The 115,140-nt window shown below is 54.2% G+C and overlaps 5 protein-coding genes and 2 non-coding genes across 9 annotated transcripts in view; 1 reads left to right on the top strand and 6 right to left on the bottom strand.

Annotated features, from left to right (window-relative positions):
- Window positions 1-1,074: 1,074 nt before the first annotated feature.
- On the bottom strand, window positions 1,075-64,187 carry PLXDC1 (plexin domain containing 1). 2 transcript variants are annotated; one of them, XM_069481325.1, is made up of 14 exons: window positions 64,100-64,187; window positions 54,814-54,992; window positions 35,424-35,567; window positions 35,070-35,139; window positions 34,269-34,391; window positions 33,545-33,663; window positions 32,548-32,647; window positions 21,874-21,969; window positions 16,805-16,886; window positions 13,482-13,542; window positions 11,967-12,105; window positions 6,230-6,265; window positions 3,619-3,779; window positions 1,075-2,393 (listed from the first exon to the last, which is right to left on the bottom strand). In XM_069481325.1, exons 1-14 carry the CDS (start codon window positions 64,173-64,175, stop codon window positions 2,274-2,276), a joined length of 1,506 nt encoding a protein of 501 aa, XP_069337426.1. In that variant the 5' UTR covers window positions 64,176-64,187; the 3' UTR covers window positions 1,075-2,273. The 2 variants fall into 2 exon arrangements, with proteins under 2 accessions (XP_069337426.1, XP_069337427.1); XM_069481326.1 differs by lacking the exon at window positions 6,230-6,265.
- A 1,992-nt stretch (window positions 64,188-66,179) lies between these two features.
- On the bottom strand, window positions 66,180-66,251 carry TRNAC-GCA (transfer RNA cysteine (anticodon GCA)). Its single transcript has one exon. It is a non-coding gene; the product is annotated as a tRNA-Cys (tRNA).
- A 715-nt stretch (window positions 66,252-66,966) lies between these two features.
- On the bottom strand, window positions 66,967-67,038 carry TRNAC-GCA (transfer RNA cysteine (anticodon GCA)). Its single transcript has one exon. It is a non-coding gene; the product is annotated as a tRNA-Cys (tRNA).
- Window positions 67,039-68,120: 1,082 nt separating this feature from the next.
- ARL5C (ARF like GTPase 5C) lies at window positions 68,121-73,854 on the bottom strand. The gene is made up of 6 exons (XM_069481327.1): window positions 73,809-73,854; window positions 73,173-73,233; window positions 71,893-72,040; window positions 71,107-71,190; window positions 70,418-70,569; window positions 68,121-68,498 (listed from the first exon to the last, which is right to left on the bottom strand). The coding sequence occupies exons 1-6, from the start codon at window positions 73,852-73,854 to the stop codon at window positions 68,450-68,452; spliced, it is 540 nt and encodes a 179-aa protein (XP_069337428.1). The 3' UTR covers window positions 68,121-68,449.
- Window positions 73,855-80,752: 6,898 nt separating this feature from the next.
- CACNB1 (calcium voltage-gated channel auxiliary subunit beta 1) lies at window positions 80,753-97,288 on the bottom strand. Of its 2 annotated transcripts, XM_069481328.1 has the most exons (14): window positions 97,035-97,118; window positions 94,518-94,604; window positions 91,368-91,487; window positions 90,149-90,271; window positions 89,466-89,602; window positions 89,167-89,243; window positions 87,813-87,832; window positions 87,474-87,554; window positions 86,997-87,055; window positions 86,704-86,813; window positions 86,393-86,544; window positions 83,552-83,647; window positions 82,918-83,103; window positions 80,753-81,217 (listed from the first exon to the last, which is right to left on the bottom strand). In XM_069481328.1, exons 1-14 carry the CDS (start codon window positions 97,116-97,118, stop codon window positions 80,753-80,755), a joined length of 1,797 nt encoding a protein of 598 aa, XP_069337429.1. The 2 variants fall into 2 exon arrangements, with proteins under 2 accessions (XP_069337429.1, XP_069337430.1); XM_069481329.1 differs by lacking the exons at window positions 80,753-81,217; window positions 87,813-87,832 and adding an exon at window positions 88,630-88,784 and having other exon boundaries at window positions 82,703-83,103; window positions 97,035-97,288.
- A 2,783-nt stretch (window positions 97,289-100,071) lies between these two features.
- RPL19 (ribosomal protein L19) lies at window positions 100,072-103,511 on the top strand. The gene is made up of 6 exons (XM_069481331.1): window positions 100,072-100,142; window positions 101,125-101,231; window positions 101,698-101,820; window positions 102,415-102,535; window positions 102,897-103,007; window positions 103,309-103,511. Exons 1-6 carry the CDS (start codon window positions 100,138-100,140, stop codon window positions 103,430-103,432), a joined length of 591 nt encoding a protein of 196 aa, XP_069337432.1. The 5' UTR covers window positions 100,072-100,137; the 3' UTR covers window positions 103,433-103,511.
- Window positions 103,512-111,015: 7,504 nt separating this feature from the next.
- STAC2 (SH3 and cysteine rich domain 2) overlaps window positions 111,016-115,140 on the bottom strand; it is a 10,815-nt gene continuing 6,690 nt past the window's right edge. The window contains exons 3-11 of the mRNA XM_069481332.1: window positions 114,801-114,898; window positions 114,533-114,623; window positions 113,467-113,579; window positions 113,311-113,383; window positions 113,164-113,261; window positions 112,608-112,705; window positions 112,176-112,227; window positions 111,678-111,815; window positions 111,016-111,120 (exon numbers count right to left, since the gene is read on the bottom strand). Coding sequence (XP_069337433.1) covers window positions 111,016-111,120; window positions 111,678-111,815; window positions 112,176-112,227; window positions 112,608-112,705; window positions 113,164-113,261; window positions 113,311-113,383; window positions 113,467-113,579; window positions 114,533-114,623; window positions 114,801-114,898 — 866 coding nt within the window. The remainder of the gene's footprint in view (window positions 111,121-111,677; window positions 111,816-112,175; window positions 112,228-112,607; window positions 112,706-113,163; window positions 113,262-113,310; window positions 113,384-113,466; window positions 113,580-114,532; window positions 114,624-114,800; window positions 114,899-115,140) is intronic.

Here is a 115,140-nt window from a genome sequence, read left to right on the forward strand (position 1 = left end):
GAGCCACACTCGGAGGGCCGGCCAGGAGACCCGCGTCTCTGTCTGGTCACTCACTCGTGCAGCCAGTCACTCTCCATAGTTATCCGGCTAACCCGCTCTAAACCTTGGAGCGGATCTCCTAGGTCTAAGAAATGTTTGTCTTGCCAGGTATCCTAAGGACAGCCGGGGACCAGCATGAACTCTGAGAGACACTCGGCTCTATTTCTTAGGAGACTTAGTCTACGTCTGGGCTTGAGAAGGCCGGGGCCTCTCTTGGTGACATACCGTTAGTTCTTTCTGTTGTAACAAACAGGCTGCCCGCTACCAAGCACCTCCACTCCCCTTGCCACTGACATCCCAGGGCTCCTCCAGGCTTGCTCTGACTGGGGCTGAAGCATCTGGAACTTTCTTTCTCCACCTGCAGAGTTAGCAGCAGAGGCCTCCCTGCGTCACTGCCTCTTTCTCCACTCCCAACATCCTCTCCTTCTATAATGGGCGGCCGATTTCCCACTGGGGAAAAGCGTGCCGTGGTTTGGGAGCAGAGCAAATGGTGCTGTGCACTGAATTAGGCCACCAAGGAACGGCCCCACTGGCCATTTTAGACACATAAAGGTCACAGATGCTTTTGCTGGTCAGGCAAGAGCAGAAATCGCCCTCCGGACGGGCAGGAGGGCTGGGAGCCCAGATTGCTCCCGGCATGGGCTGCGCTTCTGTCGCTCAGAGAGCCCTGTGACACACCTTCCTGTCCTCAGACGCTTGCGGAGAACCTGCCTCTCTTTGCTGCGCTCTTTTCTTTCTCAACCCTGATGCTCCTTCCCACGGTGCCCCACACCCCCAGCTCTTCCTCAGCTGGTTTAGGAAGCAGAGCCGAGGTCCAGCATGTTTCTGACTCTGTCACCAGCGTCCTCACCACCATGGGGCAACTGGAAAACCATCGGCCAGTGTTTGGATGGGTCTGGTTGTTGGCAGACTGCCCAACCCCCCACCGGATTGCCTTGTACTTAAACCAACTTCTTTTGCAGCGTCCCCGTGACATGCATAAAAGGGCATGACTAAGTAGAGACTGTGATTTAACATTTATTTGCTGCTGATAGTTTTTATTTTGAATGAGGGTGAGCTACAGATTTTAATTTTAAATGCTCGTCAGAAGCAGCCCCAACTCATCACTGGGACGGACCTTCCTTAAAGCCAGGTTAAGTTCGGGAGCCTAAACTCCCCGCCCCCAAAACTCGCAGAGCCGGGGGACATGGCGGCAACTTTCCAGGTCAAGGTCTTATGCAGAAAGTCCCTCACTCCCATGCCGGCTGCCTCTGTCCCAGCCATTCTGGCGCTTTGCTTCTCCACAGAATGCAACCGAAGTTCCCTGCTGGGTCTGTCTCAGGAGCCCTGTAGCCGCCCGATTCGTCTTTAATGGCTATAAAAATCCAGTCCAGAGGAGGAAAAATATTAATCGGACAAGCCCTGCCTTTGCAGGTACGTGCCGGCGCGGACGGCAGAACAGGCCAGTGAATAAAGCAGGCACCGAACAGGCCGTCGTCGGGATGAGGAGCCTCACGTGGTACATGTGGCCGTGCACAGCACGGCTCGCCTGGGAGAGCCGGGGCCACGGGTTCAGGTACAGCCTCCGAGGTAGGCTGCACGGGCATTTTGGTGCAGAAGGATTGGTTCTGAGCAGAAAGGGCAAGTTAAGGGAGCGAAGCCTAAAAATGCAATTTTCCCCGCAAGTTCTTTTCTCTCCTCTCATTTGGCTTTCCTCCGATGACCACACGCCTCAAGGGTTGAGAGCAGCCACACCCGCATCCAACCGATGGAGAGAACTTCAGACTTTCGGAGCTGGGGCTAAATGCACCGACTCCATAGCCATGAGGACCAGCCCTTGAGTCTATGGACCCTGGAATGCACAGCCCCAATCTAGACTCTAGCTAGCTGGTGTCGTATGCAGGGGCTTAGGTGACCGGGAGCAGGGCATCTGGCCATCTCCGGGTGGGGAGGGGGCTCGGAGACAGCTAGAGAGTAGACCCCTGGAGGCCCAGAAACGTAGAATCCTCGCATCAAAACGGGATGAGATTAGGCTACTGTCCTTTAGAAACTCCACGTGGTTGCCGTTCTGCCCCCTCTTCGGTGTCTGGGGCGTGATGACAAAGCTGAAGCTCAGGGGCCATAAACCACCCTCTCATCTTCTTGGCCCAGGGCATGCTGGGAGATGCCAGGAAAAGCCACTTCTCTTTGCTTTAACATCTCTTCTGCAGCCCCCGTGTCTTCTCTCCTACCCTTCGAAGGGGAGACCTGGCGTCTCAGCACTGCTCTGCCTCCACGAAGCCCTCCTTCTCCCGGCCCGAGGGCTCGACCTCAGTGTAGGTAGAGTGGCCGGGGTGGTTGCGGAACTTCATGGCTGGCCAGTGGTGAGGTCTCCGCTGTGGGGTGGGGGGGCACAGAGGCAAAGTCAGTGGGCCTGACCCCAACCATGGGGACTCTCCCCGCCCAGGGACAGCACCAAGACTCTCTTACAAGGGCCCTGGGGCCCTGGGGACCTGCTAGGAGCTGGATGACTGACCTTCAGGGCCCCGTCCCCAAAAGGCTCCCACTGTGATCCCATGACCACTGTGAAACCTGCTGAGAGCCAGAGTTTGCAAGGACATGTTCTCCTCCACCGCGTGGTCTGCAGAACTCACGGCTAAAAGATTCAGCAACACACCGAGTGGAGACCTGAGACTGTGCAAGGTGAGGGAGTGGGTCAGGGATGGCCAGGATGATCCGGAAGGCTCCAGCAATGCCAAGATAACCCTCCAGATAGCACAAAATGAACGGGGTGGGGGTGGGGGGGCTTATGAAAATGCAGATTCCTGGGCCCACCTTAGACCCGCCCCATCAGAAGGCCTGAGGCCTGGGGATCTGCAGTTCCCAGGTGTCACCCAGGTAGGCTGAGACTTCAGAATGACTGGCTAGGACTGATGATAAATAGGGAGTCGTCTAAACAAAGGGAGACCCGACCCCTGTGGAGGAGACTAAGGTCACAGAGGTGCCACCGGGCCCTGTGGAGAGCTGGCAAGAGGCCGAGAGCAGAAGCTGGGGTCAGGAGCTGCTGAGCCCCGCGCCCCCGAGTGAAGAGGCTGAGCCCTCCGTCCCCGTGTCCTGTGCCACGCCTCAGGCTGCTCCTCAGGAGCCCAAGACGTTGGAACTAAAGCATCCTCATACAGCTCCCGGAGCAAGCGGCCCTCTCATCACTGTGGCTTGTCATCTGAAACCTCACACCCGCCTAAAAGCAGCAGGGACCTTGGTTCCATTATGGCTTTGAATTTGGGCATGAGAGATGTTAAGTCATTGGGGATTGGCTGCCCAGCCACTAAATGGGCACTGTGTGGCACGTGTGGCCTTCTTTCTTTCCTCTGGGGATGTTTCTGATTTCACAAATGGGGGAACAAAAGCAGCCGGGCTGCTCCCCAAGGACAGCAGGGCCGAGGGGTTCTGAGGTGTTTAAAGGGGGCACCAGCCACTGAGAGATGTGCCAGGGTGGAGTCGATGGCGGTCTCTCGGGTGTGTGGCAGGTGAGGGATGAGACGGGAGAGGCAGGTATTAAATGGCCCTGGCAACGCCGAGGCAGAAGCCGACGGCAGACCTGTGGCCAAAGGCTACACTGACCTCAATGAAGAAGAGGGCGGCGTTGGAGGTGGGGTGGCCGTTGATGTAAATCCCAGCCAGGATGACAGCTGCCACCAGGAGGACGGCTAGCACGATGCCCACAATGGCGCCCAGGTGCATGGGGGCTCCCTTTGTCTTGGGGGACAGGTTGTTCTGAAGGCCTGTGGAGAGACCGTTAAAACAGTGACAGGCTGCAGGGGAGCAGGGACAGTCAGGCCATGGAGGCCTGGCTTCTGACAAAGTCCCAGAGATGAAAGCCGACAGTCTCGGGTCTACTTATCAAATGCATGACAAGGTGGCACAGGAGGTGGTAGAATCATTATGAGCATGGCATTAACGTTGCTCTTGTCACCGTTCGGGTAGTGTTCCCAAATCACTTAAAAGTTGCCCAGGATCCAATAAGGATCATAAGAGAAGTTCTCTCTGATACTGTGCCACATAAGCCCTGTGAATGTATTCAGAAGGGGCACCTGATGGTTAAGAGTTTGGGACGCGGAGTCTGGCTGCCTGGTTCGAAATCTATACTCTGCCCCTTACTAGCTGTGTCACCTTGGGTAAATTATTTAACCTCTCTGTGTCTTCATTATGGCTTCTGTAGGACGAGGATAATAATGAGATAATTCATGTCAAGTGCTGAGGAGCATGTCTGGCATCTTGGATGACCTCAGTAAATGTTAGCTATTATGATAGCAAATGACCATATTTTTTCTTGCCACTGTCTACTATCAGATTGTGACCTCCTGCAGGGCAGAGACGGTGTCTTATTCATCTCTGTGTCCTCAGCTAGGAAAAATGGACCCATTGTAGGAGTCCCATAAAAGTCCATGGAACGAACTAGGTCCTCTGGAAGCGAATAAACCAGCAGACACTCCCTGAGAGCATCCCAGGCATTTCAGATACGTCCCAAGGAGGAGGCGGAGTATTTTCCAGAGATTATAGAGCCAGAAGTGCCTCTAGTCCAACCCCTTTCTTGTACAACTGAGGTCATGGAAGTACAGCCAGGTTAAGTGATTTGCCAGCCACTAAGAAGCCTCATTTCCCTGCCATTATCTGGGGTGGCTGTTTGCTTCCTCACCCTGCCCTAAGGGAGTGTGGGGACAGTGAGATAGAGAAGACAGATGAGCAGGTCAACAACAGAAATACTGAATCCAGCTGGGTACAGTGGCTCACGCTTGTAACCCCAATGCTTTGGGAGGCCAAGTGGGAGGATCACTTGAGGCCAGGAGTTCGAGACCAGCCTGGGCAACAGAGCAAGACGTTCATCTCTAAAAAAATTTTTTTTTTTAAATTAGCTGGTTATGGTGGCGCGTGCCTGTAGTCCCAGCTACTCAGGAGGCTAATGTGGGAAGATTACTTGAGCCCAGGAGTTCGAGGTTACAGTGAGCTATGATCACACCACTGCACTCCAGCAGCCTGGATGACAGAGAAAGAACATGTCTTTAAAACAAACAAACAAACAAAAACATTGAATCCTTTTTACGTAGCTACTGGGTGGGATGGGCGTTCACAGAGGGTGGGCATTTTTAATAGGATGTTGCATGTGTTCAAAATCATCATCCTCTTTTCTCTGCTTAGAGCTCTGTAAGCAGAGGACACCCAGGACAGGGACTGTCCGGGGCTCTCCAGGGCATGGCCAGTGCCTCCATCTGCCAACAGGTGGGAGGGCTGAGGCGAAATGCCCTGAGCCAGCCTCCTCTACTGGCAATCACCACAGCCTGCAGTGAGGCTGGCAGGCAGGGGCTTCGGCTGACGCACACGGTGCAGAGTGAGGGGAATGTGGCCCAGCCGCCCCCTCCCTCTCTCTCTCTGTGTCTCTCTCTCTGTCTCTCTCTCTCTCTCTCTCACCCACTGCCTACAGAGGAGCACTGGCTCCATCTCTGCTGGGAGACGCAATCCAACTGTGCTGCGTTAATAACCTCCCCTCTCCTGCTGGAAGCCCAGATGACAATCCCGGGGCCCCTGGGGTTGGGAGGCATTTCTATCTCCACTCTTGCAGGGGTTGCAGCGAAGGCCTGAGCAGGCTCTGGGCAAAGGGTAGGGCGGTGGGGGGGCCCCTCACTCCATCAGAGAAGAGATTATCCTTCTAGATAATCCTGGGAGGCTGGGGGGAGTCCCACCTTCCCCAAGAACTGTCCTGGATAACTTCTGTGTACTCTCTGCCAGCCCAGGTTGGGAATGGAAGGAAGCGAAGTGAAAGAAGCTGCTCTCCAGCCCTCACTGCCTATTAGCCCAGGGGATGAAGGACGCAAGCCCTGGGGAGGGCGATGGCCACAGCGCCCCCCCCCCCAGCCCCCTGCCCAGGCTCAGCCCTTCCCCCTCCCCCAGCCTTCAAGGCAGTGAGAGTTCAAGAGCAGAGAGGCCAGGAGAAGAACCCCAGGAGGTTCACGGCTGCGAGGAGAAACGTCTAGGAGCAGATATGTTCCTTCAATCTAGGGGACCTGTCTCCAGAAGCCCCTCCTTCCTTCCTCACCAGCAGGAGGTCTGGGAAGCTCAGGTTGCAGGCGCTTCCTCCCCTCACCCACAGAAAGAGGCCAGACCACCACTGCACCCCTGTCTGGGGTGGGCTCAAGAGGCAGTGGGTCTGATGGGGGACAGGGAGTTCTGTACTCACCATCTCCTCCTGCATAGGGATTCAACTTGGTGTCATCTTCAAAGAGAGAGGACAGAAGGAGCAAGATTAGTGGAATCACCGTGGCCTTTGTCACTCTGGGTCCCAATGGGAATTTTGGGAGGTTTGGTCCAAACTGTCATTTTAGAGGCAAGGAAACTGAAGCACAGAGAGGGGAGGAGACTTGCTCAGAGTCACACAGTGTAGCTGGAGGGTGGAGAGTATGTGAGCGAGGGGTGGTGAGGGAGGAGGCGGGGTTAGGGGTGGGGGAACCGCATGTTCTTCTAGGAGGCGATAGAAAGCTGAGGAAGGGTTTGAAGCAGAGCTGTGTGTGCCACAAGATCAGACTAGCTTGGAGACTGCCTGGGGCTGCAGCTGCAGGGGAGATTCCCAGCACACTTTCTCTCTGCTGGGCATGCACCCTGCGGCTTCCTAAATAAGTTCCAATGCCACCCTTTCTGGGCAGACTTTCATGGGGGAAGGAAAGCAAGAGTTCCCTGTCAAGAGAATGCTCTAGATGCCTGGAGAATATTGTTCTAAGCACCTGAACTTTAAACAAATGTACCCACCCACAATTTATGGCATTCCCTTCCTGTCCCCTCTAGCGCCTCCATCATCCAGGTCATTCTAAAGGCCTTGACCGCTTGTCTGTGTTCACAGGTGTTCCAGGACCCTCACAAATTGTCTCCGGTCTTCTCTCCTCCTGTCACTCGCTACAACGCAACACCGTGGCCACAGCAGGAACAAATTGCTCAGGACTCTCTAGACCTCTCCCCCCACCCCAACTGGCTTCCACACCTCTGAGACACTGCCTGTGACTGTTCCTCACTCCACCGTTCCTCCTTCTGAAGTCCAACCCCTGGAAACCTTCTGCAGGGCTGGGATGAGCATCCTTTTCTGTCTTTATTTAGAATTTTGATAAATTTAAATAAATTTTGAAATTTTATCATGAGATTTTTGGCATTAATTTTGATTTTTACAAATATTGCATTAAAATATCACTTGATTGTTCCTTTTTTGCACCTCCTTAAATTTTTCACCTGCATTGAGCACCTCCCTTGTCTCGCCCTAGAGCTGAGGCCCGATGGTTGTGTCCCCGCTGTGCCCCACTGGCCTTGCTCTCTGTTCCTGCAGCTTCTCGGTTCCCAGTTTCCCTGCTCCTTAACGCCCAGCCTATTTACTCTCCAGTGCCCGACAGGGCAGCCTGCCCTGCTGTACATTTCCAATACATCTTGAAATACCACAATGTAGATGATGAAAGAATCAACCATAAGAAAATTTAAAAATGGTTCCCTGTAGTGGAAGAAGGCAATAAGGTGGAGGGGAGAGGCTGAGAAACTAAAATTCTTTGCATATACCTGCTTTTGTAGATTTGACTTTGAAATCATAGCAATCATCATTTAATGATTTAAAAATATTTAAAAAGTGTGATGGTTAATTTTTTGAGTGTTGACTCAATTGCATTAAAGAATCTCTAGAGAACTGGTGAAGCATTATTTTGGATGTGTCTGGGAGGGGTTTCCAGAGGAGATTGGTGTGTGAATCCAAGTGGATTAAGTGGGGAAAATCCGCTCTCGGTGTGGACAGGCACCATCCAGTCAGCTGGGTACCGGATAGAACAAACACAGAGGGAAGGCAATTGCGTGCTCTCTCCTGCAGCTGGGACTCACTCTTCTTCTCCTGCCCTTGGACATCAGGACCCCAGGCTCTCTGGTCTTGGGACTCCATGACTCACAACAGCACCTACCCCTCCAGCCCTGGGTTCTCAGGCCTCAGGACTGGGACTGAGCCAGCTACCAGCATCCAGGGGCTATCACTTGCAGATGGCCTGTCGTGGGACCTCTCAGCCTCCATAGTTGCATGAGCCAATTCCCCTAATAACCCCCCTGTCATATATCTCTATATATTTCCTTTTGGCTCTATCTCTCTGGAGAACCCTGACTAATATTAAAAGCAATTCCTATTAGCTGGGCATGGTGGCGTGCACCTGTAGTCCCAGCTACTTGGGAGGCTGAAGCAGGAGGATCACTTCAGCCCAGAAGTTCGAGACCACAGGGAGCTATGTAGAGATGGGGGTCTCCATATGTTGCCCAGGCTGGTCTTGAACTCCTGATCTCAAGGGATCCTCCCAAGTGCAGCCTCTCGACATGCTAGGATTACAGGTGTGAGCCATGGTGCCCGGCCTTGCAGTGAGCTGTGGTTGTGCCTCTGCTTGGGTGACAGAGTGAGACCCTGTCAAAAAAAAAAAAAAAAAAGCAACTCCTATAAATTGAAATTAAAAGCAAAATAGACTTGTACACTTATAAAGATGTGTTTTTTTCAATAAACAAGGTATTTAAACACAACTTTGAATCTATTTTGTTACTGCAAGTTGAAAATAATGACTAGAGTAATAAAAACTGACCAAGGTAACCTTAAATATCATTGGGCAAATTAACTTGATTTGAATCAATTGAAAATCAAGGCCAGGCGTGGTGGCTCACGCCTGTAATCCTAGCACTCTGGGAGGCCAAGGTGGGTGGATCGTTTGAGCTCAGGAGTTCGAGACCAGCCTGAGCAAGAGCGAGACCCCCGTCTCTACTAAAAATAGAAAGAAATTATATAGACAGCTAAAAAAATATATATAGAAAAATTAGCCGGGCATGGTGGCACATGCTTGTAGTCCCAGCTACTCGGGAGGCTGAGGTAGGAGGATCGCTTGAGCCCAGGAGTTTGAGGTTGCTGTGAGCTAGACTGACGCCACGGCACTCTAGCCCAGGCAACAGAGTGAGACTCTGTCTCAAAAAAAGAAAAAATTTTTTTTTCTTATAGATGTAACCTGATCATCTTTGCCACCTCCTCCAGGACCAGAAGGACATAGAGCCATACTGTCTTCACTTACTCTAATGAAGGTTTTCTGTTGGGGACTGTTCCACAGTAAACATAAGTGAGACCCACTCCTGGGCTGGCAGGTGACACACACGAATAGTAAAACAGGCAAACAGAATTCACTGCCTGTTCAGGGACAGCCACCACAGCAGTAACACAGGACAAGGGGACCCTCGGGGCGGGGGAGGGGGCTGGTAATCACAATGCAGAATTTGAACTCGGCTCCCCATGGCCACCATGAAGCCACCCTCACGGGGTTAACAAGGATTCAGGACAGAAATATCGTTATAATTAAGTATTAATTGGGCTGCAATAAATGTGGCCTACTTCCTTGTAACCGGAAGTCACGCAGCACCAGCTAGTGATCATTTGCACCCCGTCATTCCTATAGATAGGGTTTCTGACGTCAGAGTCATGAGGCTTCTGCTTACGAATTGCTTAAGATGTTCTTCAGGTCCTGAATTACAGCGGAATAGCTGGTGCCATCCAGCATGGAGACCCCCCCAGAGAACCGAGTCAGCCTGAGAATGAAGTTTCTCCAGCTCCTGGTCCCACGACTTCACCCTGCACTCTTCCACCGGCCAGTGACCTCCACACTTGGCCCTCGCCAAACCCCTTAAGACCCCTGGCCCCAGACTCCTCGGCGAGGTAGATTTGAGGTCTCTTTCCAGTTCGGCGGCCTTGCAATTAAACCTCTCTCCCTGCTGCAAGCGGGCGTCCTGACTTGCTGTGCACACGGGGCAAACAAACCTATTACAGTGACAAACACAGCCACCCTCCTGGCCTCTTGACGCTCTGTGGCTAAACCTCTGAGTGGGGTGGGAGGTGTCTGTGTCCCCAGCCCCGCTCTGGGCTCAGAACGTGCCCTCCCTAAGCACAGGGGGTCAACTGAGGGTGACAGACAGGGCTCGCTTCCTTTTCAGTGGAGTCTCCTTAGACTGAGGGTCATCCCTGGACTCCCTCATTAACTCCCCAAGGGCAAGGTCTCTCTCTGCTTCTTTTTCATTTAACCCCTGCAGCACCAGCATGAGCTTTGCTCTCGGTACTGGAGTCTTAACCAGCTCCTTGCTATTCCCGGGCGACTTCAGAGTACTGGCAGCCATTGGAATCTCCCTGGCTTACTCCCCCCGTGCCATTTCGCCCTGCCCCTGCACCCACACAGACCTTTGCCATTTCTTTCTGCACCAAGAAAGGCAGTGGGGTCTAGGGGGAAGATCACTGCTTTTGTAGCCCAATGACACCTGACTCTATCTCTTCCTGGCTGTGTGACCCTGGGCAAGTCATCTGCCTCTCTGAGCCTTAGTGTCTCCTCTATAAAATGGGGATATAACAGTATCAACACCCAGGAGGACTCAATATTAATTTGTGTGCTTCTTTAGTGCCCTACAGGGCACATGGTCAGCTCCCCCATTAGCTCTTGCCAGCATTAGTTCATTTTCTTTCGTGACCTCCCTCTGGCCAGGTCTGTGGGTCGCTGCTCTGATTCTCTCCAGTTCTCTAGGTGACGTTTGGAAAGGCAGGGGGCACCGTGGAAAGAACATTCCACCACTTACCCCTCATGTAACTCTGAGTAACCTACTTTGTACCTTATGAGCCTGTCTCATTATCTATAAAAAAGGATCGTGGCTGAATAATGTTTTAAAATATTAACTTTTTTCTTCTCTCCTTTCCTTCTTTCCATTATTCCTTTCAAGCAGGTATTTGGCGCAGGGAGGCTGTAAGCCTTTCAGTCTTTCAAACGTAGATGCCGTGTGTTGAAAAAGGGCAAGAGAGGACTTTCTCAGACATAGCTGAAGAATTCCGGAAGAGGGCAGGAGAAAGGGAAGAGACCTAGGGGTCCTAAAACCAGAGGAGCCTGCACAGGGCTTCCTGAAACACTGCATGGCGGGTGCCCCCAGGGGAATGGACCTCTGGTGGCTTCAACCAAGACCCCCAGGCCTCGAGGTAGCAAAGACGCCCCTGGGGACGGCCAGGCCTGAGCAGGCAGGCAGATCAGCAACAACCTGAGATGGAGGATGCCGTGGCCCCACCAGGACCCTCTGCCAGCACAAGGTCACAGGAGCAGGGAGGCACGTGCCAGTCTGAGGTGGAATCCCCCAGCACACCAACCGAGCAGGGCCTGAGAGTCAGAAGTGAAGTGAAGGCTGGGCGCGGTGGCTCACGCCTGTAATCCTAGCACTCTGGGAGGCCGAGGCGGGTGGATCATTTGAGCTCAGGAGTTCAAGACCAGCCTGAGCAAGAGCAAGACCCTGTCTCTACTAAAAATAGAAAAATTAGCCAGACATTGTGGTGTGCACCTGTAGTCCCAGCTACTCAGGAGGCTGAGGCAGGAGGATCACTTGAGCCTAGGAATTTGAGGTTGCTGTGAGCTAGGCTGATGCCACTGCACTCTAGCCCAGGCAACAGAGTGAGACTCTGTTTCAAAAAAAACAAAAAAGAAATGAAGTGAAGCTATAGGACGATCAGGCCATCTTTCTCTTATTGTGCGGACCGAGTTCACGCCTGCTTCAGGGGTGATAAGATCGCTCAGGTTCCATGAGGATTACTGTTAAGATTAACTAAGTTATATGAAATACTTGGCACTGGGCTGGGACATTAACGTTTCCCCTCTCCACGGTGAATTCTGCCCCTCAGCCCTGGTGCAGGCCAGCACGGAGGTGAGAGCCGGGGAGTGGCATCCACACATCCTAAACCGGGCTCTGCTTCTCCAACAAGTGACCTAAACTCTCTGAGCTTCTGGTGGTCCCTCCTCTGTGCCAGGGTGGGGCAATTCCTATCCCATGAGACTTTCCATGTCAGGGACAGTGAGCGCCCCGAGTGGAGGCTCTTCCCCATGGCCTCCGCCAACCCCGCACCTGGGCTCAGGCCCTACCTTCCGTGGTGAGGCTGTCCACGATGAGGGAGGAGGGGCTGGTGGTGGCCAGGTCTTCGTCAAAGGGTCCCAGGGAGCTGTCAGGGGAGGCCGAATAGTGGTCGTCATCCTGGAATTCCTCGCACGTCCTGCCTTCCACCTGCAAGACAGACCTTGGTGCTGCCACCCCAGACAGAGCTGTGCCCTTGATGCATTTCCACCTTCTGTTCCATCCTGAAAGCGTCTAATCTTTCAGGCAATTTATCTGTCAGCTGGGAGCAAGGAGCTGAGATGTCAATCTTATGCAAATAGAGCAAATCTGAACATTCACTAACAACTGACTTCAGAAGTGGGCTACTGAACATTTCTGTTTTAAGGCCAGAAAAGATGGTTCACCCAGACCCAGACTCACAAAATAGACCCTGGTGAGTGCAGGGTAGTGGGGCCTGGGGAGTTGCCATTTAAATGCCAGGCCCAGCACTTTCTGACTGTGAGATGCAGGCCAAGTCACTGAACTTCTCTTGGCTTCAATTTCCCCCTCTGATCAATGGGTGCACTGGCCCCTGCTTTTGCGGTTAAGTAAGAACAAGGGTGGGGCAGCCTGCGGTGAATGCTTGGTGCATGCAGCGTGCTGGCATTGCAAGAAGAGAGAGGGAGGGAGGAAAAGGACGCAAGGGTGAATTGATCTGTCTGTGTCAGTCTAAGGTGTGGGACTAGGATGCTCCCTATCCAGAATCAAAGTGTTGAATGTTCTGGAAAATTCTAGCAGTGAGACGGAAACTGTATGGCTGCGGTCCCCAATCCTCAGGCTGCAGACTGGTACTCCTCCATGGCCTGTTAGGGACCAGGCTGCAGAGCTCTGCCGGCTCCCTCACTCCCCTGGACCATGGAAAAATTGTCTTCCATGAAACTTAGGAACCAAGGGCCCACATGGCAAAAAGTGAGTGGCGGGCAAGCTGGTGAAGCTTCGTCAGTATTTCCAGTCACTCCCCATCACTTGCATCACCGCCTGAGCGCCCGAGCTCTCCCCCCCGACCCCCATCTGTGGAAACATTGTCTTCCATGAAATCAGTCCCTGGTGCCAAAAAGTTTGGGGACCGCTGCTGTATGGGATTCTAAATGGGAGTTGCCTGGAGCAACCCTCCTCACCCCCGGAATGACTGCCCCCCTCAAAAGCAAGCATCCTTGGTGCTTCATTGATGTCATCAGATGCACAGTCTCCCAGGGGATCCAGCTGTGGCTGAGGCCGTGCCCAGCATACCCTCTGCACGGACCAAAGGAGCTTCTCGAGGGCGGCCCACTCCAGGCCACGTCATCATAAGTGCTTGTCTCAGGGATACACAGAGCTCTCTACAACCTTCCGAAGTGGGTTTAATTGGCTCAGAGCCGTCTGGAAAACAAAGCTCAGGCGGAGGGGAGGATATCACCGAAGGCTAAGGACACTCTGAGAAGAGCTGCCAGGGCAGGGCCTGCTGGCAGTCCCCCTGTCCCCTCCACCTGGCAAAGGAGCTACCACAGATCACTTGTGCCTCTCACCTCCTGGGCACAGCCGTAGGCCAGCCACTCCTGGCGGTAGCGGTCAAAGCCACTGGAGCACCTGCAGGGGGACCAAAAGGTGAGAGACGTGACGGGACCGACAGAGAAGCCCTCCCCTTTCACTTCCCCCATTGGCAAGACCCTAAGACCACTAGGCAGGAGCCTTGACCTCAGGCAGCTGTGGGATCAGGAGTCAGCCCTCCTGTCCCCTCTGTTGCTTCCCCAGAGGAGGGGAAGGTATTTGTGGCATCCCCACCCGCCTTCTGAACCAGCTCCTAGGACCAAGGCTGCACCTGCCCGCGTGCGTGGGTAGGAGGCCAGCAGAACCGCATGACCTGTAATGATCGTGAAGGTCTAGATGCTGTGCTGCTACGACATCGCTGAGAATCCAGGACATTCACGTGGGTGTTCTCATCCAGTCAAAGGCTGGCTCACTCGCACATCTGCCCTATCGTTACTGAGGGGCCTTCATGTGGGAAGGAGAGTGGGCAGATTTAGTTAACACTTCCCCGTGTGATCATTCGAGGGCAGAGGCTGGGAGAGATTAAAAACTGGCTGACAAGGGTCCCCAGAGAGGACGTTGTGCAGCCCAGCTGCGCTGGAAGACAGCCATCCCGGCTTCCCTGGGGAAGGGCGGGGGCCTGGGCATGAACCAGCGAATGTTCTCCGCACGTTATGCCCACATTTCCATCCTCCGCTCTTTGGAGCCGGGGAATCCGCCAAGCCCGGCCCCAGCCCAGGCACACCTGCGCGGACAGCATCACGAGCCGCCGACGCTAAGGCAGCGCTCTCGGCAAGCTAACGCTCTGCACTTGCAACCACCAAGACCTGGCGAGGCAGGGCCACGGCTCTCCGAGGACTGTCAGCCTTTCCTTCTAAAGATGCCTCGGTGGGCTCCGAGCCACTCCTTCTGCAGCTGGGACGGCTGATCTGGGCCATCCACACTCTCCCCTCGGGCCCCCCATGCCCACCACTTTGGGGGATGGAGGATTGGGGCAGGGCTGTTAGAGTCTGGGAACTAAAGTCTCTTTTAGACCAAGCTAACTGATTCTTCTTACTTTTTGTTTTGCTCTTTAATATTCCCAGAGACTGATAAGAGCTAACTGAGTCTTTCAAGGATTGAGCCTTTGGTGGAGGTCCAAGAGCATCACATGCTAGCCTTGAGCCCACCAACCCAGCTTCCAAGAAGCGCATGAGAAATGGTCATTTGCTGAGCACCTCCTGAATGCCAGATGCTGCCCCAGCCACATGCCGCCCTGCACCATCTCACGGGACCCTCCCAGTGACACCGAAAGGCAAGGATTATGACCCCCATTTCGTGACCCAATCCTGAAGTTAAGGTTGCCCTTAGCCTCCAGAGTGGGCCGTGGTGGGGCAAGGTGGGATGAAGGGAAGGCACCTGCCGTGGTAAGTGAAATTGTCTAAAGCAGATCCGGCCCCACAGCAGGAGGGCAAGTCCTGGGAGGCTGCGGAGGGAGGGCCGAGTGGTAGAGGGGAGGGGAACGGAGAGCCCCGTGGGGATTGACAGCAGCTGTTGGTGGGAGAGACCATGTCAGCTGTCCCCGCTGCACCAGTCCTGGCCCTCTGGCTTTTTGGGGACCTGGGGTCAGCTGTCAGTTGGAGCTGAGGCCCCAGAAAGCTGGCAAGGAGGGACATGCGCAGGAGTGAGCCCAGGCCCACGGGGCGTCTGGGGACGGGATGGTTTCCAATCCACGTCAGCCTTGCACCCTGTTGGAGTTTCCCTGTGCTGTGCTGTTTCTCTCTGCTGACATGACCACAAAACAGGCAGAGTCCACAACCAGAGGGCCTGCCCTTCCCCCAACCCGACCAACCTCTCAATGTGGAGGCGGGCCCAGCCCTCATTAAACCGTCATGGTCTCTGAGTTTGGGCGTCTGCATTCACTGGGGTTAGGGTTAGGGTTAGGGTTCTGCTTTCATCTGACCCACTTTGCAGTTCTCATGGCTCAGCTCTTGCTGGAGGCTGAGTCATGCCGTGGCAGCCAGCCTCTCGATCTCAGGGCTCATCTGAGGTCACCTCCCTATCACTGAGACAGTGGTTCTCAAATTTGACAGACCACAAGATGGACCACTTCAAAAATCAGATTCCTGGGATCCTGGTCCCAGAGGATCATATTCAGTGGGTTGGTGCAGGGCCCAGGAATCTGCATTTTATAAGCCTTCCGAGCGATTCTTAGAGCCTCACAGTCTGGAGATTACTCTGCGAAGCTCCACTCCAGGAAGAACCAACTTGGGGTCTCCCTGTGTATTTTTCTCTGGGTTCTGTGTGTTCCTCACCCACATGTCCCTGAATGACATAAACTCAGCCCATTACACAGGGTAAACAAACTGAGGTCCCAAGAGACTGAATAAAAGCACAGTTGGTGGGAAGAACACCTGGCAGGCCTGAGGAGCACCACCCAGTCCCCTTCCGGCCGAGAGCCACGTCCTGTGAGGCAGGCGAGAGCTTCTATTTCTGCACCGAGATACTGGGAAGGAGTGAAGGAAATGCTGACGGTTGCACGCCAGCTGCATGGGAACCCACAGATTATAATTTTGCAGTTTTCAAGATTGCCTTAAAGGCTCTTGGAGTTCACAGGGCTTCTCACTCTCAGGAGAGCTGTAGTCCCCAAAGAAATCCCTTTTTCTTTCCCTCCTGCTATTTATTTATCTTGGACAGGGAACAAAAGCTTGAATTCTGAGTCTAATCTGTGAGGAAATGATTTCAGAACAAGGAGTGGAAGATGAGTTGGATTTAAGAACTCTATCCCTGAAACCGAATCTTACCCAGAATTTTCTGAGCTTCTAAAACCAAGCAAGCGTAGCTTCGTAGCTTCCCCCAAGCTTTCCACGGACGCCTGCAATGTCTGTATTCCTGGTTTGCAGGAAATGTTCTTGCAGCCCAAGAAAGATCTTGAGTTCGTGGTTTGGGGTCATGGGTCTTTGTATTATATCCCGTCTCTGAGCTGACAGTTCTCACACTTGTTTGCAGATGAGGCACTATGTTAAAATGCAGCTTCCTGGGTTCTCTCCCAGAGATCCTGAGGCAGAGGGTGTGGGGTGGGTCCCGGGACTCTGCCTTAAGAGTGGGGTGCCCCCAGCTGTGCCCCACACCCTGCCACACAGACACCTGCATCAGCCATAAGCCTCAGGGAGAGACTCACTTCTGTGACACTCTTGTCCTAAGAGTCAGAGTGGCACTGGCCAGAGAACTTCATGTTGGCAGACGGTGGGTGATAAGGCCCGAGGCCAGGAGCAGGGCCGTGCCACCCCCTGCCCCTCCACAGTCTGCCACTGGGAATCAGCAGGGAACCCTGGGCACGAACCTCTGGAGGACATGGCACCAGCTGCAGTTGAAGGTCAGGTCCGAGGACACGCAGGCGTCGCAGCTCCGATGCTGCAGGCAGGCTGCAAGAGAGAAGGCAGCGGCCACTCAGCACCAGGACCTCTCCACAGGCACTAAAGGGCGCCACCCCTGAATAATGGGTGTTTACAGGACTAGGGCATCCCTGACTTAGCAGGGACCCTTGAGGTCACCAATGCCACCCTCACTTGAATCCAGCCCCAACTCCTAACTTCTTTCCTTTCTTTCTTAACTTCCCTCCCTCCCTTTCTCCCTTCCTTCCTCCCGTCATTAGGGGGTCAGGCCCTGAACTGGCGCTGGGGATTCGGCAGTGAGACCTGGTCCCTGCCTTCTTGCAGCTTACAGTCACATGGGGACACAGACACTAAACAGATAACCAAACAAAAATAACTACAGAATTATAACTGTCATGGGGTCTCTGCAGAAAAATCACAGGACACTGTAAGTGTGTACAAAGGGATCTCACCCAGTTGGGAAGTCATACTTCCAGACGTACGTCCCACAATCACAAAGTCCAGAGGGATTTTTCAAAGATCAGATGATACAAAGTAGCAATATGCAGAATGAACAAGTCTAGAGATCCAATGGTTCAACATGAAGACTATGGCTAATAAAGTTGTACTGTATCTGGGATTCATGCTAAATGAGCAGATTTTAGCTGCTCTTGCCACAAAAACAAAAGAAAATGGGTAACCATGAGATGATGGATATGTGGTAATTAGCTTCATTTTGGTAACATTTTTGCTATGTATATGTATTTCATAACACCATGTTTATAACTGAAATATGTACAATAAAATTTATTTTTTAAAAAGATGCTCGGAGGCAAAGTGTGGTGGCTCACGCCTGTAATCTCAGCACGTTGAGAGGCCGAGGTGAGAGGATCGCTTGAGCTCAGGTGTTCGAGACCAGCCTGTAGGCAAGATGGAGACCCCGTCTCTATAAAAATTAGAAAAATTAGCCAGGCATGGTAGCCCGTGCCTATAGTCCCAGCTACTCGGGAGGCTGAGGCAGGAGGATCGCTTGAGCCCAGGAGTTTGAGGTTACAGGGAGCTATGATCATGCCACTGCCCTCTAGCCTGGGGGACAGAGCAAGACCCTGTCTCTAGAAAAAATGATGTTCTGGTTGCCCCCCATCCAGTGCTAGCTGGGGGCCCTCACTGCCATCACAGTCCCACCCGACCTCTCTCCAGCTCCTCCTGGCCTCCACCTAGGGCACAGAGTGCTAAGTCTATGAGGTCAACCCAGCTTGGGCAGGTCCGTCCCTTTCCTCCTGCTCTCCTCTCGGAAGGGAAGTGCCACAGGGAGTGTGCCACCATCTCTGCTCGTCCACGCTGAAGTCCTACTTGGGAAGCTACTTAGCCTCTTGGTGCCTCAGTTACCTCATTTGTAAAGCAGGGAGCATGATGCCACCTGCCCGGAGGACTTGCTGTGAGGCTGAAACGAGGTAATACCTAGAGGGCGCTTTTCTCAGCGCTGCCCCAGGAGGAGCGCCCGGCAAAGGTTGCTTGTTCTCACCGCTGACTTATTCATTCCTTTCAGAAAGCCTGTGAGGTATTCATTCACTCGCTTATTCATTTATCCAACAAATGTTAATATTTCTTGAGCATCCGCCAGGGCCCAGGCATTGTCCCGAGTGCTGGAGACGCAGAGGTGAGCAGGAAAGGACAGAGGCGCTGCCAGCACGGAGCTGCCGTCCAGCGGAGCTGGTGGCCAGACAGACACATAAGTCAGCACTAGGGTTTCTGTTGCGAGCAGGCCAGGACAGGGAGGCAGAATGAGAGTGGGGCTGGGTTTTACTCAGGGAAGTTGAGGAAGACCTTTTCGAGGAGAGGACATTTGGGCAGAAACTGAAAAAAGGCAAAGACTGAGCCCAGCAAGCAGCTGTCCCAGAGGAGGAGAAGTGTAGGCAGAAGAGTCCCCGTGCAGAGCTGGGAGGGGCGAGGCCCGGGCGTGGTCCCACAGCAGCCGGAACTGCTGATGGGCGGCACCGAGTGGAAAGGCTGCAAATGCTAAGGACGAGGAGGGAGTGACAGCTTGAGGCCCAGCCTGGGCGGGACAGGGTCAGAGAGCACAGAAATCAGTGGGAGCAGGGTGCAGGAGGGGTGTGCACAACTCTGGCACCGCCACGCGGAGGAGCAGTGAGAGCAGTGAAAGCGGGAGGCATGGGGGCTGCATTTCAGAGCTGTTCACTTGCAAACCAGCGCTACTCCCATAAGTGAACCAGGCGACCTCTCAGCGGCAAGCAGTTGTCACAAAGCCCGTGCATGTTATTGCAGAGAGACAGGCGCTCACCCAGAATAACTGTGCACCATTGAAGAGCTCATCTTATAAGCAGCTCAATAGGACACGCTGACAGCAGGTGACAACTAACCACAAAAAAATGGCCATTCATTCAATAAATTTTTTTTTTTTGAGATAGAGTCTCGCTCTGTCACCTGGGCTAGAGTACCATGGCGTCAGCCTAGCTCACAGCAAATTTGAACTCCTGGGTTCAAGTGATCCTCCTGCTTCAGCCTCCCAAGTAGCTGGGACTACAGGTGCTCACTACCACGCCCGGCTAATTTTTTCTATTTTTAGTAGAGACAGGGGTCTCGCTCTTGCTCAGGCTGGTCTTGAACCCCTGAGCTCAAGCGATCCTCCCGCCTCAGCCCCCCAGGGTGCTAGGATTACAGGAGTGAGCCACCTCGCCTTCATTCAATAACTATGACATGCATTTCTCCATTAAGTGAGTTTCCATGCTACGTGCCACCGTTAATTAGGGAGCCCATCTGCATTATATAGAGTTCCAGCAAGATGGCAGTTAGGACCAGCCCTCAGTGAGTAGGAGAGAGGCTGTGTGGGCACAGTGAGGCCACTTCAGTCACTCTGGGAGGCAGTGGCAGTTGGTGGCATTGTGTCCTTTTGTCTGCCCTGGCATTGAAGGCCCTGGAAGGGCGGATGGAAAGCCACAGGCAGGAAATGAGCAGGGACTTCCCTGAGCGGGAGGAGGAGCTCTCTGGCTGTTTTGTTCCCTGTGTGTCCAGAGGGTCTAGAATGGGGCCGGCACATGGTATGTTGAATTGATACATAGATGCTCTTGTTACCCCCATTTTACAGAGGAGGGAACTGAGGCTTGGAGAGAGTCACGGAGCTAAGAGTGGCAGGTCTGGGTTTGAACCGAGGTCTGTCTGAGCCTGGGGCCCGAGCCCTTGGCCTTAAGGTCCCACTGTGGGTTTCCCCTGCCGCAGCCCCCACCCTGATCCCAGGCCATCTTTTCATGGTTCTCTCCTACAAGAGGGGACGGGAGGGACCAGCCACGGAGTGTGAAGGCTTGGAGATAAGCGCCCACCCCTCCGGACGTAACCTGGAGACGTCCTCCTGGCCGGTGTGGTTAGGGAGAGCCGTCCTGGTTCTTTGGCTTATTCATGTCTTTTGGGAGAGGTGGGTGGAGAGTCCCAGAATCATGCACCCTCCCATTTTCTGTCCTTGTATGGCTGGCTCCGGAACTGTCATGGCACTGGGCGCTGTGAGTTTTACTATACTAATGAGGGAAAGGTTACTTTTGGTCATAAGCTCCTAACTTCTGCACATGCTCTTGGTGGGAAAAAGTCCCTAAACTGGAGTCCTTGCTGTTGTGTTTTTTTTCTCTGTTTTTATTGATCCCTCAACCCTTGGCCCTTGACCACAACCCCCTATCGCCCGCCCTGCCGCCTGTGCACCCCTCACCCCTACCTAACTCTCCCAACAGTAAGGGAGAGACCGGGATGCAGAGCACTTTCTCGGGACAGAGCTAACTGGCCGCCTGGCAGCTCAGACCACAGCCTGGACAGCACTGCCCTCCACCGCCAGCTGCACTCACGTGGGCACCACATGGGAGCCCTGGCCTGGCCATTCCCGGTGACTCCGGATGCCCCTTTAAAGGCTCCAGCCAAACTGGCCACAGAAGAGCCCCAGGGAGCCTTAGGAGGGACTCGTAATACTCTGACCTTTATTTCCCATCTGTGTTTCAGACGTCTTGAACACTATTAAATGCTCACAAAATTCACTGGAGGGTGGGAAGTGCCTTAAATGTACAGTGTCCCAGAAACGCGTTCCCAGCACACTCACTGCTTCCGCCTGAGCAGTTAGCCCTGCCCTTGGATGTCCTCGCTCCTAGATGCAGTTTTATCCTAGGACTTGGGGTTTGCTCTCACCAGCCCTTGAGGAAGCCCTGGGTCTCAGGCCTCCCGCCTCGACGGAGGGCGACTGTGCTGGGGGTGGGGCTGTGACCTGCGAGGTGTCCTAGCCGCAGAGGCAGGAGCAGGCTCTAGTTCCGGGGGATCAGACACGGGTGGTGGTGGCTGGGAGGCCTCATGAGACAGGAGGGGGAATTAAAACCCTCCTAAAAAGACAAGGATGGAGAGGCTGTCCTCCTTCCCGCACTCTCCCTGGCTGTCCCCAACACATCCCAGAGAGCAACCAACCCCGATCCTGTGGGTCCACAGCAGCAGGTGGGTCCTCGGCCTGGCCTTGAACTCTAGGTGAGTGGGGTGCAGAGGGCCAGAGCCCCATGGGTCCTGGAGGCTGCTCTCTAAATCCCTTCATTGACCTCTGCCTGTGGCCTCCAGAGTCACCTCCTCTAAGGACAGTACAGTGACAACCCATGGACCCATCCAGTTCCTGGACTGCCCTTCCCGGGGGCTCAGTCCACATGTTCTCAGAGGCACGGCTTTCCTGGGTTTCCAGTACGTGTGGGTAGCGATAGCTGTCCTATGTCAAGCCCAACCCCCACCCCAGGCCTGGGATGTCCCAGTCAGTGTCAGAGCTGCCACTGATGAAAGCCAACTCTACCTTGGTTGGTCTAACCCTTCCCACGGCTCTGGGAGGGAGGTAGCACTAGGCACAGGTCACACACGAGACACGGAGGCCCAGAAAAGTTGGGTGGCCGTCCCCCACAGGGGCGGTGGGGGGCCTGGGACCTGAACCCAGTCTATTTGAGGCTAAAGCTCTTCCCAGGACAACAGAATGCCCCCCCCCCCCCCCCCGTTGGTAGGAACAACCCCTACTCACTTGGCAACGGGGTGAACTCCACAGCTGACATGCTGGTGACCTTGCCGGGGTCCAGCTCCACGCGGTGGTATTCGAAGATGGTCCTTCGCCGAGATTCTGGAACAGAGGCGGAGCCTTTCATCAGGAGCGTATCATGGCCAGAGGACTCTGAGGCCTCTGCCTGGAGCCTGAAGGGATTAGCAGTGTGCAGCAAAGCCACTGACCTGGGGGGTGACGTTGAAGCTGCAGGGGGCTGGCCTGTACTAGCGTGTGCTACGAGCAGGTTAAACTACTCAACGCGGAGGCCTGGCTGCTCCTGAGGTCAGGACACGGGGGATCCTGTGCTTCCCCTGGCCTCTGTGCCTTCACAGCTGCTGTTCCCATGACGCACAATGTTCTTCCACCCCTTCTCTCCTTGTCTAGCTCACGCTCCCAGATCCAGCTCCAGGGCCACTTCCCCTGAGCAGCACCTCCTGACCAGTCCCCTCCTCTCCGCCACTCAGGCCAGGCATCCTCCTCCCAGGCACTCAGCGCACGGTGTGGACACGAGGGTCTACGTAGGGTGGGGGTGGCGTTAGACTGTGAGCAGCCGGTGCTGAACCTGCTCTGCAAACGCCTGCAGGGGGACAAGCTGACCTTGGCACCTTGCTCACCACACCCCTCCCTCCCCTCCTGTGTGGAGGCCCCAGCAGCGCTCAGGACCTGGAGCCAGGCTTAAGTGCCACCTCTGTCCCTGCAGAAACCTCCTACAGGACCTCAGAGGCAGGAGGCCCGGGTTCTGATTCTAGTTCTGCCCCTGACTTGCTGGACAATCACAGGCGAGTCATCCGGGCCTCAGTGTCGTGTCTGTGGAGTGGAAAGACAGAAACGGCTGCCGCAACACCCTTAGGACGAAGAAACTGAAATTGTAGATGAAAAGGCTTTTCTTAAAATGGCAACCTGAGATGCTCTGATATCTCCCCCGTGCCTCCACGCCTACCCGAGAACCACAACTCGGGGCTGTCCTGAGAATTAAGGAAGACAACATACGTGCATGAAGTGTGTGGACCGAGGAGCCACTTAAAGCACGCGAGCCCGTCTTTCCTCCCAGCCTCAACTCCTTTTTTGTTGTTTTTCTTGTGACTGAGACTCTTGGGCATTTTCAGCCTCTCCTAACCCCTCAGACTCTGCCCTAACCCATGTTCATGAACTTGAACATGAGAAGGAAGGACGGCACGTTTCTTTCCACTCCCCCCTCCCGGCCCCGCCCCCCAGGATGGCCTATTTCTTGCCAGAAAATCTCCAGTGGGTCCCTCAGCTCCCTCCCGCTGTGAAGGATGCTGTGGGCAGAGCGGAGACCCCCGCAGAGGCAGCCTGACCGCGGTGCTGGCCATATGGACCCCCTGGTGCCCCCACCTTCACCCTCCCAGCCTCAGGGCCACACTGCCCTTCAACGCACGGGCCTCTCCTTGCCCTGTGCTGGCCCCGGGTCCAGGCTGCCGGCTTTGCTTCATGCGCTGCCCCCGTCAGAGAGGGAGGGAACAGGGGAAGTGGGGGACATCAATGCTCAGGTGGCCAATGGGCCTGGGGACGCTGGGGTTGGGGTGAATTTCCCATGCCCCCTCCGAGGGCTGCTCAGAGAGCACTTAACTCAGAATCACCCCCCCCCCCCACCTCACCATACACACGCATCCCTACTGGTTCTTGTGGGGAGGGGCAACGGGAGGATTTTGACCTTGGCCTTCCTCTCCTGCTGGGGAGGACGACCTGACCACTCCAGCCCCAAGGCACCCTCCCTCCCTGACTCCTGAATTGAGCTGGACGCTTTGCAGTGAGGTCTGGTCCGCCTCCTGCTCTTCCTCCCGTCCTTCCATCCCAGGCAGATCAGGAAACTTGCTGCTCCTCAGGAAAATAGCTGGAAGGAGTGGGCGGGGTGAGAGGTCCAGGTGGTCTTGGTTGGTGCCCACCAGGTCAGCGCTGCCCAGGTGTGGGCTTTATGAGCACCGAGATGGGCCACAGCTTCAGAGACTCAGACCTATCAGGCTGAGAGCTGCAAGGGAGTTAAGAAGTCAAGTTGTCCTGCCGTTCATTTCACGAGTGGGGAAACTGAGGTTCACTCGGATTAACCCAAGGACTGATACAACATTGTATATCACTTTATAATTTACCAAGCCTACCCAGAGTCTTACATAGAAAATACCTACTTAAATGAGAAAACACACAAAAGCACAGCACCACCCTATTCACTGGCTCACTCAGCACATAGGCATGGGCACCTGTGTCTGGGGCTGTGCCAGTTCCCAAGCACCCCGTGACATGCAGGACAGACCTGGCCCCTGCCACTGTGCAGCTCACATCATCAGAGGTGACCTGGATTCGAATTAACTCATTTGCCCTCACATCTTTCTTTTTCTTTTCTTTTCTTTCTTAAGAGATGGGATCTCGCTATGTTGCCCCGGCTGGAGTGCGGTGGCGATTCACAGGCACCACCCTAGCACACTGCAGCCTTGAACTCCTGGCCTCAGTGAACCTCCTGCTTCAGCCTCCTGCACAGCTGGAACTACAAGGCACCTATAGGGTGGGGATTGGGAGGTGGGGGGAGAGGAGCCTTGACTTTAGCTTTTGCCAGTTTCTGTGGTATGAATACCCGCCAGGCCTGATTTCCAGCTACCCACGTAGGGTTACTGAATATGGAGTTCGGAAGAGACACGTTCAGTTCTCTCTCGCCCACCATGAGCCCCAGCACCTCACTGTTTGTGGTTTCCTGGTTTGTGCTTCTAAAGGAGTCAGAGGGAAACGTTTATATCTCTTTCTTTAAAAATAAATAATGAAGCCAATATCCAAAAGATTGAATAATTGCATGTTCATTTTTCTCCTAGACAACCCTGAGTCTGAGGGCAGAGGGGCCCAGGAGACCTCACAAACAACAGGTTCTTAGGGGAGAGAACTCTCCATCGAAAGCTGAGGGAGTGAGGTCCACAGAGCCCTGTATGTGCGTGCACACCCCAGACACACACACAGATTTGATACAAGAAAGACCCTTTGCCAAGCGGGAGGGTCTGACCGATTGGGGCAAGGAAGGGCACCTTTTTGTAATTCATGCGTCCAGAGTGGGCACCAAGCCCACTTGCGATGCAGGCACCCCTTGTGTGACACCAGTGCTCTGAGAAGGTGGCCTGGGCTCCGAGGGAGCCTGGGGACCTCGGAACATCTATGTAGAGGGTGGAAAAATTCCAGGCAGCCTTTCACAGCTCTACCCATCCACTACCCCAGGGGCCATCTCTCCTTCTGAAAAATCACCCCTTTCAGCACAAAAATGTAATGGAATAAAAAATAAATCTGCAAGCCAGGTCTCCCACTCCCATCTTGCAAGGTACCGAAGGCCATGGGCTCTAGAATCTAACGTCAACCTTTCTTTTCCTCCATCTGCCTCATCCTGCCAGGCTCAGCTCAAACGACATCTCCTCCTTGAAGACTTCCCCCACCCTTGGGCAGAGTTAGTGGCCCCGCCTCTGAGCTCCACAACTCCCTGAGCAATGTCCAGTGTCACCTGTCACACTGCTTCATCAATATCTGCTCTCCTGGCCACCCTCGGACTGCGAGCTCCCCTAGGACAGAGTCCACGTGGAACTCGTCTCTGTACCCCAGCCCCTGGCAGTGGCCTTGCACTCAACAGGGACTTAAGAAATGACTGTGAATGAACGAATAGGTTACAAAGAGCCGTAAAAACCTCAGCAGCTCATTACAACATCAGCCGCAGCCCGGAGGAAGCACGCCCTTCCTCCCCAGCCCCTCAGATTACGGCCTTTCTCAAGACAGGGCAGCCCCCAAAGGGCCACGGAAGCCAGCCATGCTCCTTCCCAAGTTAGAGTCCAGTGGAGGAGGTGAGTCGGCTGTCCGGATTTCTCCACCCGCAAGACGTAGGGCAGAGCTGGCCCTTGGTCAGAAGGAAGGTGAAATGGGAGAGACAAAGGGACTCAGGGTGGGGCACATGGAGACACGGACTTGTCAAGGAGCTGGTTTCAAGGACAGAGACATAAGTAGCAGCCAGGAAGGCAAGGTGGGGCTCCTAGACACCTCACACCAGGGTCTAGAGATGGGTTCCCCACCATCCGGGCTGGGAGCAGAGGTGGGGACGTGCCCAAGCGTGAGTGCAGCCAGGGACTGGCGTCCTCCGGAAACAAACACAGCCCTCCCGGTGGGGCAGGGAGACCGAGAGGCGGGAAGGGGATGAGGGTGGGTGCGTGGACACAAATCTCTAATCGAAAATACTCGCTCACTTCAACTGCCATCTTGTACTTGTTTGAGTGTATGGCTTTGGAAGTTTTAATTATTTTATAATATCTCCACCTGCGTTAGTGGCGTTTGGATTATTTCACCAACATGTGTGCCTTGCCCAAGGACAACGACCTCCATTTGCACGTCACTTTGGGTGCCCCAAAGCCACATTTCTGGCTGTTTGGGACTTTCTGTTTTGTCTCTGCTTCCAGTCATCAAAGATGCAGAAATGCTAAGGTCTAGACACAGCGAACCCCGCCACCCCAACAAGAAATGTTAATGGTTCAAAAGAGAGGTTTACATAGCCTTTCTTTCTTTCTTTCTTTCTTTCTTTCTTTCTTTCTTTCTTTCTTTCTTTCTCTTCTTCTTCTTCTTCTTCTTCTTCTTCTTTTTTTAATAATTGCAAGAACACTTTTTCTGGATACATGTCCAGTTTCGTTTTAGAAAGTGTTGGCTTGGTCAGAAGTCAGGCGACCAAAAAGTCCAGCCACAAACTTCCTCCAAGATTGGGTGGCTATGGTATAAAAGCTGTAAGCTAGTGGGTCGGGCAAAGTCTCCATTCATTCCTTCCGCTGCTCATTTGACTGCACATTCAACAATCATGATCGAGCCCCAGCAGGGGACCCTGCGCAAGGAGCTTCCCGCCCAGGAGGGCAGGCAGGACATGCCTTCTCAGCACTGAGGCAAAGTAGGAAAAAAGGCAGGGGAAGAAGAGGCAAGAAAGAGAAATGACAAGACTCAGGGAGCAGAGCAGTGGCACAAACAAAAGAGAAAAGGGAAAAGAGGGGCGGAGGGACCCTGGATGGATTAAAAACTTCCAACGAAGAGCACTTTACAGGATCCGTTACAGAAGAGGCGGGAAGGTGAAACCTGGTGACCACATCCGCTTCTGCCCCCCAGGTCCCTGCTTGGCTGGTCCGGGACCCCCGCCTCCCCCACCCACAGCCTGGCCGCTGTCTGGACTCAAGCCTGCCTCAGAAAGGACAGGAAAGTTCTGGTAAAGGAGGAGGACCAGAGCCTCATGGGCGTCTGAGGCCATTCTGGGGTCAGCCAAGGGGCAGGCTACGATTTTGGAATAAACCCTTTGTAATAAAAACCTCATTAACCAATTCCACTAGCTCAGGATCTCTGTCAGTTGCGATGCTGGCAACGCTAAAGTTGCTTTTATACTGTCCATGAAATAAGCGACTGAACAGAGGAACGTGTATGGACGCTGGCGGCCTCTCCGGCTAACTAGGTATAAGCCACCCCGTACGTCTGGAGTGCAGACAGGCGCTGCTGATTGCACGTGACTTTTCTTTTCGTCAAAGATGCTCTGCAGACTCTGCTCCAAAGCCCGTGTAATGGTTTGTCCAAGCCAGCGATGGCAAGACAAACTCTGGCTGTGTTCAGCAGCTTCTGGTTGAGGGAACTCAACCAGGAGCTGCACCCCAAACCCCCGCCCTCGCCCAGCAGGGTGGGGAGGAAAGCGTTTGGAGCCTGGGGGAGGAGAGAGTCCCCCAGACAGGGCTCAGTGGCTGGGGGATTCCTGAATAGTGGGGAACCAGCCTCCACTCCCCACAGTGCCCCAGGCAGCGAGGAGCCAACAAGCCTGGGTTCAAGGACAGTGACACCACCCACGTGGCGGTGAACGACCAGGTGAGCCTGGATAATGGCATTATCCATGGTGGCCATAGGGACTGCAGACCACAGGGTTCTTCCTGAACTTCTGTTTCATTTAAGCCACGGTTATTTCGAATTGACTGTTATTTGCAGCTCAACCTAATCCAAACTAATTCCCTACTTGCTAGGATGAATTGATCAGACCCAGAGGAATCTGACCTCTTAGCCATATAAAAGCCATCACTCCCCAAAGCAGAGACTGTGGCCCATTTCAAACCCCAGTGATAGCTGTGGATACTGTCCCAGAAAAATGCCTGGATGTGAAAAGGCTGCATTCGGATCTCAACACTCCACGTACAATTCCAGGAGTTCCCAGACCCTGAAGGTCCATGCCTGGCCCCCCCGAGCTAGAAACCACTCGATAGAGCACTGGGAGCTTGAGGGGAAGGGTCAGGGGGGGCAGGTGGGGTGGCAAGAGGTACTCAGGGGGCTCAAACCAGCAGGTGTTTAGTAAGAATGAAAGGATTTCAATATTTTGTCAACTGGCATAACCACGGTGGGGCGTACCAGCTGGCTGTCAGCCAGTACCCAGGGTGGGAACTGGGCCTAAAGGATAATGTGATTTCCACAGCGCCCTACGCACCGAGCAAGGGAGGACACACATATTTGATGTTAAGGAAGAGTTTTCTGTTGTCGCCTCTTACGTGCGAGTGCAAAGACTGCTCCATCCACACACAGCAAAGACGGGGAAACAGTCCTGCTGGCTAAAAAACACTTCCTAGTTTTGCAGCAACACAAATACAAGGAATGGGCAGGAGAGTTCAAAGCATATTTGCGACAGGGAAGGAGGGAGGGGCATGCATATGTGTGGAGTGAGTGCCAGCCGTCTAACGGGCACTGTCCGGGGCTTTACTTCGGGGTCTAAGACCACGGGGGCCTGAGGTCTTCCCGGGGAGGTGTGCGGTGGAAGGAGAGGAGGCAGAGGGCGCCGGGCCCTGAAGAGGGAGGAGAGGAAGGGAAGACAGGCTGGGGTGCAGGCCAGGCCTGGGGTACGGCCACCAGCCAGCTGGCCCAGGGGTGGAAGGAGGCCATAACCAGCCCAACTGCTGACCAGGAGGAGAGAGTCCACACCTGCAGCTTAGCGGTGGGCACTTTGCCCCCAAGCCCACCAGAGCCATTTACTCCCAGAACCACAAGCGGGGCCACCCTCAGTACACTGAGGGCTGCAGTAGTCCCATGTAGCAGCGGCAAAAACGTGACCACAAAACCCCTTTCCAGAAGCAAATGCAAATCAGATGCCCCTACGCTCCAGCCTCCCGTCCTGTGCCACCCCTCAGTACCGCCCACAGTGCTGTCGGGAGGGCGTGCGGCAGCTGGTCTCACTGACAGATGCGCTTAGGGGACCAAGTCTGCCTGCTGTGTTTCTGGGTCTGACCCGTTTCCCTTAAGATAATGGCCTCCAGGTCCTCCCACGTTGCTGGCATGGATAATTTTGGTAGCTACGGCCAAGGTGAGTTCCATGGAGATTCTGGCACTTTATGCTCCCCATAGGTGAGCACACCTGTCACTCTCACTTGCTGCTGTCCCAAGGCAAGGACTGCTGGCAGCAGGCAGATGTCAGGAAGAAGAGGGCAATAGAAAGGGAGATGGCGAGAGGTGGAGGACGAGAGGGCTGGTGAATTTCTGAAGAGGGGAAAGAGCTCCTGGCCTGCTGGGAACGAACCAGGCCCCATTCACCGACCCCTCGACCCTTGAGTGTCGCCACCCACCCACCCATGGCGCTGGCAGGCTGAAGGTGTGGCCGGGGGCGAGAGATGCTCGCTAGGTAACAACCAGCCTTTACTGGGCACCTGGCCCAGGCCAGGCACTGTACTTGGCACTCTGTGCCCATTATCTCCCAGTTAATCCTCAGCACAGCCCTTGGACGGGCTGCAGGCAACTCATTCGAAGATGGGAGCACTGCGGTCCAGCCCTTGTCTTGGGACACGCAGCAAGTGACAGTGACAGGCATGCTTACCCATGGGGAGCGTAAAGTGCCAGAAGCTCCATGGAACTCACTTTGGCCATAGCTACCATAGCTATACACACCACCTAGCACTCTGGGAGGCCGAAGCGGGCGGATCGTTTGAGCTCAGGAGTTCGAGACCAGCCTGAGCAAAAGCAAGACCCCGTCTCTACTAAAAATAGAAAGAAATTATATGGACAGCTAAAAAAATATATATAAAAATTAGCCGGGCATGGTGGCGCATGCCTGTAGTCCCAGCTACTCGGGAGACTGAGGCAGTTGGATTGCTTGAGCCCAGGAGTTTGAGGTTGCTGTGAGCTTGATGCTACGGCACTCTAGCCTGGGCAACAGAGTGAGACTCTGTCTCAAAAAAGCAAAACAAACAAACAAAAAAAACCTATACACATCAGCAACATGGATGGAGCTGGAGGCCATTATCTTAAATGAAACAAGTCAGACACAGAAAGAAAAATACCGCATGTCCTCACTTGTAACTGGGAGCTAAATAATGTGTGCACGCGGACATAGAGTGTGGAACGGTAGTGAAGACTCGGGAGGGGGAGGGTTGGGAGGGAGAGGGGTGATGAGAAATTACTCAACGGGTACAAGGTGCGTTATTCAGGTGATGGGTACCCTAAAAACCCTGACTTCACCACCATGCAATCTACGCATGTGACGAAATCACACTTGTACCCCACACATTTATACCAAAAAAACATACATAGAAATGCCCTTGTCCTTTGATTCAATGATTCAACTACTGAGAATTTGCCTTACAGAAATACTGACACAGGGACATAAAAGCACCTCCTGCACGCAGCATTATGCACGCAGCATTATGCACGCAGCAAGAGATTGGAAGTGGCTGAAAAGCCTATGCCCAGGGGACAGGTTGCGCTAAAGCACGTCCATGGAAGGGACTATCACGCAGCCATCGACAGGAGTGTGGCAGCTCACTGTGTGCGGACACAAAATGGCGGGCGAGATGCACTTTGTTCAAGCGCAGAAGAGTGGACGTCCCGCGCTACCGTTTGTGTTAAGCGTGTGCTACGTGTACCCCCACACACCCACGGGAAGGCTCGTAGCTCGGGAAGTAACGGGGTAGCCCTGGTTGCCTGCAGGGAGAGACCTCGAGGACAGGGGACAGGAGAAAAACCCAATCTTTTCTATACGTCCTTTCGTATCTTCTGAATTTTAGATCAGATACATTTATTCATGAAAAATATAATTTTATAAATGAAGATAAAGAAAAGTATTAGTAAATAATAGAACAGTAGTTCATGAAAATGGCAAAATCTCAAAGGGGGATGTGCAAATGAGCAACGTTTGGGAAACTCTGCCACTCTAGCATGTGACTTTTTGTCCCTAGCCACAAAAGCCGCATGAAAACGCTGTGGTTGTGGCATGTGACCTGTGACACACCAGCATCATGACGTCACCCACTCCTACTCCTGCACTGTTTGCTTTGGTGCCAGGGTCCTGCTGGAGTCACCAAGGCCAGCACAGGACCCCCAGACCTGGCACACCAGGCATCGGGCCAAACACGCCGCCTACACGGTAATTATAGGAGGAGAGGTATCACTCTTACCCCTATTTTACGGATAAAGAAAGAAACCCAGAGAAGTTAAGTGACTTGCCAGAGGTCAGAAGCTTGTGCAGAGTTTGGACTCCAACCCAGGCTTCCCGCGCCAGGGCTGAGCCCCTAGCATGGTGCTGAGACCTTGCATGTGGAAGGCGCTGGATAAAGCTTTAACTGAGCCCTGGTCCTTGTCCTCAGACTTCTGCTAAGGACAGAGGCTGTGCTCAGACGACGAATGCCTCAAGGGCACTACTGGCTTCCTCTTCACTGGATCTCAACAGCCCCCGGAACACAGTGGCCTAGTCTATGGTAGGAAGTCAGATCCTGTGCATTGATGGAGTTTAATCAACAGACGTAAGCAGTGATGCTTCGCCTGGAAGCCCTAGATCTCACAGAATGGGGGTGCCTGGCCCGTCTACAGGAAGGTGCCTTGGTGGCTCCCAAGCACATCTTCTCACCCAACCTGGCACGGCCAGGGTGGAGCTCAGAAGGTCTCCAGACCCCATCAAGCACAGGTGGGGTGGGAAGAGTGACAAGGGTGTCCCCCAGACCCAGCTGGGGTCTTGCAGGTTATGTGGCAGAATTTGAACACAGCTCAGCAGGACAGGTCAGGTTAAAAAGTCTCTGAGCCAGGGGTCTAGCAGCAGTGGATGGCAGGCCTGCAGCCTCCCCAGGAACATGAATCCCCGGCCCTCATGGGCACAGACCGGGGGTTGGAAGCAGGAAAGAAAGAGCTGTGGTCCCCTAAGGTGTCAGCACGGGGGGGGTGGGGGGGGGAGAAGAAGCAGCCCTCCAGCTCCTCCCCCATTTCACAGATGAGGCAACTGAGGCCAGAGAGATGACAGAGAGTGGATGGTGTGTCTGAGGCTGCGCTCCTGTCTCCTGACACCCTGTGATTGTCCTTTTAACGCTGGGGTGAGGAGGCCATCACGGTTGTGTTCTAGGAGGACTCAATGCCCCTAACGTGGTGTCTTTGGAGATTTTCTGAAAGGAGCAGGCCCTGGTGGAGGGCTCTGGCTCCCTTTCCCTTCAACAGCCGGAGCAGCGCCTCCCCCTGGAGATTCTGTTGGAAAAGATGGTTCCTCTACTGTGACCAAGAAAAGTCGGAGTTCACTGCGCCTCCCTCCCCCAGTTCCCACTCGACTCTCTGCCACCCACGCTCCCCGCACCAGCGCCACCCCCTGCAGGTGCGGGGTCAATCTGGGCCAAGTCCTACCCAGTCTGGGCCTCTGCGAGATCCCTGGGGACTCACCTGGCACGTCCAGGGATGGGTTGAGAATCATGAAGGCGTCTGACAGGCCTGCTTTGACAGGGTGCTGGGAGGAGCTGATCTCCAGGACAGACATGGGGATCTGCAGTGGGGAGAAGACTGTTGGAAGCCTGATGTCCCCTCTGAGATCCAGACCTGTGTCTGCCTGCACGGTGTCACCTCTTGGAGCATTCAAAGACATCTCAAACCCAGTGGGCCCCCATCCCAATTCCAGTCTTCCCTGCACCACCTCCTAGAACATGTTCTTCTTGTCCCTGACTCAGTAACTTCTTTCATTTCTTCCCTTCCTCCTCTAATGCATCTCCGAAGCCTGTTAATTAACCTACTAAGTGACTCTCAAAGCTGGCCAGCTGTCTCCATCTCCCCCATCCCACTCCAAGCTGCCATCGCTTGTCTCCTAAGTCATCTCCCAGCATTTCCCTTGGAGCCCCCAACAATCTGTTCCCCACTCTGAAGCCAGAGTGACCTTTCTCAAAGGCAAATCTATTCTTCCCCTGCCCTGTCCCGCCCCTCACTCTCTTCTTCCAGCCACGCTGCCTCTTTCAGTGCTTTGCACCAGCCATGCTCTGTGCTGCCACAGGACCTTTGCAAGTGCTGTTCTCAGTCCTGGAACACACTTCACTCTCCTCTTTGCTTCCTTAACTCCTATTCATCCTGCAGATTTCAACTCCTTTCCTCAGGGAAGCCTCCCCTGGCTTCTACCAAGGTGAGGAACCTTGTGCATGGCTCTGTTAACACCAGGCACCTCTACTTAGGAGCACTTGTCAGAGTGGCAATTCTACATTTATCCAGGTAATAATTGTCTATTTTCTCAACCAGACTTATAGCTCCACAAGGGTAGGGCCCACAATCATCTTAGTAACTGCTGTATCCCCAGCGCCCAGCCCTGTGCCTGGCACATTGCAAGTTCTCTACAAATATCTGTTGAATGAAAGAAAGGCTCTAAGGCCCAGCTGTCTCTGTGGCTGGGCCCGCTCACCTCTTTGTAGCCGAAGACAATGCGGCCATCACGGTGTAGAGCTGCCTGGAAGGTGAAGCTGCCCCTGTCCTCCCGGCCTTGGAGGTAGACATGGTCCCACTGAACAACAAAGACTGTCCCTAGGGAGAAGAGTAGAGGCCTGGCTGGATGAGGAGGTAGTGCAAGGAGCAGGGCCCTGGAAAAACAGATTGGGCACAGGTGGGGTCGCTTTGGGATGATGGGGGCAGTTTGCAGACTTGAGGAGGCAGGAGCTGGGCAGCCCACAAACTCCAGCCTGGCTTCCACGCTGGACAGGAGCCGGGAGGTCCTGCTGCAGCCCCCGGACACTGTACTCGATCACCTCTTACCCCACGCATGCCCCCTCCTTCTTGCCCATCCCGACCCCTTGAGATAAAAAGGAGGAGAAACAGGAGAGACGTCTGTTCTCCTGGGGTGGTGCTCACAGGGCAACCTGGTAAGGAAGAAAAATAATAAAGGTCCCAACATTTATTTACCTCTACTAGGAGCCAAGCACTTTTCATCTTGTGACCTCATTGGATCCTGTGGGGTAGTGGGCATTCTGTCCCCATCTTACAGTGAGGAAACTGAGCACAGAAAGGTGCGGCTGCCTGGCTCTGGGGCTGCGGGACGCTCGCCCTCTCTGGGCCTTGGGCTCCTCCTCTAAAGGGGCTGGACCAAGGCATCCCTGGAGCCAGGTGACCTAAATTCTGAGATCTGGCCTCACCATTGTCAAAGTAAGCAACCGTGGAATTGTCGGAGTAGCCAGGGTTGAAGTTGGCCATGAGGGGGGCCACATACTGCGTAGCCGTGAGCATCCGGTGGATCACGTCACCCATGAAGATGAAGCCTAGGGTGGGGAGAGGCGCAAAGGAGTCACCAGAGATGGCCCAGAGGGGCTGCTTTCGGGGGTCTCTTCCCCGAGGGCAGTAAGGGGCAGTGCAGACAGAGCTGGAAGTGACAGGGGACCTCTGCCCACTGTCCCTGCCCAGTGGGCTCTGGGTCTGGTGTGTATGGAGCCAAAGGGCCCCAAACCAGAAAAGCTTCCCCCCGTCCCTCCAGGTGGGCACACTGTAGGGTGAAGGGACAGGAAGCGGAAGTGACACTCAGCTTTCCCCGTCCCTGGAGAAGTGAGACAGAGAACTAAAGTGCACAGGAATGAAAGATGGGCTCCTCGGGTCAACACAGAGCCTGGTCCCAGGAGCCCAGGCTCTCACTGGCACCTCCCTCTCCCTCTCGTTCATGGACTCAGAAACGCAGGGACACAGGGCTGTCCACACGGACTCACGCTGGCCCAGAGGGAGACACACGTACACGCACACGCACATGAGCAGGTGGGCTGATGCAAGGCGGGTGGTCTGACAGGCACTGACCTCCCTTCTGAGAACCGGGTTCCCAAGAAAGCCAAACGCGGGTCCCCTCAGTCCATCTGTACAACCCCATCTCCAACGAGCCTCCCTGGGGAGGCCCCTTGAGTTCGGGCTGAGATCTTCAAACTCTCCCCCAGGACCCACTGACAAGGCCTTACCTCCGGTTGCTATGGTGATCTGTCGCAGCGGATGCCCGTAGAAAGGGAAATCGAAGGACAAGACCACTCTCTGCAGGGGATGGGAGAGAGACAGCATGGTCCGAGCTGCAGGCCGGGGCCTGGGCTCCCACCCCTGCCCCGTGCTTGTCTGCACCGAGTGGAGACAGCATGTCCACGGCAGGCCTCTGGGACCACACATGGGCACCCTACTCTGGCTGAGCCCCACGGGAACCCCTGGAAGGCACCTCCCAGATCACAGACCTCAGGCCACAGCCATGCCCGCTGACCAGGCCCGGTGGTTGGCCCTCAGCCTCCCAGCCCAGGGGACACACTGCGGGGACCTGGGGCACTCACCGAAGCCTGCCGGTGCGTGTTGGAGAGTATTCTGTGGACCTTCACTTGGCTCCGGTTGGCCTCGGCCACATCCACCCACAGTTCCCGGCTGCGGGGTTCGCTGGGGCCGTACAGCCGGGACACATAGTAGCTGTGGTTGTCCTCCTGCCGGCACCCAAGACAAAGCCCACAGGGGGCACGAGTAGTCAGGCGTGCCAGGAGCCACGCTCTGCCCCTCCCCACTCAGACAAGAAGTCACTGTCCTCCCTGGGTGCTGGACCTGTGGCCCATAGACAAGTTTAGGCGTAGGAGACCCTGGGCTCCCCTTGGCCCCAGACAGCTCGGCACCTGGCCCCCAGCCAAATCCACACCTGCTGTGTCCATGCCCGGTGCAGCCATGTTCAGACAAGCTGAGATGCTCATCCTTCAGCCCCTGAGTCCCTTCAGAGCACAACCAAGGCTGAGCTCGGTTTGGGGCACGAGGGAGGAACAGACAAGACAGCCCCAGACAGAGCCCCTGTCTCCGGGTGGCTCCCAGACCAAGGGAGAGACAAGTCCCTGTCCTTGAGAAGTGCCCTGTTTAAGAGAAAAGAAAAAACTGAATCTTCGAGGGCACCGTCTAAAGGAGGAGGCTGGTCCTTGATCTTGGGGATTTGCTGGTCTGATGGAGGAGGCTGGACTTACGTGAGCAGAATATGTGGACACACACCTTCAATCAAAGATGACACGAGCCCAGACTGCGGTCACCAGAGGGTTGAGAAAGGGAGAGAAGTAGCAAAGATTCCTTCAGGGCACAGTTTTCAACCTCTACTGTGTGCCCAGTGGGAATAAAATAGAGAACAAGCCAGAGCACTGCAGCTAGGGGTTCATTCTGCAAAACCTCTGTTGCGGAGGAGACTTTGGGCCCAGGATTTAAAGGAGCCGAGGGAAATGGTTGGCAGAAAGACTGGAAGAGCCAGGAATGGGCGATGTCAGAGCATTTCCTAGAAACTGCCCAAAAGCACCAGCCGCGGGAGGACAGGAGGCTGGTGGGCAGGTTCCCTTGGCAGCCACCACCACAGAGTTGGGGCTACTGACCCGTGAGGAGCCCTGGGCGTCGTGGGTCACTAATCAGGCGGCCCAGCAGCAGTGGCTGCAGACACAGCAGAACAAACGCTGTTCTCCCTGCCAAGCTGCCAGCTGCCCAGCCAGCCCTTGCCCTGGGCCCAGCATGAGCAGCGACGAGGGTTCCTGCACTCCGCACTCTGCTCTTCGAACAGGGACACGCTCTGGGAACCTGGGTCTGGGCAGGCCGTGGGAAGATGAGCGGAAGAAGCGTGGTAATGTCGGGCGTTCCCACTGCCGCCACCTCCAAACTGCCCCTGCCTCCAGCCTTCCTTGGCATGGCAATCACGCCAACCTACAACACTGGCGAGGCCACGTCCCTCTGCTCACAAGCGTCCTGGGGCTCCCTGGAGACACTGCCCTCGAGACAAGGACCGTCGGAAGCCACCAGAAGCTCGGAGGAGGCAAGGAAGGATTCTTTCCTGGGGCCTTCAGAGGAGCGTGGCCCTGCTAACACCTTGATTTCTGACTTCTAGCCTCCAGAACTGTGAGAGAATATATTTCTGTTGTTTTAAGCCCCCAACGTTGTAGTAATTTGTTATGGCAGCCCCAAGAAACTAACACACATGCCCACAGGTGTGTGTTGCTGTGGCTCAGTTGGGACAACCTGCAGTTGTTTTCCCCTCTCCATGTCACTCCCCTCCTTTAGAACAGTCTTAGGGTCCCCAGCTGCACTTAGAACAAAGGCCATGCCCCTTACCACAACCTACAAGTCCCTATGTGGTAGACTCTGGGCACTGCCTATCCAATATCCATTCTCTTGCAAGCAGCGATGTAGCCATCTAGAAACAACTTCATTCCCTGGCTGTATTAAGGGTTGCCACGTAACACAGGCTGATTCATGAGATTAGCTGAAGGTCCTAGGGTCCCTCTTATCTATGCCCTTCTCTTTCTTCCTGCCTGGAATGCAGACATGCTGGCTGGAGCTCCAACAGCCATCTTGTGAGTACAAGGACAAGAGCCACACCCTGGGGATGGTGGAGTGGAGAACTGGATGGAACCTCAGCTCCTGATGACGTTGCTGGAGGGATGCGCCTTAAATCCCGGGGTTTAGCTCTCTGTTAAACACTTACTGGCTGGGCGCAGTGGCTCACGCCTATAATCCTAGCACTCTGGGAGGCCGAGGTGGGCGGATCGTTTGAGCTCAGGAGTTCGAGACCAGCCTGAGCAAGAGCGAGACCCCATCTCTACTAAAAATAGAAAGAAATTATATGGACAGTTAAAAATATATATAGAAAAAATTAGCCGGGCATGGTGGCGCATGCCTGTAGTCCCAGCTACTTGGGAGGCTGAGACAGGAGGATCCTTTGAGCTCAGGAGTTTGAGGTTGCTGTGAGCTAGGCTGACGCCACGGCACTCACTCTAGCCTGGGCAACAGAGTGAGACTCTGTCTCAAAAAAAAAAAAAAAGAAAAGAAAAAAAATAAACACTTACACACAAATCCTTCACAAATGCACGGTGGTGTGGTCCCACCCAGCACTTTCTCCTCTCCCCCGTCTCTCCATGCACCAGTCCTGCTCGGCTTCTTCCAGTTCTGGAAATCACCAGCCACTTGTCTGCCTCAGGGCCTCGGACTTGCCTCTTGTGACTCAAAACCTCTTCCCCACCCTGTTCAGAAGCCAACTCTTCCTCCTCCACCAGGCCTCAGCGCAGGGGCCACTTGCCCGAGAGTGCCTCCCTATGCTGCCACGGCCTCCTCGCACCCTGTGCTTCACTCTCTTAACGTTTTGCGCCTGTGACGATGCACTTGGCTTTTGTACTTGTTATCTCCACGCCTGCCTTTCCTGTAAGCCCGTAAGGTCCCCAAGGGTGAGGTCAGCCTTTACCTACACTGTCGAAGCACCGAGTATGTATTCAGTCGGAGGATGTGTTGAACAAAGTGTCATTTGCAAAAGCCTGCCGCTCATGCTTGGCCCGTTGTCTTGGTGCCACCACACATGCTGGTGACCAGGATAGGATCGTTCCAGCAAACAAAGCAGGATAGCAGTGGAGGGTAAACAGGTGCTCTCAGGTACGTCTGGGAGTCAACTGAATCCAGCTCCCGCCCAGGACCCTGAGCTGGCCGTGTCCAAGACGTGCTTTGAGGCTCGGAGAAAGGTCTTGTTTCAGTCAGCCTGCTTCGGTGTCGGAAATGAAGGCCCAGGACTTTGATTACCCTGGGACAGTGAAGCCAGGCGCTGTATCTACTCAGAGCACTGGCCAAGGGAGGCCACACGGTGATGGGTAAGGCCACATTGCAGCTTGGGGGCAGGGGTGACTTGAAGCAGGTCACTGCTGGGCAGAGCCAAGGACAAAGTCCACAGGGGAGTGATTGGGAGACGGGGAGGGAGGAGAAGGGAAGCTGGCATTCACAGAGCCGTGACGGCAGTGTGCTGGGCGTTCCATATTTATCACTGCCTGGCAACACTGGGAGGTGAGTACTAATATCAGTCCTGTTTCTTTTTTCTTTTCTTTTTTTGAGACAAGGTCTTGCTCTGTCACCTGGGCTGGAGTGCAGCGGCGTGAGCCTAGCTCACTGCAACTTCCAACTCACAGGCTCGAGCAATCTTCCTGCCTCAGCCTCTAGAATAGCTGAGATTACAGGAACACGACACCACATCCAGCCAATTTTTTAATTTTTTGTAGAGACAGAGTCTCACTATCGCCCAGGCTGGTCTCAAGCGAACTCCTGGCCTCGGCCTCCCAAAGTGCTAGGATTACACGCGTGAGCCACCGCGCCCGGCCATCAGTCTCGTTTTCTAAGTGAGGCCCCAGATCACATAGCTATCTGAAACCAGGTCGGTCCCACTCCAAGACGGTGACCTTTCCTCTGTCCACGGTCTCTTAGATCTTTAAGCCACAGCTCCCCTGGAAGGTGACTTGGGCCGCTTACCTGTCATGGATTGGTAAAAGTCCCTGACACCAGAAGGACCACCGAGGGTCCTTTATGGAGAATGAAGCTCAAGGACAGGGTTGGGTCCTCACCCCTAGCGCCTGCCTGCAGGGCCTGGCACCTGGCTTACGGTGGGTGCTCAGGATCCGCTGCGAATGAGCCGAATCACAAGGATTCCGCAGCTGCTGGTGCCTGCGGCTGTGCGGAGAATGAGCAGTGTGGCTCCAGCAAGGACAGCATCCTCCCCCATCTCCGATGGCAGGTGACACAAAAGCCACTTGTGGAGGAAGCAGCTGCCTCCTCTGGGAATCCGAGTCCGTGGAGAGCAGTCCCATAGCTGGGACACCTGGACACAGGAAAGTGTCTCCGGACTCCTCAAGCTCCTCTCTGAGGAAGTACAGCTAACAGCAGAGAGGCTTTCAAGGGACAAGGAAGAGAAACCTGGCTCAACCCAGCCTCAACACGGAGGAAACACGTTAGACCATGTGACTGAGAGTCCAGCAGCAGGTGTCATCCTAAGTGCGACTGCCCTGTGGGCCCCTGTTGCACGCTTTCTTGACTGGTTCAAAAAGAGAAACCTCTCACCAAGCGTGGAGTGCAAGACCTTGCTTCAGTCTGACTGAGCCAGCGAGGCGGCCCCTGGATTCGGACGGGGTCAGGGCATGCCTGATTGGCACAAACCAATCCACACCCCCCAGGGAAGAGGGAACGGAAGTTGGGTGAGCAAACGCCAGTGTTCGTGACATCAGGGTTGACGGGGAACGTGGCTCATTAGTCACCAAGACCAAGTTCCTTCAGTCTTTCCTCTCTGCCATTCTCAGCACGGGCTTCATTCTAAGGCTGGTCACCTTGAGTCACAAGACGGCTGACAGTGGCAACCAGTGCTGTGCATCCTGCTTCACCAACGGCGAGAGAAGGAGAGCACACATCTCCCCAACCACTGAATGAATGGATGACCGGGCCACCCTGGACCACGTGCCACCTCTGAACTAACACCCATTGCCAGGACGGCACCAGATGCTGAACAGCTTCGACCTAAACCAAACGCTGGCTGGGGGGTTGGGTTACCATGGAGCCCCAAACCCCATTCCTACCATACAAGGCCGTGCGGTGAGTTATACGTTGGAAAGTCAACCACAGTGTCCCCTCGCCCTCTGAACCCTGCCAGCAAACCAGCACTCTCAAAAAGCAAGCACCAGCCTGGTCCGAGTGCAGTGCCGTTTACGACTCATTGATCACAACCAGTTACAGATTCCTTTGTTCCTTCTCCCCGCCCACTGCTTCACTAGACTAGCCTTAAAAAAACAAAAACAAAAACAAAACAACCCAAGAAATATGTCTTTTACTTTCTGGAAGCAAAGCTGAGTGAGGACTCGACTGTCTGGCTAGCGTCTTCCACTCTGTCCTTGTGCCCAGGGAGGCACAATGATTCTGCCAGCCGGCCAGGCCTTGTGGAACGAATAAGAGCCTTCAGCCGGGGTGGGGGCCTCCTTGGCCTGTATCCTTTGTCCCCGTCCAGCTCTTTATGGAACCAGAGCTTATCCAAGTGCCTCGGAGCTGAGCGCCAGTGATGCCATTAAAGCTGTCCCTACGCACCCAGCGCTTTCTGGAACCAGTCCTCTTAGTCTAGAATTTCTGATGCTTCTGGAACATCAGCGTTGCATGGAGCCCTGCTAACTCAAATTGCAGGTGTGGCATCGTGTTTTTAATGATGTCCTAGTACCAGACATGTTTTAGGATGCCCAGCCCCCATCCCAAGACCATCTGCCCCCCACACACACAGACCCTGCTGAGCGACCACACCCGCCACATTCTCCCTCCCACATGACCCTGGGCTTCCCCAGTCAGATGGATTGTACATAGGTGGTCACAGGATTCAAAACCAGCCAGCCTATTGGAAGCCTACAACCTACGGCTTGCGCAGCCTGAGCCAATCAGAGCCCTCTCCAGGGAGCGTGACATTGGGAAACTGAGAAGCTGGTGGCAAGGAAACTGAGTTGAAAGGTCGCAGAGGCTCGGGAGCGGAAACCACCACCATCTGGAGCTGTCTGCAGAAGACGCTGGTCCACAGGGAGGAGAAGGAAGACCTCATACGCATCTGGCTTCAATAAATACATGATGAACTAATGAAAGGAAGACAAGAGCTGAGGGGGGGCCTGGAGAGACAGAGAGAGCAGCCCTGGCTCCCGATGGCTTTCCGGTTTCCCTGAGGTCTGGCTGTCCTCTGTGTCCAGCCTTCGAGTTCCATGACAGTTCTCTGCACCCCCACTATGACCCTCCTCCGTGAGACAGCTCAAATGGCTCCTCGGAACCAAAAGAACATGAAATAAAACTGGGAGAACTTTCCCCTGGTGATACACTGGACACTGTGATTTTTCCTCTACAAAGTCAATCACTGCTGGTTTTTTGACTAGCCACTGAGGAACAGAGTCCCATGGCTTGGAATTCACCAACTTTGGGGACACTTCCCAACTGCCACTGTGGGCCTCTGATCATGCTGCCACTCGCACTGGCAGTTTGGATGGAGGAAGTCCCACCCATGGCACAGACTAATAATGATCTCCCAATAACCATTCTCCCCTTCTTCCTTGAGTAGCAGAAACTCCCAGGTTTAGCTAGGCACAGGGCCACCCAGCTAGACTGAATCCCCCAGCCCTCCTTCCACTTAGGTGTGGCTACATGGCTCTGGCCAACGCAGGATGAGCAGAATGAGTGTCCTTAATAGGAATGGGGGGCCCTCCCCTTGCCTGGCTGGGATACAGATGTGATGGTCAGAGCTGAAACAGCCATCCTGGACCACAGAATGGAAGGCACATGCTGCAGAAGGCAGAGCAACAAGACAGAGGGAACCTGGGTCCCCGACACTGTGGAGATATTATACCAACCCTTGCTTACTGCTGCTCACACAGCTACCTGTGAGAGGGAACAGATTTCTCTCACGTCTAAGTGCCTTGTCATTGGGCATTTGTTACAACAGCTGAACCTGTGTCCTAATCAGTACAAAGCCCTAAGTGGTCTCTTCAGGCCAGTCCATCCCAGGGCTTCTTCTCAGTGTGTCTCTAAAAAAGGACATATAGAGATGGCGCCTGGCAGTGAGCCTTCCTGGGGAATTCACACAATTCACAGCCCATCCCAGAAGCTATGACAGGGGTGACCTGACTCGACAAAGAGGGTTACAGATGGTAGCAAGAGCTAGACCACTGGGCAAGTCCACCAAAGGGAATTATGTTTCTCCGAGATGTGTGTAAGAAGCCCTGGTCAATAATCCACATTTCTTTAGGGAGGCAGTGTGCTATGGATCTCAAATATTTTTAGTCCTGAAATCCTTTTGTCCAACTAATGTTCCATGGAAGCTCAATACATAAAATCACATCAAAGTAAAGCCACCCTGGGGGAAGGAAAGAGAAGGGCCGGGAGCCCAGCCTGCTGTGCTACTTCCTTCTCCACCACCCTCCCTCCCACAGCAGCCTGCGAAGCACCTCTGGGAACGTTAGGGTTCCGTGGAGCGCAATTTGAAGACCACTGCTCTAGGATCAAGTGCATGGGCTGTGGAGTCAGACAGACCCAAGTTCAAAAACTGGCTCCATTACATAATAGTTGGTGCCAAACATTCCTCTCCGCTCTGAGCTTCAGTTTCCTCCGTAATCTTTCTCGAGGGGCTCTTGAGAGGATTACACAAAACATGTCAACAGAAAGCTCTGAGCCAGTGCCAGGCCCACAGTGGGTATGTGAGAAGGGGGAGCTATTACGGTGATTTTGTTGGACCTTTCCATGAAAGGTTGACTGTGGGGGCTGCCTCCTCGGAACCATCCCCAGCTCCATCCTAAACGTCCGCGTTACACTGTCTCTTCTGCCTCAATCAGTCACGCCGGGAGGCCCGGCAGGCATCTCATTGCTGACGGCGGGGTAGCATTTACCTTGGCTGAGCTCAAGACGTTTCTGGACAGAAACTCTGGCTGAGTTGTCACAACCGGCCCATCACCTGTCAGCCAACTGGCAGGTGGAAATGCTGGGGCGAGCAACCGAGGGCGCCCCGTGGGGCCTGCCGCAGAGACTTGTCCAGCCAGGCCTGTCAGGATGGGGCTGCAGGCACCTGGCCCAGCGCCGGGAGGCTCAGGCAGGGTTACTGTGGGGAGGGGACATCCCAGTCCCTGCTGCCGCCATTTCCAGAGGCCTTCCAAGACCAACGGGAATATGTTCTAGATCCCTGCTACTCAAAGTGTGCCCCAGGACCAGCAACATGAGTGGCACTCTCCTTAGAAATGCAGATTCCTGGGCCCAACCCAACCCAAACCTGCTAAATCAGAATGTGCATTTGGAACAGCTTCCCAGCAGATTTTTTGCAGAGTAAAGTACTGGTCTAGAAGCACCCTCTCCACCAGCATGTCACTCATTTTTGTCCCCAAGGAAATGGTGGTTAGGAGCTCAGACTCTGAAGGCAGAAAGACCGGGGCTGTTGTCCTGGCTCTGCCTTTCACTAGCTGTGTGACCTTGGGTAGGTGACTTCGCCTCTCTGTTCCTGATAGTTAAAGAGAGAAACACCTGCCGCATAGGGTAGCTGTGTGGATTAAATGTGAAGCCATAGGATGAAGCTGGCACTCGGGAAGGGCTCCTTGACCACCCCCTGCTGTTATTATTTCCCCTCACCTCACGTTCCCACTCAATATGCTCCAGCTGCCCTCCGAAGGTATTCGAACCTGAGGCTGAAATAAATGGACACAGGTCACTTGTCATCATAGAAGTGCAGAAAGTGAGTACCCTGGTATGTCCCAGAAAGGAGGGACCCAGACTGAGGGCCTGGGGTAACGAGGTGTGTTGGGGTGGGTGAGGCTGACCTAAGAAAGCCCTAGAAGCGGGAGTTTGGATTAGGCTTGGAAGAGATCGTGGACTGGCTTTCCAACCGGGTGTTTCCTAACACTCCAACACTGCGTGGAAACAGAGACATCCTCTTAGCCTGGCACTGAGTCAACCATGGGCTTTTTGAGGGATACCAGCCAACCGGAGATTTGATAGCATAAATATAAATCATATAACCACAGAGAATTAGGACAATAAGGACAAACAAAAACAAAACAGGCCTCCCCAGTCCCTCATCTGGTCCCATACTGGCCTATTTCCTTCTAGTGTTTTTTCATATGTATATATAATTTCGCAGCCATAACCCTGCTTCTGTCACATTTCATGATATCTAAGGTAGTTTTTTGACGGTGAACATGGTACTTCTGGCCATGATTTGTCATGGCTTCATGACAAACCGCTCAGAAGGAAACCCACAATTTTCTTAACTGTTTCCCTTTTATTTGGCATTTAGATGCTTCCAATTTTTATGCTGTCATAAATATTACACTACTGTGATGGAGATATTGATGCATTTTCCACATTCTGGATGATTTCTCGGCTTCGAAGCCTTTGGTATAAAGCCATGCTTCCCACACTTGAGTGTGCATGTGAATTACAGCGAGTCCTCACTTAACGTCAGCGATGTGTTCTTGGAAACCGCAATTTCAAGCAAAACAACATATAACAAAGCCAATTTTACCATTGGCTAATTGATAGAAATAAGAGTTAAGTTCCTCCAGCATATTTCTGGTCAAAAAAACATCACCAAACTTCTAAATAAAGACCAAAACACTTCTGATATGAAACATTGAAACCATGTGAACTATATACGTACATTTAAGAAAGATTCCTAAAAACAAGTAAGATAATTATTTATCCAATTATTCCAGTTCAGGGTCGCGGGGGGCTGGTGCCTGGCCCAGCAGCTCAGGGCGAGAGGCAGGAACCGACTCTGGCTAAGATGCTGTCCGATCCATCCAGGTGCGCTGACGCCCTCTCCTGCTGTGACCACTCGGCCATGCCGATGAACTTAACACGCATATCTCTGGGATGTGGGAGGAATCCAGAGCACCCAGAGAAGATCCACAAAGACACGGGAGAACATGCAAACTCCACACAGACAGTGGCCTCAGGCGGGAATCAATTTCTTTCTCTCATCAATATTATGACAAAACAAAGTTATTGGAGGACCTGCAGTACCTGGGAATTCTGATTCTGCAGGTCTGAGAGGTCTGAGATTCTGAATTTCTCCCATCCAAGTACTAGCCAGGCCCGACCCTGATTAGCTTCCGAGATCAGAGATCAGGCGCATTCAGGGCGGTATGGTTGGAAAGTGGGGTTCTGAACTTCTAACAAGCTCCAGGCATTGCCAATGCTGCTGCTCCCTTCCCATCCTTTGAGGAGTACCAGACTGTGAAAGATAGAGCCTGAAGCGCTAAGGCCAGGAAATCCTCTTTTGTTACTGTGATCCTATTTTTGTACTTTTGGGTAAGGCCTGGGAGGGATTTCTCTGGTTAACTTTCTCAACCAATGAGCACATCCGATTTTTATAACAACTCTGTGAGGCTTTATCAGTCCCACATTACAGATGAGGAAACTGAGGTTCAGAGTGAAGACTTGGCAAGGATGCACACTGTCTATCTTCCCTGGGACCACCGTAGGGTGAGCAACTATCTTGGTTTACCTGGAACTGAGGAATTTCCCAGGATGCCAGACTTTCCAGTGCTAAAACCAGGACCAGCCTGGGAAAACTGGGATGGTTGGTCTCCCTAGACCAGAGCCTAATTCAGAGCCAGCTAATGTTTATCACTCCTAACCATGCACTGGGCCCTTTATGTACATTGCTGTGCAGTAAATACCTTTGCAGTAACACTTAGACAATAGCATCCCTGTTGGACAATGAAGAAATGGGCTCTGAGGGGTTAAGACAAAAAGACAAACAATCCAATTTAAAAATAGACAAAGAAAAAAAATGGACAAAGGATTTGAATAGATATTTCACCAAAAAAGATATAAAAATAGCCCAAACTACATGAAAAAATGCTCAACCTCACTAATCATTAGGGAAATGCAAATCAAAACCACAATGAGCTACCACTTCACACCTACTAGGATAGCTATGATAAAAAAAAATAAGGGAAAATAACAAGTGTTGGCAAGGATGTGGAGAAATTAGAACCCTTGTACATTGCTGATGGGAATATAAAATAGTTCAGTTGCCGTGGAAAACAGTCTGGCAGTTAAAAGAAAAATTTAATCATATAATTGCCATATGATTCAGCAATTCCACTCCTAGGTATATTCCAAAATTGAAAACAGGTACTCAAACAATACATTTACACACGTTCATAGCAGCACTACACATTCACAATAGCCAAAAGATAGAAACAGCCCAAATGTCTGTCAATAAATGAATGGATAAACAAATTACGGTACATCCATGCAATGAGAACGTGTGCTAAAGGAAAGAAACCAGACACAAAGGTTTTTTTTATATGATTCCATCTATATGAAACATCCAGAATAGGTAAATTCATAGAAATAGAACACAGATTGGTGGTTTCCAGAGGCTGCGATGGAGGGAGTATGGGGAGAAACTGCTTAATGGAGTAATGAAAATGTTTTGGAACTGGACAGGGGTGGTGTTGCATAACATTGTGAATGTATTTAAATGCCACTGACTTATTCACTTTATTATTTTTTGCTCTGTCACCCAGGCTAGAGTGCAGTGGTGTCATCATAGCTCACTGCAGCCTCCAACTCCTGGGCTCAAGCAATCCTCCTGCCTCAGCCTCCGGGGTAGCTGGGACTACAGGCATGCACCACTACAACAGGCTAATTTTTCTATTTTTTGTGGAGATGAGGTTTCACTGTGTTGCTCAGGCTGATCTCGAACTCCTGGCCTCAAGAGATCCTCCCACCTCAGCCTCCCGAGTAGCTGGGACTATAGGCATGAGCCACTGCACAACTGGCTGAATTGTTTCAACTTTAAAATGGTTAATTTTATGTTATGTGAATCTCACCTCAGCAAAAAAAAAAAAAAAAGAAGAAGAAGAAAAAGAAAAGAAAAGAAACAACCAACACAGCAACCTGCACAAGGCAAAAGAAAAGCGTCCAGGGGAGGACGCAGGAGACACAGCACGGGGCTGAGCAGTCAGGAGGCGCTGGGGTGCCCCTTGCCAAGCCCCGAGGATGACAACCGTCACGTGCCTCACGTGTTGCTCTTAAATCTCAACTCTGTGAGGTCAGTATTTACCAGCCATTTGGGAAGTTTGAACTAGCAAGGGCTTGCAACTGAGTGTCCAGCCCAAGGCCACGCAGATGGTTTGCGTCAGGACCAAGAGCTCGGGCCAGGACTGCCAGACTCTTTCTGCAGCGCTGGAGACTGGACATCTGGATTCCACCTCCCACCTCCCCGGACACTCTTCCTCCCCACAACATCTTTTATCTTCTCTCTCTTCGAACTTTGCCTCATAGCTTTCCCCTCCCTCCAGCCACCCCATGTCCTACTCCCAGATGTCCTCCTGTACCAGTGTCCTCGTGTCATCACTTCCCCCGAGCACAGCGCATGGTGGGGTTCCTTGGGGAACACTGCTTGTTCCTTGCGTGTCTGTGCTATGAGTCTGTCTGTCTGTCCCATCTCCCCAGGCCCTGGGATCTGGGGAACAGGGTCTTCTGGAGGCTGTCTTTTGAGAACCACCTCCTTTGTAGGAACCAGGCAGGCATTGCACTCATTTGTCTCGCTCCCTGCCCACCTGTCTTGGATGGCGGGATGCCTGCCCCGAACAGGGGCCCTCAGCACTCCCAGGGTCTGCTGTCGTGATGCACGAGCTGGGACGTGTTCCTTGAGCTAGAAAGGAGAGAAGGATTCAGGGAAGCTGGGCTGGGGTGGGCGGAGGGGAGCCTTTTTTTATTACAAAGTGAAAGGGGGGACCACCTACAAATCTCAATATTCTTAATCCTTGGAGTAGGATTCGGATATCCCCAAAGGAAGAGAACCTTTGTCCAAGGCCTCCGCCTTCCAGCCTCTTGGAGAATAAATTGCAGCACACCCCAGGGTCTCTGACTTAGCACTGTGGCTTCCCCAAACCCCCATTCCACTCCCCCCAAAATTCCCACTAAGACCAATCCCTGGGGCCTCAGGACTGGTCTTGGTGGAAAATCTCTGGAAAGCTTGAGTCTGGACAAGGTCCTATTTCCACTGGGATGTGGTGGCAGAGTGGGCGTGGGAATGAAATGTGAGGAGGAGATGGTTCTGACCAGGGCCCTCAGAGCTGCCAGCTCCCCAGGGAGGGCAGCGCAGCCTGGACGCCCCAGAGCCTCCAAGCAAGAGGTTCTGAATCGGAAGGAGCATGGTGGCCGTGTGGAGGGCCTGGATAGAGGGGCTGAGATGAGGGGGCTGGGCCAGAGGGATGGGCCCGAAGGGAGGCCCACAGCCTGGAGGCACACCGAGGAACAACGGAGGAAGGTGGAGACATTGGGGCCAGTATGGGGGGAGGTCAAGGGAATGGCAGCCACCTACCAGGCCCTCAGCCCCTTGATGTGGCCCCACTGCACAAACCAGGCTGTGATGTGGATGAACAGTGGGAGTGTTCTCCTGCTGAAACCCAAGAAAACTTTGTGAAGCAGACTCAGTTGGACTTGCTGAAATATCCCCTTCCCACCACTCTCCTCTCAATCTGTCCACCTGTTGCCACCAAACATGATCTAGATCAGATTTCCTTAGGCCACAGGGACACTGAGCTCTCAGAGACACGGGAGAAGTAGATGTCTCTGGGCCCCTCTGCTGGGCTCCTGCCAAGTCCAAGGCTGCCCATCTCCAGGCCGGATGTGGGGAGGGGCCCTGAGGTCCGGCTGTGCTGGGAGATCCCATCAGCATCCTCAGTTGAATACCGCTCAGGGCAAGGCCCAACAGGTTCAAGGTGGAGTACAGCTTGGGCACGAGACCACCCGGATCGTGGGAGTGTGCAGACACACATTCTGTTATGTGTGTGGGAATCCAACAGTCAGTAGAGTTGGGGTCCCTAGACCCAAGCCGGGCTCAACTCTTCTCTTCAACGATCCTGTCTCCGGGGACCTCTGGGGATGGGGAACTCCCTCTCTGCAAGGCCAGGCACTAACAATGGAGTGATCACAGTCTCGGCTCCCATGGTGCTTACTTTCCAGGGGGAAGATGGGCAATATAAACAAATAAATAGATACTTCAATGCAGGAGGTGATAAATGATACAGAGAAAAATAAAGTCTACCCTTGTGCCCTGGTCACAGCCCTGCAGCTGTTAGGAAACAGCCACATCCAGAACCTTCTTTATGCCAGGCTAAAATACTCCAAACACCTTCTACTACCCCTCCTGGGATGAGAGTGCAAGTCTCTTCACCATCCCAGCCGCTCTCCCCTGCACTCCTCTGATTTCTAGGTAACCCCCTGAAAGGGGGCACAAGCCCCTCCGCTGTGGTCAGACCAAGAAATAGCCCAGAGGATCCCCAGCGCCCCAGCCCTGGCCCCGGGGTTCCCATTAACACAGCGACTTTCCCACCGCCAACCTCGGCAGTACCTTCATGCGCCTGACTCATCACAGCCCACAAGAAATGATGAGCCCCAAATCTTCCCCTCATGAGCTGCTGCTAAACCACATCTCTCTCGACTTACTCTAAACTGAAGTGCCTGGATTTCTATTTGTCCTGGTAGTTTCATCCGTCCTGAGAGAGATATAGCTCCAGCCCCCCATGAGGTCTTCCGGTTCCTGATCTGCCATCAGCACTCTCTCTGAAAGTCTGATCCTCCTGTCTTTTGGGGACAACCCCTGGGGCAGACAGAGGGCTCCTTCCAGGGTGGCTTTGCTCCTTAATGTTGACGCCTGATGTGTGGCCACAGGGGGGTCAGGAAGTCCTCCCACCCCCGACCCCTGGAGATTCATCTGGTAACCAAGTATAAAACTGGTTTGAAATCTTACAGGTCAGAAGTTCCCACACCTAGAAGACCATCAGAATCACACGAGGAACTTTCTTTTTTAATTTTCTTGGCGACTTTGCGAGGAAAACATGGGGACCTTTTAAAAAAACAAATCCCCAGGCTCCATCTTCAGTGTTCCTGACCCAGTCGGTCCAGGGTGGAGCCCGAGAATTTGTGATGTTGTTTTTTAAACGCTGGTGTTATTGAATCCATACCGGCTCTTAATGCACCCCAATGCTCTTCCTGAACGCCCACAGACAATCGCTTCCAGAAGTCTGCATCTCCATGGCTCTTTTCCGAAAGGTCCTCTTTGTGTTGACTGCCACAAAGTCCTGACTGTCATGTCTGGCCCAGAGCAGAGCAGGTGTCTGTTATTCAACCCATGGCCCGACAAAGCTGTCGGGTGGGGGGTGGCCGCCAGGTGTCTCCTCACTCAGGGACCTCTCCTGCCCTGGCCTTCCACTCCACCGCCCACCCTGGCTGTGCGGCTTTGTGGTTCTGCGGGATGGAGACGACAGGGCAGAATGGGAAGGGAGCGGGGCCGTGTCCTCGGAGGTTCCACCTCAGGGCCAGGACTAGGGTGAGGCGAAAGAGGCACTTGCCTCGGGTGCAACATTTCAGGTGGCACCAAAAAACTCAGGAATCAAGAGAAAGAATATTTTAATGCAGTACTCTTAAAAATAAAAAATTGATACAAGAAAAGATAATATTTTGATGAACATAATATCAAAATTTTAAATCAAGACAGGCTCAGTCACAGTGCCAAGCCATTTCCAAGCTTGAGGTAAAAGGAAAAATCAGTAACTGAAACGATACAGATAGCAGGAAAAAAGTCTCAAAAATGTTCCAATAGCCTCAGAGAAGATAGTACACCCACGGCACAAAAATAGCAGGCTTTTTTTTAAAAAGGAAAGAAATAATCAGAAAATAATAAAGAGCTCTTAGAAATTAAAAATGTGTAGAAAAAAATAGTAACATTATGAAAATAAGGTTGAGAAAATCTCCCAGAAAGTGGAACAACTGGATAACAAGCAAACTAATAAGTAAATGACAAAAAATGCAAAAGAAATGGACAACAGAAGAGAGAAGAAAATTCAAGGATCAATTCCAGAAATGGACATCTAACCAAGAGGAATTATAGACAAGAGAGAATATAGTAGGGAGAAAAATATCAAAGAAATAAAGCACAAACACTTTCTAGAACTGATGAAGATAAGTCTCTAGGTTGAGGCCGGGCACAATGGCTCACGCCTGTAATCCTAGCACTTTGGGAGGTTGAGGTGGAAGGATCGCTTGAGCCCAGGGTTCAGGTCCAGCCTGGGCAAAAGAGCAAGACCCCCATCTCTACAAAAAATTAGCCGGGCTTGGTGGCACATGCCTGCAGTCCCAGCTACTTGGGAGGCTGAGTCAGGAGGATCGCTTGAGCCCAGGAGTTTGAGGTTGCTGTGAGCTATGATCATTCCACTGCACTCTAGCCTGGGTGATAGGGTGAGATCCTGTCACAAAAAAGAAAAAAAAAAGAAAAAGTCTCTACATTGAAACAGCACGCCAATGTCCAACATGGTGAAAGGAAACAGCCAGAGTAGGACATGTCACTGCAATTTTCGAACATCAGGGTTACAAGGAACATCCTGAAAGCTTCCAGAAGTTGGGGGGAAACAGGTATATACTAAGATCAAGAATAAGAATGAAACCAAACCTCTTAACAGTGACCTTAGAAGCCAGAAGACAATGGTAAGATGCCTTCAAACTTCTGAAGGAAAATTATTTTTAATCTAGAATTCTATATTCAGCCAAATCACCAGTCAAACGAGAGGACAGAATAAAGGCATTGTCAGACATGAGTCCTTAAAAGTATTTTCCCTCCTGTGCAACCTTTCTCAGGAAGCCAAGCAAATGAGGGGGTGAAGCAGGAAAGAGAAGACACAGGACCAAGAGGACAGAGGACTCAACACAGGGGAGGGACAAAGGGGCATGGTGGCCGTGGGGCAGGTGGGAGAGAGGAACCCAGGGGGAGAAAGAACCGACAGGCTTCAACCACACTGAAAATTATATTTGAGGCCAATGGACTTGTAAGGAAATGTAGTCGTGGTAACACCGAAAACCAAGCAAGGGTGGGAGGAGGGGCAAGGAGCCAGGAAAAACAAAAATCATACAAGAAAAGAAACAATGATGCTACCCTGCTTGGGTTAGTAGTGAACAATATTTACATGGCAGTCATGATATAAAACTGAGCATCGGATTGGACAAAAAGACTGAGAGAGGGAGTGAAACGACGCTCCCGGGAGGGTACAAGAGCTAAATCTTCCTGAACCACAACAGGCAGTCAACAGACAACGTCTAAAAACTATTCATCAAGAGGTAGCGGCACAGTACAAGCAGGTTACTCGGAAATATGGCCGCAAACGCCAGAAGAAACAGCCCAGGCAGCACCTTCTGAGGAAGGGGAGGGTGGTCACCCAGGCAGGGGAGAGGCGGGACCGCTGTGTTTTGTTTTACAATTGTCGCACTATTCGGCCTTTTGGACCATCTCCAGGTACAAATTTGATTTAAGAAAACACAAAATAAAGAAATATATACTGAGAAGCATGCCTCTTGTTGCCTCTTCTCATTTCATGGTTTTTCTGTGTCCCAAGAATCCATCCTCCTCACTCCCAGCATGGGCGCCTACGCACGCATGCGCACACGCACATACACGCACAGCCATGGACACACGCACACATACTCATCACAGATATTCGCAAACAGCCCAAGGTGACAGACACAGAGGAACATGTACATAATACACAAAAACCCTCAAAGGTGTGCAAACACACCCTCGCTGACGCTGAGAAGGACCAAGGACCCCTTTTAGGGGCCCGCCAGTGCCCCAAAACATGAAAATAAAGGAAAAATCTTAAGTCCTTTCAAGGGAAATTCCAGGCACCTCACCAGCCATAAAAAGTAAATGAGCTACATGATGAGCAAGATGGTAATAACCTAAAACAACAGTCACGGAGCAAGCCGGGGTCACAAGATATTGTGGTTACCTATAGAAACTAGAAGATAACATCTTTTTTTTTTTTTTTTTTTTTTGAGACAGAGTCTCTCTCTGTTGCCCAGGCTAGAGTGAGTGCCGTGGCGTCAGCCTAGCTCACAGCAACCTCAAACTCCTGAGCTCAAGCGATCCTCCTGTCTCAGCCTCCCGAGTAGCTGGGACTACAGGCATGCACCACCATGCCCGGCTAATTTTTTTTTTTATATATATTTTTAGCTGTCCATATAATTTCTTTCTATTTTTAGTAGAGGTGGGGTCTCGCTCTTGCTCAGGCTGGTCTCGAACTCCTGAGCTCAAACGATCCGCCCACCTCGGCCTCCCAGAGTGCTAGGATTACAGGCGTGAGCCACCGCGCCCGGCCGAAGATAACATCTTAACATATGTTCTTCAGTTGTTGTTCAGAAACCCAGATCCCCACCAGATAGAAAATACCATCCACCATCACAAGGACCTGAGATAAGAGATGAACGGAGGACTGAACTCTCACCACCATTCTTTGTTCTAAATGTCTTCCTGGGGGGCCTGGAGAGAGCCACGGCCACAGGCCAAACCTCAACACCCCTTTCTGCTGACCCCACGTTTTTAGATGAGGCCTTGCTTCCTCAACCAATGCTAATCAAAGAATCTCTGAAGCCACCTATGACCAGTTAGCCCCTGCTTCAAGATACCCTGCCTTTTTGGGCCAACCAATGTATAATATAACCGCCATGTATTGATTTATGATTTTGCCTGTAACTCTTGCTTTCCTGAAATGCACCCCTGCCTTTAATAACCCTTGCTTGTAAGCCACTGGGGAGTTTGGGTCTTGGCGTTAGTTGCATGTTTTCCTTGCTTGGCACCATGCAACAAATGCCTTTCTTTCTCTTGCTGCAAATCTCAGTGTCAGTGTTTGGCTTTGCTGCGCTGGGCGAGCGGACCCAAGTTTAGTTCTGTAACAACATGCACATACATGCGCAGAAACACACTATCACAGATTCACTCACAACACACAGAGGCCTCCACGAGCTTCCCAGAGAGTCTACAAGGGGGCATTTCCTCCTGGCCTTCAGCCCCTCCTCCCTGCACTACCCCCCAGAACTGCCCCAGGCAGAGAAGGTTCTTTCCTGAGCTGCACCCTAATTGCTTCCTCTACTCAGCCCCCAGCAAAGTCCCCTGCCCTTAGGCTGAGCAGCTTGTGCCTCTACAGCCATTAGCCCTTTTGGGCCCCACAGTCTGCAGATGGGGCAGAAACAGGGTGGGGGAGGGTCCCAAGCTAGTAGCTAGGATGTGACTGATAGTGCCATCATCAGTTTTTTCTTCCCTAGGTTGTGGGACAGTCCAGCGTCAGGAACCCTGTGACCAAGCTGTGCACCCTGGAGCAGCAAATCACTTCACCTCTCTGGGTCCAGGAGGAGGTAGGCAGCTTATGAAGCTCTGAGATGCCATGATTTTATGACCCAGTCTGGTCTCTGCTTCATCCCCTCTCCTGGGATCCTTATATTCACTCTAACCTTCAAGGCCAACCCCAAAGGATATGTGATTTGCATGCGTGACAAGTACACATGGGGCACCTGGTGAGACAACGCCGCTGTCATCTCATTCCCCCTCCACAGTCCTCCAGCACTTACCACCACCCTGGTCCCATTATCTGGCAGTGTGTCGATGGCCAGGGTGCCACCTCCCAGGTCCTGGCTCAGCTGAGTCCTGTCCGGCTCTGACACCTGCCCAGGGCTCTCTCGGGCTCTCCGATTCCAGCTCTTCGTGGTCCCCTTGGCAGCCCATCCAGAGCCTGGGCCTTCATCAGGACCTGGGAGAAGGGGACAGAAGACAGTATTAGCAGTCCAGAGTGAAGGTCCAGAAGTGGGGAACCAGCCCACTTACTCTGCAGAGGCCCCGACACCATGTTGTCATTGACCTTGGGGACATCTGACTACCAGGACAGGAGATACCCAACGTGTACTGAGAGCCACAAGCCCAGCTCTGTGCCAACCACTTTGCACATATGCTTTTAACCTTCACACCGGCTGTCCACAGGTGTTATGATGCTCTCTATTTTGCAGATAGGAATCAGAGGCTCCAGAGGTTAAAGGGCACACAGCAAGTTAGGGATGGAGGCAAGTTTCAAATCCAGGTTGATCTGCCTCCAAAGGGGTGATTATTCCCAAGCTCAGCTGCACACTGGAATCACCCAGGAAGCTTTAAAAATTCCTGATGTCTGGATCCCACCCCAGAGATCTGATAAAATTGTTCTATGGTGTGGCCTGGGCATTAGGTTTCTTAAAAGACCCCCAGGGGAAATTTTGAGAAGTCCCTGGACTTAAAGAACTCTGCAGACAAAGGTGAAAACCACTGCTCTGGAACCTTCCAAACCAGTTCTTTATTTCTCTGCCAGAAATGGCACAGAATCCCATCTTCCAGGGGATCAGGGAGCCGGGAGCCAGACAACAGAGTTCTTTTAGTTCAGGGCTTTTCAGTCTTGGTACTACTGATATTTTGGACTGAATAATTCTTTTTTTTCCTAGTGTTTTAATTTATTGTGTTAAAATACACACAATATTTACCATCTTAACCATTTCTAAGTGTTCGGTTCAATGGTATTAAACACGTTGCTAATATCGTGCAGCCATTACCAACACCCGTCTCCGTCTCCATAACTCTTCCCACCTGTAAAATTGAAACTCTGTCCCCTTTCAACAACAAATTCCCCATTCCCCCGCCCCTCACCTGTGGCAACCTCCATTCTACTTTGTCTCCGTGATTTTGACTGCTGTAAGTATTTCAGACAAGTAGAATCATACTGTATTTGTCTTTTTATGATTGGCTGATTTCACTTGGCATAATGAACTCACGGTTCATCCATGTTGCAGCACATGGCAGAACTTACTTCCTATTTAAGCTCAAATGACATTCCCTGTATGTATATATCACATTTTGCTTACCCATTCATTAGGCTGCTTCCATGTTTTAGCTATTGTGAACAATGCGGTTACGAACGTGCATGTACAAACGTCACTTTGAGACTCTGCTTTCAGTTCTTTGGGGTATATACCCAGAAGTGGAATTGCTGGGTCATGTGGTAATTCTATTTTTAATTTTTTCAGGAACCATCATATTGTTTTCCATACGAAATGGCTGTGCCATTTACATTGCCACCAACATTGCACAAGGGTTCTAATCTTTCCACATTCTCACCAATGCTTCTTATTTTCTGTTGTTTTTTTTTAATAGTAGCCATCGTAACGGGTATGAAGTAGTATCTCATTATAGTTTTTGTTTGTTTTGTTTTGTTTTGTTTTTTACGCAAAGTCTCACTTTGTTGCTCAGGCTAGAATGCAATGGTATCATCATAGCTCACTGCAACCTCAAACTCCTGGGCTCAAGCGATCCTCCCGCCTCGGCATACCAAAGTGCTAGAATTCCAGGTGTGACCCACTGCACCCGGCCTAATTACAGTTCTGACTGGCATTTCCCTAATGATTAGTGATGTTGAGCATCTTTTCAGGTGCTTATTAGCCATTTGTATATCTTCTTTGGAGAAATGTCTATTTAAGTCTTTTGCCCGTTTTTAAATTAGGTTGTTGGTTGGACTGGATAATTCTTTCTTGGGGACAGGGGGCCTGTCCGGTGCATTGTAAGATGTTTCGCAGCATCCTTGGCCTCTACCCACTAGATGTCAATAGCACCTCTCCCTCCACTGCTGCCCCTCCGGGTTGTGACAGCCAGAAATGTCTCCAAACATTGCCAGTTATCCCCTGAGGAAAAAAATCACCCCTCCCCTGCCCCACGGAGAACCACTGTTTCAGTTGAAACCTTCTAGGATGGCAAATCGGTTTCATCTCAAATGCCATCTCCAATCGATTAGTGACAGCCAGTGACACTCTAATTGAGAAGAATTCTGAGGCTCCACTTGTGTTTAGCAAGAAAGACTGTCAAGATCAATTAGCAATGTCTGCCACGGGCATAGGATTGGAAAGTGGCCACACACAGGCCATTTAGCAGCTGTTCCTAGTCTCCATGTTCTCTCCAGTTCTCCCTGGGTGGTTAAGTTAATCCTAGATGACACGAGACCACCCTTTTCCATTTCAGAGAGATCTGTGCCCCCAAGGCTGCGCCTGGTATTGTCCTTCCATTTGTCATACCTACTATGGATGTGTATGTGGGACACAGACCATCAGACGGGTGGCTCTGATATTCCCCACCTGTGACCTTCATCAGTTTCAGGCCCACCCTGTGTCAAATGCCCTTTTCGACCTCTGTCCCCACCCCACTCCCCAGAGCTCCGGCATGTCGCTCTCTGTCCCAAAGCACCCGCTGGTGTCACTATGTGCCTGTCTCTTTGGGAAACTCAGGTTCCCCCAGGACTCTCTCCACTGTCTTCAAAGTTAGAGCGCCTAGCAAACAGCAGGTACTCAATCACTGCATAATTGAGGACACAACGTTGAGGGTAACTCTTAAGAGTCAGCAAGGACAGAGGTTGAGGCAAGGCTTGGCCAGGACCAGGCCTGGGGCCGAGGCCAGGACTCTGCTGTGGGGCTCTGGTTTGTCATTAGCTATTTTATCCAATTAAGTCATTCTTGGCTGCTGGTGCCTACTGGACCCTTGCCGGCCCCCCTCACTTCCCTGCCCCTAATCACAACCAGATGCTCCTGGAGAGCACGGGCAAGGGGGCAGTCCCCAGACCCCTTCCCCAAGATGCCCACTGGCTGCCCACAGACGGACATGAGTCAGTGCCGAGGTGGCAGCCCGCCCATGGCCCAGGCCCAGGCCAGGGCTGTCCTGCTCCTCTCGGGTGGGGCCCACAGCTCCTCAGGAGGCAGAACTGTCTGTGCTGGGCTGCTCTGCCCCACTTGCTGGGTCCTCTGCAAGCAGCCCCGGGGCCTGGGCAGGAGCCAGCACAGGAAAGGAGTGTGCACTGAACAAGCGGAGCAGCTCAGCCGGCCCAGGAGGGACCATGCGGCTCTGTGGGCTTCGTGAGCCTGGAACTGAGAAGGAGGGGGCCGGAGGGATGGGGGGGGGGCCGAGGCGGGGAGGGAGGGAGGGCCCAGCTGCGGGCACACACAGGGAAGACGCCTGGGCTTCCCTCTCCACCCAGCCCTGGCGCCCACAAGCCGCGGGACGTCAGTCCCATCCGTTTAGCTCTCTAAGCCTTGGCATCCTCACTGCTAAATGGGGACAGCAATTGTGCCTATGGCGCAGGGTGCCACGAGGAGCAAGTGAGAGACACAAATGAGGCTTTACAGAGGCAGAGGCAGAGTCCGTGAAAGAGGGCACCTCACGGGGTAGAGAGGGAGGCTGTCGAGGAACCCTGCCCCACCCTGGCCTAGCCCTGAATCCAACCCTCTCAACCCATCCACAGCTGTCTCCCGCCCCCCTGCCCCCTCCCAGCCGGCTGGGACAGGACATCACCCCCTCAACTCAGGAAAGGAGCCAACACAGCTGGTTGCTCACGTGCCTGTGTAGGGACCCACGTGCCTGTGTGCACACCCACGGGGACTTGCCGGAAAGCCTTGGGCTCCCCCTGCGTGCTCACACGTGTTACACACCTACCCACCCAACCCTCAGTCACGCCTTGCCCCACCTTCTCCCTTCCGTTGGAGAACTTCATCTTCCCGGCACCCGTTCCGTGGCTATGCACGTGAGAGAGCCCACCCACATGTGCTGGCCAGAAGCTCCCAGGGTGGCTCACGCCTGCAATCCCAGCACTCTCGGAGGCCGACACAGGATGATCACTTGAGGTCAGGAGTTCAAGACCAGCCTGAGCAAGAGCGGAGCGAGACCCCATCTCTACTAAACATAAGAAAAATTAGCTGGGTGTGGTGTCATGTGCCTGTTGTTTCAGCTACTCGGGAGGCTGAGGCAGGAGGATGGCTTGAGCCCAGAAGTTTGAGGTTGCTGTGAGCTAGGCTCATGACACAGCACTCTAGCCCAGATGACAGAGCAAGACTCTGACTCAAAAAAAAAAAAGCTTCCAGAACACAAGCTGTTCGTTCATGTATTCATTCATTCATGGCCCCGAGTAGCATGCAACCCAGTGGGATGTCAGAATAATAGTAGTAGTAATAAAAATGACAGGTAACTTTCAAGGATGCGACTCTATGCTGGCACTATTCAAGAGCTTTAAACGCATTAACTCATTTAATCCCCACAATAACCCTGTAAGATAGGTACTAGTTTTAGGTCTATTTTACCAATGAGGAAAATGGGGCACAAAGACATTAACGAAACTTCCAGGTTCACAGAACTAGTCCGTGGCAGGATTTGAACTCAGGCAGGCTGGCTCCAGAGTCTGCTCAGAACCATAGAAGTGACCAACAACCCCCAGCTGTTTCCCAAGGTGCGGGGGCAGCCCCAGGGCAGGACTGGCATGTGGGCTGGGTTGCTGAAGGACCCTGCTCTAGACACAATCGGGCCTGAACCTGGGAGCTGCCCTGGGAGACTGTGACCCCTCACCTGGCGCTGCCCTGTTCCAGGCTCGGGAGGCCAGGCTGTGCCACCCCAGAACCTGGGGCAAGCCACCCTTATCCCAACACCCATGCTTGCCATTCCGGCTCCATGGCCGCACACAGTCTCTCTCCTGGCAGTTACTGCAGCCTCTCCCTTTAATGCCCTAGAGCTAGTCGCCCACACTCTAGCTAGAACAAGCCATCTGGAGGACAAACTTGATTCTCTCTCATGCTTCCCGCTCACCACTTCCCTCCAGCTGATTCGAGGGCCTTCATGGCTGGGTCCCTGCTCACTCCTCCAGCCTCCGGTCTCCTTATAGTCCTCTCCAGACCCAGCCCTGCTGTCTCTAGCCATGCGGCTTCACACACAGCAGATTTCTCAGCCAGGACCATTCTGCTCCATAAATAAACCTTTCTCCTGATGAGTTCTTGCTCATCCTTCACATCTCACAAATGCCACTTCTTCCCAGAGCCCCCTCTGACACCTCTCTCTCCCACCCCAAAGGCTAGAAGCACTATCCCAGCTCAGATCCCAGCAGGTTGCCACCTGACAGAGCAAACACTCAGTAAGCACACATGGGCGATGGAAGGGAATGGAGGGGAGGGGAGGGGGGGGAGGGAGGCAAGCGTCTTTAAATAAATGCCCTGAAGACCTGAGATACACAGGACTGGAAACATTTATTGTAATATCACAGCAATAAAAGTGCACAGGTTTGGAATCAGACAACCTCGAGGTTGAACCCTGAATCTACCACTTACTGACTGTGACATTGGGCAAATTCCATAATATCTGTAAGCCTCGGTTTCCTCATCTGTAAAATGGGGATGTTAAAACCTACACTTGGTAGATGGCTTTGAGTCTTTAACAAAATAATGTACATGAAGCGCCCAGAAAAGTCCTCCTGTCCTCCTTGGATCTCACAGGAGGACTGACTCTCCAGGGAGTCAGGGGAAGTTTCCAGACCCTGAGCTGAAATCCTACCTCCTAGTTACAAAGCCCCCAACTGTACTGTCTCCCCCGCCCTCTGGCAGGCAAGGACCCACTGAGGACCCTCACCTGGGAAGGGGGAAGAAGGCACAGAGAAGTGGCAGAGAGGACGACTAGGTAGCAGAAGAGGGAAGGGAAGAGGGGAGAGGAAGGCAGAGAGGGAGGAAGGGAAGAAGAGCTTCGTGACTCTGGGGTCTGTGACCACCTCCGATTCACTTGCTCCCTTGCTCATTCACTACATATTTACTGAGACCCTACTGTGTGCCAGGCACTGTGCTGGGTGCTAGGGAATCGAACAGGGTGACACAATCCCTGTGCCCAGGAAGATTCTAGTCTTCCTCTCAGAGACACATACAAAATGAAGAATGCAGCAGGTAGGGTAATGTGACATAGTGGTGAGAGCTATGAAGAAAATCAGGGCCGGGCGCCGTGGCTCACACCTGCAATCCTAGCACTCTGGGAGGCAGGTGGATCATTTGAGCTCAGGAGTTCGAGACCAGCCTGAGCAAGAGCAAGACTCTGTCTCTACTAAAAATATATAAAGAAATTATCTGGACAACTAAAAATATATAGAAAAAATTAGCTGGGCATGGTGGCCTATGCCTGTAGTCCCAGCTACTCGGGAGGCTGAGGCAGTAGGATTGCTTGAGCCCAGGAGTTTGAGCTCGCTGTGAGCTAGGCTGACGCCACGGCACTCTAGCCTGGGCAACAGAGTGAGACTCTGTCTCCAAAAAAAAAAAAAGAAAATCAGACAGACAGACGGGCAGGAGGTCGTTGCTACTCTGGACAGAGCCACCAGGGTGGGCCTCTCTGAGAAGGTGACCCTTGAGCCCACTGAGACCTGGATGAGAAGAAGCCAGTTACCTGTCTATCTGAGGGGACGGCAGCCTGGAGTGGGTGAAGGGGCGGACCTGGGGACAGAGAGAGAAGACATGCAGGGTGGCGGGAGGGGCTGTCTGATGGCCACCGCGAGAAGTTTGAATTTTAGCCTCAGTTTGTCGGAAGTCCCTGGTAGGCGAGAAGGAAGCTAGAAGCAGAATCATGGCTACAAGGGGCCCTAGAGACAATCTGGTCCACCCCCTGTCCCATTTTATGGAAGGGGAAACCAAGGCTCAGAGAAAGGGGCAAGTTGTCAGGGTCACCAGGGTTGGTACAGGACCTGGCCTCCCGCAGGACAGAACATCACCTCCCGCTGCCTCCTCCTCCTGTCGGCTGTAGGCCTCTGGTTCCACCTGGGCCCGACCTTCGGTGGCCCCTGCTGTGCACCCCAAGGCCATGTTCCTGTCTGTCAGCCTGGTCTCCCCGCCGCCTGACTCTATTTTCTGGGCACTCATCTCTCTGCTGCTCCCGTTCTAATGATGGATGAAGTTTCAAGGCTCCACCAAACTAGCCCATCCATCACGAGGGAGGAGAGAGCTCAGCTTCTTCCCGGCCCTGCCAGCCCAGACAACCCAGAGCCTTGGGCTGGATGCCAGCACCCCTTCAGGTCTTGCTCCTGGCTGCCCTTTCGTTGGTCACAAGGGCTCCACTGTCAATCAAAGCCAGGTCGTCCCCCCTTGCCAACCCTCTCCCAGAATGTCCCGCTCCTACAACTGTTCCCCCCAGGAGATACCCCCTGCCTGCACACAGACTCTCCCTCAAATCTAGCCTGGCCTATGAAAAGAGCATTCGACTAGGAGTCAACAGCTGCCTACTCTGGCTTCTCATGGCTTCCTTAAATCTAACCTCAATCTCTCCTGCTGCAGAGAAAGTCCATTTCTCCTGGCTGAGTCTCTGTCAAAGCCAAGGAGACAGGGTGCCCTCTACTTAGAGAAGTGATTCAAGCCTCTGCCTGCCCCCCTCTTCCTGGCCTCCCCAACTGTCTACTAACCCAACCTGGTCTGGCCACCGTCCTCCAGCCCATCCTTGTTACCCACCAATTCCCCTTCCCCGACCCTCTCCATGGTTCTCCAACCCAGTCAGAGGTTCAGATCCCTCCCTCATCAACCCAGTTACACCCCAAGTTCAGATCACACCAGGTTGGGGCTGCAAAGGACCTCAGAAATTAACCTGTCCAACTCCTTCCTGTTTACATTGATTTTTCAAAATTATCAGTTACCCATACATATCATAATAAATCTGAAAAGGAAAGACAATCATAAAAGATAAAAAAAGATCCCTTATAATCCCACAACCAAGAGTCAAAGATTTTGCCAACAGTCTCACTTTATAAGTACAGAAACAGGCCCAGAGAGGGAAAGTAACTTGCCCAAAGTCACAGAGCAAGTGAGATATCGGGACTAGAAGCCAAGTCTCTGGCCACCCTCTGTGTGGTTTCCCTGAAAACTGGTGGTTCTGCACCAGCCGCCTCTTGACATATCAGCTCCCGCTGCTCTCTGCCCACACCTCCACCATCGCACCCTTCCCCTCCCACCACCCCCCTACCCTTCCTCTCAGCAGGCCTGCCTCAGCTGCATGCAGTGACCATTACAGTCAAGAACACTGTCACTGATGCTGTGCCTGAGACACAGCAGCTCAACCACAGCATCCTCCTCCACAGCCCTCCATCCCACGTGAGGGGCGCCTGTGCCAGTGAGGCTTAGATCTCCATCTTCCTAATTATCTGTCAAGGGGCTTGGCTGCAAATTACCTAATTCCCCAACCCCAGAGAAAATCTGGGTGCATAAGGAGAGAGGAGAACTTAGATTATGTGTCAAAAATGGTCCTCCTTTTATAGCATCAGGGATTCCAGGTAGATCTCAAAAAGGACTTCCAAGTGGAAGAGATGATTTTGGAGAACTGATATAGGGGGAAGAGAAATGTGCAGGATGAGACCCCACCACCCATCTAGAGCCAGAGCAGCTGAAGGCCAAAGGCCAACAGGACAGAACAGAGCGGGAGCGACAGGGGTATCCTTGAGGCTGGGGTACCGGGGAGGAGCAAAGTGCTTCCTCCTGGACCCACTCCTCTCTACTGGTGCCAAATAGGTAGGGGAAGGCGAGTTAGATGGCTACTGCCCTTGCCGGGGAGAGATGCCCCCTGGCTGCTCCCACCGAGCCCCCAAAGTCGACTCAGAACCAGTCTGGGTTAGCTGGGGGGGGGGGGGCTGCAGGAAAAAAGAAGGTACAGCTGGGGCAGCAGCTTCGCCAGCCTCCACATCTCATCAGAATCCAGCCTTGCCTGGGGTGACCGGGGGTCCCTATGCCTCTCCCACTGTCCCCTTTGGGACCAGAGCCCCCTGCCTCATAGAACCACCTCTCCGGGGTTCCTCCACTGTCCTTCCAGGAGGGAAGGAGAGGTGCGTACCTCGGTATCTAAAGCCACTATCCTCCCTCTACACCCTACGCGTTTGGGAAAGTGGGGTCCCTGTCCGCCTGCCCACAGCGCACAGAGCTCCTGGCCTCCCGCGGACAGCGCCCGCCTATCCGTACCTGCCCATGCCCGCACCTGCCTGCCTGCCCTCCCCGCACCCGGCCCCCCCAGGCCAACTCCGGCCAGTCCTACCTGCTCCGGGCTGGGGGCTCAGCGCCCGGGCAGCCTCCCTGAGCACCAGCACAAGGAGCCAGAGCTCGGCCCGCATGGTGGGTGCCAGGACCGGTCCCCGGCCGCTCGCTGCCCCGGCCTGGCGAGGGAGGGGCCCGGCTCCCGCGGCGCGGTCCCGGTCCGGGAGGGGTGGGCGGCGAGCAGGCGGCGGAGCGCCGGCCGGGCGGGCGGGCGGAGGGGCGGGAGCGCGGGCGGGCGGGCGGCTGCGGCCTCCCGGAGCCGCGAGCGGAGGCCGGGGGGCGGGGCGGGGGCGCGGCGCCGCGGGCCCCCCCCCCCCAGCCTTCCCGCGGCTCTCCGGGGCGCTCGCCAGGCAGGACAGCGGAGGAGGGGGACGGGGCGCGGGACCCTGGGGTTAGGAGAGCGCCTGGAGAGCATCAGCCACCCCCTGCCCCTCCTCCGGACCCGGGAGGGACAGGCGCCCCCTCACCAGGCCGTGGACTCCTGCCATTCCCACCCCCACCCCGCAGCTCCTCCAGGCTCTGCGACTTTCTGAGCTTTTGCTCTGAGTTCTGTGCGCTTCTGATGCTTTGCCCCCACCCCATCCCACCCCCGCCCCAGGAATCTACACTTGCAGCAAAGACCCCCAGCTTCTCGCCCCAACTGAGGCGTGAATTCCACCCCCTCCCATGGCTGCTCCCCACTTGATCCCTCCACCCCCGCCCCCACCGTGGCCAGCACCAGCAGACGTGGGAGTGGAGGGGACCTGGCTCGCCCCTGCTCTGCCATAGCCTGGGCCCCCTCCCCGCAAGAAGGTAACCGAAGCCGTTCTCCTCCCGGGGGACTCCAGGCCCGCTCAGGGCAGGACCCAGTCAATCTTCAAAGCCAACTGCAGAGCAGGGAAACCGCTCACCCCACCTGCCACACCTTACAACGGGCTCTGGGGACAGACCGTCTTTTTTTCTTCCAGGACAGAATAAAAATATCCACAATTTGGGAGATTTAATAGACAGCAGGGAATCAGGTCAGGACACCGAGGTGCCTCTTCCCTTCCCTGACCTACTTCGTGGGACGGCAAGGAGCTGGGGCGCAGGAGGGTGGGACGGGGGTGAGGGAGCACCCTAGGTTCCAGGGGCTGGGGCCTAAGGACTGGAAAATCGCCGAGAGGAAGAGTGTGAACTTCGAGAACCACTGGGGGAATTCCAAGGAGGGATACGGGTGGGGACAGGAGAAGGTGCTGTGTGGGCTGGAAGAGACGAGTTCCCCGGCACTGAGGTCAAAAAGAGCCCTAAGAAAGGAAGCAACTAAAGGCTCGCTCATCTCTTAGAATGTCACTTCTTCCTTCCTCAGAACCCAGGGTCGCAGAATCGACCTCTTGCAACCCTAAACCCTCTATCCTCTCACTATGGGACAAAGGAGGGCCTTCTGTAAGTTCTTCTTGATATCTAACTTAAATCCCAACTTGGCTAACTCAAACAGGATCAGATAAGCTGCGGCTTCCAGCTGCGGCTTCTTGCTGCCCTCAAGTGGCCACGTGACGAGCCGCAACGCTGGTGTTTTGCGGTTTCCCTCACTTTTCCTGGTCTGCCCGGGCTGTCCCCGACTTCCTACCTTCCGGGATTCCAACTCCGGCCCCGGTGTCTTAGTACATTTCCCCACATGGGCCACCCCGTGGTCTGTCTTATAAAATCTCCTTCAAGGGCTCAGGCTGAAACAAAAACTTGGAGATAGTAGAAGCAAATGACGTGTAAATTTGTAAGCCTCTAGAACGTGAGCGTGCATTAGAACCACCTGCAAGGCTTATTAAAACCCATTTCTGGACTCTGCCCCCGAATTTCTAACGCACCGGGTCTGGGGTGTGGTTCGAGGAACTGCATTTCTAACATGTACCCAGAAGATGCTGCTGGTCCTGGGACCGCATTTTGAGAGCCACTGGTCTAGAATTCTCCAGTTCCTTTCACTCCCTCACCAATCTTCGTCTGCGAAGATGGCGAAAGAAGTGTTAATGTAAAAGTGAGAGAGAGGAAAAAAGCAGCTTACCTTTAAAAATGACGTTTTACAAAGGACTTTAAAATTTAAGGGCTCATGGAAAAAAGAACAGGGCAGGGGGCACCCGGATTTGAACCGGGGACCTCTTGATCTGCAGTCAAATGCTCTACCACTGAGCTATACCCCCTCTGCTGGCCAGCGCGCGAAGATAGCTTCTTATGGCCACTGCTGCGCAGGCGCTGTGGCGAACTGTTGAAGTGAAACGTGAGGTTGAACATCTACAAAAGACAGGGGTCATATAAATCTCAGAAGATTTACTCCCTGGAAGCAGGAGTTGCTTCCTGAAGCTCTGAGCTAAAGATTCCTACTGATGGTGCAAGAAAAATATAATCTGGGCTGCGGGTGTGGAAGGGAACGTTTTGAGAGCCTTCGAGATCCCTCACTTGGGGGGCCTTCATGTGGGCTGGGGTCCCGGTCTCCTGCCTTCTGGAGGCCCCTTCCTGCATCGGCGCCCCTTTCTCTCTCTCAGAGGCTCACGAGGCTTCTCCAGGCCTTTCTTCCCCAGCGCCCTTAGAAACTCAGCTTCGCCCTGCCATGGAAGACCCGTCGGGGTCACTGGCCAGCCCGACCTGGAGGTGTGCCTGCCTCCGCCCTACTGTTACAAGGGAGGGCGCTTTGTACCGTCCTTCAAGGGCCGAGCCGGAGCTCCTCGCCCTCACTCGCACTGCATGCCACCCTTGGACGTACATACAGGATGAGCCACTGGAGGGCCCAGGACTCCATCCTCATCCGCCTGCAAAAGAGAGAGGGTGGCCGGACCCGAAGATCCATCCCCTCCGGTTTGCAGGAGAACTCCTAAGAGGTGGACTTGACTGCGAAAACATAAAAGGTCGCATCCGGAGAGGGGGCACCCGGATTTGAACCGGGGACCTCTTGATCTGCAGTCAAATGCTCTACCACTGAGCTATACCCCCTCTACGCCTTGGCAACTTCATTAGAATAAATTTGTGGGAATGAGGGCGTGGTACTCTCCGCTTTATCTTTTTGATCTTCAGGCTGTGTCAGGACAACGTAATGGAAAGAACACCAAACACAATGACGATGGCTAAAATTCCAGAGTTCTTCCTCCACAGTCCCGCTTCCGGAAAACTACAAGATTAAGGAATCCTGTGCCCAGACTTTCCCCTAGATGTCCGTTGGGAAAGGAAGAGACCCGCTGTCCCCAGGACCATCCCAGGTCTTTGCGGATAATAGCACTGCTCCCTGTACACTGATGGGCAGCCTGAGCCTGCACCCTGTCTCCAGCTCTACCTAGATAGGACTCCTGGGCTTTTCCAACCCCCAGGGTCCCTCCTCTACTTCTCCGTGAGTCAGTATCAAACCTCTCCCTCCCCTAGGCCCAGGCAGAGCCAAGAGCTCCCAGTCCTGGCTGGCCAGGTACCAGTGCCCTCCAACTAGAGAGACGGTGGTAGAGCCCAGAGCCAAGAAGCCAGTTCCCTGGCCAGATGGGCCCTGGAGGCAGCGTCCCACCCCATTTCTTTAAAAAAAAAAGCCAGCTCGAGGAACAGGCAGAAGGGGCAAGCAGAAATTAGAGATGAACAGTTTTCAATGGCATTTATTACACCTTCATAAAAATTCTAATACAATAGTTTTTAAAAATCGTTACACAAAGACAAACAAAATAAGCAGACCCTATACGATTCTGGGATATTTGGGAGAAATGGGATTCACATTGGCAGGACACTGAAGGGGTACCCTGGAGTGGGTTACAGTCCAAAAGTCAGAGTCAGCATCTCAGAGGGCATGGCAAGGCGAGGGAGCAGTGGAATCCCTGCAGCGCAATAGAGGTCCCTGTCTGGGACGCCCTGTCCTCCTCCTCCTCCCTCTCCCCTTCCAGGGCTTCGCTCTGCCCTCCTCCCCTTGAGCCCACCCCCTTTACTCTTCTGGGATCTCCTTTGCCCAAAGGGTATGGGCCAAAAACTGGCTGAGGGGCCAGAAAGCTGGAGAGGAGGGGAGGAAATAGAGAGCAGTGCCAGGGTCTCTTACTGTGCCCGCGAGCACATTTTTCCTACAGAGAGGCTGGGAGCTGAGCAGAGGAAGAGGGCTCCAGTACATCCAACAGCTTCCCCGGTGTTTCCAAGAAGGGCACTTGCAGCAGCCATGGCGTGGGGGACAGCTTTTTCTGCTGTCCTGTCTGCAACAATTCAAGGTATGCAGTCCTGCTCCTCGGTGAGGGGTTGGGCAGGCAGTGGCAATATCGCTGTCCGTAGCTGTCCCTGCCCCCACCAGAGAATCATAGAAAAGTAATAAATAGCCACTTGGGTTTCCCACCCACACTGACCATGCAAAACCCCCGAAGTTTCTGGTTGGCCTCAGGCTGGGACATCAGTTAGCAGTGGCCCGAGATTGCATCCACTGGAGCCCGGCAGGCAGCCTGCAGGGAGGGAGGAACAGGAAGAATCAGTGTATCCCAAAAGGATGATGGCCTTCAAGCCCCCAGCCCCTGCCCGGAGCAGATGGAGGGGGTTACCAAAGTTACATCCAATCATTCAGTCAACAAACTGACATGAGTGCCTGCTATGCAGCAGGTGCCGGGTTAGGGGCTAACGTTACTGGGGAAAAAGTAGACACACCCTCTGCGGCTGACAGTCTAGCAGAAGAGAAGAGATAGATATTAAATGAATGATTGGACAAATAATTCTATAACTACATACTGTGATAAAGGTTAGGAAGGAGATGTGCAGAGACCTCTGGATGTCTGAGAGTCAGGGAGGGCTTCCTTGAAGAAGGAACCTGGAGACCCACCATCCTGGGTCCCTTAGCAGTGTCTCTGGGTAAGGCTCCGGTGCCCTCCTCCCAACTGCTCCATCACTCTGGGGAGTGCCAGGGTGACTTCAAAGTCCTGGGAAGGGGCTGCCTAAGCAAGTACCCCCTCATTAGACTGTAAGCAACTCCAGAGCAAGGGTGGAGTTTGGGTCATCCGTATCATCCCCTGCCCTTGCCTGACACAGTGCATGGCACATGGGGGGTATGTAGGAAATGCTGGTTGAATTGAACTGACTGTGGGTTGAGGGGAGGGGCCTCCTGAGCCAGAGGGTGGCAAGGACACTGCCAGAAATGTGTGGTCCCTTGGGCTGACTTGCCAAAAGTCTCCCCTTCTTCAAAAAGGCATCTGGGTGTCCAGCCTGCCACTATTCCACCTGAGAGGGAAGAGGAAAGGGAATGTTCCAGGCCTGATGCGAGACCCTTTCTATGTGCCCCAGCTCCTTCACATCCTTCAGGTGTTTGCTCAGCAGCTACCTTCTTCACAGCCCCTGGCCAGAAACCTTACCTAGAATTGCAACATTTTCCTCCACAGACTTGCAGTCTCCCTTCCTTACTCTTTTTCTCCTTTAGCATTTATCACTTTTTAACTTACATATATTTTTCTTCTTTATTATCCCTCTCCCCCACTGGAAACTAAGCTCCATGAGGGCAGGGATTTTTGTCTATTTTGGTCGCTACTGTTTTTCCAATGCCTAGAACAGTACCCGGCACAAAGTAGGTGCTCAGTAAAAATTTGTTGGATTGTCTGGGTGCGGTGTCTCACGCCTGTAATCCTAGCACTCTGGGAGGCTGAGGCAGGAGGATCGCTTGAGCTCAGGAGTTCGAGACCAGCCTGAGCAAGAGTGAGAAAAATTGGCCAGGTGTGGTGGCTCACTTCTGTAGTCCCAGCTACTCTGGAGGCTGAGGCAGGAGGCTTGCTTGAACCCAGGAGGCTGAGGTTGCTGTGAGCTATGATGGCACCATAGCACTCTAGCTGGGGTGACAGAGTGAGACTCTGTCTAAAAAAAAATTTGTTGAATGAATGGTGTTATTTACTCTCTACAGAAACTCTGGGAGGGAGAAGGTATAATCACCCTCCTCTTCATAGATAAGGAAACTCAAAGTCACAGAGAGTCAGTGATTTCTGCCTGGGCAGTTTGTCCCCTGGATCGTCCCATGGCTGTCTCCTCTTCATGCAGGTCTCAGCTCAGAAGTCACCTCCTGGGAAAGGCTGTCTCTATTAGCCCTGCTCCCTCCATCACTGTCATCCAATTTCACTTTCTTCATACCCCTTCTCAGTACCTAAAATTATTGTGCCTAGGTGGAGGCACTCTTTCGCCACTAGAATGAGCCCCTTGAGAGCAGGGACAGTGTCTCACTCACCACTCACCTACGGCGTCTCAACTGTGGGAAGGTGCTCAGCTGACTTGGCCTAGGGGCCAACTGTGAGCCAGGTTCTGACGGGAGCGGGGCAGGAGAAGGGTGCTGATGGCCAGTCGTCCATTGGCTGGGCCAGGCCCTGGAGGTCCAGATGGGGCAGCCACTTACCCTTCCCCGGTGAGGGCACAGCAGCCTTGTATATGCCATGGGTGGTCTTTGATGGCGCTGAGAGTAAGGAATTGGGAGATCTCCACGGTGCTCATGGAATCCCTCACGTCCTGCTTGTTGGCAAAGATCAGGACTGAAGCATCTCGCAGAGCCTGTGGACAGAGGAGCCCAGGCCAGTGAGCCCACCAGGCCCTGCCTCCTTGCCACTGCTCCATGAGTCCTCTTTTGCTCCCTCCCCAGTGTCCCAGCAAAAGAAGCCCATGCCCAGGCAGGGCAGAGATGGGGCCCTGCTCAACAGTAGCAACCACATGAAATGGCACCAACAGCTCATAGGATGCCTCCCAACCAGCTGCTTCGTCCTTACAACAATCCCATGAGGTAGGAATTGACGAATATCCCCATTTTATACCTGGGGAAACTAAGGATTAGAGAGGTGAAGTGACTTGTCCAGGGTCTCACAATGAATGAGAGATGGGGTCAGGACTCGAACCAGTAACTCTGGCTTCTGTGATCAGTTCTGCTGAGGGCATTGACATGCTTCATCAGGGGTAAACTAGCCCTCCCCATGCTGCTGGGATAGAGGCTCTCAGAGACCGGGGCATCAGGAATGAAGCTCAGAGAGGCTCAGCAATTAGCCTGCAGGCACACAGTTAGTAGCGGTGGGCCCTCTCCCAACGGCAGGGGCTTACCTCATGGGCCAGCATCTTGTACAGCTCCTCCCGCGTGGTCAGCAGCCGGTCCCGGTCTGTGCTGTCAATCACAAGGATGATGAACTGGCAGAAGATAGAGCTGTGAGTGGTGGCTTTCTCTCTGGTGAACGTGTTCCCTGCCCACTGTGCTCCCCCACTGGCCTCTGCACTGGCTGGATGCCAGCCCCAAAGGAAAGAAACTGTGCAGTGTCAAGATCGCACCACCCTGGTCCCATTTTAATTGCCTTTCCTATCCCAACACAGGAAGTACACAGCACCCCTGTGTGTGTGCCCTTAGGCCTCACCACAGCCCTGTGGAATTGGTGCCATTATTGTGCCCATTTTACAAATGAGGAGACTGAGGCTCAGTGAGGTTACCTATCTTGCTCTTGGCTACACAGAGGGCAAGAGGCAGCGTTGGAATTTGAACCCAGCTCTGTCTCACTCCAGGAATTAAGCCACTGAATTCTACTCCTGCCGGAGTAAGAAAGTAAGGCCCCCAGAGGCAAAAGCCTACCCCATCCAGTGCATCAAACCGCTGCCCGCAGGCAGACCAGGCTGCCAGGAAGTACTCAAAAAGTTTAACAGGCACTGCACTGTGTTAAGTACTCAACACATATGCATTAGCTATTGTTTTATTATTACTTAATTTTCACAACAACTCAGGGAGATCATTATTATGATCTCCATTTCACAGGTGGGGAAACCGCAGGTCAGAGAGGTTAAGTGACTGGCTAATATCACACAGCTGCCTGGGGGCCCCTCCAGCCCTGGTGCCCGCCTCACCTCAGTGTTGGAGTAGTACGTGTTCCAGGTGGAGCGCAGGGCCTCCTGCCCGCCTATGTCCCACATGAGGAAGTGGGTCTTCTGAAGAACGATCTCCTCCACGTTGCTACCCATGGTGGGACATGTATGGACCACCTCATTCGTCAGGCTGGGGAGGTAGAAGAGGGCACCAAGAGCTCAGCCCAGCCCACTCCCAACTCCGGCCTCCCACCCCTCTACGCCCTAGGCAGGCTGAATCTCAGCCCAGGCTGACCGAGCATCTGCTGGGGGCCAGGCGGTGTGAGACCAAGGCAGAGGTGAGACCAAGTCCTGTCCTGGCTTGGACCCCAGGGAGGGGAGACTTCTTAGCACAGTCTCCTCAAACTTTAATATAGAATCGAATCACCTGGAAGTCTGCCCCAGTGCATCTGGGCTGGGGCTTAGGGCTCTGCATTTCTAACAAGCTCTTTCCAGATCATGTTCGGGCTGCTGGTCCCTGGACTGCACTTTGAGTAGCAAGGGGTTAGAAAGGTGAGACAGACACAGTGAGGGCCACCAGAGAGGTGCTTTGTGTTAAGTGACAGAGAAAACTCACACGTTTCTGTATATAAATAATGCTTTTGAAAGGTTACCAAGAAGTTACAACAGGAGAAAAACTGGAAGTTAGGGGTGAGAGGGAAACTTGCGTTTCGCTGTATATTCTTCTGTTGTTGGAATTTTTCTTTTTTAGTTTTTAAAAACCATTTACGTATATTACTTTTTTCAGGGAAAACCTCGTTCTAAGTAAATAAAGTATTTTGGAGGCTCCAAAACGGGAGAGATGCCGTCCAGAGAATGAATATGGGGAGAGCTCAATGGGTATTTACTTAGCACCACCCCCGTGTGCCCGGCTCCGCCAGGCCAGGGGCTACCGGGAACTCAGTGGGCCTTTGGGATTGAAGAAGGGGAAGACAGTTAACAGCCAGAGGTCCCAGGGGTGATAACAGAGGGACCTGCGCTAGGGGGAGCGCGGAGCAGGGAGGCGAGAAACCAGAGGCACCTGTCAGCCTCTGACCGGTTTGGCAGGGGCACAGCGTAGACGGCAAGAGGCAGTGAGAGATGGGGTTGTCCATACCGTGCAGGACTCGAATGTCACGCCGAGGGACCGCTACAGCAGGAAGGTCACACCAGCGTTCCCCCCTCACTCCTCCCGGCTACAGGGGAGCTTGGGAACCCAGGGAGGAGCTCCAATGATTGGTCCAAATGCCTGTCAGTCTGGTGGGAGGCCCAGCCCTCTCCTGTCCCCACCGAGGGTCACTTACAGCTGGTAGAGAATGGTGGTCTTTCCTGCATTGTCCAGTCCCACGATGATAACTTTGTGCTCTGGAGGCATCGGGAGAAAGGCAGAGTCAGGGCCAAACCTGGTCGCTGACCAAGTGACTGTGCGCCCCAGCAGGCCTCCCAGGAGGGAGGTAAGTGCTTCCTGCGGGCTGCGGGACGTCTGGCCCCCCCGGTACCACTCCTGCTTCCCACCCGTGCCCGGCACCTGCGCCACTCTCGGACAGTGGAAAAGGGAGCGGAGCCCCTACCTGATCCCACCTCCCTTCACATTTCTAGAAAATTCGTTGTCTCAAAGGTCCGGGGAGCTCTGGGCTTGCCAAGAGAAGGCGTCTGGGGTAAGAGCCCAGCGCCAAGTCACAATCGCAGGAAACCCGCGGTGGCCCCCCAACCCCGCCGCCAGCGCGGTTTAGAGGGGAGGAGGGAGGCTCGCCCGAAGCGCGCGGACCCAGGAGGAGCAGGCTGGAGGCTGGGGTAGCCGAGACCGCGGAGCAGACGAGGAGCTCCCACGCAGGACTCCCGGAGTCCGGGGTCCCTCAGCGCGTCTCACCCCAAATCAGGGGAGCCCCAGGAGAGAGTAGGATCAAAGCAGTCGCCTGGATGCCCTGTGTGCTCCTTACCCTGGTTCCCAAAGATGCCCATCAGCTTGGCAATCAGCTGTCCCATGGCACGTCCCGGACAAGGCAGGTGCAGGACTCAACTCAGCGGCCTCCGGAGCCGGGCGGCCCGGGTGCTCGGAGCCCCGCCCCCGGGGAGGCCGGGCAGGCTTCGTCTACAAGGCCGGGGGAAGCCCCAGGCGTCTCCAGTGGGACCTGGGAATCCCCTGGGACGCTGGCCCCTCGCGGGCGCCATGGACATCACCGTGACCACGAGCTGCCTGACTGTCCGGGACCCTGGAGGCACAAGGAAAATGGGATCCCAGACTCCACACCCTTCCCCTGGCCCTGTGAAAACTCCAGAGTTCTCCCCTGGCCCCGAGGAGGGCTCCGCGACTGCAAATCAAGGAAGACTAAACACAGTGTCCAAAAGCACATCCCAGCTCCCTCTCCTCCGACGGCCACGTCTAGGACTCTAGAGTGAAGCAAAACACCAGGCGACCCACTTCCTGCTCCTGCCAGCTGTGTGGGACAGACAGGACTCACTGATCCTCTCTGTGCTGGGAGAATATTCCAACCTTCAACAGATCTCCAGTTGTTTCACTGGAATGGGCCTTGTGGGCCCACTCAAAGTGACTTCCCCTGGCGGGGGGCAGGGTCTCCCCTCCTTTTGCAGGTCCCTTGGTGCTAGGCAACTTCTAGGGATAAATCAAGGCTCCTTCTACCATTCACTGACAAACCTACTGCATCTGAAGACAAGGGTGGAGCAAGAAGAGAGACCCCCCCCCAGCCGGAGACCCCATAGAGGGGTCCCGGATACTAAGACCCAGCAGAGAAGAACATGGGCTGTCGGAGAAGGGCCAGGAAGGGGGAGGTTCTTGTTGTTGTTTGTGAATTTCTTGCTTTGCTTAAATTGGGAAAAACCAGAAAACAAAAAGAGAAGTGGGAAAGGCCAATCAACCTCAGGCTGCGGAGGTAGCTAGAAGGAGACTCCAGTCCACACGGCGGAAGCCAGCTCCTTCCACCGCGCTGCACTACCCTCCTACAGCCGGGTTATTGCGCCCTCCACCGAGGTACCGGCCCTTTAACCGGTCTCCCTGCCCCCGCCCCTCCCTTTCCGAGGGCATGGTCCTCACGGCCCTATTAACCTTCCCGCAGCACAGCTCTGGCTCCATTACTCCCCAGCTCATAAACCTTCAATGGTTCCCTACTGCCCACTGGATTCGAATCAGTCTACTAACCTGGCATTCAAGAGCCTCCATGAACAGCCCCGCCTGCCTTCGTAGGTGTATCTCCCAGGTTCTGCATCCACGGTCCTTGCCCACCAGTGCCCAGCTCTTCCTGACTGCGCCTTTGCTTCTGCATTTCCTGCGCTCCAGTGCCTGTCACCTTCTCAGAAAGGAGAATGGCTGAGACCCTTAGCTGCCTTGCCTTAAGCCACCTACTCCCCAAGCCCTGGCTTCATTCTGCAGTCACATGGGTCTTCTCCCTAGCCTGGGATTAGACTGCCACGTCTGTTTCCATCAACTGTGAGTCCTAGAGGGCGGGGTTCTTATTTTGTTCACCGCTGTACGCTCCCCACCCCTGCCTGGTCCAGTGCCCGGCACACAGTAGGAATGTGCTGCTATTGGACTGGTGCAGGCAGCCTGAGAAATGGCGCTCGGAGTATGAATAAAGGAATGTGAGCACAAGTTTAAGAGGATGGAGGAAGGCTGGGAAGTTTGTGGAGAGAAGAGGTAAAACAGCTCACTATAATCAGATGCTCATGCCACCCAGCTTGGTGCCCAGAGTTAGCAGCATAGAGAATTGACTGCCAGAACCCATCTGGGGCCGGGGCTGGGTGTGGGGCACAGAGGGCACTGGGGGAAGCAGCATTGTCTTAAACATTTTACCATCTGTTTCCTGGTTTAGGGGGAAGGAACCTCTTAGGGCATCCTGCCCCGCTACCCTCCACCAATTGCAGAATCGAAAGTGACACTCTGCAAGCTGGGAGCACATGCTGTAAACAGACAAGAAGAGCCTCCTCCACTGCGAGGCCCGGAGCCTGGATCTTAGGGGGCATTTATTTATTTATTCGTTCATTTGACAAATAGGAGGAAACACTCCAAGAAGACAAAACAGACCCATACCAGGTCTTTATGGAGCTTATGGTCTAGAGGGGGAGACAACCCAAACACGTGCATGCGAGCGTGTGTGTGTGTGTGTGTGTGTGTGTGTGTGCACACACACACACACACCCTCTGGGAGACAGCAGCTGGGAAGAACTGATTCAGAAGGGAGGCAAGGCACACTTGTCGGAGGAAGTGATTACTGGAGCTAAGACTTTTGTCTAGGATACAGGACTGGGACAGCTGGCCCATAGTAGCCCCAGCTCAGCTCACTTTATTTTATTTTATTTTTTGAGACAAGAGTCTCGCTCTGCTACCCGGACTAGAGTGCCGTGGCATTAGCCTAGCACACAGCAACCTCAAATTCCTAGGCTCAAGCAATCCTACTGCGTCAGCCTCCCAAGTAGCTGGGACTACAGGCATGCACCACCATGCCCGGCTAATTTTTTTTTATATATATATTTGCAGTTCTCTGGCTAATTTCTTTCTATTTTTTAGTAGAGACGGGGTCTCACTCTTGCTCAGGTTGGTCTTGAACTTCTGACGTCAAGCAATCCTCCCTCCTTGGCCTCCCAGAGTGCTAGGATTACAGGCGTGAGCCACTGCGCCCAGCCCAGCTCACTTTATTTTAGAATAGGGGAATCCTAGGACCTGAGGCCTCAGCTCACTCGGGAACAAAAAGCACAGCAAAGACAGACTTGGCTAGTCAGGGAAGGAGATCAAGGGTATCAGGTAGGAGGGGTCCCCAGCACCTCACTTCCTGAGTCACTGAGGTGGCTGTGGTAGCAAGGCCAGCCTCTCTGGGCCTAATTTCAGCTGACTTTGTGGTTCTTAAAATCTTCACGTTTACAGCCACCAACTTGCTGATGTGCAGCCAGAGTTAGCTGAGGGCTTGCGGTTACCAAGAAACAAGAATCTCCTTCCATCTCCCAGTATCTCCAAGCCAGCTAGAAATGCCCCTGCCTGGAAGTTCTGGGCAAATGCAATTTCAGGCAGAAGACACATGGGGAGGAAACAACAACATATTCAGACACCTGCTTCCTCCTCCCCCACCCCCTACCCCCTACCCTTGCAGAAGCTGATGCATCCTGGGACAGATGAATTAGCACTGAACTTGGAGGTCACAGGCACCACAGAACTTGAAATCCATATATCTGAGTTCACGTCCTTGCTCCATGGCTGTGTAACTGTGGACAAGTAGCTTACATTCTCTGAGCTTTGTCTGTAAACTGGAGTTAATAATCCCTGCCCTTGATTCAGAATATCAGACTCCACCCAGACGTTTCTGTGGAGCTCCAGACCAGCTCCAGTCTTGCGCTCGTCTCCTCTTGAATGTCCCACAGGCACCTAAACCCACCTTGTCCGAAGCTGGACTTATTTCTGCCTCTAACCTAGTTTTTCATCTGCTTCCTGTGAGAAGACCACCACCCGCAGTCACCTCAGGGACCTCCCTCTCTCTCACTGGCCACCTCCAATCGCTCTCCAAGAGCTCATGATTGTAACTGCTAAATGTCCCTGGCTGTCATTGCCTCCCTTCCCATCCCTCTCCTGTGGCCTAAGGCAAACTCCCCCTTTTCACCTGGAGTGTCACAACTGTTTCTAAGCTAGGCTCTCCAAGCTTTGCTCCAAACTACAACCAAGGCAATCTTGCCATCGCTGCTTACAATCCTTCAATTTCTGCACACCAGCTTAGGACAAAGCCCAGACTCCTTAACATGACTCAAGGCCTGCTGTGACCTACTTCTGCCAATCCCTCTCCAGCCACCACCTTGAGACCACGCTTTGCTAGTGAGGTGCCAAGAACATGTCATGCATGTCCCCTGCTTCCTCTGCCTTGAACACTTATCTGCCAAGGTTAACTCCTACCCAGGCTTCTACACTCCTCTCAAGACACCTCCTCCAGGAAGCCTCTCCTGACCTCCCCAGGTTAAGGGAGTGACCCGCCTTCCCAGGTTCCCACAATACCCAGTGCTTCCCACATCAGAGAGCTCATGTGTGGTTCTGAACTTGCCTGTGACTCCCACTTACACTTGTGCCTAGTACATAGGCGGTGCTCAACAAATGTTTGTTCAATGAATGAACACAGGAATGAATGGTTCTGTGGAAAGGCAGTGGGAAGAGCACTGTGCTGGGAGGCACATCGGGCTCTCATCAACTTTGCCATCAACTCCCTGGGGAACTTGGGTCAGCCACTTGACCTCTGGGACTGCCCAGTTCCTCTTTGATCTGCTGGCTCCTCATCTGGAGGGTCTCAGGGGATGCCTGTCACCTCCTACACACACACACACACACACACATACACACACACATACACGCACACACGCACACACTCGTGCCACGTTGGGCTTGAGCATTCAGGTGGAGGACCCAGGAACTCTAGCCCTCCAGGGCCACCAATCCAGAAACAAGAACCAGGAGGGGCCAGGCGTGGTGGCTCACGCCTGTAATGCTAGCACTCTGGGAGGCTGAGGCAGGCAGATTGTTTGAGCTCAGGAGTTTGAGACCAGCCTGAGCCAAGAGTGAGACCCCGTCTCTACTAAAAAAAATAGAAATTAGCTGGACAGCTAAAAAATATGTACAAAAACATTAGCCGGGCATGGTGGCACATGCCTGTAGTCCCAGCTACTCGGGAGGCTGAGACAGGAGGATTGCTTGAGCCCAGGAGTTTGAGGTTGCTGTGAGCTAGGTCGACACCATGGCACTCTAGCCAGGGCAACAGAGCAAGGCTCTGCCTCAAAAAAAAAAAAAAAAAAAAAGAACCAGGAGGGTGGGGAAATAACTGTGGGTGCTGTGAGGCAGGTCACAGGAGGCTGCAGTAACAACTGCCAGAAGTCTACATCCTGCCAGGTGGAGATGGCAAGAAAAGGCACAGCCACTGCTTTCCGCCTCTCACTACTCAGCCTGGGACTGGCAGAGTCCCCGATTTTCTCTGCCCAGCTCCCCCCGCCCCCGCACAAGTAGACCACCTCCCCATCCTCAAAACTGGTGAGCAGGGGCAGGAGTGGGAGGGGGAGAGGGAGGGGAGCATTAATGGAGCCAGAAGCTCCGCCCCTCCCTCTCCTGAGGTGTTGTTGCCCAGCAGGGCCCAGCGAGGCCACAGGAGCAGCAAAACAAGCATGTGCCCTTCAGACATTGCACCAGTGGTTCTGGATCCCACCCACTGAGTGACACCCCAGCTTCCCATTTCCCTGGGCTACTTGTAGGTGTGGGGCTCGGGGCTGAGCAGGGAGCCGACTGGCCAAGCGGCTCCCGGTTTGGAGCTGATGCACATGAGGGCTGCAAATCTAAGAACTGTCTCTTCTTTCCAGTCAACAACTCAGGGTGCAGCTCATTGCTGCAGCCACCCCTTCAATCCCCCTGCAAGTCGGCAGCTCCCACGTGCCCAGGCTGACATCCGCGTGTTGGGAACAAAGAAGCAGGCTTGGGAGGCGGCCGCAAAGGACAGGACGGCGGTTTATATATGGCAAAATACTTCTCCTAGGGGAGTACAGACAGACAGACAGACAGACAGATGGGGGCACAGGACTCTAGACAGGGCGGGGCAAAGGTTGGGCAGTGGTGTCTTCTAATCAGTAAGTGGAAGCTGCACCCCACCCCCAGGTAGGGGGTGGGGCAACATTGGCACAGGAGGTGGCGAGACAGGCATGAAGTGCCCATCCCTGAGGTGGGCAGCCGGGCAGGGCCCAGTCCTTGTTGGCACAATTGGCTCTCTCTGGCCCAGCTAGGATGCTGGGGAGGGGCAGGGCTGCTGGGCTACAGGGATGCCAAGAGAGAGGGATACCCCAGGGAGAGGGGGTACCGAAGCCTCTCCAGGGGGCAGTGGACGTGGGTAAAGAACAGAACCACGAGAGGCAGATACAGAGCAGCGGCGGCAGCAGCCAAGCCCCCCAGGGGAGATCCAAGGTCCCGAGGCAACCAGAGTGTTCCATGGGCTCCACACCCATGGAGTTTCCGAACTCCAGACGATGCTTCCTGGGCACCAACCCACAGGGCTTCTCCCCTGGGGCCTCAGGGTGAGGGTAAAGGAGCAATTTTTTGGTTTAAAATGAGGTGGACCAGAGTGTTCCATGGGCTCCACACCCAGTTGGCACGGGGATGGGGATGGGGGGCTCAGATGCAAAGGGGCCCCCTCTTCTGATGGCAGCAGGCAAGGGATGTTGTAGGCAAAGCTCATTCCTGGGGTAGGCAAAGGCCGAGGCATGGAGGTGGTGGGGTGGGTGGCAGCGTCTCAGGTAGCCCACTCCTCGGGGTTCTAGGCCCTGGCATTGCCATGGCCATGGAGGGCAGAGGGTGCTATATCTGATGCCTGCCAGTTCCCACCCAGACCCCTCCCAAGACAAGCTCCCCATGGAGTTTCCATACTGTAGCTTTCACCTACCAGACAATGCTGCCAGGAAACTGGGAGGAGGGGCGGGCATGGTCAGGGACCCTGGATCTGGGGTTTGGGGCAGAGGGCCCCCATGGGAAAGATTCTGTGGCCTCTTCTCCAGGTTGGGAAAAGAAGGGTCGCTCCATTTAGGGCCTTCTCCGAGCCCCGAGTAGAAAGAATTAAGGAAGTGCACCTTTTCTCTGGGAGGGTAAGGGGGGAGAGCCCCCTAATATGGGGAAAAGGGGACATTTTAGCAAGGTGGACATCCCCCCAACCATCCACAGCAGGTAGGTAAAAACCTATAGCTGAGGCTTAAGGGCCTCCCAGGAGCTGGGATGATACCACCAAAGAAACCCCAAACATTGAGCAAGGCATCTGAAAGGAGGGAGACAAGCCCCCTGGAGGCAAGATACATCTCAGGTGCTGAGCCCCTCTGTCCCTCCCCTCCCCTGGGCCCAGAGCCCTTCCTCCCACAGAGGAGCCCCTGCCTCTCAGCGGATGTAGACGCCTCGCCCCCAGCCCTCCAGCTCATTCTTGTTGCGCCCCAGAACTGGAGCCCCACCCTCCGCGCAGTAGCGGGCCTTATTCTGGCCCCGGTTCCGGTTGTCGGTCAGCTCTTCCTCATAGTCTTCTTCCTCATCCTCCCAGGAGCCTTGTCGGGCTGGTGGGGTGCTGCCCCCTGCAGGGTCTCCAAGCCCTGGCCCCTCTGAGGGGTCAGTCTCCATGTCCACACACGAGTCTCCCAGCTCCGTGTAGGCAGAGTTTCGGCTGCCGGGGGTGTCGGCATCAAACGTGTCTTGGCGGGACAGTGCCCGCAGGGTGCCTGCCCGGCCTGGTGGGTGGCTGCTGGGGTAAAGGCCTGGGGGCTGGCCCAGCTCCCCCGGGTACTCGTGCACGCTGGCGTGCTCCCCGGTGGCCCGTTCCAGTGGCTGGTCCCCGGAAGCAAGGTAGGGTCCCTGGTTAGCAGATGGACAGCACACACCATGCAGATGAGGCAGGGGTAAGAAAAACACAACAAAGCAAGGCAAAGTTAGTGACAGCACCAAGACACCTAGCCGGGCTGAAGGGGGAGGATGCTGACTCTAGGGGATGGGCCCCTGGGGCAAATGGCTCTGGAGCCCAGCCAGAGGACAGACCTCAGGGCATCTGCTCCTCTATCCCGACAGGGGGAGCCCAACCTTCTGAAGATGTGAGGACCACAAACTCTCATGGTAACCATGGCAGACGGCCATGAACAATTAGTCACCACTTCCTCAGTGCATGTCATTAATGCTAGCTTGGGGTTAATCAACATTAACAGCTCATTAGTACTGCCACTCGTTAGTGGTTGATCGGGTTAGTCCCTGCCTCCAGTTTTCCAAATATATTAAGAGTGGATTTCAGCTCAAACTCGCTGATCCTGGCTTCTTCAACCCACACTAGACCCCAATCATGGGTTTCCAGCACCCCAAGATTGATAGGATCCCCCCCTCTATCCCCAACAAAGACTCAAAGCAGCAGGCTGGTTGACAGGTCCTCCTCCCCTGCTGGAGATGATGAAGTAGCCCAATGTCCTCAACACCAAATGCCACTTGGAGGTGAGCTGGTGGCCACTGCCACCACGGAGGTTGCCAAGTGGGGTACAAGGAGAGGCCTGGGTTCTTGTCCCACCCCTGCCACTTCAAGCAGTGTGACCCTGAGCAAATGATTCCCCTCTCTGTGACCCGGTTTCGTGGTTGTAGTGAGATTTACTACAGCAGCAGTTTCCAAGCTGTACCCTGGAGACCTAGGGCAGGGTAGGGAGGGCACAGAAGTGCTTCAGGGGTCCCCGTGGAGGTGAAGGGGAGGCCAAGCCCCCAGCTCCCTCAGAGCAGAGCCAGGATGCCTCATCTGTATACTCAGCGACCACGTAAGATTCAGTGAATAAATGGGCTCTGTTGCTGAAAACAAATTTGAAAAGCAACAGTCTAGAATGATTTCATGGGTTTCTTCTGGCTCTAACCTAGAACCATACACTTAATGGTGTGGTCTCAGAGATGGGCTGTGACACCTATGGGAGGAGGGGGAGGCAGGGTGGGGCACCAATGAGAGGGCCTTTCCTGAACTCTGTTTAACTGGGAGACGGGTGCAACGTACAGCATCAACTCACAGACGATGCTATATTCTGGGTCTCTCCTGGGGTTAGGGCTCCGAGGGAGAAGCAGTCGCTCTGGGCTTAATGGCTCCTGCTATGTGAGTTTCCTTGGGTCTGAGGGCCCCTGCTCTGTTGGGTCTAAAAAGGGTGTGCAGTCCAGCTAATGATTATATCAGTCTTCCTCGTACTTGCTTCGTAGTCCCTGGTTTTACAAGAGCCCCAGTGAGGTCTCGTATCTAGCAGGCAGCAGATTCATCTTATGGAACCAGGTCCAGGGAGGCAGCACCAGCCAGCCCCAGCCCCATCAAAAACCACAGACACCAGAAGCTGCCTCTCACCACATTTTTTACAAAATAAAGCTCTTCCCTGCTTTCCCCATGTTCCCTGCACTCCAGTTCCGAACCCCGGGCGGGAGGGAAGACGGGCGGGCACCCGCTACATGGCGTGCTCCTGCTGCTGGGGCACCGTGCTGCCGCCCCGCTGCGAGGCGTCCAGCCCGCCCCAGAAGCTGAGGTTTCTCCTGAGCGAGGTGAGCACCTGTACCTGGAGGTTGGAGACGGGGGCAGGGCTGGCAGCCAGGGCCGCCGTAGCCATGGTGCGGTTCAGCAGCGGATTGGGCGGCGTGCTGCTGGGCGGGTGTGTGGCCTTCCAATAGGCTTCCAAGTACTCGGCCAGGTGCTCGCACGCATCCTCCAATTGGTTCTCGTCCAGGATGATGTCGAACATTTCCTGCGGAGGTGGGGTTGGGGCGGGGCTGGGATGAGCGGGGGCGTGACCAAACGGGTTGAGGGTGTGGCCTGGGTGCAGTGGGTGGAGTCAAGGGGTTGAAGGACAAGGTTAAAAACAGGCCTCCCGAGATGGAGGAAGGGAAGGAGGGCTCTCAGATCTACAGATTGGCAGAACTGCAAGAGGTCTTGGCACTCAGATAATACAACTCCCTCATTCTACAGATAAGGCAATCAAGGCAGGGAGGGGGGGCTTGATTCTCCACCGAGAAGGGGTGCTTCTGGGGCTTGAACCCAGTCTCTGCCTGTCCTGCGCTCTTTCCCAGATCAGTCTACACCTATGGACCTGGCCCAGGTGTTCCTGGTCACTCTGTTTCCCATGCAGGCCAGAGGAAACCAGGACAACCCAAATGTCCTCCCTCCCTTCCCTTTCCCGGGGTCTAGGCACTCACGGGGGGACACTGAGCCAGCTTCTCCGAGGCTGCTATTTGGACATTGAGGTGTTTGGACTGAGACTTCCCTCGGGACTTGATGAGCCTCTGAAGTACCTGGTTTGGGGAGGAGAAAAGGAAGAGGAGCTAGAGGACCCAGCCAATGCACCCATCAGAAAGGCAAGTCCTGGCTGGATCTGCGTGAAGAGCCAGCATCAGGGCTAGGGAAAATGCTCAGTGACTGCCAGCCCTGAGCACCTCTGCAGAAATGATCTCACAAGCCCTGTGTCCACCCTATGCAATGCTCCGGCTCTCTCCTAGGTCTCATGCCAGCCTATCCTAGGGGCTCCATGAAGGGCAGTGATTCTCCTTCCCGACTCCTCTGACCTTGTTTAAAGGCTTCATTCCCCAGGCCTCCCTACCATGTTAACTACAGCAACAACAGTCTTCCTTTATGGGGTGCTTGCTATGAACCAGCGTTGCTCTGTGCTTTTCACATGAGCAGTTTAGTCTTGACCATAACCCCATTAGGAAGCCACTACTGTTATTCTCATCTCAATAATCATAATCATAGTCATCATCAAATGCAAAACCTAAATCTAATCATAAGGAAAAAATCAGACAAACCCAAACTGAGCGACAGTCTACAAAATAGCTGACCTGTATGCTTCCAAATGTCAGTGTCATGAAAATACAAAAAAGGCTGAAAAACTGTTCCAGAGTAAAGAAGACTACAGAGATATAATAACTAAATGCAACATGTGATCCTGGGTTGATTCTTGGATTCGTAAAGGGCACTGTCGGGACAATTGGTGGAAACTGAATGTGGACTGTATTTTAGATAACATTTCTTGAGTTTTATAAATGCACTATGGTTATGTAAGATAATGTCCTTGTTTAAAGACATACAATATATACAACTTACTCTCGAATGGTTCAGGAAAATACATACACACAAAGACAGATAAGGATTGCATCTGAGTAGTCTTAAAAAAAAGATAAAGTAAAAGTAAAAATTTTCAAAATTAGTGAATCTGAAAAAAAAATAGACTATATGTTTTAAGTGGCTGAATTAAATGGGATGTGACGTCTATTCAACAAAGGTGTTAAAAATATTAGTGAATCTGGGGCCAGGCACAGTGGCTCACACCTATAATCCTAGCACTCTGGGAGGCCCAGGTGGGAGGATCGCTTGAGCTCAGGTGTTTGAAACCAGCCTGAGCAAGAGTGAGACCCCGTCTCTACTAAAAATAGAAAAAAATTAGCCAGATGTGGTGGCACACGCCTATAGTCCCAGCTACTCAGGAAGCTGAAGAGCATTCTTGCTACACTTCTATAAACTTGAAATTATTTGGAAATAAAAATCTTTTTACAAAATAGAGCAGATATAATGCTTTGTAGGTACCCTGCATTTTGCATGGTTAATCCATTTATTTAACCATCACAACAACCACTGGAGCATGGCCTATGAAATTATGGTATAGAGATGTTAAGTGACTTGGCCAAAGGAACACAGAGCTGGTAATGACAGCTCTAGAGCATAGACCCGTGCAGTATGGCTCCAGAGTCCCTGCTGTTAACCTCAATGGGGGAAATGGAAACATTGGTTACTGTCTAGTTCACAAAGTGTTTTTACATCCATTATCTCATTTGATCCTTTCAGCCACACCCAGGGAGTACTTAAATCCCATCAGCCCCTTTATCTCATTAGAAATTTAGGACTCAGAAAAGTTAAGTAACGGCGCAAAGTGCTCAGCTCATGGGATGCCATCCTGGGATGTAACAGTTACCACTGTTGGTTGCCATCATGAATCAGACTGTACACTAGGCCCCTTACATCAATTCTCTCAACAATAACATAAGAGAAGGATAATAACTCCATTTTAGAGGCAAAGAAATTGAGGATCAGGGGCTAAATAATTCCTTCAAAATTCCAAGCTCAATAAAAAAAAACAGTAACAACAATAAATATATGAACCAATCAGAGCTAGGATTTGAACCCTGTGCTGTCTTCTAACTTCAAATCCTTTACCTAATCTCTTCCTCTGTGTTTCTCAAATCCCCACTAACATCTAGAAGCGAAAGTTAATAAAGAGCTGCAATATGACAAAGAAGTAAATCAGCCTTCCCACCGATTTCCTCCTTATCAAAATCCAAGTGAGGACAATGCAGCAAAAAGGGCTGATCTCCCAACTGCCAAGCAGCTGGGTGGTGCTGGGACAAAAAGCACAGAATTCTTTCAGTTTTCTGGTCTAAGGATGGGAGGTCAACCAGGGTGGAGACAGGGGACCGGTCTGCATGACCCTAAGTATAATTTTTTTTTTTTATTTTTGAGACAGAGTCTTGCTCTGTCACCCAGGCTAGCGTGTAGTGGCATCATCACAGCTCACAGCAACCTCTAACTCCTGGGCTCAAGCGATCCTCCTGCCTTAGCCTTCTAAGTAGTTGGGACTACAAATGCGCACCACAATGCCCAGCTAATTTTCTATTTTTAGTAGAGATGGGGTCTCGCTCTTGCTCAGGCTGCTCTTGAACTCCTGAGCTCAAGCGATTCTCCTGCCTCAGCCTCCCAGAGTGCTAGGATTACAGGCTTGAGCCACTTCGCCTGGCCCCTAATTATAATATTAATAACACCTAATACGTTGTACCAAACCCTCTGCTAAGTGCTATACATTCATATTAGGTTGAATCTTCACAATATGATGGAGTTTTCAGAAAAGGAAACTAAAGCTCGAGGAGGTTAAGTCACACGTTTAGTAAACAGCTGAGCTGGGATTTAAACCCAAGCAGCCCAACTCCGCAGCACTCTTCTTAAACCACGCTGTCCCTGCCGTCCCTGCCAGGGTCAGGCTCCACACCCACCTTGGGAGAGGTGATCTTGATGTAAACAATGATGGGGGCCAGGGAGGTCTTGGACAGCTGAGCTGGGTGGTTGATGGTGTCGGCATCCAGAGCGACCAACTGAAGGGTCCGGGCCAGCTCGAAGATTCTCTCGATCTCACTCTGCACCTCAGCTGGGGCATGGAGTCATGGGGAGGAGGGAATGTAAGGCCGCCCCCCAGGAGGCAGCGTGCGGGGGGAACACTTCTGGAGATGGGCCTACCCTCCACCTCCCACCCTCCCCACATCTGGCCCAGAAAGGGGGGCGGTGAAGAAGGCAGGGATGGGCTCACCCAGGCTGGAGCGCGTGTTGGAGCGCTCGATGATGATGTGCTTGCTGGGGTTGTTGAGGACTGAGCGCTTAGCCAGGGAAATGTCCGCTGTCACACGGGTGATGGAGATCCTGGGGGACGGGGTGGGGGCCACTCAGGGGCTGGGGTGAGCTGGAATGCCCAGCCCACTGTCCCACTCCAGGCTGCCTCCTGTCCCTCAGTCAAGAGTCCCAGGACTGTCACTCAAGGCATCCTGCCCAGCCCCAGCAGCAGACAGCCATGGCGGGAGTGGGGAGCAGTTCCCAGGGTCTTACCTGCCATCAAACCGATGCTTCAAGAAATCAAATAAAGCTTTCTGCATCATGTCTGTAACCTGGGGTTGGGGGATGAGGGAGGGAGGGAGGAGAAGTCAGGCATTTGAAGCCACTCAGGAGGTTGGGCTGCTGAGTATTCGCACCCTCACGGACCACTTTCTTCTGAAATTCCCAAGATGAATGGGCCCCTACGGGAGTGGGGGGTTCCTTCTGGGTCTGAGGGGCCTTCAATGCAGTCTCTGATTCCAAAGGTTCTTCCAGGTGGTATCTATGGGAGGGCTCTTCCGGGGGCGGTTCTCTGGGGTCTGGGCCCTTCTGAGTGGGTCTCCCTGTGAGTTGGGCCCCTCTGGTGGGTTTCTCTGAAGGTCTGGGGATCCGGGCCCTCTGGGGGGTCTCTCTGGGGTCTGAAGACCTTTCTATGGAGTCTCTCCGAAGGTCTAGGCCCCTCTGGGTGCACTCCCCTCTAGGGGCTCCTACCTCATAGCCCTTGAGCGACGGTCCCACAAGGATGATGGGCCTCATGGAAGGCACCACGTCATAGGGGGGCACATGCTCTGCCTGGGGGAAGCAGGGAGGGGAACCCCAGAGTGGAGATGGTATCAGCCCCTCTCCCCCAGCCTCAGGCTCCCCCATGCATCCGTTCCTCCCCCTGGTCCCAGAGCCCAGAGGTGGGGATCAGGGTGGGGATGGGGAGAGATGGCCAGGGAGAGCCAGGGGGGAGGGGGAAACGGGGACAGATATGGGAATGGGTGTTAGAAGGTCCCCCTAGCTCATCCCAGGGAGTGGGAAGGGGACACAGAAAGCTGTGATACTCACCGACTTCTGCTTCTGTTTGGCTGGGTCCAGAGATTGCCAAGAGAGGGGATGGGGAGGAGGGAGGGAAGGGGACCCAGGCAGGGGCAGAGGGCAAGGAAGGAGCCAGGACAAGAGAGGGAGGGAGAGCGGACAGACCAGGAGAGATAACAGGGCATGCGTGTTAGTGACAGACAGAGCCAGAGAGAGGGGACGGGACCCCATGCCAAGGGGGAGCCAGAGATGGCCCTGGATGAGGGCTGGGAGCAGGACTGACAGTCAGTCCAGGGGACTTGGGAATATGCAGACCCATCCTCTCCCCCTTCTAGGTCTTGGAAAAGAGCTGGAGAGGACGACAGCCTCTAACTTGGCACCCACCTCCTGCCCCAGTGCATGCCACCCTGCTCATTTTAAGGGTTCCCTTGACTGTGTTGCTCTGCAACCAGTAGACGCCCCCCCACCCCCACGAGTGCCCACCCATGGAGTTGAAGGAGGGCAAAGAAGGAATGCCATTCCACTCCCCACGTCACATGCGGGGGGTGGGCAGACATAGTCCCCTGGCAGTGAGGGGAAAGGTCAGGTTTTGTCAGCACCAGACCCTGCCTCTTCAGGGTGGGCGGCCCTCCAAGGGCAAGAGCCAGCCCTTCCTGGGGAGCAGGCCAGGGTGGGGCTGTGCGTGGAGATGGCTGTGCCCACGCTACCCTTCCCTCCACCTCTGCAGGAAGGCCCGACGCCCACAGAATAGGCTTGTACCCCATATGAATCCATTCCAGCCCCTCCCCACCGCCAGAGAGCTGGGCCCTGACTCCCCCACCTCTTGCCAGAACCCAGCAAGAATTACCTTCTTAAAGAAGGGGATGCGTTTGCCGTGGGGTGGCGGGGTGGTGACACTGCTAACACTAGTCTTGGCAGAGCCACTCTGCTCAGCAAGCTCTGCCTCCTCCTCCTCTAATTCTAGGGGGTCTAGTTCAAAGGCTAAGTTAGTCATTTCGTTACCTGGACCGGAGAGTCAGGAGAGAGGGAGGAGGGAGGCGAGGTGGGGAGGAGTGAGATGGACGTGGAGACACAGTACAGAACGCAGGAGTAGGGGTGGGGAGAAAAGAAAGAAGAAGAGGTGAATGGAACAGGGCTGGGAGAAATGAAGGGGGGCAGGGGAACCAGGCAAAGAGATGGAGCTGCCAAAGCAAGGGCAGAGGAGAGAGGTGACAGGCCCAGCCTGGGGGTATCCTACTCTTCACGGACGGGGCACCACCGCATGTGTGTGGGGGACTCAGGATTGGGGTGCCTCCTACTGCAGGGGAAGGAGGGGCCAGGCAGTGGGGGGAACCACCCCACCCAGGAGCTGCCCCCCAAACCCCTGGGTGGCAGCAGCTCTTACCACTGGCAGGGGGCGTGGGGCGGCGTGTGCCAGTCACCACGTCTCCTAGACTGGAACTGGAGTTGTCACCTGATTTGCTGTGTGAGCGGAGAGGCAAATGGAGCTTGTGAGCAAAGAGGTAGGCGTGGGGGTGGGGGAATCTTGTCCTCTCACATGCCGCACCCCCTGGAAGCTCTCCAGCCCCACTGGTGAGGCCACAGGCAGCTCTGTACCCTCAGGGCCAGGGGTCAACCCCTGAGGCCTCGTCCTGGCTGGATGGCCTCTCCCGGGGTTGGGAGTGCCCACCCCCAGCCAGACACCTGGAGCTGAGGCGGTTCTGGCGCAGCTTCTGTTCCTGCAGCAGGCGCAGGCTGTCCAGTTTGACGGGGCTGGGGATGAAGCCAACCTCACAGCCCTCCTTCACCAGCCGCCCGATCCACCAGTCATTATTGTATTTCTGCGAACAACACGGCAGGTGGGGTGGAGATACCAAGAGGGAAACTGGAGGTGCAAGCAGCAGTCACCCCCAGGACTCGGGTTCCCTGTCTAGGGGTGGCACCCTAGATCCCCACCCCCGGCTCCAGCCTCTGCGTAGAGCCCCCAGTTCCCAGGGCAACTCCAGGACCAGCATCCTCTCTGGCCATGGACCACCCCTCCCCCAAGGACATCCCCCTTCTGAGTGTCCCCCACGCCCATGTGCCCACCCTGATCTAGAAAGGCTGTAGGAGGAAACACCGACACCAACATGTCCCTGGCACACTGCCACTCCATTCAGGTCTCTTGACAGACCCTCCCAACAACCCTGTGACCCAGGCATTACCACTCCATTTTACAATGAAAAAGTAGAGGCTCAGAGGGATGGAGAGATTTGTCTAGCGCCACACAGCAGATTCAGCCCAGCTCTGCTTGGCTCAGAAGCCTTTTTTTCCACTAGAGCTGGGGCTGGCCCTCCCCCGCCACCCACTCCCCTGCCCTCCCTCCAGACACCAAGCGTTCTCCCCACCTCCTTGATATGCAGGAAGTCCTTGGGCTCAAAGGTAATGGCCACTCCCTGCACAGGCACCTCATCCCCTGGAGACGGATTGTAGCCGACATTTGTCCTCACGGCAAATGCCACCGGCTTGGTCTAGAGGAGCACACAGGAGAGGATGACAACCAGAAGGTCAAACTGCAGTGTCATGTACAACTTCCTGACGGTGGTGATCATGCAGATATTTGCTTTGTAAATTGTTCATTAAAATGTATACTGAGGCCGGGTGCGGTGGCTCACGCCTGTAATCCCAGCACTTTGGGAGGCCGAGGCAGGAGAATCACTTGAGCCCAGGAGTTCGAGACCAGCCTGAGCAACATAAAGAGATCTTATCTCTACAGAAATAAAACATAAAAAAAAATTAGCTAGGTGTGGTGGGTGGTGCTCGCCTGTAGTTGTAGCTACTCAGAAGGCTGAGGCCGGAAGATCACTTGAGCCGGAAGTTCAAGGCTGCAGTGAGCTATGACTGAGCCACTGCACTCTGGCCTGGGTGAGAAAGTGAGACCCTGTCTCTAAAAGAATAAATAAATAATTTTTTTAAATGCATATTAATGGTTTGTGTGGTTTTCTGTATGTATGTTAACTTTTACAATTAAAAATAAAAAAAGAAAGCAAAAAATAGAAGTCAGCCCTCTCAGTGTAGAGGGGGCATTGTGGAATGACAGGTGTTGGTCATGGGGGATGGGGGTGCCAAGAATGATACCCAGAAGGAATAATAATAATAATGACAGTAGTCACCCTTTAGTGTGCCAGGTATTATGTTAAATGTGTTACTCATATTATTTCACTTATTCATCACAAAAATCCTATGAAGTTAAGTGGTATTATTATCTTCATTTTAATGAATGAGACTGAAGTTTCAGAAAAGTGACTTGCCTCAGATCACACAGCTACTAAGAGCCAGGGCTGACATTCCAGCCCAGGAAGTTTGATTCCGGGAAGAAGTGGAAATTTTTAGCGCTTATCAAGCCCTTATTATGGTGGGAAGAGTAGCAGGCACTGCTCACACTGTGTACGGAGGCAGGTATTGTAGCCCACATCCCGCAGGTGAAGGACAAAGGCACAAAGAGGGCCAGTGCATAGCTGGGAAGCAGCTGGGCCAAGACATGACCCTGGCTCTTTCCGGGCTCTCTCTAAGGCCTGGGGGTGGGGGAAACAATGCCAGCACAGCCCCTCCCCACATCTTTTTCACCTTGGCTTTCTCGAGCTGAGCTAACGCCTGGCGCTCTGCCTCCTTCCTTAAGGCTTCCCGGTCCTCCTCCAAAGACACATCAGAGTCCGAAGGACGGCTGGTGTAGGACTCCGCTGAGCCCTGAAAACAGAGAGGGCCAGCTCAGGGCCAGTGCCGCCTCCCCCAGCTCCTGGGCCTGGGAAGCCACGGAGGTGCCACCCATCGTGGATGCCTCATGCCCCAGCCAGCCCTGCACGATGCCACAAGGGCTAAGAAAAGGTAGTATTAGGTGGAAGGGGATAGGAGCTGAGGTTTGCGGGCCCCTGGGAAAACTATGGCCCTAGGGAGGGTGACAGCAGCAAGCAGGAGGTTAAGGCAGGTCCAAGGACAGCTGCTTGGGGCCCAGGGAGGGGTGGGAACCTGATAGGGGCACACACAAGGGAGGAGTGCCAGGGGACGAGTCTCCACTCCCGCTCCTCCTTCCCTCCCCTGCCCCTAGCACCCACTGAGATAGACTCAGCAGAGATCCAATGGCAGTCCTTCCAGGGACTGAAGCCACCAGCTTGGGCCTGAGCTTTCTGCACAATTGGCGGTGGGCAGCCTGCTCGGCAGTGGCATGATGGGACCACCACAGATTTTGCTATCTTCTGCTCTAGGGTGGAGGGAGATAGACTGGCAGAATCAGACCTCCCCACTCACAGCCGCAACCCTCCGGCTCTCATAAGATCCAAGAGAACCCAAGATTCTCAGGGTGGTGCCAAGAGGCAAGTTAAGAGCAGAATATGGGGCAGGCATTTCCCCAATACTTAGGGCTTCCAGGTGCCATGGTTAAGGCAGACTCAGATGTCTGGGTGTGCCAGGAAGCTGGCTTTGACCACACTGACCACCCCAGAGCACAAAGAACTGCTTAGGGATGCACACATATGTGTAAGACAATGTAGCCCGTACAGACCAGCAGAAATGCACATGCTTATTCACATGTGTGCTTGGATGCGCAACTGCAAGCGTGTTTACGTGGGTGTGCTCCATGGTATGTGCTGGCTGTGCAGAAGTGACTTTGCACAGCTACACGAGCGCATCTGGGGGGGGTGCCCCAGGTGTCTGTGTCCCTGACGGTGGGAGGCACGTGAGGGCAGGAGCCAGGAGGTGTGGACTCGCGTGTGACTGTGTGGGGTGGTGTTGGACAAGGGGTGGGAGGTAAACAGTGGGGGAGAGCAGTACTACAGAGATGTCGGGGGTCTTTCCTGAGGGCAGAAAAGGGTCACTTGGCCAGGAATGTCCATTAGCTTGGCGTGAAGAGGACCTGGGAAAGAGGAAAGACCAAGTCCCACCTCTCCCCAGAGGCCCCTGGGCATTAGCTGGTGCAGTTGCCCATCCCTCTCTGAGCCAAACCACAAAAATGGGAGGCTCATGGGGGAAGTGGGGCATTGAGGGGGACTGATAGAGGGTAGAAAAGAGACACAAAGATGGGAGAGTAAAAAGAGCTTAGCTCCCACCCTTCACCCTCCTGATGGGAGCACTCGGAGCCCGAGAGCCAGACACCCCCAGAGCCAGAGAAACACACAGAGGTAGATTGGCAGAGAGGCACTCACGGACCCCAACACACTCACAGACAGACAGACACACGCATCAGAAATGGCAGGAGACAAGAAACAGTGAGGAGGCCAGGAGATAGCTGGAGCGAAGGCCCCCCTCCACCAGATTTCCCGAGGGGCTGCTCTACCCACCGCCACCCCGCTCCATCCCCAGCTCACCACCACCAGGGTCCGGCTGGGGCTGGGCACCTCCATCCCGGCGCCCTCAGTGCCTGGCCCTGCTGGCCTAGGGGGTGGCCCAAACCGAGTTCCCCCGGGGTGCTCAGGTTACAAGCAGAGTTGCTACATGTGCAAACTGCTAGGGTATATTTAGCTCAGAGATGTGGCAAGGACTGCCCCCCCACTCCCCGCCACCTCCTGGGGGTGAGAGCCGGGGAGCTAAGAGAAGAAAGAATTGGAGGCTGGGGTCTGACGCCCTGGGTTGGCAAACATTGAAGGAACCAGACTCTTTTCTGCCAAGATGGGCAACAAAAGCACGGCGCCATTCTCCCTAGCCCTGGCCCAGTCCTGCAACAGGCGGGATAAGGTAGCAATTGAAGAAACGACTTCCTGCTGTTTGTACACTAAGGAAAGGGTGGAATGAAGGAACCTCTTCTTGTACCTCCCAAGTCAGGCCTGGGCTCACATGTGCCAAGCGTTGTAGAGACAGAAGAATCAAAAGAAGGGCCTCATCCCAATCTGTGGTGGATCTGCCTGGCATTACCCTCTCGCTCCTGGCCCAAGGGGGTAGGGGGGCTCACCCCCAGGGGCCCCTCCTCCCTCCTCTCCTCTGCCCTTGGATGCCCAGCCCATTTCCTCGTCAATGTACTCCTCTCCCTTGTCTGATCCTAGGCCCCTCTTGCCTTTTTTGGGTCCCAGGCTTTGTTGAGATGCTCAGTAGTCATAGCAACCACATGTCTCTCTCATCACCTCTCTCTGAGCCTAGGATGGCCTGGGGTTGAGAGTTAGGAGAGATATGCCAGTGGCAGCTTCCTGCCTGAGCACAGGGAATCCCAGAAAGCTATTCTCAGTCCCTCCCCTACAGTCAGGGGTACAGCACTACAGTCCTCTCTAAAATTGGGGACCCCATGCCTCAACCGCCTCCCCCATCACACTTTCTCTCTGCATGTTAAACAGTCATGTCTAGATGTGAGGAGCGTGTCTCCCTGACCAGCACCTCAAAAGGGCTATAGGGACCCAAATGTCGCTGCTCTTCATTTCCTAGGACCTGCCTCTACCCCACCCTGTCACAGATTCTGGGGGAGGACATGGAAGCAGACAGCCGGCAGGGGGAGTGGGTGACAGCCCAAAGCAAGCTAGGAGGCAGGCCAGGCTGTCCCTGAATGAGATGACGCAGGCAGGCAGCAGGGGCTGGTGCCTGGTGCTGGGGGAGGGGCCGGGTGTGGGCGGGGGCTGAGGGAGTGGGTGCGGCGGACAGTACATCCAGGGGAGGTCACAGGGAGTCAGGGTGATGGGTGGTTCCAGGCAGGTAACAAATGACAAAGGAAAGGGTGCCTGGAGAAAGCCACAGACCCAGCCCGATGCTGGCCCCCACCAACCAGCCACCTCCCTCCTCTCAGCCCAGCCTCCCCCTTACCTGGCGGACAAAGCTGTTGGATGTTGTATCTGAGGACGTACTCCCATCAGACCGTTTGAACCGCCCTTTCCTCTTGCTGTATTTGCCCTGGTGAAGCCAGGAAGAAACAAGAGTGGAATCAGAAAGGACTTTTCCCAACCCTCATCCATCAGCCCCAGAGCCCGGGGAATTCATTCCCTGAGCAGAACAGCCCCACCCCCACGCCCCTCCATCTCCTTCTGGAGGTGGTACAGCCCGAGGGGAGGGGGTCTCCCATCTTCACAGAGAGGGCACAGACCACAGCCAGGAGTGGGGAACAGCGTAAGAAAGCCCTAGGCGGCCGGCACGGAAACCCCCAAACCAAGCCAGAGTGGCTGGGAAGGGGGAGGCGCTGAGAGCGGGAGGCTCGTTAGCAGCAAAGCTAATTAAGATGCTGGGCAGGCTGCAGAGGCCTCCAAGGAAGGGAGAGGCTGCCTGCAGTGCTGGGGGGGCGGAGAGCGGGGAAAGTCCGCCTCTCCCTCCCACTCAGCTGGAGCAGAAGGGGGCTAAGTGTGCCCGCCCCGTTGCTCCCAAGGAGGAGGAATTGGAAACCCAGGGCCCAGCTTGGCTTCTCCCCTGCACCCAACTCTTCCTTTGGCTTTTCAGAATAGGGAGGGGTAGAAGCTCTGAGCTCTTGAAGCCCCAAAGCTAGCTTTCTGGGGAGGGACTGGGGGCAATGTATTTGGAAAGCAAACATTCAACCCCCATCCTAGCCTCGCGTCATGGGTCTGATTTTGCTCCCCACCCCCACCCCTGCCCTGGCAGGACTTTCTCTCAGCCCCCCTCCTCACAATCACAGTGGCCACACCCCTCCCTAAGGGGGCAAGAGGGATCATGCTTCCACCCTCTACCCCCAGCTGCCACTGCCCACGCCTGTCCCCATGGTACCCACCAGGCTACGTCAATCTAAAAGCCCTTGGCCCCACCCCACGCCCAGCCTAGGACACAGCCCGACAGGTCCCTGGGGGATAGGCTGGCTCTTCGCTTGGGTGGAGTGGATACTGCCTGACCACTGAGGCAGCCGCACATTCAGGTTAAGAGCTTAGGTATTTCCAGGCCTCCTGTAAAAAGGAGCTGCTTCTTACCCTCCCCAACTGCCAAACATACTCTTGGCCCAGCCCGGTCCAGAACGGGAGCGTGATTGAGGGTTCAGGCCTCCAATCACTACACCCAGCCTCCATCCTAGACTTTCTTTGGCCAAAGAACCCAGGGGAGCCATGACCAGCCTGGGGGCTCTGGCTCTTGTGACCTAAGGAAGATGGACAATGGGAGAGACCTGGGGGGACCCTTCGAGGATCCTCCCTCCCTGTCTCTCAAACTAGACATACACCCAAACTCTAGTTTTGAGGCTCCCTATAAACCTAAGAGGATCCCCCAGTGAGCCCCAGACTCTTTCACACCGACACTGCCCCCACCCCCCAGGCTGGGCAAAGGGAGTGACGCTCAGAGGGACAGGGGACAGCTGAAAGGAAGGCCCCAGTCAGCTGCCTCCAGGCTCCAAGGGGCCTGGGGTGGAGAAAGGAGGTATTTTTAGGTCTGACCTGACACTCTACACACCCATGGACCACATTGTCATGCTGGTTACAGTTGCTCCAGGCTGACCCCAGCAATAGAAGAGTTAATGCTATCCTTGGAGAAGGACAGTCCCAAAGAAATCCCCTGGATACGACCACCCCACACCTTGCTGATCACCCCATGGGAACCCACCAAGCCCAAGAATGCCCTTTCTTCGGGGTAACCTAGGGACACAGGAAAAGTGTGAGTGGGGGCGGGGCAGCAGACCCCCTCCTCCCCAAGGTAAAACCGCTTTTTCCCCTCCGGACACTGAGTTGGCATCCATCCAACTTTCCAAACTTTGGAGGCGTTTTTGAGGCGGCAGGGGAGAGTGGGGGCCAGGGTAAGCCAACGTGGGTGTGGGGGAAGGGGAACTGGTTCAAGATAGGGATGGAGCTGAGGGGGCTGGAAGGGAGGCCTGGCCCCCGGGCCGGCCCTTTCCCCACCCTCGAGAGCCAGCGTCTGCAGCCTCGAAGGCCTGTTGGCACCGCCCTCTGACCATCGCCTCGGCTATCTCCCAGTGCCACCCCCGCCCCACCCACACCCGCCCGGCGCCCCCAAGCGTGCTCTGCGTCCCCCCTCTTGCCTGGCTCGCTTTCTAGCCTCCCTCAACCTCCCCTTCTCAAGGCCCGGATCCCCCTTGCCAGCACCCCCACCCTCAGCCCACTGGAGCCAGTACCCCAGCAGCAGGGACCCTGACGCCGGGGAGACTACGAGACGGGGGTGACAGGCGGCCCACCCACACCCTCCCCGCTCAGCAGCACCGCAGCCCAACTCCGGGCCAAGCACCCATCAATCATTAACCCGCGAGGATGGGGGGCGCGCAGGCATCCCTCTCCCCTCCGCGCCGGGGATATAACCCCTTCCTCCCCGGCGCCCCTCGAGCCGACCCCAACAATTTCTGCGTTCGGCCCCCTTCTCTCGGGCCCATCCACCACGCCTCACCTGTGGGCTGGGGTCGAAGACCTCCATGGGGATCTCCTGGGAGGGTGGGTAAGGGCCCCGGGACATGCTGGTCTTCTGGACCATGGAGAGGAGTCTCCCCTTCGGCCGCCGGCCCGGGCGCCCTCAGCGCATGGGAGAGGCCGTCGGAGCCGAGAGCAGCGCAGCGCAGCGCAGCCAGTACCCGGTCCAGCCACACAGTCCGGCCTTCGGCTGCCCGCTTCCTGCCTTCCCTCCCTCCTCCCGCTCTCGCCACTGCCACCGCCGCCGCCGCTGCCTCCGCGGAAGGCTCAGCATCTCCCCCCGCCCCCTCCGCTCCCCCCGCCCCTCCCTCGCGCCCTCCCTCCGCCCGCCCCGCCCCGCCCCTCGCAGCCCCTCCGCCGGCTGCGCGCACACAATGGGAGGGCGGCCGTGGCAAGGCAAACCTCTCCCGGCTCTCGAGGGGGGCCCATGGTTGGCTTCTGACTGGCCTAGGGTGAAGGCGGCCCGCTGGGACCCGGCCGGGCGAAACCGGCCAAGGGGCTCGGGGGTGGAGTGGAGGGCGGTCTACCAGTGGATGCCGAGCGCTGATGGGGGTGAAGCGCGGATTGGCACGGCTGGCACCGCCCCCCTTTCCGTACCAAACCGCTCTTCCAGCCGGTCTCCCCAACCCACTCCTGCTTGGGCCACCGAAACTTCCCGGTCCCGGTGATCCTGGAACCCAGCTTTAACTCCTTTCTCCCCAGTGTGGGGTCCAGGCTGCAGTGAACCGAACAGAAAGTCCACTCCCCCTCCAACATGGCAGGCTGAGGGTGGGATGGGGAGGGTGTCCAAGGGGAGGTACCAACGAAGATAGCAAAAGAATCCCAGGGACCCAGGAGTCCTTCTGCCCTAATCAGTCGCTAGGATCCCCCAGGCTCTTCCGAAAGGCCAGAAGTGGAGCTGGGTGAGGTCCCCATTCCTTGGAAGAGAAAGGAAAGAGGAGGAAGAAATAAGGAGCAGAGAGAGGAGAGATTGGTAAAATCAGATCTTGAGACCTTTGACTTAGAATTGTTCTACCTTTATGCTTTATTTGGGGACAAATATCCAAGGCCTGGACTGCACCCACCAGAATCGGTGGAGAGAAGAGGAATATGGGATTCTGGCAAGAGACCTTGGTGCCAATTTGGCTCAGGTTCTTTCTGGTTGTGTGGCCCTGGACAAATCACTACACCTCTCTGATCCTCACTTTCCTCTCCTATAAAATGAGTTTGCTAGTACTGTGCTGTCTTTTGTCACCTGGGATTATTGGAAGGATGCGGAAGAATTAAATGATGGATTGCTGGTGTGTTTGGAGAAGCTGTAAATTGCAGTGGTCAGTCATAACAGGAGGATTCATTCCCTCTCTACCCCTTCCCCTGCTCCACAAAGAGGGGAGATGAGAAATAGAATGGAGAAGACTTGCCCAGGTCAAGTGACCATAAAATAAGGCCAGCTTGCTGTATTCTGCTGGGAAACTATGGGATTCCTCCTCACCCTGGATTCTGATAAGTGAATGGCAGCCCAGGTCATTTCTCTGATTACATCACCTTGGGGAAGGAGGAGCAGTGGGTGAGGATGAAGCCCATTAGAGAATTCCAACCCCAAGCAGGGTTCCCACCTGCCCCTTGGGAACAAGAGAGCCTGACATGACAGGGAAAGCATGGGCTTTGCAATCAGGAAGATCTGTGTTCCCAGTCTGGTACCTCAGCTGTATAATGAGGATGGCATTGTGTTGTGAGGGAATGGCATAAATGTTGCTTCCCTTTCTCCTTCTTTGACTTTCTCAGCCAGGAAAGTTCAAATGAAAGAGATGAGGTGATCAGAGGGAACCAATCAACAGAACTCAGATCTAAATTTCTTGAACCCTAGAATGATCTCCGTGGGTTTTTCACTGGGTGCTCCAGATCACCAGGAAAAGTTGAATGGGTGGTCCTGCCATTCAACTTTATTTTTTTAACTTTCTGCAATCATTCATTCAGCTATTGCAGTACTTCTCTGGTGTGTACTATGTGTGTGGCTCCATGCAGGCAGCAGTAGTTAGCTGTGAGCCAAACAGAAGAAGACTGGTTCCTGCCCTTAAAGGGCTTGCTTTTTTTTTTTTTTTTTTTAAGAGACAGGGTCTCCCGCTGTCGCCCAAGCTGGAGTGCAGTGGCACGATTTTAACTCACTGCAGCCTAGGACTCCTGGGTTCAAGCAATCCTCCTGCCTCAGCCTCCCCAGTATCTAGGACTACAAGCACGTGCCAACAGGTCTGGCTAATTATTCTGTAGAGACGGGGGTCTCGCTATGTTGCCCAGGCTGATCTCGAACTCCTCAAGTGATCCTCCTGTCTCCCCCTGCTAAAATACTAGGAGTACAAGCATGAGCCACTAAGCCTGGCTGGGCATGCGGTCTTAATAAAGCCCTCCTTTGCTAACTGCAAACGTTAATTCATGGGATTTTCACGACCGGCTGACGAAAATATTAGGCACATTTAGTGTATCTCTGTAAAGGATTAGGTACACTCATTCAGAGACGGAAAGCGAGGCACCAAGAGATTAAGGACCAGTAGTGGGCAAAAATACCAAACTACCGTCTTTTGCTCTATTCAGCATCCCAGGGGCTCCCAATCTACCACGAGACTAAATAAGGAGTTGCTTTTGTCTGCTACCTGCCGTCATTATTCTCTCTGGCTTCCTTCGCTAACTTATCCCTCCACTGATAATACGCCCCCCCCAAAACTCTGGACGCCGGCAAACAGCAGGCCTGACCAGCAAAAACCCCCTCCACCCCGCCTACGCAATCCGCCGTGACTTCCGGCTACCCAATACCCACGTGATCAGGTGCCCTTGCTGCGCATGTCTATTAGGAAGTCGGACTATACCACTTTGCCCGACGAAAGGGGTATATTTTCCAGGTTCTTCAGTTTAAAACCGATTCCAGATACCACGCTTCTATTACACCAGGTCTTTACGGAGGGTATAAGTGAGTTTGGGGTGTCGGAAGATGAAATAACCGGACAGAAATATGAACGAAAGTGCCGCGGGGTTTGGGCTCTCCCCTTCGCAGATAATGGGAGGAGCCGGGCCGGGGCGAGTTCTTTCCTTTCGCTAGTGCGGCCGGAGCCATGAGGTGAGGGCGCGCGGGTCTCCAATCTGGGCTGACCTGTGGTGGCGGGGCGCGGTGGGGCTTCGTATCGCAGCCCCCGGTCGGGGAGATGAGATGCGGGCCACCCTAAAGCGGCCGGTCGCGAAGCCTGGGGTAGGCCGCAGCACACTAGGCCCCGGCCTCTACAGGGCCGGGGTGGGCGAGCGTCGCGGGAACTCGAGACGCGGAAAGGGCTGATCTGGTAGGCGCCGTGCCCCACATGCCTCGGGGACGACAAACTTGTGTAGAGCAAAGGCAGCGGCGGGGACTGAGCCGTGGCCTCCTTTATTTGCTGGGCGCACCCGGAGCCGAGCAGCCCTCTGCTTTCATGTGACGTAGGACAAGCCTAGCGTAGGCCCCAGGCCTGTGCCTGCCGGGAGCGAGGCGATCTCTATTTAACTCCGATGCCTTCCACTCCGTTGGTCACTTGTAAGAAAAATCTCTAGGAATGGCCGAAGTTAGTTTATTACTATGGTAAAACGAGGAAATGAGCCTAGAGAGCAGAGGAACTTGTTTGCATTCCTAGACTAGAAATCAGGTCCACTGGCCTCGGCTACTTTAAGCGCTGTTTTTACAGCTGAATACCAGAAATGGCATAAACCCTCTTCATTTCAGTTAAGTCCTCAACCTCATTTTCTGGAGGAGAAAACAAGCTCAGACAGGTTAAGGCACAACTTGGACTTCCAAGTCTAACCCCAGGGTGGCCAGCTGCGCACCGCATAGGGCTTTAACAAAGATCCTGATTTAGGAAAGATTTTCATTTGGGGCACGTAGTGTGGGTGGCAGAGTCTTGAGGGGAAGGTGATGTGTTTGCCCGTAATAGTAAATGCACATACGTACTTTATCCACTTTCTCATATGTTACGACTCACAACATTCAAAGATTTTAGAGGGCAGGTCCTGGTGGGGATGCTCATTGTTGCCCAGGAGGGACTTGCATGGTCTGATGGTGTTTTCTGTGTGTCCAGTATGCTCAGGCTTCAGAAGAGGCTTGCCTCTAGTGTCCTCCGCTGTGGCAAAAAGAAGGTCTGGTTGGACCCCAATGAGACTAATGAAATCGCCAACGCCAACTCTCGTGAGTACTTGGGATTTCTGTCTCTTCTCCATCCTGTCTTTCCCCTTGTCCGGCGTCAGGTGAACAATAACACAATTGTGTTGACTTTTTACAAACCTGGGATAGCTCATGATTCAGAGGACCTATAAAATGGAGGGGTCATTATTATTAGGCTCATTCTTTCAAGTGTGTTATAATACGTTTGGAAGGTAGAAATGGCTGGATGTGGTGGCCCATGGCTGTAGTCCCCAGCTACGGAGGTGGGAGGATCACTTGAGCTCAGGAGTTGGAGACCAGCTTGGACAACATAGCAAGACCCCCATCTCAAAGTAAAAAGTAGAAATATTTTTTAGAAGGCGAGAGATAATCAGAGGTTTCTGTCATTTTTGAGACCACTAAAGTGAGCGATGTCTCTGGCCTGTCCTATTTGGACTCTAGGGTGTGGCTGGGCCCCAACTGACTGACCAGGTGCATTGTGCTTTCCCAGGTCAGCAGATCCGGAAGCTGATCAAAGATGGGCTGATCATCCGCAAGCCCGTGACTGTCCATTCTCGAGCTCGATGCCGAAAAAACACCTTGGCCCGCCGGAAGGGCAGGCATATGGGCATAGGTAAGTGCAGTCTTCTAAGACTGAGGAAATAATAGGTGCTGAAGTCTAGACTGAAATACATTTGGGATCTTTTTCTTCCCATTGCCTCATCTTGAGCCCTTTTCTTACTCCATGGTATTTGGTGTGTTTCCTGCTGGTGTGCACATCAGAAATTTGGCACCAGTATTGGAATTGAGGGTATTCCTGGTAGAAAGAGGTCACATTTACAAGCCCCGACACTGTGCCAAGGATTTTACTGAGTATTTGAAAATGTTGTCCATTAAATATTAAAGCCACTTTCTAGTGTCAGGATGATTTAAGGAGATGAAGATCATACCACATTCAAAGCCCCTTCCAACATTCTATATTGCCTTGGTGCATACCCTGTCAGACCCACATTCTGCATGATGTGAATGGGGAATTGTTGCCGTGTTCATGCTTCCTTAAAAATTGAGTAAATGAAAGAAATAATTTGGAATAATCATCAGTAGAGTGGGAGTGATACGACTTAAAATGAGGTAAAGACCCATCAGCTGGCTCCAGTAACAGACTTGAAACATAATACGCTGCAGTGGGCTTGGGCAGGGGCTGATTCCTAACTCACCTTGTCTGCAGGTAAGCGAAAGGGTACAGCCAATGCCCGGATGCCTGAGAAGGTAACCTGGATGAGGAGGATGAGGATTCTGCGGCGGCTACTGAGAAGATACCGTGAGTCTAAGAAGATTGACCGCCACATGTAAGCATACCCTCTTGGGCCCGGGACCCATTTGCTGCTTTGATGGCGTGTTCTTTTCACAGGGCTCTCTCTCATTGGCATCTGGTAGGGAGCTTTGCTAAAAGTTTTTCCACTTTGCTCTGTTTTTCTCCCCCACCCCTCATATGCCATCAGGAGAGCCCAAGAATTTAATTTATTTGCCAGGCAAGTTCTTCTGTTGGAACTGTAGAGAAAGTCATGGTTTGGGAAGAAGTGGGCAGTGCAGCAATAGAAAAGAACAAAGGAGCTTTGTAAGCTTAGTGACCTTGGATAGGAGAGTGGCTCACAGGGGCCACCTTCTGATCCCATCACTGACCAGCACTCTGTTCCTTGTACCCTGCAGGTATCACAGCCTGTACCTGAAGGTGAAAGGGAATGTGTTCAAAAACAAGCGGATTCTCATGGAACACATCCACAAGCTGAAGGCAGACAAGGCCCGCAAGAAGCTCCTGGCGTAAGTTTCTTCAGGAATTGGCCCGGATGATAGGGGGACAGGTTCTTTGACAAATACGCTAATGCCTGAATCTTGATGTGCACATAATCTGTTAGCATATAGCTGTTGTGTTAGAGGAATATGCTCTGTCCTGGACACACATGCCCATACCACCTGCCTGTCACCAGTTGAGGGACTGTAGGTTAGTTGAAGTAGGAGCTCTTGGTGGCCCCAGCTGCTTATTCCTCAAGCTGACTAGGCTCTATCTCCCCAGTAGCTCATCTCTTCCCAAACTGACCCAACTTTTCTCTTCCCTCACCAGTGACCAAGCTGAGGCCCGCAGATCTAAGACCAAGGAAGCACGCAAGCGCCGGGAAGAGCGCCTCCAGGCCAAGAAGGAGGAGATCATCAAGACTCTGTCCAAAGAGGAAGAGACCAAGAAGTAAAACTCCCCCCTCTTGTCTGTACATAGTGGCCTGGGTCATAACATATGAATCATTTGAATAAAACGAGCTTTGTCTGCTTGCTTGTCTGTTGCTTGCAAAGTTCCTGGCTGCTCCGTGGGTCTTCACTGTTCAGAGATCCAGAGCATACCATGCACTGAGGGCTGGGATGCAGGCCCTGGCCAGGGGTGCATGTTTTATTTCATCCTTTCCTTCCACTGAGGCCATTTCCTCAGGTCAGGCTCACATCCCCGCCATCCTGAGAGAGTTGTGTTGTTTTACCTTGTTTTAGTGGGATGTGGGGAGGGGAGAAATTGCTCCTACCCAAGCTGCCAGAATACTATGTTTCAAAACTGCCCTTGACAACACAGCATGAGTGGCACCTTGGAAATGGTCTCAAAATGTTGATTGGGACCAGTAATCAGTTGTGACATCAGTTGACTCGCATCCTTTAAAAAAAAAAAAAAAGGTAATAGAAAGTAGAGCCTGGCGCAGTGGCTCATGCCTGTAATCCTAGCACTTTGGGAGACTGAGGTGGGAGGACCCCTTGAGGTCAGGAGTTTGAGATTAGCCAGAGCAAGAGTGAGACCATTTTTCTACAAAAAAAAAAAAAGAAGAAAAAGATTAGCTGGGCATGGTGGTGTGCACCTGTAGTCCCAACTACTTAGGAGGTTGAGGCAGGAGAATTACTTGAGCCCAGGCATCTAAGGTTTTAATGAGCTCCCACTGCACTCTAGCTGGGAGACAGCAATACCTTGTCTCAGAAAAAAAAAAAAAAGTATAGGCCGGGCGCGGTGGCTCACGCCTGTAATCCTAGCTCTCTGGGAGGCTGAGGCGGGTGGATCGCTCAAGGTCAGGAGTTCGAGACCAGCCTGAGCAAGAGTGAGACCCTGTCTCTACTAAAAATAGAAAGAAATTATATGGACAACTAAAATATATATATACAAAAAAAATTAACCGGGCATAGTGGCGCATGCCTGTAGTCCCAGCTACTCGGGAGGCTGAGGCAGTAGGATCGCCTAAGCCCAGGAGTTTGAGGTTGCTGTGAGCTAGACTGACGCCACGGCACTCACTCTAGCCTGGGCAACAGAGTGAGACTCTGTCTCAAAAAAAAAAAAAAAAAAAAAGTATAGTTACTCTTCTCAACTGTGCACTGAGGTCCAACTTGAAATCCATCCTAGGACTCCAGGACGGTGGGGGTTTCAACTGCTACCAGTCCAGAAATTGTGAGAGCTGAGCAACTAATTGCTGACTACCACCTAAGCTGACTTTAAACAGCTCTATTGAGGCATAAGCAACCCGCCTAAGCCTTTTTCCCCTGCTCTTTGAGGGAGTTTTTGTCTTTTGTCTTGGTTTATAGCCATCATGTAGGGCACAAAGACTTCTCATCCAGCAAGAATCGGAATTTGATAGTCCCCCCTTATCTGTGGTTTCAGTTGCCTGTGGTCTGAGACTATTAAATGGAAAGTTTCAGAAATAATTCCTTAAGTTTTAAGGTGTGTGCCATTGTGAGTAGTATGATGGAATCTCACTCAGTCCTACCTGGGCCTCGATCATTCCTCTCTTCAGCACATCCACACTCTGCTACCTGCCTGGGTATTGCAGTGCTTGTGTTCAAGTAACCCTTATTTTACTTAATAATGCCCCAAAGCGCAAGAGTAGTGGTGCTGACAGAAGTGAAAGTTCTTGACTTAACAGAAAGAAAAAAAAAAATGTCATGCTCAGGTTGCTATGGTCTATGGTAAGAAAGACTCTATCCATGGAATTATGAACAGTGTAGTATAATTGTTCTATTTTATTATTGCTGTTAATCTTTTAACTGTCCCAGTTCATATTATAGGTATGTATGTGTGGGAAAAAACAGTACATACAGGGTTCAGTACTATCCCCAGGTTCAGTTGTCCACTGGGGGACTCAGGATGTATCCCCCGTGGATAAGGGGGACTACTGTACACACACTCAGCACAAAGCCAACCTTGTCTCAGCCATTGTAAGTTCCTTAGTGAATTTGTGTTCTTACGAATAGGAAGTGGATTTTACTTTACCCTTAACTAGTAATAACTGCCAATACATTTTTCAGTAAAGTATGTGTAGTGAGGCATGTGTTAAGACACTTTACATTGATTTACATTGTCTAATCTTCCCCACGTTGTAAAGTAGGGTTATTACCATCTCCATCTTGCACATGAGAAAACTTGTGAAGTGATGTGTAGGGTTCACACAGGCTGAGCTAAGGTCGTGTAGCATTGGGGTACCATAGGACTCGGTAGACATTGACTGGGGAGAAAGTCTCCAGCCTGATCCCAGGCCTCAAGCTTTGTGGGCCTCCAAGTCTTTGGTGACCAGAAGCCACCTGGGTGGAGGGAGTGGCCAGAAGAGTGGAGTTTTGGGTATATCAAGTGGGTGGTGGTTTGAGGGACAGGTGTCCAGGAGGAAGGGGTCAGGCAGCCAGTTAAGCACAGAGGTGTCAGCTCAGGTGAGACGTCTAGGTTGGAGAGGCCAGGCGCGGTGGCTCACACCTGTAATCCTAGCACTCTAGGAGGCCCAGGCTGGAGGATGGCTTGAGGTCACGAGTTTGAGACCAGCCTCGGCAAGAGCAAGACCCCGTCCTTACTAAAAATCGAAAGAAATTAGCTGGAAATTAATTTTTTCAATAATAAAGTTTAAAAATAGAAGCCTGGGTTGGAGAGGCAGGCTGAGGAGGAAGGCTGGGTAGAGGAGGCTGCCTCCATTAGTGCTGGGCACACCTGGGCCTGGTGTATGCCCTTCCTGGTTACCTCCCTGCCCCCTGCTCATCTCCTGAGGAACTCTTGGGGTGACCAGTCAGCTCCCCTCAGGGGATGTACCGGCAGATGGGAAAGGGCAGTACCTGAGGGGGAAAGGCAAGTCGGAAGCGGTGTTTGGGACAGCAGACCCCCTCTTAGCTTTGCCTCTAGCAGCCCCTCATCATTCTGTTCTGGGCAGGATGGGGGAGGTTGGTGGCAGAACACAGGGAAGCCCAGACTCTGAGAAATTTGCCCCTGCCGTCCCTGCTCCCCACCCATGTGTGTCAGCGCCTGGGATGAGCGGCTTGTGAGGCTTTACCTAAGCCTTTGCCACTGGAAGAGGGGAAGCTGAGGCCTGGAAGGGGAAGGGCCTTGGCCAAGCTCCCAGCTTGGTGTGTGGGACGCCTCCTTCCCAGACCTGGCCCACAGGAGGAAGGAGACCGCCCAATTCCATCCCTCCGCGCGGTGAATACGGCAGGCAGGAAGGAGAAGGAGCTACCCCGAGCTTGCCGGAGCCTGCAACACAGAAACCGGTTTCCACCCTGGACCAGGAGATGGCGCTGTTCTCTCGCAGGTCCCTGCAGGTGTTGGCCGCTGCCTTGCTGGAGTTTGTTTGGTTTGGTTTTGGTTTTGGGGTTGTTTTTTTTTTTAAAGGGGGAGGATGAAAGGGATGGGTTATGAGGTTGGAGGAACCTACCTCCTGGGAAGCCTTGAGTGTTGTCACTTCTTTCTGAACCTCACCCCAGGCCTGGGCCTCCAGCCCCTTCCGCGGGGCAGTGCCTGGGAGGGCCCTCAGGAGCCTCCAGCAAGAAAAGCCCCTGCAGTAACCCTGGATCTCCTCCAGGTCTTGGAATCGTGTCAAAGTGTGATTAAAAGATGTGTTCAGCTGGGCACGGAGGTGCACACCTGTAGTCCCAGCTACTTGGGGGCTTGAGGCCAGGAGTTCAGGTCCAGCCTGGGTAACACAGTGAGACCCCATCTCTTAAAAAAAAAAAAAAAAAAAAAAAAAAGTGTCCTTTCTCCTTTCTCTCAAGAGCACGCAACTATCCCCAACACAGAATTGCACACCCCTTCAAGGAGTTCTGGCCCCCAGGTTAAGACTTCCTGAGCAAACCCCGCTCTTCATTTTCAAGACAAGGAAACTGAGGCCCAGAGGAGGCAACGACTCCCCGGAATCTCAGTGTTGCACGAACACTAGCACCTGACTCTCCTTCCCCGTCTGCAATTTCCAGACGTGGGAGGGTGTGATTCAGAGTGGGGTGCAGCAGAGACACTGAGCACAGCTGCTACTGTAGGGCCACGAGCTAGAGGAGGGGGGACAGGAGAGCTTGGCCTTCTTCCAGGGCTGTCTCTGAGGCTGTGACAGGGACAACCCCAGCTGGCTCCCTGCAAAGCACAGGGAGGGTGGAGGCATCTTCCTTGTACTCCGCAGCAGATGCGCCCAGCCTGCCCAAGCACTGGGAGGGGGGTTAGGATCGGGGTGAAGAGGCTGAAGGGGGTGGCACTAGCAAGACGGGTGGGGTTGCACAGAGGGGCTCACTGTGTGTTTTCCCCAGGCCTCCCTGTCTCTGGCTGCCAGACTCTGCCCTCTTTCCATATCTCCCCTAAGCCCAGGTAACCTTTGGCCCACACGGTACCTGCCAGTTAGGCTCAGGCTGCAGCGGGGGATGAAGGGCATGTGTGGGTCAGAAACAACAGGGCCAAATGTGGGATGGCACCGCCAGTGGGCTCCTGGGCATCCTCTGCCCCAGGCCAATGGTATCGCTGGTTCGGTCACCCCCAGAGTGGGCACAGAGGGGGGCAGAGGCTACAGTTGGGGGCACCAGCTGTTCCCAAGGCTGGGAGCATTTTGTCTGTGGTTCAGCCACCCGAAAAAGCTGCTGTGTTCAGCAGTGCGGCAAACAGGCTGGGGGGTGGTCCAGGCCAGCTGCCGGCTGGTGGCAGACACACACGTGGTGTGCTGAAGGCGTGGCTGCAAGGCTCTCACGGTCTCCAATGAGGTGGGGTCTTGATCCCTGAACCCCTGGACCAGCATCTCAGGGTGTCTCTGTCTCCATCTTACTGGTTTAAGGCATTGAGGGACCCAGGGTAGGGCAGGGAAAAAGCTGAACCCTGAGGAAACTGGTCTGGGGCTGGTTTGATCACTGATGTGCTGGGTGAGCCTGGACAAGTCATTGGCCCACCCCAGGCCTCGGTTTCCCCATGTATAGAAAGGGCAGGGTTGAGTTGGATCATCTGTAACCTTGGATATTCCACCAAACAGATCTGTGCCTCAGTTCCTCATCTGTGAAAAGGGGACACCACCAATTTCCTCACTGGGTCACTGAGAGGATTAAATAACGTTAAGTTCCTGGCAAGTTCCTTGGGCACAGTAAGTGCCTATTTGTGAGAATTCCCCTGTCCTTAAGCCTCTAGACTGGGTGTGTGACCCCTTCTTCCACTCCCACGGCCAGGGATCTTAGGAAGGGGGAGAGCCACCCTCCCTTCCCTGCTCCCCCCACCCCCACCTCTAGGGCCTTCTCTGGGTGAAAAGGCCCAATAGAAGCTCAGGGGAGGGGACTCAAGGTCTGGTCCCACCTGGCCTACCTTGCTCAGCGGTGGGGGGCTGTAACCGGGAAGGGCTGGAGGAGGGGCACCTGTCGGGAGCGCCGGGCTGGAGGAGGGGTACCTGTCAGGAGGGCCCCCCCCACCCGCATTCCGGTGGCACCGGCAGTGCCCCTGCACCCCCGCAGCCCGCCTCCCGCTCCCTCCCGCTCCCCTCTGCCTATAAATAGCAGAGGACGTGCTGGCCGTGGCTACGATGACGATGACGGGGCTGGGCAGGCGGAGGGGAAGGAGGCAGCTCTGCCAGAGCGGGTGGGCGGCGGGCACGGCTGCGGGAGGGGTGCGCCGCCGCCGGCCCCTTCGTGCCAGGCTCCCGATGACGGGCGCGATTGAGTCATCTCAGGGCCCCACAGTCCGCGACTGTCCCCGCCGCCAGCGTTTCTGTCTAGGGCTCCGGGGGTGGCAGGGGTGAGGCTGATCTCGGGTGGGTATTGAGCCTTCGCAGACCCCGGCACAGCTGGTCTCAGAGGGCACCTCTGGGTGGGCAAGAACGGTCCTGGCGCGGAAATGTGTGCCCACGCCCAAGCAACTCGGGTGCATCCAACCAAAAAGTGACCGCAGCCCCACTCCTTTTCCCTCCAATGTCACCAAATCTCCTCCCCCTTTCCTCAGGTCTTTTCTAGTCGTTCTCCCCAGATCCCACCCCTCTCAGGCTGCCTGGGTGGGAGGGGGCCCCCTGCTGTGTCACCCCAGCACCAACACCCCTCCTTTCTGAAAGTCCCAAATTCTTCTGCCCTCAGCCTTGTCCCACTAAGTACCCCAGGCCGCCTCCCCACCTTCCCGCCCCTTTCCTTCCTCTACCTTAATCAGATGCACAGAGCAGACAGGCCAGGACAAGAAACATTTAATTAGGGGTCTGGGGGCTCAGCAACGCCCCAGCAGACCCATCATGCAGCCTCATGTACAGTGGGCGTTGGGCCCGCCCCTGGGATAGTGCTGGGGGGGCCTCCTGGCAGCAAACAGGGCAGTGTAGCTTGACCCCCCTCTGTGGGGGACAAGTGGGGTAGGGGCCTTTGGGTAGGAGGATCTGTGTCCCTCTCACCGCATGGAAGGGTGTGACTGTGCCCAGGATGGGGGGTGGCATTGGCTGGCATGATATCTGTGTGTGCCCACCCCCCCCCAAGGATGCCTACCCCCCCTCCTTTTCTGGTGGCCAAACAGAACATTCCATTTCCTTGTCTGTCTTCCACCCCCTCTTCTTCCCAGGGCTCTGTGTCCAGGACAAGGGAGCAGATACAGCCAGAAACGGGCCCCGCAGCAGCAGTCCTGTCCCCTGTACAGCCCGGAGTGAGCGGGCAAGGAAGGTCACCCTGAGGGTTGGGCTCCTAGAACGGCTTGGCCTTGGTGGCTTGGCGTGGTGAGGCCTGGGACAGGAGCTGACAATGACAGGCTCCCCTGGCTGGTTCCCGCATGCCTGGGGGCTTTTGGAGTCCCCAAGGTGAAACTTGTGTGTGCTCTCTGCTGGGTTTCTGCACCCAGGCTGCTCTCAGGTGCTCTTTTCTGGTGGACTAGGGTAGGGTGACGCTGCTCTGTGATGATGGTTGTTTTTCTTGAGGGGACAGTCTCTGATTTGTCACGGCCTCCAGGGACCTCAGCCCTCCCTTCCTCTGTTGGCCCAGGTTTCAAGTAATGGGAGAGATTCCTGCAGAACTTTCCTGAGAATTGACGGAGTGACAGGTGGTGGGACCAGGACCCTCCCATGGCCCTGGATCCCCTCCCAGCCCAGGGTGAAGGGCCGAGGGACAGAGAGGGGCCCCCTCTCAAGGTCCCACTTGCAAAGGGACAGACACACATGTGGTCACACAAACATAGACCCTCTGTGGGAGACGTGTGTCAGGCATGCAAAGGTGGTGTGTGGCAGGGGGAAGACTCTGGAAGCAGCAGCAGGGAAGTTCCCCAGGAACCGTCCCCAGGGCTGGACTCTGCATGGCCATTGGTCTGGGGGTACCTGGGTGCTGGGTGGACCAGTCTACAGCTTCCTCATTCCCTCCTACTTTCTCTTCCCCCCACCCCAAGTCCCAGAGGATCAACCCATTCAGGGCGCCCCACCCAGGAAATAACACCTTCCTCAGCACAGAGGCTCCTAAGCCATGGTGAGTGGCACCTTGGAGAGAGGCAGAGGAGGAAGGGTGTGGACAGGGATGGCTGCTCCCCTCCCGGGCCAGAGGCAAGGGCCAGGCATGGGCAGGGGTGGCATCTGGGTTCTCTTGGCTCCTCTCAGATCTCGGTCAGGGCGTCGGCTGGCACCAGGCCCCGTTTCTTGCCGCTGCTGACGCGGATGAAGCCGTCAGCATCCTTGCTTCTGCCCACGCCCACACAGATCTGAGCCAGGGAGACAGGGAGCTGAGGTCTGGCACTGCCTGCAGCCCTGGCCCTGAGTCCTGCTGGTGGTCCCCAGGGGATGATGGGACCAGTGTCAGATGAGGAGGGAGCCTTTTGCTGGGGTGATGGGAGCAGATCCTGTGAGGGTACAGGGCTCCGCAGCAAGACCAGGACATCAGCAGACACCCAGCAGCACGTCAGGGCTGACCTTGGCCATCAGCGGGTCTAACATCCTGCCTCACCCCCATTTCACAGAGGAGGCAACAGAGGGAAAAGGACCTGTCCCAGGTTAGGCAACAAGCCAGAGCCAGCATTCCAACCTGAGCCTCTGGACTCCTGATCCAGTGCTCCCACCTTATCCTAAGCTGCCTCTAAGGTCATTTAGCCCCCTGCCTCTGTTGTTCACCAGCCCAAATTCCCCAATTTCTAAGCTGCTTCCCCTCCTGCTGCCAGGTCGCAAGCATCCGCCTGCAGGGCATCCCTGCCCCTGCTGCCTGTCTCCCGCGCCCACTCTCTCCAGCCGCTACAGGGCCCAGGCGGGGGCCCCCAGCACTCACCTGGTTCTCCTTGAGGCTCATGTAACCCTGTTCCTTGTTCCCGGAGAAGGGTTGGCAGCAGCGCCAAACATTCTCGCCTGGCCTCACCCGCTGCACAAAATTGGCTGGGAAGAAGCCAACCCGGTCTCCGATCTTGCCCTGGGGATGAGGTTGGCAATGAGCACAGCGCCAGCCCCCACTGCTTTCTCTAGATCCAATTTCCACTCAGAGCCAATGCCATCATCCTCTAGATCGTGGGCTCTGAATTCCAGCCCCGGCCGGGTGGCTTCTGGGCCAGGAAGGGCATGAGGTGGGCAGAGGGACAAAACCGAGGCAGGAGGCAGGGAGGGTCAGAACTGAAGGCAAGGCCCAAGGTTGGTCCTAGGCTGGGCTAGAGCCGGTGGCGGAGGAGTGGAGGCCGCTTTGGGGCCTGGAGAGAAAGGGGAGCAGTGCCCATTGAGGGTGGGGGCTGCCAAGGTCCCTACCAGTGTCCCTCCACTCTCCACCCAGCCAAGTCACCTTCCACCAGTCCTCGTTGGAGTCATCCACCAGCATGATCCGATCCCCAGGCCTGAGGAGGGGAGACCTGGGCTAGCATATGGGGAGGGGGACTGTCCCCCCCGATCCCAGCAGTCCCTGGGCACCTGGGTACCCTGCATGCCCCCCTCAGCTGGGAGAGGATTCTTGAAGCCCTGAGAGGACACCGTGTGACCACAGGCACAGCAGACACGCTCCAGGACAGCCGGGGCAGTGGGCAGGAGCAATGACGTTAGCATGAGTTACTCCTAGACCCTGGGCAGCGCTGGCTCCTGCCTGGGCTCAGCAGCCTCACGCGTGCAAGGACAATGTTCCTGAAGGTCCCCCTCACACTCGTGTTGCAAGGTCAAGGCAGAGCCCTGAGGCTGGAGCCAGGCAGCTGCCCAGTGGGGCCGGGTCACAGAGAGGACTTACTGCAGCGCCAGGTCATTGTTCTCCTGGGGCAGAAACTTGTAGAGCGCGACGTAGGAGTACATGGGCCCCACGTCCTTCCGCAGGGGAGGCTGGGGGCGCTGCGGGAGGAGCTCTGGGTCAGCGACGGGTGGGCAACACCCTTGCTCCCCCCAAATCCACTTGCTCTGAGCATGTCTACCCTGGGGGTGCTGAGAAGAGGGACACTGTGGGTCCTGGTCAATGATAGAGAGAAGTAAGCCCCTGCCACCTGACATGCCCACCTGCCCCTAAGGGGACTGGGCCAGGCATGGGGAGGGGAGACACTGTCTACCCGCTGCACCCTGGAACTGCCTGCTCTTGGGGGCACAGGAATGGGTGCAAGAGGCGGGGGCTCAGTGGTGGGAGGGGCAGCACCCCTCCCTCCTGTGCCCTGTCACCGGCATTGGCTGTCCCTGGGGATGGAGGACAGTGAGGGAACAGTGAACCCCCACTTGCCATGCTCTCCCCGCCTATGGAGCAGGGACAGGAGAGGTGACATCCTTTCCCCTGGCCCAGAAGGGCTCAGTGCCACACTCACCTGCTGTCCCGGGCTCTTCTCCTCTGGTCCTGGCCCTTCACTCTCGGCCGGGGCTGTGAGTACTGGAGATGTGGGGCGGGGTGTGAGGCAGCAGGGAGCTCCCCCCACTGCACCCCACTCCCGGCCCTGCGGCCCACCCCCACTCACCACTGTCGCCAGGCCCCTCCTCGGAGCTGCGGATGCTGCCTTCCCCATCCTCGGTCAGCTCGTCCCGCTCGCTCTGGGGACGGACAGGGGAGGGCTCAGGCCCCGGACCCACTGTCATGCTCAGCACCCCCCGCTCCCTTTTGGTGCCCTCCATACCAGGCTCCGTGTGGGGGACTCAGAGGTGCTGCTGAAGCTGGAGCGGTTCATCAGTGCCAGGGAGGTGCCATAGCGCAGAGTCTCATAGACGGGGTCCACCTTCCCGCTGGCCCCTGCTGAGTGTCCACCCTCAAGGCCTGGCACCAGCTGGCCCCAAGCCAGCATGCCCCAGGCTGCACCCCCCATCTGTGCCCTCACCTGTCCCACCCAGGTCTTCCTCATCCCCGTGACAGCTCTGTGACCGCCCAGGGCGCCCATGCAGAAACCTGGAGCATCCTTGACTCCCTGCTGTCCTCACTGTCCACAGCCACATCATCACCTGGTCCTACCTCCCAGACACCTCTAGAACCTGCCCACCTCTCTCCATCCCCACTGCCACCAGCCTGGCTCAAAGTACCAAACACTGTCTTGGCAACTGTCACAGCCACCCAACTGGTGTCCCTGCTTCCACTCTAGCCCCGCCAATCCACACAGCAGCCAGAACGCTCTTGGAGAGACACACATGCTGCCCATAGACGATCCTAAAGTGGACCCGATGGCCTTGCGGCCACGGTCTCTTCACACCCTTCCTCCCGCTCCCTCAGCCCCGGCCACTGTGCCCTTTCTCTGGCCTTGCCCCTGCCTGCACAGGCCTCCCCTGCCCACGCCGGTCTTTCCAGATCCTCAGTGGACAAACTCCTCATCCTTGTGTTTCCAGAAGCCTTCCCTTCCCTGGCTCACTGCACGCTCTGTCCTCTGACCTGCTCCCTTGAGGCGTGCACCCCAGTGGGCACTGACTGATGGCCTGCGATGGGACACCTGTCCATTTCAGATCTCCCCTTTACTGGACCATAAACTCCACCTTCTTCAGTGCTTTTCCCCAGAGTCTGGCACAGTGCCTGGCACTTAGCAGGTGCTCAATAAAGTGTTTATTGAAGGATGAGTGAATGAAGGAAAAAACGAACCCTACATTCAGGACAGGAGCACCAAGAACTGGCAGTGCCGGTGTGACTCAGGTGCCCATCTGAGTCATGCATGGATTTCTCACCGCACCACAGTGGGGCAGGGGCAACAGGGGGACACTCACCAGTGGGTGGGGACTCTCTGCTTATGGCACAGGCTGGTGGCGGCTCATGCACCAGGAGTGGGGAGCTGAAGTTGCGGCGGAAGGAAGTGGACTGTAGCAAAAGGGGACAGAGAGAGGGTACGAGGAGGTCACAGCCCATCAAGAACTCGGGCCTCCCCCAGCCCAGGGACACCTCATAGGAGGAACCAGCCTTGAGGGCTGTCCTTCTCCGACTCGAGAGTCCCCAGGGCACCCCGGGGCGGCCGTCTCTGCCTGGCTGCCCACGCACCGTCTTGCCTGGGCATTGCTGGCGGGAGATCTCCTCCGAGCACCAGAGGTGGACGCTGACTTTGCACATCTTACATCGCAAGCCCTGCTTGGAGTTTCCTAGGAAGAAGTTGGGTTCAGCAAGAGAGGATGCTCCATGGGCAGGGAGCAAAGGAGGCAGGTGAGGGCATGCGGGGAGAGCAGGGGTTGGGCACTCTCATGCCAGCCTGGGGCCTAGCACCTGCCCCTCGTGCAGTCAGGGTGAGAGGTGGCACTGAAGCCAGAGGCGTTAGTAAGCACAGCAGCAGCACTGGGGCACACCCACCCCCACGGTGCTCACTTGTCTGCCCAGGGTGAGAGGC

This window comes from Eulemur rufifrons, chromosome 9 (assembly GCF_041146395.1).
Source record: "Eulemur rufifrons isolate Redbay chromosome 9, OSU_ERuf_1, whole genome shotgun sequence".
NCBI lineage: Eukaryota > Metazoa > Chordata > Mammalia > Primates > Lemuridae > Eulemur > Eulemur rufifrons.

Excerpts from the sequence above, each read along its gene's own strand:
- CACNB1 (XM_069481328.1), bottom strand. The coding sequence starts at position 97,118 with ATGGTCCAGAAGACCAGCATGTCCCGGGGCCCTTACCCACCCTCCCAG. Across the intron at positions 87,555-87,812 it reads CCAAACAGAAGCAGAAGTCG|GCAGAGCATGTGCCCCCCTA; the intron begins GTGAGTATCACA and ends TGCTTCCCCCAG. Across the intron at positions 83,648-86,392 it reads TCAAGATCACCTCTCCCAAG|GTACTTCAGAGGCTCATCAA; the intron begins GTGGGTGTGGAG and ends TCCCCAAACCAG.
- PLXDC1 (XM_069481325.1), bottom strand. The coding sequence starts at position 64,175 with ATGCGGGCCGAGCTCTGGCTCCTTGTGCTGGTGCTCAGGGAGGCTGCC. Across the intron at positions 33,664-34,268 it reads GGTTGCTTACTTTGACAATG|GGACAGTCTTTGTTGTTCAG; the intron begins GTGAGGCCAGAT and ends TCTTCTCCCTAG. Across the intron at positions 3,780-6,229 it reads TCCCTATGCAGGAGGAGATG|GCCTTCAGAACAACCTGTCC; the intron begins GTGAGTACAGAA and ends GTCTCTCCACAG.
- ARL5C (XM_069481327.1), bottom strand. The coding sequence starts at position 73,854 with ATGGGACAGCTGATTGCCAAGCTGATGGGCATCTTTGGGAACCAGG. Across the intron at positions 72,041-73,172 it reads ACCACCATTCTCTACCAGCT|CCTGACGAATGAGGTGGTCC; the intron begins GTAAGTGACCCT and ends CTACCTCCCCAG. Across the intron at positions 71,191-71,892 it reads CGTACTACTCCAACACTGAG|TTCATCATCCTTGTGATTGA; the intron begins GTGAGGCGGGCA and ends ATCTTCTGCCAG.
- RPL19 (XM_069481331.1), top strand. Across the intron at positions 101,232-101,697 it reads AATCGCCAACGCCAACTCTC|GTCAGCAGATCCGGAAGCTG; the intron begins GTGAGTACTTGG and ends GTGCTTTCCCAG. Across the intron at positions 101,821-102,414 it reads GGGCAGGCATATGGGCATAG|GTAAGCGAAAGGGTACAGCC; the intron begins GTAAGTGCAGTC and ends CCTTGTCTGCAG.